The 112,940-nt window shown below is 43.1% G+C and overlaps 1 protein-coding gene across 9 annotated transcripts; it reads right to left on the bottom strand.

Moving 5' to 3' along the window:
* Positions 1–3,824: 3,824 nt before the first annotated feature.
* Positions 3,825–90,162, bottom strand: AGPAT3 (1-acylglycerol-3-phosphate O-acyltransferase 3). 9 transcript variants are annotated; one of them, XM_068685431.1, is made up of 11 exons: positions 89,903–90,161; positions 52,176–52,296; positions 51,575–51,654; positions 21,436–21,662; positions 16,595–16,764; positions 16,254–16,415; positions 13,220–13,373; positions 12,687–12,789; positions 9,667–9,742; positions 7,343–7,541; positions 3,825–6,863 (listed from the first exon to the last, which is right to left on the bottom strand). In XM_068685431.1, exons 4-11 carry the CDS (start codon positions 21,611–21,613, stop codon positions 6,775–6,777), a joined length of 1,131 nt encoding a protein of 376 aa, XP_068541532.1. In that variant the 5' UTR covers positions 21,614–21,662; positions 51,575–51,654; positions 52,176–52,296; positions 89,903–90,161; the 3' UTR covers positions 3,825–6,774. The 9 variants fall into 9 exon arrangements, with proteins under 9 accessions (XP_068541532.1, XP_068541524.1, XP_068541539.1 ...); XM_068685423.1 differs by lacking the exon at positions 89,903–90,161 and adding an exon at positions 61,072–61,461; XM_068685438.1 differs by lacking the exon at positions 89,903–90,161 and adding an exon at positions 57,460–57,483.
* Between the last annotated feature and the right edge of the window lie 22,778 nt (positions 90,163–112,940).

Here is a 112,940-nt window from a genome sequence, read left to right as displayed (position 1 = left end):
TTGGGAAGAAACATCCTTTCCTTCTGCATCCTGGTTACGTGAAAGAACCACGAAAAACTTTGTGCACCAATTCTGTGAGTGCTGCAGTAATGCACAGTCCCTCCCCAGTTCTTAATGACAGTGATGGGAGTCCTGTTTAGCTTCTTAGTTATGCCCAGGGTCCCAAACCCCCAAAGCGATGATCCACCCAGATTATTGCTGCAGATATGCACCCCTTGCATGGATCAGTTTGCAGGACAGAGACAAAAAAAAAAAAAAAAAAAAAAAAAAAAAGCATAAATGGAAATAAAATCAAACAAAACAAAAACCAAAATAGCCCTTAGTCCACGTTTAGTTACAAAAATCTGTGCGCCAAATATGAAAAGAATGCAGATCTTCCCTTTCCATATCAGCTACTTATTCAGTAACACTGCAGAAAAACAGTTGTTGGGCAGTCATCCTTTTTTAAGCACAATTAAAAAAAAATCTATGCCAGCATATTATGTACAAAATCACATACCAACAGTTCAGACAAGCAACTGAATGCATGAACGAGATTCTAATATACAGTACTTTCACACAGCCAAAACTATTTTATTTTACAAGATGAGTCTTTTGCATTATTTTTTTTTTTTTCTGAAAGCTCAGTAAAAACAGCATGAACTACTTAAACAAAATTTAAGAGACAACTTACAAAGTGAAATTTGCATAGCACTGTAAATCTGTGTATTTGTTTGGGCACAGTTCTTTTTAGAAACTACAGTAAGTGACAGGGTTAGGCTTCGTTTTGTTTTTATTTTTTAACCAGATTCAGACGCATCTCTTCTGAACATCAAAAGAATCAAGTGTAGGAAATAACTGTAAAAATGTACAAAAATATATACACATGCACAGTAAATGTGTACCCTGTATACAGTTTATTACTCGCTAGATTTGGCTAATAATGATGACACTGCCCTCCAAAGCATGACTTTGTAACAATCAATAAGGTTAAGGAGGGTTAGTTTTCTCATTAACGAGGTTTCATTAAAGCTACAGTACTTGCTGGTGACCTTTATGGGTGAGTAACATGCCAGTTTACAGGAGTGTCCTGGCTTTCAGGCAAGTAGCATTCAATTGTCACAGCGTACATCTCTGACAAAGCTGAAGCAAAACAATGCAGGTGATGCAGCTTGTCTCTGCGCACAAGTGCAAATAAGAAAGGTCTATCTGATGCCTTGGGAAGAATTTGCATTCCTGATTAGCCTGTGCCACCTACTCTTCTGCTCTTCTCAAATTAGATTGTGATCTAACTAGTAAATTGTTATGTTTTCCTTGAAAATATACCTTGGAGAAAAAACAAAAACAACACAACTCATATGAGACTGAAAATTAGTGGTGGTAACCCCTACACTAAAGAATACTTCGAATACTTCCAAGTTCAGTTTAAAAATTACTATTATATTCCAGTTTCTGATAAAGTGTCTATTTTTAAAATACATTTCTTCTTTAAAAAGATAAAAGATAAAATGCTTCTCTTGCAAATGGAGTTTGTAAAGCTTTTTGGAAACAGACAATCAACTACACTCAAGTACTCTGAAAAGCGAAAATTAACCTTCCCCCGAGTTTCGAAAACTGCAGAGCAGCTTTTGTGCTAGTCTGTATGGGTGTAATGTTTTAAGAAATCCGGGCAATCGTCTATAAATCTAGAGAGGTCAAGGATAAGAGAAACATGACACGTTTGGCTTATGGATGCCAATCCACTGTCTTCCCAACTCCAAATGTTGAAGTATTTCCATGACATTTTCTGGTGGCTAGCAAATGGGACGCACGCCCCGTTACGCTGGCTTCCAGAAAGTCTTCCCTCAAAAATATTTATTTATTTATTTAAATCTGCAGGGATCTTGGTGCAGAGATCACTGAGACAATCAGATAAACTATTCTTTGAGATAAATAGGGGGGTGTGACAAAGTAAAAGCTGCCCTCTGTAACAAGGAGATAGGCCCTTCAAGACCAATTCTGACCCCAGCTGCATGAAAATAGCTAGGGTTACCTTGTAAGTTGTCACCACGTGGTTTCACATTCATCTCACAGATCAGAATTTGCCTGCCCACGTACATGCTCATCTCTGGTGTACAAAGCTCCTGGCAATCCTTCCGTCTCCTGGGGGAAAGAATTTGGCCGTATCTGTCCGCATTCCTCCTCCACTCAGCTGTGCAAGGTGCAGCTCTCAGCACGGCTGTACCTGCTTCAAATCCCAGCTTCACCCAGTGCTGGCAGCAACAGAGCAGCCCGTTATGGATCCAGAAGTCCAGAAATATGGAAACAAGAAGGTGTGACGACATGCTTCAAAGTACAAATTCAGCATTACCATGAAGAGGATGGGCTTCTCTTCCCAGGCATAAGCCAGGATCGTGCAATTGGGACTACGGCGAGTGAGAAACTTCACACCAAGTGACACAAGCACGTGGGCATCCAGGAGATGCTGTGAGATACTCCAGTGTGTCCAATTTCCAAAAGGGAACCTAGGAATGGATTTTTCACTTGTATTTGCATTGGCCTCCAGCATCTGTATGAAGCACAGTTGGGCTAAGTCTGTCCAACACTGGCCTTAGACTTACTGAGTACGTACTTCTCCAAGACGCCAAGATAAGTGAACATTGTCTTCAATCCGAAATGTTGCACAGTGTGAATTCAGCATTAGTAAAAGCCTCCACCCCCACGTTTCTCAAATCAAAATGTACATGAAGCAAATACAGGTTTTGGGGTAGTCCCAGACAGAAACGGTACCTTTAGTAGTTACCAGATGTACATTGACCCCTCCTTGTTAGTTGCTCCAGCTTTAGTGAAATCCCATTTATTGGTTTCATTGATGCCAGAGAGAGACCTGTTACCAGGTAATGAGGGCCTATGTGAGGCAGGCCTGGGAAGGACGTATCCTCCCTAACAAAGTTTTGCTCTGAAGCAGCAAAGTTGCATTATCAGTAGACTTAAACACAGTTACGTCACTTCAGACCTACTGAGCATGTCAACCAGAGCCCAAAACGCAGGAAGATAAAAACCCAGCTACGTGAGATGACTTCTCCAGTATGAGTTGAACTGGAAATCTCCCAGTTCCAGCCAGGAGGTCGTCACCAAACTATCTGCAGGAAATACATTGCAAGCAAGTACACAGACATAAGTGGATGTGACAAGTGGTACCATGTGGAAGTGAGCAGACACATTCACTTTTTCTCTGTGAACACTAGGCAATTAGGACAAAAGGTAGTAGTCATATTCATTGGTCAGCAATTAAGTATAGAGCCCTTCAAGATAAGTTAAAGCAGAACAAAGGAATGTTGCCCATGCTCTTTGTGCAAGAGACAAATATTTTGCTCAGTAACACTAAGTCAATTGCAAGAGCACATTCAGCCCACAATGAGCAACAGAGAACTGTAATCCCTATTGAGCCAAGACCTCTGGACATCAGCTATCCAGACAGATCACAACCCATCCTCCTTCAGCATCAGCTTTTTGTGCCTTCCTAACTGCGAGACATCACAACACCAGTAGTCTCAGAGCTCTCCCACCGTCTGCTTAAGATGTAGGTCAACGTGATGCTGTCTTGGAATTGCAAATCCCACTTTGAGAGCAATATCGTTGTTCTTCACAACACTGATGGGTGCTGCCATGGCCCATGTTAGCCACCTTCAGAGTCAATGCTGAGATCCATGAGAGTCAGCTTGCAGGTCCATACTGGAGGACATGGCATTTAATCTAAACGATCAAGCAATAAATGAGTGTTTCGAAAGCTGGAGAGAGAAAGTGATCCTACAGCTTGAAGTTTATTAAACTTAGCATGGTTGAAAAGCAAAAGACAAAAAAAACATGATATATTTTTGTTTATTATTGCTCTTAAAGGGCTTGGTAGTCAAATATACAAGCTATAATCTATTAAACCAGAAGAAAATAGTGTCAGATATAAAATCTACGCTCACTTTTCCAATCCAAGCCACCTGCTAATCTTCATTAGTGACATTAACTTCAGCTATTTCCAGTTATTTTAATTTATACATACTCTGTGTATGTGTGCACTCGTGCGTATATAAAAACTCCTATTTGAGGAGATAAAATTCAAAATGAAGAGATCTGTGTTGTTTTTCACTGTTTTGTACATTACTGTATATTTCGGTTTTCCAAATGGTTACTGATATGTCCGTTTAGAAGAGCAAATTAAGTAAATGATGATGCATGTATTATATTTTGAAAAGAAAGCATGACCAATAAGTTATAGGAAAATATGAAACATTGATTATTCTCCCCTTGATGTACATGCACTAATCCCATGATTCTTAATAAGGAGTTACATGCACTAAGAGGAGAAAAGAATCCCATAAAGAGAAAGGCTCTTAATTCCCTTCTCCTGTAAGCACTCCCCCTCTTCTCAGCAATAAGAAGGGATTTATTTTGTTGAATTCTTGTCATGCCCTATTAATATACCACCCAAAGTGTAAGTATAAAACAGCCAGTGGTCAGCCTGCTTTGCAAGCCTCGCTTTGCTAAGCTGGCACAGTTTATATATACTCAATACCATCTTCAGGAAGCAAGTATACAGCATTTGTAACATCTTTCTAACAAACACAAATTATATCCATTACTGAATTACTTATGGGGGAAAAAAAAAAGGGAGGGGGAAAGAAAATAAAGAAAAGCTCACTGGTTTTAGCCCTCTGGTTAAAAAAAAACAGGGAAAAAATCAGAGTTATATTTATCAGCATTTAGAATTCTAACCATATTTAAAGACAGAGTACAAAAACACTCAGTAAGGAAAACAGAGTCATGGCTACGATCTGTTCTCCTCAATTCCCAAATCTTATTCCAATTTCCACCACCATGAACGACAGTTTTGTATCCCCTGTCTTAGGGAAGGCTTTTTGTAGGGTAGAAAGATGACACACTAATGCTGGAGATACAGGTACAATGATTCAGTGAGGATGAGTCTCAGGAGACAGACAACACGGGTCATCCTTCAAATCATTCTGTTGGAAAGACCACTAATAAAAATCAAGTGCATGACAGAACAGTGACTAATGATCCACAGTAAAATATTTTTCCAAGTTACAAAATTGCTCTTCTAGACAGAAAAACCTGTGGGAGAAGAGGTTACATTCTAACAGAGTAAATATGAAAAGAAGGTAGATGATTACTCTTATTGTGATTGCTAGAGCAAAGACGAAAAATAACAATTGGTGCTCTGATAAGATCTGCTGTTTGCAAAAGTGAGATAAATATTCTAAGTGGCAGCTAAAATAGCAGACCTCAAGGGTTGGCTTCTGCCCTCAGCTGTAGGATCTGCAACCCATTTCACCAACTTCTGAGTATAGCCAAATGCAGATTTTGGCCTTCAGACAAACATATAAGTAGCTCCCACCTACTTGAGAATAATTCCGCAGCAGCGCATACAGCAGCGATCTGCAAAAATCTTAGAATGTGCGTTTATGAAAAAATAAGAGGTACAGCCATGATTCTGATCTCTATTTTAGTGAAAAAATCCAAAGGACAACAAGCAAAACTAAAGATATTTAAATCCCTGAAGAGACCCCACACTCATTCTAATGCTTAACAGCACAACTCACCTTGCAATATTCTTCACATTAATATCTATAACACGACCAAGTAGAAAGTGCAGCACACCCTACCATTACAGCACACAGGGTAAGATCCTGGCCCCCACTGGAATCAATGTCAAAACTCCCACCAGAAGTTCAAGAGATACCGGTGTTTGGAATCTGATTGCTACAGACCTCTCCTTTCAGAATGTTTGTAATATACAACATTTTGAAAACTATTGTGCTAGTTTCTGCTGTTATCCCCCAGTTTACTGAGGGATCTTGGTTGAACTGGACTTTGGTGATGACAGACGTGAACAGAAATAAAAGGAAAAAAAACATCAGGACAATTGAATAAATTTCCTTCTTTGCACGACTCCAAATCCCACGGTCAAAATTAATTCAGGAAACAAAACAAACGCAAACAGATTCAAAATTACATACATACACAATGTGAAACGGGGCTAACAACACTCAAGACTGAGGTAATACTTAGAAATTAAACAGCCTTGAGCAATTGGCAGGAGATACGATGATAATTTTATACTCTTTTAATACTAGTGGATCTGTTCTACGTCACGTGCTGATCAGTAACGCCCTGCTTCCAAACTCCATTGTGTTCTCTTGTATTATAGAAGTTTTAAGATGTTGCCTGAAAATAAAACGTATCAGTGTAACATACAAATAGGATTTAATCTGTAGCCATGAAAACACAACCTTTCCAAAGAGACTAATCCAGTGAACATCTATAATTAATTAAAGAATGGTTGTTTTTTCCTGGATCATTAATAAAAAAGTTGAAAATCAACAAACGCAATGTTGGCTTTAGCAAGAGGAAACATTCAATGGCTCCTGTTGTAAAAGTGAGTGTAGTGCTCTTGACAGAAACCAGTGTATTCAGTCATCTGACGATGCACATGGCCATGCCCAATGACCTCTCTTCTCCCCCCACCCCTGGACCCCCAACAAAGCAAGAAAAATTAATTTCCTCCTCCCCCCCACCCCAGATTTTCTCCCATAGTTTGACTACAGTAATCCTTAAACAGGCAGAAAGTTGATGCGTTCTTTTCAGTTGATGCCTCCAAATTCTTCATTCTTGGCTCAAGTTTTATTCATTAATATTAGTCATCAGTTATTAAGAAAAAGATAGTTTCTAAGTGTTTGTTTTTTTAACTGAAGTTAATCAGGTACCATAGTCTGGTTATATGTGCTGAACTGCAGCTGTCAGTTATTCCTTTTTCTTGAATTCTTGGTTGCCGTAGCTGGAGCCTTTTTCTATTTCAGTTACTCCTATCAGTCTACGAACTCCAAAGGAAGCTTTAAAACACAACAGAGAAAAGGGAGACATATTAAAACCAGTTCAAGGATATAGGAAGTTACATGTAAACACACAAGACGAGTTATAAGTTATTGAAAGCCTGAAGTCAGTAGCAATTACAAAATGCTGCTTTTCAGCTGTGCACTGCATGAAGCTGCATATGAACTTTAATTTTATTTTTAATTTTTTAAGTATCACAGACAAGGTGCACAGTCAGTATTTTCTCCTTCAGGCACCAAAGCAATGGGCTACAAGACCCACTTGCTATTGATTGCTACAGATACTGCCTAAAATATGAAGGCAAGTCTGCCTAGATTAATGCTTTTCAAGTGATAAAAATGCTATATAAGATAAAAAGACTACATAATGAGCCCCAAGTACTCTTCTGCATGTCCCATTGATATTCATTAATACACAGAACTTAAAGCTAACAGATCCTGTTACACGTTACTGTACTTAACATCTCTGCTTTTATTACCTGCTCCAACAAATCCCAGGAATGCAAGGATAAGAAGAGGTGATCCACTTGCAAAAACTCCAAAGCCAAACGTGAAGAGAGGCGAGAGGAGAACTGTGGCCCAGAAAAGAAAGTTTAGGAGAGTCCATGGTCTCCTAGGAGGTTTAAACTGCTGGCCAGGAAATACGCCTTCCTGATTATACATCTCTTGCAAAGCATCCTGAGAGAAAGAAGACAGATGAAAAAACATTCATGATGTTTGCATTAAGCAATCCAAGACTAGTCAACTCCAGAACAACATCAAGGATGTCATCTGTGGTAAATGTCTGTCAAGACTACATGGCATCCATTTCCATCTGCTGTTTTTGCATTTTTGTTGTTTGGGCATTTCTGTTGGCTGCCAAGGCTACTGTACTAGTCCTTTGAAGGCCATGTTGGTCACAATAAAAACTGAAACAATATTATCCTTTCCACTACCAAATATGTTCATCTGCTCTCTTAATTTCTTAGGAATTTAGGGCAGTGTCAGGCCAGGGGTCAATTCAGACAATACTTGTCTTTTTGCTGGATGTTTTTCTTCCTGTTTTTACTTACTAAATCATGTTGACTTTTCTGGAAGTCACAGCAGAAAAGTGCTACATATACAACTAAAAGAAGGCAAAGCACAAGCTGACCAGCTTAGACAGCACTGTACATAACCACAAAACTTCAACAGAGCAGTTGCATTCTCAACTGAGCCTGCAGACAAATGCAATCACAAAACAACTAACAGGAAGGAGTGGCATGCCCATATTCCCCCTCCGGTTTGTATGACTGCTCTGTGAGATTTCCAAGCCATTACCAAGGATGGTTCAGGTTAGGCTATTTCTTTTTTTTTTTTTTTTCCTCTACTTAAGCTGTTTTCTTTTAACTTCCCTTATGATGGGGCTGAGAAGCTCAAGGCATTTCTTGCCAATAACACAGCCTTTTGAGGATGTACCTACTGTACAGGAGCACTGTACACTGCATCGATTTCAAGGATTCCAGTTACAACATATTGCTCCCACCATAAGATCAATATATACAATACCCATATATATAAATAATACCTCCCCTGACAACACCTCTCGCCGAAGTTGAATGGAGTACAGCAAACATCAGCAAGGAACACCGAGACCTCCATTTGCAAGCACAGCAGAGCACTGTGCCCAAGGAACAGAGCCAAGCAGAGTGGATGCTCTGGGCTGCACCTGTATTTACTGCTTAACAAAGAAACTGAGGAAGAAGGGCCCTCAACAACGCATCTTGATGTTTGCTCCTCAAACCACACAATTTCAGAAGGAATTCTCACCTCTATGAGTCTCTTCGAAGACAAGGGAGTTAGATAAAGGCACATACATGATAGCAGGAGACAGGATTCAAGTGTCTTTTTTTCTTTTTTAAGCTCTCTAATCCTGTATTACACTGACTCACAAGCCAGTTTGATAGCCCTGCCGATGGGAGGTGTGGGGCTAGGGGGGCATATGGATGATGGTTGCTACTGCTCTTTGTAAGGTAACTTCTCTCCACTTGAATCACATTAGAGTTTAGGTATTCAAACAAATTAGGTTAAAATGAACAAAATGAAACTTCCAGACCCTTATAACTTGCTGCCTACATTTTCCCTCACAGAAGAGTAAGATACACATTTGAAGCTCAACAATCTACCAATTAGAGCTGGGCAAAGCAAATTAGTTCTCTCTTTCTCCCCACAGGACTGTTCAAGTCTGCAGTCAAGAAAGTAACCATCTAACAGAATAAAAGAAAAATGAGAGAAACCTTTAAACCCTCCAAAGGCCCGCTGGCCTTGTGGTACATCAGTCCCTGGCAGCAGATCTCTGGGACTATCTGTACTGTGTCACAGACCACTGCACTGGTATCACATGAAGGCAGGAGGAAAGCAAAATGAAAGCAAAGGACAATTACGGCAAAGAGCCTTGACTGGCTGCCCCAACATACAGTTCTTGAGTACGTAAAAACGTCACAGGGAATATGGAGCTTTTAGAAGTGTATGACAGAGATCTGGGAGATGAAGAACATAAGGAGATTGTAGATTGCTATTAGTCTTCACAACTCAGCCTCAACTCTGAATCCCATTGTGCTTCCCAGCAATTTGAGGCCTACTCACTAGCCATCCCTCTGTGGCCAAGGGGCTCCCTTACAGCTCGTCTGCAATGTTCCTTCCAGCAGTCTGAAGGATGGCTGCCAAATTATTTACAATATTTCCATCTCTTCTCTCCCCTCAGAGGAATGGTGGGCATTTCTCAGTTCCTTAACACACTTCCCTAGAAGTCCTGAAAGGGAGAAAAGAAAGCAAAGCCATTTACCTTTTCTTGGTAAAGCTTATGAAGCCAGTTTGCAGCTTCCTTTTCATCTTGAGGGATATCTTCCAGAGGAAATCTCCTAGTTTAGTAGAGAGATTAAAAAAAAAAGAAAAAGAATTAAGCCAAAATCTAGGTGCTTGACTTTAGACCTCTATGAGGGAAGACCTCCCATTTAATAAAGGGCACAAACTAGAAGTAATACTGTCACCAATGGCAGAGCTCTGAAGTGCAGAAGAACTGGGACTTTAATAACCCCTGATCCTCTGCCAAAAACACAGATTCCTAAGTCAAACTGTATCAGCATCCATCAATTTTAGAGCACATTAGTTAAGTAAGCATTTCCTATTAAAACGCTATTGCCCTCTCACCGGAACCACCACTGTTTGATTTCCAGTGAGCTCAGAATGAAGCACCCAGAGCTGGAAAAAGTCAAGCAAAAGTGACAAAACCCAGGATAACTGTTTGTTACATTCTGCTAATGAGGGGAAAAAATGAAGGAATGAGAGGTGGGTGGTTAAAAATTCACTTTGTACCAACTCTGAGAAAAACACCTTCTACAGAGACTGTATTTCTTCTCTCTCTCTGCCTCTCTGGCCATACAAGTAGAGACAGAGTTCTGAGTGCACAGGAAAATTATGCCCAGCTCTGGGTACTGACCCAACCTCACTGAGCACACGCGCCTTTTAAGATTCTCTTTAGTTGTGAAGAGCCAACTTATTTTCCTGCATTCTTTCATGTTCTGATATGTGAGCATGTTAATGGCACGTCTGTGGTGTCTCCTTTCTCAGTGGCACACAACTCCACATCCTGGATCAACTCAGAAAGAAGTTGCTTGGTTTGTATAGGGCAGGCACACACACCTCCTACCCTCAAGCTGAAACATTTTGTTAACATTCATACATTGGTATCAGGCCCCTCTTCCAGCAGGGCAGGCAGTAAAAACAGAACTCTGGCTTTTAGGAGAGCTACAGACACAGTGATCCCCAAGACAACTTATCTGGTGTTGTTCAACCAGGGAATATGTTTCCACAGTGCAAGTTAAAGCCTTTGAGTCAGCAGCAGCAGAAGGAAGATATTCTAATGCACTTTTAATAGCTTCTGCATCCTATAAACAAATCGAAAACTAGGTTTTACAGATTTCTTTCTAATAGCTCTAACAGGAGGAGATTCTCAATTAATATAAACAATGCTCAACAAAAGCTCAGTAAAAAAAGCTCATTTGCTGAAAGCTCTCTGCTAAAATCGTTACTGTACTGGTACCACCACTAGAGGGTACTCACAGCAACAACATTTACTAATTTAGCTAATCAGTTTCTCTGGAGCCTGTCAGGAGAAAGACTGGATCATCCCCAGGGAGCTAAGCTTCTTACCTCTACACAGTTAGCTTCATACGCATATATGAAGAACAAGAGCTTACATGCTTCCTTTCTCTACCTAAGCCAAGTCCGCTGGCACATCAAGGACACGTTTAATTTTCAGCAAGATGACAGTAAAAAATAGTTTCCTTTCTGTAATAGTTTCCTCCCCAATACAGTTGTGGAAGCTTCAAGTACAGAAAAGCATCTTGAGAACGTCAATTCAGTCCACAAACATGTTATATATCAACATTACCGAACAACATAGTTATTACCTTCTTCAACAGGGTAATTAGCAATTTCACCTGGCAACACTATCTGACAGAATTTTATGAAACCAAATCTCTTCTAAAGACTAATGAAAACATTTCTCTTCTCTCCTCACCAATAGAGGAGACCAACTTGCATCTCAGTTATAATATCCAAGCCATAGGATATTTAACTGAATAATTTAACTGAATGCAGCTGCTCGGTGTATAACTATCCAGATGTACATCCATGCACATGCACCCTGGATCTAGGTAAATATGCAACACACACGTAGCACCAGGAATCAGAGGTGGCAACTACCTTACATGCTGTTTCACTAACTGGTAAGTCGTCTGCTCACTTTCCTCATCAGGGATGTGTCCTTCCCTTCCCCATTAGGGCTGCAGCACCCTGCCTCCCCTCGGACAGCATTTCTTCCAAAAAAAATGGTGCTGTGGTACCTTGAGTGCAAGTCCCTATAAAGTCTTTCACCTGTGGAAGCTCTGGCATGGCACACTGACTTTCATTAGGACAATGTACAGAGCCAGTGCTATGCACCTGCAGTGCACACACCCAGGGCCAGAGGTGAACGGAGTAGGGGAAGTAGCAAGTGGTCCTGCTACTTCAAGTACCAGAAGTGAGCTGTCAGAACTGTGGAAAGAACAAGCAGGTCGTTTGTCAAGTCCAGACATAAAAGGGAAAGGAGGAAATTCAACAGGAAAACATTGGTAGCTTTTATGATCACACAAAGCTTTTGAAGAAGGCAGCAACAAGGAGAAAGCAAGAAAGAGAAAGCACATGTACGTGTGCATGCATGCACATACGTGCTGCGTGGAGGTAGGGGTTAACAGTCACTCTTTCAGGCAAAAAAATAAAAAGAATGTGAGGAATGTACCACCTCATTCACATATTTGAGTTTCAGCATTATTTACCTTCTAATCTGCTAATCAAGCCATGTGAGAGAAGGAGACTAACTGGCACAATAAGGAGCTTTACTCCACTTTCTACAGGAGGCTACTGATGCTGGGCAGGCTATTTATACTATACATATGCTCACAAGGGACTGGGTAGGGCACAGAACAGTTGCTTTCTGTTCCCATCAGAGAAAAGAAAGGCATATGAGTGCCCTCACCGCACAAAGTTTGGGGAAACCCCAGCTAGATAGACAGTACAGTTCTACTCAGGCTTAAAAAGTCCATCCAATGCTCTCTGACTTGCTGGGCAAAATCAGGGGATCTGAAACGTGAAAGTAAACTGAAGCTGGGGTGTGGGCATGGCAAGGAGGTCTCTGTGGTCTGCAGAGAAACTTGAATGACAAAGCAAAACGGACTACAGCAGAGGATCCTTCCCTGTGAAATCTGAATACACTTCAACACGCCAAAGCATGCATCTTAGGGCTCACCATCATTATATGCTCACCTTACACACATATCTGCTTCATATTTCTTTCCATAAAGAATTCCTAATAGGGACGGGTTCTTGTTTCCTCTGAAATTTAGTGTTACGTCATACACTGCTGCAACTGTTGCAAAAAAAAAGAAAAAAAATGGATGTTTTATCAGCAATTCTAGCAACCACGTTGGCAGCACCCTTGCATTAAACAGCAACAGGGCCTTGCACAAGCCTTGCATTCGTGATGCAGGCAGCAGAGCCCTTTACTATTTTGTGTTACCATGTTTTATTTATTTTTCTCTCTCAGCCACCTGACATTCCCATCTATGTTGCACACGCGTTACCAAAACACAAGATGACTTGATAAACTAAGCAACAATTACACACTTAAGAAGTTTATTTTTTAGGAGTAGTAAAAGTTATGTGGCATGAATTACAGGTGAACGATTACTACTGCCAACTTTATAATTGTAATGGACAAAATGAACAACAGAGTATATGTACTACTATGTGCTACACGTTACAATTAATGTGAAGAATGAATAGCAGCTTGCCAGTACCTGTTCCCCTGAGACACTGGACAGCAGTGGTGAAGCCTTTGGTTCTGGGCAATAGGTGGTATTTCAGCTTAGGCAACCCCTTGGATTCAGCTACCTCCATACTGATACGATGCTTGGTCTCTGTAAAACGTGTTCCTTCACAATACAGGAGAAACTAGTAAAATAAAAGGCAAAAACAAGGATATTTTGTGATCACAAGAAAACAAGTTGAATACTTTTTTTTTTTTTTATAATGTAAACATGTGTCCGTGCACACACACGCTTCAGTTACCTAATTTGATCATCAAGTAGGAGGCACAAGTACCATGTCGCTACTCATTCAGCGTAGATTATATTTAACTACATCGAAAGCAAATTTAAGGTAACAAAACTCTAAGTAGTTATACCTGAAATATTTATTTATAAAGAAAAAAAAATCCATTAAAGATTTAGCTGGCTGGTTATGGACTGATCTACATATCAGAAAAAGTAACCCAATTATCAGTACATGACTACTTTAGAATAAAAAACATTAATCACTAGCTTGCTTGTTTAAAATTTGAACTGTACAACCAGAGCTACTCATCTGAGGACAGACATGTTTGTCTGAAAGATTTTCTGTTTTTATTTTTTTTATTTATTTTTTTTAACTTGTACCAGTTGTGTTCATAAAAAATGGTGCCTTTCTCTAAAGCCTTTACCTTGTTCATCATGTAAGGCATCAATCTGAGTGTAGTATCCTGAGCAACAATTAAAGACTGAAATCCTCCCACCCTGACTTCATGCAGCACAAAACTATTGATCTGCCCTTCTCTAGCATCTGTATTACACCTGCTCTACTTGTGAGAGACACCGAAGCCAAAAGCCAAGAGCAGACAAACAAAGCCCATCTGAGCACCCTGGGGTGAACTTCTGTTTATCCCTGGTCTTTCTGAAAGGTGGATATCCATTTTTCCTTAGGAACCATGCAGCTTTCAAACACACAAACCTCTGCATCACAAGTAAGCAACGGGCACGGCAGGACTATAAGGTTGCTACTGCTCTTTCTCACAGCAGCATCGTACAATGCTGTAACGTTGCAGTTCAAAAGAAACCCTTGTTGAGTGAGTCACCATATACCTGCTGTTTGTCAGTGCTGTGGCTGCTTGACTTGTTCCTTCTGTAGTGTATACACAACGTGCATCATAAAAAGTAAATCAAACAAATGTTAAGACTGCAAAGCCACACACATGGTAGTCGGAACTGCCTGAGCGTGTGACAGCATGGAAGCTGGCCCTGCAATCTTCATTTGGCCCTTAGGCATTGGAATGGGCTGCCCAGGGAAGTGGTGGAGTCACCATCCCTGGAGGTCTTTAAAAGACATTTAGATGTAGAGCTTAGGGATATGGTTTAGTGGAGAACTGGTTAGCGTTAGGTCAGAGGTTGGACTCTTGGGGAGGTCTCTTCCAACCTAGATGATTCTGTGAATCCCATTACCAAAACCTGACCAACCACCACAGACAGTTGGTGAGGACAGCTGAAGGTACAGAGGCCAATGCTGCACACTCAGCCTCTGGTCTTAAATTCAAGTTCTCTTTCTGCTGCACCAAATTCTCCCCTTCTTGTACTCAGTGGTGCAGCAACCCTTCCGAGCCAAGTATAGTGAGCAAGGTACAGACTGCACTGTAAGGCCTGAGTGAAAAAAAAATAACGAAGGAAGGTTGCACAGACGGTGCTAATTGCAACATTTAGAATGCACAAAAAAGTAGGGAATTGATTTATTCAAGTCAATTTTAATCATAATTTAAATTACCAAGCAGGAAGCCTTGATTTAAATAACTACGTTTTGCATTTACTTTTTTTGTTGTTGTTGTTTTCCCTAGAGATTAGTTCTTGGTTATCAATGATAGAATCATTACAACATATAGACTTGCAACTAAAATAAAGTCTTGCCATATTTTAATTGGTGTATGTATATATATATATATGTGTGTGTGTGTGTGTGTGTGTGCGTGTGTGTGCATTTGTTTAAACACGAATGAGGAGGATATATTTAGTTCATACCCATGTATTCAAGCAATTAAGTAGTTTAAAACACATTATCCAGATATTTTATTTGTATTTTTTTGTAATGATAAAAAAACCGAATCATCCATTTACTATGTACAAGTTAAGACCTACTATTTCACTATTCATTTTAACAAGCTTTCTTGAGTAGTGAAATTCACTTGAACTGTGCAAAAAGCATCTTAAAATGTTTTATGAGCCAAATATCTCTACATTAAACACACCGCTATAAAAGCTAAACAGTAAACTTATCAAAACATTTGCATTCAAAGCTAAAAGAAGGTTAATAGGTTGATTATACTACTGTATTTCTGCAGTAAAATCTAATAACATTGTACGTAATGAAACATACATGTTCTACCCTTGGCTTCAAATAATGTCAAAATAAAAAGGAGAAGCATAACTGCACAAGCAGTTGTAATCTTACCATATGTTCTCATAGAGACTTTTCAGGAAACATATAATTTTACAGATCAAAGAACACGCTAACAGAAGAATTTACTACTAAAATTCATGGTCTGTGCATCCACCCCACCCGGATGCACTTGCTCTTCCAGGAAAATTTTTTGCCTACCTCAGAAAAAAATTTTGTTGCCTACATTTTTAGCCTACCTCAGAAGATGTAACTTAATTAAGGTTATATAGATTTAGTAGTCAAATATGAGCTGCTAATTATTATTTTAAAAAGAATAAAAAGCCATACATTTTATCTGAACTTGTTTTTAAGTATTACACAAGCTTGACTTATACATTATAAGCTTCTACATCACCTGTGCAAGCTTCTGAACTGCTTTCCAAATGCCTTTAACTACCAACAGGAAAACAGAGCAACACTTTATGAACATATCCCAAAAGACCTCCTGAAACAGAGCATGTTTTCCATGACAGCACGTGAGGAACAGAAGGGAGCAGATCTTCTCCTGATACACAAGGCTACTGCACCACAAGAGTGACACCTTCACCATTGCATTTCCAGCAGTCGATACTAGCAGAGGAACCCAACACTTACCCACATATATTCAGGATAATCAGCCAAACGTTTTAATCCTTCAATAACCGTATCTCTGTCTTCTTCCCATTTCCTTTTGCAGAAAACAATCTCAAGGAAGTACCACGTCCAGCCAATTAGGGGCACATACAGTAACTCTCTCTTAGCGAGAACTTTGGAACTCTTGGAGAGAAACAAAAACAACAGTCCAAAATTGTCATTTGCTGATGTGTATCGAACAAAAGCATTAAGGTTAAGGTGATGGAAAGCTGATGGAGTTTTCTCTGGAAAACTCTGTGTGCATGGGTTTAAAATAGACCCACAGTCCTTCAGATGAAGGGAAAGCTCATGGCACCACGTACCCCTAGTACTCCAAAGCGTTCTGTCATAGTCCAGCCACACAAGAAGTCAATTTCAAAGTTGTGATTCAAGATGATGATGACGTGCTCTTTCCCAAAGGTATTCACAGTAGCCTCGTCGGAGAACAAGGTGCACTCTGTGCCTGACCACCATTCCAGCAGCATTACCAACTCTGACAAACATGGTGAAGACAGATGAGTTAGAGGTGATGCTTACACAAAATGTTCAGCATTTAGTCTCCAGCCCCACTCAGTACCTGGGCTCTTCTGGCTCCTGACAACACTGTCATCATCTCAACCCAATCCAGTAGGGATTAAATGACAGCTTGTACAGGTATAGACCAAATCACAACGCTATCCTTAAGCAGCATTTAGGGAACTAGATATATGCTTTAGGAATACTTTAACAAGTTTTTATGATGGCAAGTTTGGGCACTGTAGTATGAACGTGGAATTTCATGATAAGCAGAAAGAATACCCAAAACTTTATACCTGAACACAAGACAGTTGAGCTGTTGATTGCTCCACTAAATGAGTGCACTTTCCCCCAGGTGGAATACAAATTATGCATAGATGCTGCCTAATGCTTTTACTCAACATGAAACAAGCTTTATGGAGGTAAACAGAACAATAAAGGGCTCTTAAGTGCATACGGTGTCACAGACCTTCTGCAAGAGATTTTAATATTAGGACTCTTATCATTCTATGTTATGGTCATCAGAGTCAGAAGCACCAGAGAATCAAGCAAATTTATCAAAATACCCATGCAAAGCCAGAAATAGTAAATTGCTTCTTTCTTGCACAGTGAAGAATGAGCCCTTTCCCCTGTCTTCTCCAACTTTTCAATATTCCAGTGTCTCTCTTACTCCACTGTACATTTCCTTCATTATCCACATTTTTTTCATTTTCCACCTCCATCTGTTTCATCTTAAAAGGACCCTCCATTTAAATTCATCACACATTCAGTGTAGTTGCTATGGTTAGCCTATTTGTCTCATTTCAGTGCAACGAGGCAGATGGAAAGTATTGCTGGTATCATGGGACATCTATAAAAAGTATGAGAATAGTTCATTCTCCCAGTAGGAAGATTTGCTTCCATGCAAACTGTAGTCATTGGTATTTTCTCATTTCAGTTAGTTATGGATGTAATCAAAATTTGGTAGCACAACGACAGCAGTTAAAAATTCCAGCTTTTCTGATATTATTACGATAACTATGCAGGGCCTAGATACGCAAAACTGGAAGGAGAGCTCTCAGTTCTCTACATCTACACAGTTCTGCCACCCTGTACACTCCAGCCTCCTGTCAGAAGGCCCTGGTTTTGTAAAATGGAGTGGTGCCTTCCTGCGTAAGGGCTTCTGATCAGTGAGCACACAATTCACAGTATTCTACCTAAGCTGCCAAGTAAGAGCGGGTCAGTCCAAATTTGCACCACATCAATAAGAAGGCAAACACACTATCTAGGTGAGTAGTAGGGAAAATGATCCTAACTTGCCAAAGCTACGTAGCTTCTTTAGAATTAGTTATTCAGATTGTATTCCTTGTGTGACTGCTTATCTGCCAGGCTATTCTCCTGTAACATTTTCAAGACTTGCTCACTTGGCAAATTTATACGATTTGCTGATCGAGAGTATAACCCTGGCTAACTGGAATTACAGCAGAGAAAAGAAAAATTTATACCAACTAGAAGTTATTATTATTATTATTTTTACAGCTTTGTCTCCTTGGGGAATGATGTGATGGCTTACCTTTCTTGCTCTGATTATGCTGGCTGAGTGCAAGGGGAAAGAGGACAGCAAGAATGACCTCAGTTTAGAGCTGTGCTCTTCCAGGTAGGTGTTCAGGAGAATAGAGTAGTGGCACCAAACAGTATAATACTCCAAGCACTTTCCCCTTCTAAACACCTACAGTATCTGCTACAGACAATTCATTTTCTTATCAAAAATAAAGTAAAATGGGTCTGTTTTTTTCCTCAAGATCAGGTAAAAATTCTGCAGAGGCAGGTGTCGATTTTCTGCAAGGTATTCCTTGCACTATGTATTCCAAAATAGTAGAGAAAGCTTTGCTTAGAGATCTCAGAGTTCACACTGAAATAGGCGGGTTGATGAGCCAGTGAATTAAATATAAGGAAACAGATTGTCCTTTGCAAGTGTACTCATAAATGATGTAGTTATTATAACAAGGAGTGAGTTCATTTCCTTTTTTTTTTTTTGGTGTGTGTGTGCAGGGAGGGAGGTGTGGGGGAAGTGTAACAGATATTTCATGTGCACTGATCCTGTCACTAATACAGCAAGCCTCTATTTCTAAGCCAAGAGAAGGTAAGACATGCAACATTTGGGATACTCCATGTAGCTGCCACTAAGAACTTTACTACAGCAAAAACCCTTCTTGCCATCTGGATTCCAATACACCAAAGCAAGTGGTTTTATGACTTCACAAGCCATCCAGAAAGAAAATAAACAAGAGGCACAATGCACCTCTTGGCTTCAAGTACTAAAATTTGAGAGACTGTTTTTGGAAGTGGACTAAACACACTGCTATCCAAAGGCATGAGTCATCTGAAAAGAGTTGACACAAGAAAACTTGGAATACAAACTACCCTTCATGAATTAAATATGCAATGAAGCGTTTACTTTTAGCCCAGAGTCTGACAAAAATCCCTGGCACCAATTTACTCCAGGAAGGCCCTGGCAGGAAGGACAGGGAGGAGAGGATGCCACCTTGGTAACAGACTGAAGTTTGAGCTCACTAGTCTGACTTGTCCTTAAATATCTCAATCACAGCCCCTCCAGATGACTTATTTCAGTGCTTCACTATTTCTTAGAAAGCTTTCAAGTCCAACACATCTCTCTCTTGCTATTTTTCCCCAAATGTCTGCCATAGACACTGGGTAGAGTCTATCTCCTTCCCCTTTTGAAGCCACATTTTATGCATTTAAGAAGAAATACAGTAATAGAGCCTTGTTTTCAGCAGACACACACACACACAACCACCTATATATCTACTCTTGCACACCATTCCTTTGCCAGACTGGCAGAGCAGTTTCTGTGGAAGACAGCTACTGTAAGGAGAGCTCCTGCATGAAAAGTCTCAGCCTCAACCCAAACAGTTTGGAGTGAGTGACCAAAGCGTAGCATCTAGAATAGAACACCAAGCAGTAGGTTCACTGCCAAAAGCCTTCCCTGTAACAGAACACATTTCATTACAATGGCAACATTTGAACTGCTACACTTACACCACTTATTTCATTATAAATCACAATTGAAGTGCACATTCTGCCAGCTCTTCCACTACAGGCCATCAGCCCTCTGCAATCCCATGTAACATTTACATTAATTTTCATAGTTTAATTTCTCACTCGTTTAATTTTTAATAGGCTGTACACGAGGGGTTATCCTAGGTGCAATCCAATTATCTACTCAACTTCTCCAAACCTTTCTGAACAAGTGTAGGGTATTTTCAGTGTATACAAAGTATAGATAACAGTATTTAAGACTTGCTTTTTCCACACACAATGCTAACTTGCAGAAATCAAGGGTGCGAATCTATAAGCCTTACAGGCACAAGCAGCTCACATCCTCTGAAAAAAAACAGACGACTTGTGCAGCAATAGTTTGCAAGATGAGATCAGGTTCTAAGTTATTAAAAAGCACAAAGAAATTCTTACAAGCAAAACAAAATCCCATACACCCCCATCTCATGCCCCAAGCTAATTTTGAAGCTTCTGTCTATATTTTTTTCCATTACAATACCTTTTTCTCCTGACAGTTTGCCTGACACTCTACTTAATTTCACTTCTCCTGTGCTGCTTAGACAGCAGTCTAAATAGGTGGAACAAAAAGCACAGGAAGGACAAAGACAAAAAACTTAAAAAGCAACCAAACTAGATACTTTGGAGCATTTTTATTGGTAATACTTCACATTGATGACTTAAATGTGGGTGCCTGTCAGTGGACTGCTCAATTGTAATTTAAGTACTCCTTCAGGTGACTCATTTATCCAAAGTGGGAGTTGGATGCTGAGCACTAATGTAAGTGGCCATGCATACTGGAAGAAGATGGAGAATGGAAATGTATAAATGCATTGGATGATTCACTCCTGAAATAGGGAGTGACATTTGGACTAAGGAGCCTTCTAAATGTTCATTTCAGAAGTCTACTGTCCTGTTAAGCTGTACGAGGAAAAAGAAAACCATTCACAGGGACGAAGTTTTGCAAAGGTCTTAGAATGGGAAAGCAAAGCAGCCGAACTCACTGCAGAGCTCTCCCAGAGGCAGAAGATGAAAACTGTTTACAAGAAGAGACATAGGTGTCATAGATGAACACTGCAGGGCATAAGAGGACTCTGCAGTTGTCACACAGCCCAGCTACAAAGGCATTTACACTACATATTTAAGACAGACATCTGTCCTTGCAGATCACACAGTCAACTTGTGCCCCTAAGCAAGTGGTCAACAAAGCACCTACACCAAATACCTGAAGAAGTCTCCGAATTCCCCTTTCTCCCATCGCTCAGCAGAGTCTCTGATGCAGGACAATGATGGTATTGATCGGCAGTTTCCCACCAAGCAAGGTAGGGTCAGGGTAGCAAGGAGCTTACCTTTCCGCTCCTTTTATAGGACAGAGTGACAGTATGCCTCAGTCACTTGACTCCTGTATGTTTTCCCAAAACTTAAAAAAGATGTCTGCTCTGAGTTGCTCTGAAAGAGTCTACTTACGACTTAACAGTTCTCTCTGTTGTGCATGCATATACATGCATGTGTCTCTTCCTTAAATTAAGGAAGAGCAATCAAAGACACCCCCCTTCCCACCCCCAGACCTCAGGTCTCCTTCAAGCATACTCACGGCTCCAAAGCGAATAGGCAAGGCGACAGTTTACTCGTCGATAAAACTGCTTGTTTATGGGCCAGAGGACTAGCGTGCATAGTTGAATGAAGTTAATGATCAGTCCACTCACAACAAAGACGAACCCAATGAGGAGGTGAACTATGAACTGGGTCTTCAGAAAGGCAATGAAGCCCATGATAACCACTCAGAAGCGTGTGCAAGGGCCGTCACTCAGAATAATTGTCCTGAAAGAGAAAAGAAAGCATCTAATTGAGCCTGGATTTACAAACCCTGAGGAAGGGGAAAATGGGAGCACTGACACAAACAGTCCATGTAACTTCAGCAACAGAAACCCAGCCCTATAAACCTCGTCTTGGAGCCTGCCTCATTCAGGTCTTCACACAGCAAATTGGAAGTGATTGGCACCATCAGCAAAGGTTAGAATAAATCTTTACTTCCAATTTACAGCCCACTAATAAGATTATTGTTAGCTGAAGACGAATCTCACACCTCTTTTCGGACAAAGATCATAAAACTGGACTTAACGCTGGGAGAAACACAAAGATCCATGCTCACAGTGAACCAGTTGAGCCACCACCAGCCAGCAAGCTGGGCTGCAATCACTGTGCCCTCCTTGAACTGCAACTGGAGCCTCATCCCCCCTGCACCCAATAAACATGGGTTTATTGGTATGCTGAGCCCCTAGAGCCCTGTAGATGAACTGATGCCCTCCTGGCCTGCCTCCAACACCAGCACTCTGTGCACACTTCTTATGAACAAGCACAGAGTGAGGGCTGCTGGGCTTCAGAAGCTTTGTTTTGCACATGCTTTGATTACAACAGCAGTGAAGCCCATCTGCAGAGCAGGTTCTTCACCCCGCAGCATGTTTCATGATGAAAAGAGCAGGGCTGGTTGTTAGAGCAGCCACCTGGCAAGCTACAGGATGGAAAAAGAAGTTCTGTACTACCACATTCAAAAACCGTGCTGGAGCAAGTTTAGTAACTTCTTATTTTGTCAAGCCACAGTTCCACAATCCGATATACCAGTCAGTACAGGGAAAAAAAAAAAAAAAAAAAAAAAAAAAAAAAAAAAATCCTTAGGCTAAGTAGCAATATAAACTCAGTCTGGGAAGAGCTTTGGCACAGAAAATTACCTCCCCTGAATTAGCCAGAACATTAACTCAGGCACAGACCTCACACCTACACCTGATGCAGAAAGCTGGGTGACGTGAACCAGCACAAAGTCAAGGTATCTTAGACAAGTATGATCCAACGCAAATCTCACCAGCACAAATGTAACCCAACGAAATGTTTTAAACAAGCCACCTGACTGAGTTTATTCCGAAACCAAGCTATCTGGCACTGTTGGGTACTAGAAGCCCTTTAATGAGGCCAGCCAGGCTGTCAAACCTTTATGTCTCACCCAAAAAGTGAAGGCATGACCCTTATTTTCTACTTCAGCCAAAGTTTGCTGAAAGTATTCATGTTATGTCTCCCTGAGTGCTGCAAATGACCAGAACCACCAGTAGATGGTAATAAGCACACTTGACAAGTTAAGCATCCAAAAGTGATGCAGAAGTTCCCGAAGCCTGAAAATAAAGTACCTGCCAGCTGTCAGGAGCCAGATGCCACCTGCTTACATGATGGTGCTATTTATAAAACTCAACAGCAATTTTACTTAGCTTGTTTTCTTACTGTCTCTTCTACACCTCAGTTAGTGCCTTTCATGCAGTGTCTAGCTTTTTCACAATTAAAGTCTGTTTGCATCATTAGTAATCTAGCCACTTCAGAAGTACATTACAGAGGAGGAAAATCTGTTTCAATACAGCAGCTATTGTGCCTACCACAGAAAGTAAAGCAAGTTGAATAAGCTGATACTGAAGTTTAGAATGAATAATCTAAATTCTCCCAGTGTTTTCCTATAAGAACGGAAGAAACATTTCTTCTACTAATAAACTATTTTAAGAACAGCTGTTGGGAAGAAGAAACTCAGGTACAACATGAAGCGAGTGGAGCTCTCCTTTCCTCTCCCCTCCTTGAAGAGCTGCAGGGTACACGCAACCAAAACCCCACACACCATGCAGGAGGTACCTGTGGCACCCGGTGTTCAACTCCCTAACACAGTAACGGGTTCATTTGTCTTTCAGCTAGCACATTCTTGTCACAAAATCATAGAATCAGCTAGGCAGGAAAAGGCCTTCAAGGTCATGTCCAATGACCAACGTGACCTACTGAGTCCCATCACTAAACCACATCTTTTAGGGCCACATCTCTTAAATACCCCCAGGGATGGTGACTCCACCATTCCCCTGGACAGCCCACTCCAGTGCTTGGCCACCATCTCTGTGAAGAAATTCCTTCTATATCCAATCTAAAACACCCCAACTCCCAGTCCAACCAAGCCTGAAGAGAACAGTTTACCCCCCTCTCTCCACACAGCTATTTCTTTGCTGGTGCCTGTGCCCATCACGGGTGTCACAGTTCTCACCACCTTTCAAGGCACAGCTTGGCCCCTTTCAGACAAGGGCCAAAGTGCATGCAAACAGCGGGGAGAACAAGAAAATTTCAAGAATTATCCTCAGATAAAATGATTTGGCTGTACTTCCACAGACTCTTTGCTTTGAGGAGTATGGAGCACACTGGTGGTTGTACTTTAAATTGAGGATGTGGCTGCGTTAAACCCAAAAGGACGCATCACATTTTACCCAAGGGGAAGCTGGAGACACCATGTCGTGTTGTTTCTCCAGCTTTCTGCATATGGAAGTAGGATTTATATCATCCCTGTGCTCTGAGCATTGCCTCACTCTGGCAGGACTCCAGAGCTGCGTGGCTCTGCCTGGGGACACGGCCTGGCTGCCTCAGCCCGCACCCCTGGGCACGTGGGGACTGCAGGCCTCAGCGGTGCTGCAGCCCAAAAAGAGCTGGTGTCCCTTTGGCGAGTCACTCATTTAACAGCACTCGATTTTCTAAGATATCTATGAAGTTAATCTTAACCCAGGATTTCTTTATTTTTCTGCATTCCTGGCCATGTAGGACAGCCAGGTGGTTCAGGGCAGACCAAGAGGCAAAGGATGGTCAGGTCAGCAGCTGTTTTACTGAATCCCAAAGACAGGCAGGGAAGAGGATGGGGAAAGCACCATTTGCTGGAACAAGGAGCATTTATACCACTCTCAACTAAAGAGCTGAGTCTGGAGGCTCCTCATTCACATGAATTTGCTGGCATCTATAAGATGCAAAGTGCCTCTCAGAAAAAAATATCATCTTTCTCCTTTACCCAGCTTTCTATGTTCATGAATATCCTAATGATTAACCTGCTCTGAGACCTCCACCTCTCTGTTAAACGTGGTTGAAGTTGGCCACCTAATTCAAAAGCCATGAGAAAGGAGAATGGCAGAGACAGCAAGAGTGCATCAGCCCAATTTCATTAAGAAGTCAGCTTAAAAGACAGATGCAGTATACTCACTAATCACGTTACAGCCGTTTCAAGAAATATGAATTTCTCTGTGAACTCAGAAGTGAAAATTAAGCCATTAATCATTCTATACGTACAGTATTTCCAGTTTTAACTCCAGGCTTTAATTCATTTATTGCTGCCATGTTGTACAACCCTCTGAAATTCATAAGGTATGCATGAATACGAGCGTGAAATTAGAAACTGGCCCACCAGTTCTAATATTCCAGCCCAGGGAGAATTCCCATGCCTGACACCAGAAGCTGCTGCAGCCAGTCCTCACATCTTTGGCCATTTGTCTTCAGTTTTCTGAGCAAGATCTGTTTCTATTCTTCAGCTGCTTCTGCTCTACTGTACCATATTTATCTCCACTTACGAAACTAATTACTGACGTCCTTTGCTCTGAATATGTTGCTCCCACCCTGAATTCTAGTATTTTACCTACCTCCCATTTTTGCTAGTTGAGAAATCACACAAAACCCTGTGATACTGAATTCTGCCATTTGCTCTTGTATTTTTCACGCTGAGTTTTGTAAGCCTCCTTGATGTTTGTATCAACTTGGCAAAAGCTCTCTATGAAGAAAAGCTTATAACTTTGCGAGTGAAAAGCGGTACAAAAGGCACTTTGTTGGCCATACCTCATCGACAGCATCCCCACCATTTTTTTCAGAATTCCACAAATTCTGGTTATTGAAAACACCCAAGGAGAATTAAAAAGCTATTTTTTGTTCAAAGTGAGGATGATTTGTTCCATGAGCTGCTTTGTGTGGATAAGCGGGACAGGTATGAATAGCAGCAGCCAGGGGTTGATGAAAACTTCTTTCAGTACACTTTCTGCTTTCCAGTTTCCTCTAGTGACTCACTTCGCTTTTAAAGCCAGCTATGAAAATTAGTACCATAAAGCATCCTTTCCCTTACCTCCCTTTACAAGACGAGAAAATCCATGGGTAGTAATCAGCTATCTAACAGTCAAGGCAGAGATGTGACGGAAAGCATATAACGCCACTGCCTGGCCCTGTTTGGTGGATAAATTGAAGTAAAGGTCCCAGTCTCATCAACCTCACATCTCTCAGAGGCACTACATTGCCATAGGGGCAGTGAATTATTGTCCTGGACATTTCTGGGACACACCATGCAAGAACATGCCAGTTATTTAATGAGTTGCGTTGAATGCTTACAAGTTACTTTCTCAGTTACCTCTAAGAAAAACTTTCCCCTTGCAGCTTATACAATGCTCTTCTAGCTAAAAGCCAGAAGAGCACTGGCTATCCAGCTTTTGAAGGTGTAATGATACAATCACAGCAAACACTCCTCCTGTAAGAAAATGCTCAGGAAGAAAGTAAGTAATCAATAGTCTTCCTCTTCACCCACTGTACCACATTTCCTTCCAAGATAAGGAATTTGGGAGCCTGACCTACACGATGCAGAAGAATTACAGAACCAAAGGACAGTAATTACCCAGGGTTTTGCACCAGACTTCAACACAGCAATCTGAGGCTCCTGCCCACTCTGCCATGTCACCACTAAAAGCAGTCTCCCCTCAGGCCTGATTTATTTTAAAAGTGAAGTTTTGTAAGAACCACTGGCAACAAGAGCTGTGTAAGTAGCTAGAAAACACAGCTTAGATAACAGCAGTTAGTCAGTAAAACTAGAAAGCAAGTGAAAGGAAATAACGGGTAAAAATAGTTTTGGTATCCATTTGAACAGCCTATACTCAGGATTCTCCAGATATACCATAAAACAATAGACAACTACTCAACCACATCCCAGATGGCATGACATACTGTCTGCCATAGACCTAGCATTTAAAACGTAAGCACGGCAGAAAGATCATCTTAGTTTCTGATACAATATAGATTTAATTTCTCTGCGCATCCCTCAATGAGGTGAAAGGCTAGTTCAGAGTTCATTAAAAAATCCTGTTTGTCGTGAATTTTCCAAACCAAGGTGTATGGAAAAGAACATTAAGTCAAACTCAGGTCACAAAAATGCAAGTTTGTTTCAAAGCTGGGAAAACTATGAATATGATCTTAAATAGGAAAAAAAAGAAAAAAAAAAGTTGCTGAATTACCATTGTGAGAAATTATTCCTTGAAATTTTGTCATTCTTGGCTTTGAAACAGAATGATAGTTTGTAGAAAAGGTTAAGAGTGAAAGATTATCTCCACTATCTGTCTCAAATATGTTCAATTTATCTGTCTGGATCTACAAACCACTAAATCACAGAAACTTCCAGTATTGTCAATAGGTTTGGCTCAGTATCTTTAGAGATTTTTGATGAATTTATTGATGAGATTAGTCTACTTACAGCAAATAGGAAGACTTTTGCTTGACTCATCATCCTAATGAGATGCTAGTACATCAAGGCTAAAAAAAAAAAAAAGCTGTGTACATTGCTCTGACATTCATCATCGTTTAATAGGCGTGCAGACTGAAGAAATTACCTGGAGAAATTACCCGTAGCGGAAGAACATGAAATAAAGCGTAGCAGACAACTCTAGGCATGATGTGATGGTCACTCTGGAGAGCAGCAGTCAGAGCAATAAAGCTTTTTGTAAACATAAGAAACTCTTACAAGATGAGAAAGCAAGCCACGTGAGAGACTCACACCCTCAGCAGAAACACCAGTCCCTGCTCCTGCCTCCTCTACTCTTTGCAGCCCCTATGTTATTATTAGAAGACTATGAGTTTCCTGACTATGCTTCAGGAGAGAGTAGGCTACGAAATAAAACGTGGCAGTGAATAATTGCCCAGTACCAGCGAGCACCACTAGGGAGTGACCACAGAAAAACATTCAAAAGACTTGATGGAACCAGAAGGGGATAAAGCAGCTCCTGATACTACTTACCACTGCACTGGAGGGGCAGCCTTTCTTTCCTTTCCTGCCCTGAATGAAATGTTATCAGTATGATTAAGCCTCCTCGCTAGCTGCAGAAAACAGTTAATGCCTCTGCTAGAGGTGAAATTGTATTTTCCTAACTTGTTGCTACAGCATTACAGCTGCAAACACAAACAGTATTAAAATGGCTATTCTCCAAATTTGATTTCAACCATTTCCTTTTATTGTACTCAGCACATGCAGAGAAAAAAAAAAAAAGGAGCAAGTCTGCACAAATTCAATTTCTGCTTAACATACATCCCCAGTTAGCTCAGCCTCTATTTAAACAAATGGATCAGATAACCGAAATGAATCCTGACTTGCTTAGAAGTGTGTCGACCGCAAGGCAGCTGCCACAAGGAAGAACTGCTTGGGAAATCTCTCTCATCGCAGGCATCGATCTATGAAGAAGCAGGGGTATTTTCGTAAGTATTTGCTCACGACGTGAAAACTGGAGCCATGGTGTTGCAAGTTCACTGGGTGAAACCAGCCCAGATGACTTCAGTGATGCTCAGCCCCAACAGTGAACTCGGGCGACATCATTTTTTCCATAGCACGGCTTCGCTGCGGCTGCGAAACACTACAGGGTTCTTGGTTTTGCTGTCCGGTGACAAGGCCTGGCTGTGCATGGATGTACCTCGTGTTTATTTCAGGAGGACAAAGAGTCTGAAGGTTTAGCAAACTTAGGGCAGCTTCAACTACAACACATCATTCACAACTGCTTGTAGGTGTTGGTGTGCCGGTTCTCCCCATACACACGCAACACCACTTGTCATCTTTCAGCCTGCAGTCTGTAACTTTCACTTTACTACAAGCAATACTGATGTGTTTTCTTTTTGGTGGTGGTGGTTCTGTCAATTATTTTTCCTAAAACTATATTATTACAAAAAAAAAAACAACCTAATTGCATGTAAAATTTAGACTAGATAATTTGAAAACCCTGCAAACTCGTCTCATTTCTCACAGGCACACATGGGCTTATGGGTACGTACCCACTTAGAGATACTTGGAAGAGCCCTTGTAGAACTCAGTCTTAACAAACCTTACCCTAAATTTGAACATTATTAATTACAGAGATCCACCAGACTGCAAACATTTGAGTTCAAATTTGAGTTGTGTGACCTGCTTGCTGTCAAGAAGAAAAATAACAACAGCCACCACTTATAATTTTGTTCTGTGTGGCTTACAACTCGACTCATTTTGAAACCCAGACAGACAGATGTTACTCCTGGTTTCATCTTTAATGGAAAGGGACAAGTCAAGAGTTAAGGGCAAAAAATACAAGGTATTCAACCCTGGATGACAGAACCAGAAAGAAATTGCTCTTTAGTAAGCCTTACTGCTTTGGCACGGCAGGGCACAGCGGGAAGGGATGCTTCCAGCTCTCGTGCAGGGGGAAAAACAAGGCTGCGATTCACACGAGAAAAAAGGAAAAAAAAAAAAAAAAACACAAAAAAACAGGGCAAAAAGAAACAGCACACAGCAAGATATGTGATGATGCAATGCATGAGCTTGAACACTGTCTGTATCCCGTGTATTTTAAGACATAAATAGGAACTACAAACAGCTTTCCAAGTTCCTCATAGCTCTGGACAGGCAGTTAAATACGACTGTCAGAAACGGCTGTCGAAAACTTCTGCCAGTCTTGCTCCTCTTAGGAACTTGTGAGCTTCCCCCTAACCCTTTTTGTTTGTGGGGGGGCTATTGCTCCCCCCCTTTGCCACGGCAGCCAAAGCCCAGAAGCCCAGAAGCTCCTGTCCCCACAATGGGAGACCTGGGGGTGCAAATCCTTGCTCGCTCCCTGGTTTCTTCTCTCCCTTCCCTCACATCCCACCCTCCTTTTTGTTGCACATCCCGACAGCTTGCTGGCTCTGTAAGGCATCCCACTGCGTGCCACGGTGCTGCTGTGCCATCCAGCCACTGTGCCCAGCACCACAGGCACTGTCCTCCCATTGGGTACTCAATCAATACGTCAACCCCAAATTCTGCAAAATGCTGTCAGGTTTCCAGCTTGCACAGGCCTCGGGAGTAAAAGCAGGCTGGGAGAAGCTCTTAGACAACTTAGCACGCTCCTGCAGGTCCAACAGTTCCACTTCAGGCGTCCGACTGTAATTAGCCAAGTAATTTGTCCTCCTAACAGCTCTCTGCAATCTCGTTCTGAGTGCAACAACAAGGTGCTCTGCCCAATTGTAACTGCAAAAGGCAACAGGCAATGCTGGGATATTAAAATTCACATTTTAGGTGTTTAAAGTCAGCTCACACAATGTTTAGTCCCGCACTTGTGATAAACAAAACCGCCAGCAGCATCACAGAACACGCAAGCAGTTCTGAGTGCTTGCCATGGAAAACAAGCCAGCAAACCTCTAACAACCACAGTATCTGCACGCTTCTGACTTGCTCCAACACACAGACACTTTATACACACTTTGCTACAACACACACACATATAACACGCAGAGGATTTATCAGCCATCTCCAGGAGAGCAGCTGTAGGCCTCACAGACTTTTATTTTAACCCAGGAGCTCTGCTGGCATATGGAAGGAGATGGTCTGTACGTAATGACCATCGTAATCAGGGACAGGGTGAGAACTGCCAGTTAGGAGAGCACGGACTCCACAATTTACACACAATGTCACAAGGCTGGGCTGGCCATAAGAAGTGTTCTTATCAAGTCAGCACATCATTTATTCCATCACACTGCTGTTTACATGCCTATGTGAATGCTACAGAGTATCTGCGATCCCATAAATATGTGATAAAATTTGCATTTTGACAGAAGCATGAATCCTTTTTTCAGGCAACGTGGCAAGAATATCAAATCTCTTCCCTTCCCACAGAAGTAACTGATGTCATTTGTATTTCTCCTGTTCGGCCAAGGCACAGATTATCAAACACACAGTAATAGGAAAGTCAGAATTTATCTGATCTGTACTCTCTTCCAAAAGGACAGATGAAAAGTAGCAATTCTTCCCAACTCATAAATGGCGTGGATCCGATCCTTGCTTGACATTTAACTTCACAAACGCTGAAGGCATTATACCTGTGATGGATTTTCATTTTCTCTGACTTTTGTTCTCTGCAGCTCCCTGTTACTGTGTCATAAATACCTTGAATACTGGGGGTATGATTCCACTGACCAGCAAAGGTGATACCAACAGTGCCAGAGGGGCTCCGATTCAGCACCACACACACACGTACAGAAATAAAACTCAGGCTTTTAGTTTGATTTCTAAAAAAAAAAACAAACAAACAAACAAAAAAAAACAACTAAACACATTCCAGTTGATGAAAATGATGAAAGAGGACTGAGATCAAAACTTACTATATATTCTATCACAAACACGCAACTAACCACAGAAATAACTTGTGCTATAAGTTGCCTTGGTGAGCTCTTCTCAATACAGCTGGAAAACAGTACTTTTATTATTTTGAAGAGCTCAGGACTTTTGCCCCACCTGACCGGGGGTCAAGTCAAGATTTAAGCACCAGGAAATCACATTCTGTATTTAGCAGCTCTATTATTTGCAGCCTTTCCTATGGAGCAAATGCTTATGCTTACATTTTCCCCTCAAATGCAAGCACTTTCAATTCCTGCTGTGAAGAAAGACTTCTTGCCTTAATTACTTCTGGTTTCGATAGAGCTAGCAGGTGTAGGGAGACTATTTTCTTCATTTCGCCTAGTTCATTCAAAGTTGAAAACCCAACTGGGAGCTGAAGAAGGAGTCTCTCGCAATCTCTGTACAAAGAACAGGTGGGAGAAAATAAGGTCTCAATTTTAAATGGGGCGAGACTTTCCGGGGTACTTAAGTCTTGTTTTTCCCCTCACAGTAGTGCTCTGTTCTGAAAGTGAGCATGTTCTGGTCATGGTTACTCTTTTTTTTTTTTTTTTTTTTTAAGTGAAAATAATTCTGCTCAGAGATTTTCAGGCTTCCAAAGCCTTTCATTTTTTCTGAAGTTATAAAAGCAGATAAGTTTGCCTTTACAGGTAGAAAATGTATTCATATGAGTACAAAAATTTGAAACTACATTAATTATGACTGGTATAATACAACATGATTTGGTCTTATTGATGCCTAGATGTTGAAAAGAACCCTTTTTAATCATTAAGTGAACATGACAGGGAAAATGCTAAAAAATACTTAGAGTAACAAATCCACTTGTCACTACCTTGACTCCTACCATACTTTCTAACTTACCTTAATCTCAACTTCACTTTCATACCAAGTCTCTCCTTAGGTCCCAAATACTGAAGTTTGAGCGGGTTAAAGATACTTCGTCTGATTTTTTTTTTAATTTTTGTTTGTTTTTAAAGGAGGTTAAAAAAATAATTAAAAAAAAAAAACTATTTCATTGAGAAACTTCAGGTATTCTCCATTTCTGAGCAGGGATTTACAATCTGACAAAGATTTGCTGGAGCACCACCTGCTCCTATTTGTACAGCTCATAAGCTGCTAAAACATTCAGAGCCTATTTGAATATAGAAAGTCACTGCCTGCAATTTGCCAGAGCACTAGCCATTGAGTAGTTTGTAGAAGTGGTAAATAACAGAGTAATCAGCCACATCAAGTGATTTCATTAAAATTTTTTCTAGATAGTCAGAGTAAGTCTCACAACATCAGTAATTCAGCACTCCTCACAGTACAGCAAAGGGTCTAGGGAGCTACAAGTGAAAAATTGTATAAAAACGCATCATTTGGAAAATATTGCCTACTTTCAGGTCAGCGTATTGTTTCCTCCATGACAAGTGCACAGCTCCCAGGTGTCCCTTGGAATTAGTTCTGACCCGGAGGGACATTTCCTAAAGCAAACCATACAACTGTAAAACAGAAAATCTGGTATATGTTACTGCTGAGGTCAGCAGCAAATTCAGTCCAAGAACTGCAAAGAGAGAGCACAAACCTTCAAAACTGCAGCTTCCCTGGATCCTTTTGGAGCCAGGGGCAGGGAGGATGCCCAGACTTCATTCTCAAGACTTCTGCCTCAAGTGCAGCTCAGGTAGGTAAGAGCAGGATGAAGACGGCAGCCTTGATATGCAGAGAGCTCAAGAGCTGAGAGCAGGGAAGGCAAAAGGTGGACTCCAGGCAGAAAGCAGCACGAAGGAGCAGAGGCTGCTCTCAGACCATGCTCCCCTCTGTGATTTGTACATTTGAATTTGCAAAAAGAAGAGGTCTTCTGCTCGTCACTCTCCACCTCCAAGCCAATATATTTAGCACGCTATTTCCCTCCCCTCACTATATGCAGCTACAGTGGTTACTTATATGTCAGAAGAAATCCTCATCACTGCTTTCCCCCTCCCCCAGTTGCTGAATCGGTGGAGTAAAATGACAATCTGGTGTGCTGACAACCCTCTGATTGCTACTGCCATGTCACAGAGGCATCATTAATGTCACCACCACTGCCACGCTTTGATATAGTCAGGCAGGAGATGCTTAATAATTGCCAAGGAAAAAAAAAAAAGAAAAAAAGACAACTAAATTTGGCTACTCATTTCCCAACAGGAAGGAAGCCGCATCCAGCCGCCTGCACACTTCACGTTGCTGCAGCTCCTTCGCTCTGCCCATGCATCGGCTTCCTCCGACTTAGCCTTGCTCCCGGTGGGCTAGCAAAGCAATCACTGGTCAATCCAAAAATTTCTCAGACACATCAAGAGGATAGTAAACCTAAAATATCCCTGACTTAGCTCGTCTCCTCACCACGTAAGCTTCTATTTTCAGCAGTGCAGCCTCTATTATTGATCTCTTGAGAACAACAAAGGTTTTGGTTTTAATTCTCCCCTTGCCATAGCAATATGCACTAAGCAGAAAGTCTATTTAGTGAAGTGCATTTGACGCTGTTCCTGAACGCAAGACACAAAATAGTATCCTAATGGTTTGTGAGTTTTATTTTTAAAATAATCTCCCAAGAACTCAAGTTCCCCATCAATCTTCTGTCACTACAGGCCCCTTCCCTCAGTTGTGTTTTCTGTGAAAAAAGTTTTGAACAAGAGCTATTGTATTTTAAGAACAACATTTTTTCTTGACGCTTATTTCAAGCTATCATTTCTATTTAGTTTCTCTCATAGCTTCTTCCCCTCCTCATTGTTAATGCACTCTTGATATCTCTACTCTGATGGCATTTTTGTCTTCTTACCTACTCCCATATATACGGCTTGTTTGTCTCCTCAATCTTTCTCCGTGTGACAGCTCCTGTGAGCACTTTATGATCTTTGCTATGCATCCCAAAAATTGGCTTTCAGCTTCTACCTTTATACATAAGGCAGATTGCAAAGAAGTGAACAGAATACATGCATGACACTGACACGGTGTAAATTACCTCAGAAGAGCTACTGATGAACACATTTTCCAGACCACGGGACAAGTGAGAGAAGGAGAGATCCCAGCTGTTGACCACATCTCTTTTCCTGGCAGATTCCTACTGCAGGATGAGAGTAGGTCTCAATATAGATAAGGCCAAACTGGATGCGGGCACGAGATACGGTTCTATCCTTTCCAGACATAAAGGCTGCCAACAGCCAAATCCCAGGGGTTGCTTTGAGGTTTTCTTCACTTTCAAGACCCCCAGGAGTCACACGTCCTGCAGCACCAGAGGCCTGTGTCTGGGCAGGCACACATCCCCCAGGCATATCTCACAAGCACCACACTAAAAGAGCCCAAATGCAATGGCTGGGGGGTCAGACTTCCCACCACTGACAGCCCTTCACCTGCCCAGAACTTCTTCTGAAAGGAACAAGCAGCAAAGTCTGCTCCTTGCCTCCCTTCTCTGTTTGCAGATGGCAAAAGACGACACCAATTTGTACTACTGCTAACTGCATTAACATCGTACTGTGGTATTAACAATATGCTGTGGTATCAACAACATCCTGTGGTATAGCACGGAACAAGATGCCCAGGGATGCTGAGGAAATCCCATCCTTGGACGTTTTCAAAACCCAGCTGGACAGAGTCCTGAGCAACCCAACCTACCTGCGAAATAAGCCTTGCTGAAAGCCTCCTCAAACTCAAAAGGCACACTGGAGGTCTCACCTATATACATGTATTCCTTCTGTATGTCCTTCTACTTTTTCATTATTACTATTTTTTTAATGAATGCTTGTAAAATTCTGGGCCTTCGATGACATCCCACTAGGAAAAAGGATGTTGAGAGCTCATATTTGACCATGGGAGACCACTCTGAGACCCCTTCTTCCCTCCCTGAAATGTCATCAAAGGCATTCATCAGGAAGGTAGGCAATGCACTTTGAGCAATAATAATTAAATCCAAGCTGCCCGAGTTTTCACTCCACTTCCCAGGTGGTTTTTGCAGCCTGCAGTGAGCTTTATGTTGCCATGGCTACTCTTACAAGCAGTTCACCCCTCCTTTAAAACTAATCACTTCCCAGTTGCAGCATACACATACCCTATCAGGTAACTCAGCCATAGATGTTTTTTTTTCCCCTCTACCAGCTCTGCAAACCTGAATGTTGATTTAAAGCAACTTCACCCATTTTCCTTCTCAAGATAGATGCAAGTTAAATATTACCTAGAGCATTTCTTTCATTAACTTCTTCTACAGCATTAAGAAGCTGGTCTCTCTCATCGCATCTTCCAAACTTCAGAGTTAAGTCTCTTATTTTCTGTATCACTATCTGACATAATTTGTTTGCAAAGGGCATCAAAATCAACCACTGGGGACCAAGTGCCTGAGATGCTGCACTGCTGCATACCCCTTGAGGAATGGGAACAGCGCCTGCCTCTCCCTGCTCGTGGTCCGTGGTGAAGCAGCCACTGCAACAGGCACAACCAGCAAAGTCCCTCAGGTCAGCTTGTTTTGTGTTCAGGAGTAAAAACAGGCTGTGCAGTGTTGACAGCCACTCTTCCAGTCTTTTCTCCAGACTTTAATTTCTCGTCTTTTCCCTTAGCTCCAACGCCAACACATACATTGGGATCGCTGTTCTGTTCATGCATGACAACTGCTCTGGTTGCAAAGAAGAGCTGGAGGAGCTAGCCATTAATCATTATAAAGCAGCCTGCCGAAGAAAGGAATTTAATAAGTGGTTCCAAAAGACTGGTTACCTACAGATTTGTCTACAAATTCATAGTTTTGTGCTGACTGACACTTTTACAAGCTCACATCTATGTAGATGCATGATATCAAAGAACACCCAAATTTATGTCTCCACATTTCCCTAAGGCAAGGATCTGAACTGCACCTTTCTCCTGTCTTTGGCTACCTCCACGAAGCTCGTGGGAATCCAAATATTTTGGAGACCCTCTATTCCGCCTCCACCTGCCAGCCAAGTGTGGTTGGAAAGCTCTCGGTGAGTTCAGAATATAGGATTGAGGGGATGAACTTGGAGAAATGTTTTAGAACAGCCCAGTAGCGTAAATTTTATTGCCATAGTGAAGCAGGCTGAAAGTCTGCCAAGCTCAACCCCTTCAAATCACCAGATTTAAGTACAGAGCAATGCTGTCAGCTTGGATGAACTCACGGTCTGTGCACATGGGCGTAGTCACAAACTCCTTTGGGTAATGAGTTTTTAGGTATTTAAGATTTCCACGTTTGCAGATCCATGAACAGTTATTTCAGAAATAACTCCTGAAATCCACATTCAGCATACTGCTCAAAGCTTCAACTTCTCCATAACTCACAATCTGAATACTCTGCACTCTTAAAAAGAGCACAGCTTGGTGTTGCACATGTGTTATGAAGACACTGGCAGTCTAATCTGCAGGCACTCATCTCATAGACAGTTACTGAGTCAATGGAGGACACCTATCTACTCAGTACTTTAGTTTATTAGTTTAAGCTGCCTATATATAGCAGCAGAACTTACAGGGTTTTAATACCGGTGTGGTGATATTTAAATTGCAGCAGCCCCTAGGTAAGGGATGCATTGTCCACCAGTAATAGATGTTATATCACGACACACAAAATGCAACAATCTCTACAGATGCACCCAAAAAATGAGCTTCTGTACTATGTTCAGATCTGTTCTTCCTCTGCCTCCCTTAATGATGGTGCAGACCAGGAGGGCAAACAACATTTGGGGGTGCATTTACCACAGCACAGCCAGCCAGCGGAGGCAATTTTCCCTCTCCATTTAGTATTGGTGCAGCCTCACCTTGAATATTGCATGCAGTTGTGGGCTCCACAATATAAAAAGGCTGTTAAGGTCCTTGAAAGCATCCAGAGGAGGGCAACAAAGTAATAAAAGAAAGGCAAGTCCTGTGAGGAGAGGCTGAGGACACTTGGGTTGTCCAGCCTGGGGAAGAAGAGGCCAAGAGGTGACCTCGTTGCTCTCTACAACCTCCTGAGGAGGGGAAATGGAGAGGGAGGTGCCAGCCTCTGCTCCCTGGTCACCGATGATAAGACACAAGGGGAAACAGCACAAAAACAGCAAAGGGAAGGGAAGGGAAAGGGAACCGCAAGGGAAGACATAGCACAAAGCTGCTCCAGGGGGAGGTCCAAGCGGACATTAGGAAATGTATCTTTACTGAAAATGGTCAGGCAGTTGGACTCGATGACCTTTCTAGGTCCCTTCCAGCTGAACTATCCCACCTCACTACTGTACTCGGCAGTGAACTTGCCAACCAAAGCATGCTTCTTCTCTCCCCCATCCTTTTGTTTTGAGAAAAACACCAGCTTCTCAACCCCAGAAACGTCATCGGCTTCACAAGCACTGTAAGCTGTGCCTGCTTAGAGCTTAAGCCCTCTGCTTTGCCACCAGGCACAGAGCAAGGACAGAGGCCTGGGGACGCCGCGTGTTTCACCCACCATCCCGCTGGGAGGGCAGAGCAGGCCCAAGTGCCTCAAGAAGCCCTTGACTTGCACGGCACCAACCCTCTTTGCATTTCGAAGTCCTTTTAAGAGCTGGTGAGGTAGACTGGTGTGTAGACATGTGAATGTGCTTAGTATAGATGAGGCATATATTTTTTAAGTCTCCCCCCGAAGGCCCACCTCTCTGAAAAGGGCACTCTCTCCCTTTCAACCATGCAGAAAAGACGGGGGCTCATCAGGGAGCAGGGCTCTCACATCAGCTGTGCTGCTCCCATAAGAGCTGGGGAGCTGGTAAGGAAGCAGTAACATAGACCTGGCTATGCCTTTTTGCTTATTTATTTTCCCCAGAAGTGAATCTTTCTTTAAAACAGTATTTTAATAGGCAGCCACTATACAGACGTCCCCTGTGCTATTCTCTTCCAAAAAACACAAATCAAATACCAAACTGACAGGAGGAGAACTTGAAGTTCGTATTTGATTAGCGTAGCATTTACACTGCAGTAATTCCCCGAGTCCTCCGCCATTCTGAGGTCCAGCTCCAGCAGGCTTTGGACAACCACAGGAACCGCCTGGCCCCATGGTGTGTAAATCATTCCTCTAACTCTTACAAAGTAGAGATCTCCAGGTTATTCCACCTAAAATATCAGACAGATGGCAACTAAAACGTTCAGTATACAATGCAAATATTCACTGCAAGCACACAATGATGGCAAATACTAATAAAATCAAAGTGAAGCTGAAGATAGATGACATGAGAGATCACAGGCCCAACTATTGCTTCAAATACCTGAAATCAGGAGAGCAAGCCACAATTCTGATCAATAAAGCAAATAAAGCAAATGGCCAATGAAATTAGGCATCTCATTAAAACTCCTTGAATTATAAAACTCCTATGCAATTATAGCACAGGCCTCCCCCTTTCTCAAAAAAGCTGAAGTATTGCAATACACAAGGCAACAGTAACCAAAACTTTGTGATCTGGATTATTCTGCTCTTAACCCTGAAAAATAGATTCATCAAATCAAACCATTCAGCAGCTATGTTCATGGCATGTCCAGGCATTTCAACACAGGACTGAAGTTACAAGGCAGGGCCAGGAACATGGTCAAATCATCAAGTTAAATTACCTGAAGTTCTAATGAGAAATATACCAAGCAATTTAACTAAAAACATATTAGTATTTCAGGTTCCTTTGCTGCCCAAAAGTTATCTTGGAATGGCTCAATAAAATAAAAAAAATACATCAGAGGATTATAAGTTTATCCTATGTATTAAGTGATTACAAGCACATATAGAATGATAAATCCATTATTTATGTACTAAGCAATCTGTTGATTGGTAAGGAAAGAAAATTCTTCTAGGGTCTCACGTTGTGGGAGTGACTTTACCCAAACAAACGCCCTGTGGCAGTAATGCCTGGCAAAAGAAAATCTGCAGTCTCATGTTCTTCTAATTTCTGTGGACTTCAGTTTTGTACTACAACCTGTATATACAATGGATTGCTGCAGTATATTTTGTGGGGTGTTCATAGCAGTACCAGAACAAGCCTGTGTGTGGAAACGTGAAGATGCTTGTGAGGTCTCTGGACTATTTTACATACGGCCTCCTCAAATCACAAGGCAGCCGTAACCGCTACAGTCCCTTGCACATCCATCATGGCTACCTGAGCCTTCACCTATCTGAACGATGCCTTTTTTTTCCATTATTTTTACTATTATTTTTCTGTTCTTCTGGAAGAGCATGCTGGCTGCATTTCCTGGGATGTTGCTGAGGTTGGCAGTGTTCTTGCATCAGATTCACAGCAAGGGAGCCAGCCCCAGGTGCCTGCACGGTGCCAGCTAAATCCCAGAGTACCAAAGACCCTTTGTTTCCTCAGATGAAATCTTTGAGAGTTTGAACTACATTTAGCCCAGAAGGTGACCAAAATGCCTCCTATCCAGCAAGCTAATAAGGCTGCTCCAACCCCGGAAAAGCAAAAGACCACAGATGGAATTACAGAAAAACCGGGTTAATTTCTCAATATGCAAAGTTGATTCCCTGCTGAACTGGTGATCTCTGATCTTAATCACCCCAGCTCTATCTGAGGATACTGTAGAAGAATTGCAGCAGACCAAGTAACTTAAATATATATATATATTTTTTAAAAAGTCTTTCTAGTTACTAAGTCTATTTACTTCCTACAGAGCAGACATGTTAAAAAAATTATTTAAAATATTTACCAAAGGCAGTGTTAGCAAGCAACAAAGCAGCAGCAAAACAAAGAGTTAAAAATAATAAAACCAACAAAGCACTGAGGTATTCTTGTTAGGCTTCATCCACATCTAATCAGAAGGGTTTGAATGAGCTTCTTTTTCACAAATAAATAGATGATGTCATTAATTTTCTCCTGAACCTTGAGGCTGCTGAAGAAGAAGATCTGATCTAATGCCAGTTAATTCCCGCTGCGTGCAGAATTGTAATCTGTCCTGCAAACCAGATCTGACCTGGATTCAAGTCAAGAATTTGAGTGGACAAAACAGGGAATACAAATTTACAGGACAGATGTACATGCTTTACCCATGCACACCATGCACACCATGTATTCATACAAAAGCATAACTTATCATATACACAATCCAACAGTGAGTCAAAACTTGCAGAATTAGACTACTTTTTTCACATGTACACCTACCACATGTACCTTCTTTGGTTAAAAAACTCCAAAACCCACAAACATGTAGCAGTACAGCTGTTAACATGTTTAAGCTCTGCATTTCCTGTTTTTTAACATTAAAAATGTTACGTCGCTTATATAGGTCCTGTTTTCTTGAATATTTTGAAGACTTAAGAGGGTAGTAACGACGCGCATTTTAATTTGTGCAGCTACACTGTACAGCTGAAAGCTTACATATCTGCAGAAATTCACTGTAAAGCTGAAACATAAATAAACTCATCAATATTAGAAGTGCGTGCGTACACACACACAGAGGACTGTAGGCTTGTAAACAGCACAAGCATAATTGCCTGGAGGAAATACTTGGCAAAAACAAAAGGCGAGAAGATCACCCCACAGATTTTAATTTATTTGTTTCTTCATTGCTTTATAAAACAAACAAACAAAAGAACCCACACATTACTCTGGGGACTTGTCCTCTCTAAAATCACATCCCTTGGAAAGCTCTCCAATCATAGCTGTATTAATTACGGCTCCAGCAGGCTTTTTCTTTTACAGCCGAAGCGACATGTAATTTTTCCACTAAAACTTGTCAACAGATTGCACACAGGTTTCAAGAAGTTGCTATTTACTCCAGACACGGCTCTGCGAAGTTCTGAGATTTCTTTTGGCTGCACGTCTCGGGCACATGGAGAAATGATGCCAGCCCAGAAATGTGGGGCAGCCCCGCGCTGCCTTTACCTCTCACAGAGCCCACGCAGACACCTTGCTGAGGGCTCCTCCAACATGCAGGAAAAGCCAGGAACACCTGTCCTCCACCCCAGCATATCCATGCCCCCCCCACCTGCTCTGGCCCCCAGGGCAAAGCAACCTCCTGAGCTCCTGTTGGGGGAAAAAATGATGGCAGTCCTCTGTTCGCACCTGCCTGAGATTTCTGGTGAAGTGCTAAAGACACAGGTGTCACACAAATAACGTGACAGAGACACGCACCCCAACTGTGAGCCTGTCACAGCCTGATTTCCTAGTTCTGTGCCAAGAGAGACAACCACGCAAATAGTAACCAAGAGCAGGAAAATGAGATAATTTAGAAAGGCTCTCATGATGAACACGAAAGACAATTGCAGTCTTCTCCAATGCCTGCTATGCCACGCATAGCCCTCATACTCTCAGCTGAATAAAAACACAGAAACCTCAAACAACAGCAGCAAAACTGAGTCCCATGAGACCTCAGAGAGCACTTGCATGGGTAGGGGATGAACAAGGGATGCTATGAACAGCTACCAGCACCTTCATAAGTGCATCAAGCCTCCGAGAGCATTGCAAAAGGACCAGCACCCTTCATCCCACCAAGGAAAGCATTTTAAAGAAGGCATTGCCATAGACACAGCACAAAATCCAACTTACCAGTACAAGTAATAGGCTAAAGCCAGTGCAATGAGCGTAGCACAGATTCCAGCTAGCAAGCATGCACCCGACTGGCCTACCAACATCTTCCCAGGCCGTTATTGATTGATAAAACCAAAAAAGGAGGAGGAAAAATGGAGGGGCAAAAATGGGCGACGTGAGTCCTTGCTGGGAAAGCAAATCAGTCTTGACATGGAGGAGGGATTATGATGACAAAAGCACATCGAGGTAAATCTGGAAGCGCTGCAGCTACTAAAACCGCCGGCTCAGCAACAGGAGGAAAAAAAAGCCAGGTGTCCTCTTCTTTACGTGGCTTCATGAAACACTGCACTAAAAAAAGCCCCGCTTGCCTCAAGGAATGAAGGCGTGATGGGGGCAGAAGTGGACTAACATTTAAAATAGGTAATACTTCTCAATAAATATTACTGTCAGGTGGTGGTGCTGACAAACCAGGCTTGTGCCCTAATCCAATAATCTTCTTACAGCAAATTACCAGGCTACAATCAACTGGATTCACTCGCGTGGTGAGGTACGTATGCCCAGTGCTGCTGCTTGACACGTTTTGTGGATGTTGTTTTGTGTTTGTTTTTCTTAAGAGCTGAGGAAGGACAACCCTAGGTGGTAAGAAAGAGAAGCCCACCTCTCTTCTGTGAGGAGCCAGCATGAGATTTGTGGGAGCATGGCTGCAAAGAAAGGGTTTGGTCTGCCTCCAGAGTACAGTCTTCCCAAGGCTGGAGGACTATGTGCCTCAGCAGTGTGAAGACAAGATGTCTTTTAACAACGTGAATAAAGAAAGGGGCCTTGCAGGCAGATGGGGAACAGGCTGTGGGGTGCTTTTTGTGGAGGGGAAACTGTGACTGCACTGCCTGCAGGTCTTGGAGGTGAACTCTACCACACTAGAGGCGATGGTATTTTCTCTCTTCTACTCCAGATTCAGGGCTCTGGCAAGGCCTGAACCATGGCGGGCCTGCTCCTGTGGGCTGGTTAACAAGGTGGTGACAGGGGATCCAGGGAAAGAAAGCAGCAAGGAGCCTACTGGAGGCCCGGGGCCTGCTGGGCCATTCCACACCGTGATCCCAACAGGGACTTGAGGCCATGGCTGCACTGAGACAAAAAAGGTGGATGGTGGAAGAGTGTGGCTGTTGCTCACCCAATTCACCACAGCCCTCAGCGTGAGGACAGGCCCTTAAGTTGGCATAGCTGATCCTCGTGTGAGAAGGGCCAGGCCTCCAAAAAGAGCAAGAAGAAACCAACTCCAAGCACAGTCTAGCTGAAATACCACAGAAAAATTGAAGAAGCCATTGCAGACACAACATTTCCATTTGCTGACCAAGCCTGGGAAGGAGCTGTGGGGTGCATACAGCGAGCTGTGGGGTGCTTCTGGCTCCCCCAAAACCCCTGACTGCCCAGCACATGCAGCCACGGAGGTTTTTAGTGAAGTGGGAAGAATTGGTGCAAAAGCGTGCCAGAGAAAATAAACAGGAAGTCTGACAATCAGAGAAACACACAATGCTTGCAACTATTTAGAAACACGGCCAAAAAGGAAACCAGAGGCTGTGAATTTAAAAATCACAGCCCAATAGGAGATTTTATCTGGCATGAAGCTCAGCAGAGCTGGGTGGAAAAAAAGGAGCATAAGACGCTGCCTCTGAGTTTAAAAGTAAGCATAAGATAAGCATGCCATATGCTAGAAAGTGTGGTGAGAAAGGTCCCATGAACCTTTCTCAACTGGGACAGAAACAACCCAGCATTCATGTCTTTAAGGAAAACATCAGTTGCTTTCTCTGCACGAATACAACAAGCCCTCATACCCTGCTGTGTCCTGAGAGCAGTGTCCAGGCATATTTCAAACACTTTTCCAACCTCACCTGTTGCTCAGCCACATTTGTGAAGTGATTACACAGGCAGAAGTCTCACTGATATTCACACCCCTGTCAGCTGAGGAGGCAGCTTGCAACCAAATTTCTTGCTTAGGAATAGTATTTGTGGGCTCCAAAGAAGTTTCTATGGATTATCTTTCCCAGCCTGAGACTGGACACACTATTTCTGTTCTCAGTTATAAATACAAAAGTTATATGTTAGAACAAGAACCCAAGGGACAAACAGGCATAGTTCAGAGATGATAGGCTTTCAGACATGTACAATCTGCAAACTGGTCCTTGCAACGTTTCTGTAGGTGAAGCTGAATCACCAGTTTGCAGGACTGCTGATCAGTACTTTTCCAGAGCACAATATTCATTATAAAAATTGCATATAATGGAACATGGCTGGGCGCAGGACAGCCTTATGATTTTGTAAATAAAAACCAAAACAAGAGTAGCAATTATCAAGAGGCCTCATTTTAAAAAATTAATTAGGAAGTCGCAATAATTGTCTATATCTGGAACAAGTTTTACTTGGTATTTCATTTATAAAAGCAATTCTAAAATTATAGTGCTGGTATTCAAACAGTGATTCTATAATACCAGCCCTTACATAACAAACAGAAAGGAGTTATCTAACAGAAGTGCTATTAGTACGGAATGATTTCTGAGTAATAGGCCTCTTGTATTGTGTGAAATAATCAATGTTATATAATTAAACTATGTTGCCAATCTTAGTCTCCGATGATTAAGAAAAACCTCAGTGGTGTCTACTCATTTTTAAGACTACACAAAACGCTCCCCTCTGCTCGGAGTAGTTAAATTTTCAAGGCAGGTGGGAATTCATCCTTTGTATTCAGATAAAAATAAACTACAATAGAAATTTCATGAGCATACATGCATCTACGCAAGGAGCTGTAAAACCCAGGGACCCATCCAAAAGCCCACTTTCAGCCACAGAGAACGGCTGGTGGCTTGAAATAAATTAATAATTAAAAAAAGGAAGAGGAATATTGGGATAGAGGCAGGTGTCTATAAATTTGAGTCATCTTCTACATGGATAAGGTGAATCTGGAAAATGTTTTCTGGCAGTTTCCTTCCCTGTTAAATCAGGGATGCAAAATAAGGGATAAACAACAACAAAAATCCAATCCACGATCATCTAAGATTTAAGTGTTAAAAGAGGGATGATACACTTCACTTTCTGGATTGAAAATTATGCGAAAATCAACCCTTGAAGAAAAAAACAAAGCCAACCAGGAGATACCTGTCAACATGCAAATATGCTGTGGCTGAACAAGGAGAAGCTTCTGGCTGCTGCTAAATGAAGTCTCAGCAAACACCGCATGCGTGCCTGTGAGCCCCTACTCGAGTTCAAAGCTTTTCTTTGATGCGGTGCATACTAATAGGGAAGAAACTAGAAGTCTGTCTTTCAAGAAACGCTTTCAAGAGCTGGTTTAAATTTTAGGTATGAAACACTACTATCTGCAAAACAGGAGCAATGTGGTTTATCTTATGATTGCAGCCACAGTAACACTCTTCTGCAACAGCTTTGTGGCCACCTGACTGGTGCCACGGGTGAACCATGAGGGAGCAGGATGGCTCTCAGGTTCCTGGAGGCAACCCGACCACCTCCATCTTACCCACTCCTGAGAGGGGACCAGGACACGCAACACGAAGCACACTGGTTTCTCTTATGCTTCACGCTTCTTCAGTGCTTGCTACTGCTACTCATCTGCCAGGATGTAGAAGCTTAAATAAACCACCAAATAACTCAAAAATGCAATAAAGAGAAGTCCCCACATGACGACAGGGCTATCTGCATGCTGTACAAATAACAGCTTTAAAAAAAAAAAAAAAGGAAATTTTTTCCCCTGCTCATGCGCTGCTGTATTAAATGAAGAAATTCCACAGAAGAGCATTTGCAGAATTTCACCCTGCAAATGGGGTGCCCAGAGAGTTGGGGAGTCTCTCTCCCTGCTTTAAGGAAGTGTAAGCTTCCACCAGAAAATTTGCAAGGGTTCAGTCTGGGAGGGAGGTGCGGACCATGCAGGAGAGGGATGGAAGATGAAAGCTGTTCTTCTGAAGTATTTGGCTTTGGAAGATCTCAGTAACAAGAGAGACATGGGAAAAAAAAACAAAAAAAAAAACCAACTAAAAATACTAAAACCAGAAGCAGTAGTGTTCTACTGGGCAACTAATTGTCGCTTAGGCAGCTTCAGATAAAACCCCGTTATTTACAGTCAAGAAAGAATAATAGGTCAAAAACGTGTCTTGGAATAACAAGAGGCACAGAACCCAAACAGCTTCTCAGACGGCTCACGCGAGCTGAATTGGCACACGAAATTGTGTTCGGGAGCTTGATGCTGTGGAGGAGTATGCTCAGTGCCATGCTACTTTGTACAGTCTGCCTTTTACAACCCAAATGGTGAGAATGCATGAAAGAGCAATAGAGAAGGCCAGCAAGCCACATCACCCCCTTCCTCCTTGTATAGGATCCAACTTTTATTCTCTTCCCTATCACCTCAACTGTCATCAGCAGCGTGTTCCAGCCAGAAAACAACAGCTATGCTCCTTTCAGGTGATTTGACTGACAAATATTTCACAATGCTGTTATCAGCCTGAATTCATAATCATCCCTGTGGCCGGGTCTCGTTTTGCATATACATAAGACAGGGTATCTTTCTAAAAAGATAGGGCAGACTGTCGAGCAGACTGATAGCGAAAGCAAATACGTGCTGGGCAAAGTTTTTTGTTCTGTGTTCTCAGACAAGATCACACGAGCCCCTTCTGACCTGAATACCAAGACTGTGTGCTGTGTGGCTGCTGTCAATCTTTTCAGTGTAAATAAAAAAAAAAAAAAAAAAGCAAAAACCCCAAAACATGCCAACAAGAACAAAGAACAAACCATTAGGGCATCACATTCTGAATGTAAGGTTGAGCTTCAGGCACGTGAACGCAGCAGGCTTTTACACGAGGCCCAATCTTTCTAAATTAGAACCAGCCCCCTTCATAAACACATTATCCCTACTCATTCAAAAAATTAATTTTGAAATAGAAAGTCTGTAGGCCGTTAAAATTTGGACCGTTGTTGGCCATTCAGCTGGGAAACTGAACAGAAATTGTTCTGACAACAGCCCATCTATTTAAAAACACGTATGAGAGAAAGATCTGAAAAGAAACATTTATAGCTCTCCTTGTTCCTTAAGATCTTTCATCTCTTGGTAGCTTGGCATCCTATTGATAAACACATCTCTTGTAGGATATAGTTAAATCATTATGAATTCTTCAGATCAGGGGTCCCTTCTGTGGTAACACATGCAGACTTTGAACTCCAACAATGATCAGAAACTGAGGACTGGTTAGCATTTTCATGATTCAGTTTCGTTGTTTTGCTTCCTCCAAACAGTAGCCTTTTAATGCAGTGTTTGAGAGGGACGTGACCTAAATATCTTTTCACTGAAGGCTGCAGGGATACTTGAAATGACTAGCCCACTAAAAACGCATGCTTTTGTTGCACTAGTGGAATTCAGAGCTAGTCTGCATGAGGGCGGCTCCCCAAACAACAGAAAAAGCACGCAAGTTTTGACAGATGCTCTCTGCTCTTTTTGTCATCGTGTCACATAAACTAGCTCAGACTGCATCTAGACAAAAGGACATTAAAAGTAATCTTGATGCTGTGAGTACCTTCTCAGTCCTACAGGTGTCACAGTACTGACACTAATCCAACTGTGGGAGATTTCTCAATGACCTAACCCCGAGCAAGGCGGACAGCTGTGTGCATGGAAGGTTCTACATCTCAATACCTTCCACACTATCACTTCCACTTCTGTCAGAGATGCACAATATCACTGGAGCAGAGGTTGTTTTCTGTTACCTGGCACGTTTATAAAGCACCAGAAGCAGCATCAGCTGAAATTAGTAGTATGAAAGCAGGCACCCGTTTCTCTTGGAGCTCGCATCATTTCAGAGTAGCTGGAGTGCCAAATCAAAAATTGCTCCCTGTCATTTGAAAAATTAGAAACTAATTAGTAAACAGAGGTGTTTATTGTAGAAAAGCCTCACATTCAACAGAACCTATGTGCCATGCTTGATTTCTGAATGCCATCGCTGCTAGCTTGGCACTGCTCTTCAAAACCTCAGTCAGGAAGAGTAATGGTTTGAGAAGCAGCATTTATGCTCTTATGATTCATTTTTATCTGCCAGAATAACCCTTAGCTCATCTGCAATTATATGCCAAAAAAACAGATATTCAAGCATATTAAAAACTGCCTGCAGTTCAATGTGACGTGTTAATATAGAACACACTTATAGACAGTGAGTCTAGCAAACCAGGCTAGCTTCGTTTTAAATAAACAGACTGCTCTAATTACCAAAACTGATTTAAAAGAATCAATATTTCTTCAATCAAGATATACAACAAGAACCTTCATGCTATTTACTCAGCAATGTATAATTGCTTCTTAAGTCTGAAGTCAGTTCTGTTCACTTTTAAGCCCACCAAACAGGAATTATTACTTCCATTGAATCACTCTGTTTAAATTCCTCTTACCTTTATTGTAAGCAGCCAGATTTTGGAAATATCTGTAATAATTCAAACTTTGCTGCATTAGTAAGTATTTTTCTGTAACTGATTTCATTACTTCTGGGCAACTAGGAGCTTATTTAGACAGCTGATTTGACTGACTGCTCACAGGTCCTACTCCAGGCACTGCAAGAGGCTCACTCTTAACTCTTCCTTAGGGTTAGCATGCCCTGAGGTTTGCTTGTGCGACTGCTTTTAGAGTACTTACTGATCCCAGGCCTGAAAAAAAAATTAACAGCGCCAAGTTGTTTCTTAAGCTAAACCATATTTTTTAATTTTTTTTTGTTCAGAATGTTGGAATTTTTATTTTATAAAAAAACGGATCATTTCAGGAGACTGACTTGGGGAGCAGTTAATCTAACTAAATCTAATAAATCGGTACTGGCAGGCATGAGGGATGAGCAGCCTGAACACAGCAGCACATGCAACTGAGCTGTAAGTTTGTGTCACCAAATATCCTAGCTCTACATTAGCCCGCAGTCATTAACAGCAAAGATGTTTCCCTTCTGAGGTACATCACAACAGTAAGCAGCATCCCTACACCTGCAACAGAAGAAAAGGAATCACAAGAGAGGATGCTTCTGTACATTAGCCCTTTTGCTCCCACGTTGATACATATCCAAAATCTCTACACGATTCCTTACTGAGTATGGCAGAAACTTCTAGAAGAGTAGAGGAGTGTCTTCCTTGACAGCCATCCAGAGGGGACGTGCAAAATCCCTGTCCAACAGACCTGGCAGTGTCACCAAGCAGCCTGAGCTGCTGCCCTACCTGCACAGCCCTTCTCCTCCATGGTGGAGCAACACAGTTGTCGAAGCAGCCCAGCAGCCACATTATCTCCTCTCGCTGCCCTCAGCTTCCTCCTTTCTGTTGTCACGCTGTGGCAGTAACAAAGGATGTTCTCCTCCGAGAGGGGTATCTTTTATCTGTCAGCCTTTTTCAACCACAAATGCATATGTTTGTGTAATCTCCAACTCCGCAGCCTCAAGCCAAACCATTCTTGTGCATCAGTCTACTGGTCCAAATAAACCTGAACACCAAAACCAAAGCAAAAACAGAGACGCCCTTAAGGAGATGACCAAGGCACAGAGCCTTGTGATAGAACTGACCTTGCTTACGTGGCATAATATTAATACTGGTTGCAACAGCATTCATATTCCCCCATCTGTACGCCCTGCTGCATCAGAAAATACTGCCAAAAGGTCCTGAACACGTGGCCTTCACAACTTAAACAACAAGTGAAAACAACTGCTCCCATTGCGACATTTACGTTTTCAGAGCAATTATAAATACATAATAGCACATGCCTTTATAGCTTCTTCTACAGTGTTTTTAGTTTGGGTTATTTTTCTCTCTCAAAAACATCCCTACTAGGCAATCAGTAGTTGGCTGAAGAAAGGGAGCCGGTCCCTGCACAATCCAGCTCCACGGTGCATCTATTTTAAATGAAACGGGCTCTAACAGCAAACTTTTTTAAAGCTAAGCCTTAAGCAAGGCAGTCTACAGAGCACATTCATAAAATTTTAAGAGCCTAAATTAGAACTTAAGCTGCAATTAGGCACCTGCTCTTAGAGGCAGTAGTTATCAAATTCTCTTGCCCGCGGTCTGGAGATTCAGCTTATGGGCCTTTGATTTCCACTGAATCTCCCATGCTCAGACTGGTCCTTGACCACCCTGGCAGGACTGAACAGTGCCAGGTCCTGCTCTCAAGCGCAGCCAGCATCTTCTGATAGTGCTGCCCTTTCCCTCAGCCTCCTGGGGATCAAAACTTGGGAGTGGTGTAGTCCCGCTCTCTTCAAAAGTCATGACGACTGAGTGCTTCACAAAACACAGCCGGTACACTTACTTCTTCCAGATGAAAATCATAAGGAGAGCCAACCTCTGTTCCAGGGAAAACTACGACTTCAAATGGAGTATACCTTTGCATGGAGTCAGAAACATGCCCTGAACAGTCTGTGGACGATCCAGTAGGTATTGCTCTGTGAATGTGAGCTTTGAAGAAAATCTCACAAAATGTACTCTACGTTTCTCCTTGCTTGAACTAAAAGAAACTCTTGAAATTGCGATTGTCATTACTGCTTTTGTGAGCTGCTTCTTGTTGTAGCCTGCTGGATCTTTGTCTTTGCCATTTTTTTTTTCCTGTGACCCCCAACTAAATTTATATTAAAAATGACTCTTCCAATAATCATTACAAAATTGTCATGCTGGCAAGCCTGAGAAAAAGAAATCTCCCCACGAAGACGTGTAGTAAGGACAAAAACAGCAGATGGTACCCATAGGGCCTCTGCTTATGCACGAGCCTCAACAAGAGGGGCCAGCCATTACGAGAAATGCTATCATAATTCAGCCTCCCCATAAGTCAGTCCCTCACCTCTTTGAGTGCGTGCCTGCTGGTACCATTTGTGCTTTGGTTCATGAAATGGAGATTTGCTCTGCATAAGAAGTGTCCACTGGGACACTGAAAAGCTCTCAGTAAAATTTCTCTAATCCATATTAATATCTATCGACCCGCTCTGGATTTATCTAAACAATCAAGGTGGTGAAGGAATTATTCATGGGATTATTCAACCCATGCAGCTTCCAGCATGGCCATCCACCTCATTCAGGACATTTCGTTTCCAGACGATTCCTCCTCGCAGGCTCCATCGACCAGAGATAAAAGACCCAGGCACGCACTACACAAGGGGCACAGGCACCAGGCTTTGCAGCCTGCAGGGCTGGATACCAGAAGCTCAAGTCCAAACAGAAGCAGAACTTGAAAATTCAGCAGCCATGCACAATTCATACAATCCTGTCCCCCACCAGCATATCTTTGCTTCTCAGTAACACTTGCATCAATGGCTTTTTCAGGCCTTACACAAAAAGAAGAAAGGCAAAAATTGGGGCTGTATAAACAGAAAAAATAAGCTATGAAACGGCAAATCCACAAAAAATAGGTTTTCACACATCGCTTGGGTATTGCTTTTACACTGATGGCAATGAGCCCAAGTAAAAGCATTCTGCAGAACTGGCTCTGAAAGTAGCTGGTCACCACCACACTGTAACAAGGCTTTGTTCATCTGCATCCCTTCACCTACCAAAGCTGCAGACGATCAATATTAACCAGATTCAGGTGTAATAACTAATGTATGTGTAAAATTTGGTCCAAGAATACCTGGGACTCACAGAAGTGGTTATTTGCCCACCCAATATAACCTATGATGAATGCTTTAGCATTTTTTCATAGCAGGGAAAACTAGAACTTCAAATGGAGTATACCTTTGCGTGGAGACAGAAAACATGCCCTGAACAGTCTGTGGATGATCCAGTAGGTATTGCTCTGCAAATCTGAGCTTTGAAGAAAATCTCACAAAGATTAAAGTTTTGTGGCAAAAGACTCACCCTATAATAGACCTTGAAACATTTTAAAATACTAAAGCAACGCTGCATGTGTGTGCAAAATCACCAGGAGTAAATTACTTTCCTATAAAAAAGCTATTAATAGCCCACAAAGAGGGCAGGGTATCACGGAGATAATCATTAAAATGTCAACATCTGACACTAGACGCTTCGGGGTTTTAAAATCTTACCCTGAAAAACTGCCCTCTTGCTGTGTCAGTGGGGTCTCATCAGCCTTCCACTTTTGCTGTCACCTTTTATGCATGAGAGACTGCAAAAAAGGTCAATAATAAGAATTTTGCTGCTGTAACTTAACATTGTTATATGTTGTTACCAGCTAAAATTTAAGAATGTTTGGATTAAAGGCAGCCCAGTCTAAGATGACCCTACAATCAGCATTCAAAAGATTTCTAAGAACTTTGTAAGAAGCACTTCAAAGCACTATAAGGCCACGGTTCCTATTTTACACTTCGGGGGGGGGGAGACAATTTAGGATTTATAGAGTCCTCTAGAGGTTTATTTGTGGTTAAGTCTTTGCTGCAATTACTACCAACAGATACAGCATTCAAGAAAGCGCGTGAGCGAACACTACAGCAAGCACCGGGCTGAAGCGCAGGTTTCATCCCTAAATTAAAATACCAAGAGTGGGAGACGTTTGATGCCTCTCCTAGCAATTCATACAGATCTATGAAAAGAACAGGATTTGCACTTTTTTTTTTTTCCTTCTAAAAGCATCTTATTGCTACAGACAAAATGCAAATACAGAAACGTGGGGGAAGATTTCTTTCTTACCACCACCACTGTGGACCACTTCTGGCACCTGGCAACTCTCAGAGTAACAGGAGAATTCCCATCTCCTCCCTCCAGGGAAGTACCACTGCTTATGTTTCAAGAGATTTGCTTTCTCATTTGCCTATAAGCAAAAAAGACATTCTTCAATGAACGAAGGTGAAAATACTTTGTTTAAAAGCAAAATACAATGCAAACAACACAGAGCTGCTTACCCTGCTCACAAATTCTTTAACTCAACCGCTCTCTATGAAGATTACCCATCTTTCTCTTTTTTTTTCTTATTTTTTCCCCAAAGAAAAAAATAATTCTTCCTATATACTAGTATTACACTCTGCTCCGCAGGTAACAACTACTATTGCTTTCAGAAGGTCTGACTGGCACATATCCATGAAATTAAAAGCAAATGTTCTCATTTTATATCTAGCAGTGAAATTGCAGCTTCTATTCAGAATGGAGAAGGGGCTTGCATACTTAAGGACTAGCCTACTTTTCCTAGCTTTACTAATAAGCATAACAAAAGGTATTTCTTTTACCTACAAAACCCTGTCTTGATAGAAGTTATTTGAAAATGAAGCAGAAGCAATTATCCACTCTCAAAACACACACTTAATCCCTATATTTTATTAAGAGCAGTTTTTTTTTATGATCCTGAAGCAATTAAGTTAATCATTATTTAATTTTAGATTTACCGAACTGAAGATTTACTTCAGACACGAGCTCACTTTCCAGATAATTTAGTCTCAGTAATTAGAGATGTACTTCACCCAGAGGTGGCTTGTTTAAAGGCTGTTATGTAATTTCACAGGCCTTACAAGCTCGGCAAGGTTGGCGCAGCAATCTACGAATCACAGTCTGTTAAACCTGAGTTTATTGGGGGGTGCTGTATAGGAGGAGCAGAAATAGAGATGGGGCATGTAGGATCACATTGCATATATTTACCCTGGCCACCAAGCCGTTCAAAAACTGCTTAATTCTGACCTAGTTCTGACAAATCTGGGCAACCATCACGCCGACACGAGCAAACACTAGTTAGCCTTTCAGCAAGCTACTAACGGGCTACCTCGGATTTAGGTCTGTGGGCAGCTCATGACTCGCTGCCAGCCAGCCCATCTGGGCTGGCACCGTTCCCAAGGCCGGTTTTCTGTCAAAATGCATTTGCTGGTTTTTTTGGAGCAAAGGGTAGCACCATCTTTTGCCATTTCCATTAGAATCAAGGAAAAGAGATGACCAGGCAAGCATTTGAAAGAGATACACCACTTTTTGCAACTCCTTCTCATGCAAGTTGCCCAAGAAACCAAAGCTCAACACAATTAAATTCATCTATTTTCAAACCCTATTTCTATTTTCATTCCCTCCAAGCGTGGAAACTGTAGATTCATTTCAAGACTTTAATATTAGTGCTTTTATGATGCAGTTTGACTTTGTGCATAGAAATGACTACAGAACTCATGTGGCACCAATGGAGCACAGGATTTCAGCAAAGACTGATGGAGAAAAACATGAAGTTACAGAGAGACTAGGACATAACAGGTTTGCTGAAGGGAAATTACTAAAAATAAGTGCAAGTAATTCTTGGCTATCTGGATCTCCAGAAAACACTGAATCATACTTTTCCATGTGGTGGTACATTAAGTAAGCAAAGTTGGAGACCAGTAGAGGAACAGTGACACCAGGCCCAAGAGAGATGGTGACAGACAGCGTGGAAAGAAAAAGTTGCAGAAATTCTCAAAGTTACTAATGAACACATTAAGCATAAGCCAAAAAATCAGTCTTCTGGTTCATTTTAACCAAACGATGGCTTGCGTACAAAAATAAAAATAAAAAATGACAGAAGCTGATGACAAAGTTGGGAAGCAATTTCAACACAAACGTGAATTGAGCTGTCATACAACAGGCATCACGACCTCAAAGGCTGGAACCATACGAGTGGGATGGAAACACACTAATATACAAAGCACAGCCCCATATGTAAAACAAGCAAGCCCCAGCCAGATGCTGAAAGATGACCAGTCCTGGAGCAGAAGGGCCTGGATGATCCTAGCACAAAATACCTCAATCGCCACCAAGATGCAGTTGTGAAAAACGCAGGTACAACCCTGGGATGTATCCAGTTAGTATCACAAAGTGATTTACAGCAGGTACACTTGCCCTCGTTAGCAATAAGGATAAGCATCAGGGAGGGGAATAAGCCAGAAAGGCTGCTGATACCAGAACAAACAGCCATCAGCTGGCCAGGAGGTGGTTTAGGCTGCAACCTAACCAGAACAGCAAAACTGTGCGAGAAGCTTTCATGACCATGAACCTACATGCTTAAGGAGGCCCATGTGATATTAATGAGGAGTTTATTTATCATATTTATGATACAACACCTGCTGCTCTTTACAGCTCCAACTATTTTTGTGGCTGTCCTGTCTAAGAACTTGGTGAAGGGTCTATAAAACGATCACCAAAAGCAGCTGGTTCTTAGTGCTGGTGGGGGGGGAGGTTGGTACAAGCACGTGGGTTACAGGAATAAAAAGGCTGACTTAGAGGGGAGGCTACAGAGTTCAAGTAACGTTCCCTACACATCAGAAAGGCAAAAAAAAATCCTCTAGTTTGAAATAACAATTTTAGAAATTATATTTACATTACAACTCTCAAACGCATGTAGAGTAATATAAAGTGCTCGTTATAAAAGCTCAGTATAAAAACATTCAAGTCCTGCTTCCCAATATCCCATGCTACAGCAACCTGCAGAACTGATGCAACAAAGCATGCTACAGTTCAACAAACTGCACTGCTCAAGCCAAGCTGCTCCTTGGAAGAAGTACTTTTCCTGCTTTTGAAGTGATTCTTGAACACTGCCTTCATGCATTTCAAAGGGATCTTCGCCTTTTCACTGCATTTGTATGGTTTCTCTCATGCAGACATTTCGCTAAAACTGATAATGCTGAGGTCAAAGTTCCCATAATGAAAGACTGCAACTGGTAGAATAATTTCTGTTTCAGTATTGAGGCAAGGCAGGGTTATGCGAGAAAACAGGATTTGAAAGCAAGTTTGGTCTGACACTTTCTACTGTATCAGTGCCTGCACAAGGATTTGATCCCTAACATAAGTCTTTCAATTCAGTCTTTCAATTCCTTATCTTCCTTATTATTATTATTTTTTTAAAGTTCAACCATGGACGAGAAACTGGAAATATATCAAATCTCTGTTCTGATGTCTGCCTAGACTGAACACACACACCTAAGCAATACATTGAGCAAAGAAAAGTCACATTCAAGCACACACATTTTTCCATTTCAAAAAAAATCTCTTCAATATATATGTGCGCGCTTAAATGCTGATGCAGTTCCTTTTGCATAGCACCCTGCGCTGAATTCAATATAACAACCCCAAAAAACATATCTCCATTAGCTACCCTGATAACTCCACTTTGAAAATATTTTTAGTATTCCAACATTCAGGATGTACAGGACTGAATACATCCAACTTCATCTTCAGCATCATCTCACAAGGGCAGCACTTCATAACCATACAGGTATCCACTGAAGGGCTTCAGCAAATTACTTCTTGTCACCTTCCTTCTACTGTAACTGTCCTATCTTAGAAAGAAAGCACCTAAAACTAACAGTAATTGGAAACGATAGACCCTGAAACTGCTTTCAGAAAGAGGTCTTCAGTCAGAGTAGGAGAACTAGGGCAATATCAATAAAGGTACGAGGGGTTTAAAACACTTCATGTGAAGTGTTGTTGTTCTGCCCATCCAACACATAACTGAACTGTAAATCTTCTTGCCATGGCCACTACAGGTGGCTTAAGTAAACTGAGAAGAGAGGAGCTAGACTCATGAAAGAAATGGAAACTATGAGATGACAGAAAATACCGATCATTGTGTTGGCTATAAATCCTTCCACAAGGCATCCTTTATAAGACTGACTACTGACCTACATGGACCATCAACAGATGCTCTCCCTTTTCAAGACAGAAATTAGACTTCTGCAGCAAACAAAGTATTTAATTTTCCAGTGTCACCTGCAACCAAACTCTTCAGTTTTGAGCTTCTCTGTAAGACGGAGAAGAGATAAGCAAAACAACGCAGATGAATGCATCCACGGCCTCTTACTTCTGCAAACTTCTCTGAAGAGAAGTGAGCTTGCGTACCAGCAGAAGACAAGTTCCATCTAATCCTGTCCGTAGCTTTCTGTGGAGGTAGGGCTCTGATAGATAAGCATCCTCCAGCAGATTCAGCTGTGACAGCTAAAACGTTACTGCCCTCTTTTGTATGTCCCAGCCTTCTGCTGGGGATTACTGCTTCGTAACTGGAACATGCACCTGAACCTTAGCTGCCCCAGTTCACAACTAAATTGCTTAGTTTAACCCCCTGATGAGTGTGCATTCTTGTCATTACTTTTATTTATTTAAAAAACAATATATAGCAGCTGGAAAATTATGTTGGAGTTTACCCTGATTAAAGGCCTAAATAGGTAGATTTCTGCCTTCATTTCATGCCCTGTCCCAAACACAGGGACCAAGAGTCCCAGCACTATATTCAGAGTGAAACGTCCAGTGCGCTGCTGAGGCTGCACAAGCTTTTCTCCCAGTACTCTGAAGTTTTCTTTGGTGTACGGTAGATTTATAGACAGCTTTTAGAGCTGTAGGTCTTTTAATGGCCTTCAGTCTGGGCGAGAAAAAAAAAAAAAGTCTTCATAATTAGTCACTAATGAGAAGAAATTGATTGCTAATTTTTCTGCTCTTTCCAGAGCAGACTTTCCAGGTACTCCAAATTAACCATTTTCTTACAAATTCACTGACAATCTTAATCTGAAGGAGTTACCTCATGGGATTTGAGATTTCCAGTTAGCATTTGACAGAAATAGCTTTACAGGCTCCAAGTTTCTAGCAGTGGCCTATGGAGAGGCAGGCAGGCTGCATGGGGTGCCAGCTGGTCCCACCCGTGCCTGTGCCACAGGGAACCCCCAGCAGCTCGCATCCCCTTTTGTAATCCTCTCCCCAGTGCTGACAGAGAGCTCTGCCACCCTTCTGTGGTGCAGGGAAGTCTATTTTCCCCATCTGTGAAGGACAAAAACCAGGCACAGCAAGGCCAAGTGACTCAGACCAACCACGTAGTGGATCTGAAGACTGTAGCCTCCCAAGACCCTTACGCAGACAAACAACATCTCCTTGAGCTCACCTACAGACTCCTCTCCCCTCTCCACACTAAATACCTTTTAACAAGGGGCTGTCACCAGGGTCGTGAGTCAAGCAGGCTCGGCTAAAAATATTCTCAAATACTGCTCCTCACCTGCCTCGCTGTTGTCCACCTGATGCTCTGCCTCGACTCTGGAGACACTTCAAGCTTTCAAGCTTCTGCAAAGCACCCACTGCTGCGCTAGCATCAGCAACCTGCTGGCAAGAGAGCCACATCCCAGCACTGGGCACGAACCTGCATGGCAGCTATTTGTAGCTGAAGGATCCTCCTACTCCTCTGTAGCTCTTTTGCTCCTCCTGACTAAACTAATTACATGTATTTCTGTTTATTCGTAACTCAAAGACGAATGAAATTAAAAGGATATAGAACAGTAACCTACTTAAGAACTTTAATGAACATGAAGAGCAAGTTTTAGAAATAAAATGTATTCTAAAGCACTTGCAGACCTAAACAGACATTTATTCCCTGACCAAAAGCCTTCGCAGTCTGCATTAAGAAAGTAAAAGCCTTTTAAAGGGAGCTTTAAAATTCTGAGCTTCCGCACGTAAGATCTGAATGGGCAACAGTGAAACTAGCTGCGTTAGCTGTCATGTCTCACTCAATAGCACAGACTAGGGAAGTACAGTTAAATACAGCTGTATTCTGAGAAAAAAGTGCTCTTCTCTGTTACGGGCGAAGTTATTGCAGTGAAGGAGACGATAATTTTACATGCATCAGCTCTTCAGGATCTCAAGAAGTCAGATATATTCCACATATTCCTTTCCAAGAAGAAGTGGCCAAGATTTTTTTTCTTTTTCTTTTCCAAATGCACATCTTTAACAGAGCTACATGCCACAGCCTAGTGTTATCTGCTCCAGAAAAATACGTGCCCTCAGCCTTTGAACTAGTGTCCCCCCCACCACCACCTTGTTTACACATGGGAATTTTTTTATTACTATCTTTATAGTATTTCTAGTTAATCAGAAATACATAAATAAGATTTCCAGAAGGCTGATGGAGCTTGAACTAATTATAATCTGAAATAATAAGGTAATTCCTAACAGGATGCATTATCTTTACGTTGTCCTAGCTTGGACTTTGGACTTGGCCAAACTGAGCAAGTGTAAACTTTTTTTTTTTGAACTTAAAAGCAGAGGAAAATTACTCAAATAGAAGAGAACACAGCTGCAGAGACAGAAAATGAGTATTTTATTAATCATCCATGAGTGCAGCTGATGAGCCCGCCAGCGGGTGATGCAGGGCCCTCTGAGGGGCCAGGGCTGCCCCACTGGCGATGGGTGGAGAAGGCCTCACCTCAGCCCTCCCGCCAGCCCCATGGCTGGCACAGGCAGCAGCAGGGCCCCAGCTCACCCCGGCTGAGCATGGCTGGAGCAGGTGCCAGCTATTTTTAACGCCTAAACCGTGATTTACATCTGAGCTGCTGTTAAATTGGAAAGGGAGAAGTGGCCACAGCGGCGGCAATGGGGAGGCAGCGGCACAGCGGTGAAGGGATGGTGATGGCCAGGACATGGTCATGGTTTGAAACACCCAGGGGGCTGCAGGAACGACTTGGTCCCCCATAGCCGTGCCAGGCTGGCTTTAAAGAAACTTATTTTCATGGAGGAAAGATGGTGACGCAAAATCACATCACGTATGGGGAGGCAGTTGCCAGAAGCTTTTACAAGCAGGCCAGGCTAACATCTGTCAGGAAGGAGGGCTGACACCTCCTGGGCTCCCTCTGACTCCCTGTGCTCTAAACTAGCAGCTGCTGCACACCTGCAAGATGCCAAAAAGCCTCGACCCTTCCTCCCCGAGCATCATCCCCTTTGGCAGCAGCAGGAGGAGCAGCATGCACCTGCTCTGGCTGATCTCAGTGCTTCTGGACACTGAAACGTAGGCACCGCTTGTAAATAAAGGAACGTGAGGCCGAATTAATAAATTCTGAAGTCCTGCCTGGCAGGACACTGAAGCAATAGTCTAATTTTCAACTAATTTAAATACATTAATTGATTCACCAGTTTGTTCTCAGAACGCAGATCTCTAAAGGCTATTCGAAATGTACTCAGTGGCAAACTATGTGCAAGGAACCGTGTCTGCAACAGATCATCTGCAAACTGAGAATGACTTCAAAATCCATTTCACGTATATCGTTCTCCTGCTCTGAAAAAATCTCAGCTTCTAAGATTAGAGATCTTTTGGAAGATTATTCATCTCCTCATCTCACACTTAAAAGGAGGCCAGAATTTAGACTGTATCTGAAGCCATTCAGTACAAGCAGTTTTCCTATCAAGGGACCATCTTTTCATTGAGATCTATCATGTATCTCAGTGTTTGACTGAGATATTTAGTATCTTTTTTTCCATAAACACAAGAGCTGAGCAGTCTTTTAATCTCTGAGATTGTAAATGCCCATATTCTACAGCTACAGTAATTAAACTAACTTCTCGTGCCATTACCCACACCAAGTCTCTTCTTTAGCGTCTGGTCTGTTCCCACATTGCAATCTTAAATCAAACCAAGATAAACTATTCTCTAAGATCAGCTGACTTGTCTCTCCCTCAAAAATCACTGCAGCCAGAATGATTCTGAGCAGATATGAAGCATCTTGCTAAATAGCCAAAAGGTCTCTTTTAAAGAAAAAAAAAAAAAAAAAAAGAAGTAGACGTCAATGCATGTGGATATTTTTAGCACCTGAGTTGTTCTATATTTATTCCTTTGTCTCTCACTGGAGAGAAAAAAAATAAAAAACACCATCCCTGATGAAGCATTACCAGGAAACATATTCTACTGGAAAGCCTGCTTTATGAATCTTAGCTTGATGAGCACTGCAACATGCATGTCACACCACCCATTCAACCATACTTGCCTCAGGGTTATGAGTACACACAGAATAACATTTTCTCAGTTACAAAGAGGTGCTTAAAAAAAAACAAACAAAAAAAAAACAAAGCAAACTCCTGAGCCTAACCCTTCTGTCATTTTATTTTGATGCAACACCTTAGTCTTGCACTTAAGAACTACTAACTTGAAGTATTTTGAATGGTGTAAGCCAGTACAAGACTCCTCCCTCCTACCTCTGCCCCCCCCCCCCAAAAAAAAAATAAAAAAAATTCAACAAACCTTCTGGGATAGCTATTAAAAGCAAAATGAAAGCACTACCTCCAGCTCCAGGACACAAGATACTTCATCTAAATCTCAAGTCAGCAGCAACAGTAGCATCTTGGGCAATATTCAAGCAATAAGAGATTACTTCTCTCTTCCTTATTCTGTTTCCTTAGAGTTGTCACTTTCTTGCCCACAAGACTCAGGTCCCATTACCTCCAAAGTGTTTATTCTACCTCAATATCATCATGCCTCTGATCTTATGCAAATTAGCTAAGAATTTGTTTTCAAGGGCAGGATACAGATTATCAAAGGCGTGGGTTATTTGTGTGGGAAAGAGATACTTCTGATAGACAGGAAAAGCAGACTGTGTCAAGGAAGCTATTCCTAGTTGTAGTAAGCTTTCATTAAAAACAGAAAGAAAATAAATTAAGACAGGGTCTTATATCATCAAAAAATCCGCTAATATATTTTAAGCCTAATAGTATTTCAATTTCCTGCTCTAGAAAGGTACCTGTTACCCAGCCACAGTTATTTTAGAAGTTTGAGTTGTGCTAGATTTCTTAATATAGCATAACAGGAAAACTTGGGGTATTAGGGGAAAGACGCTGATAAAATACTTACCCCTGTATATAAACTTCAAGCTTCTCTCCTCTGACCTTGAAGGACACAATCTTCTTTCCAGATAACCCCTATCTACAAGAGGCGTATCTCATCACTCAGCCATACTCTCCAAGTTTTTTTCCAACTGGCATTACCTATGCATCGACAGCTCTCTAATCTCAGAATAAACAAAAGACAAGAAAGGGACTCCACAGCATGAAACTGAACCAGAAACGTCTCACAGCACACACTGATACCAAGTGAATAAGTTCAGTCAGAGTCAGGTTATTACCAAATTGATGCAGTGCAGATTACTTCAGTTTGCAACTTGCCACAAGGTTTGGAAAATCCCTACTTCTACACTATAGGCTTTTACAAGTTAAAAGTATATGTGTCTCATTACATCAACCGCAGACTGACCCTTGAATATTTGCCTTTGAAGACCTTGCACTGCATCACTATTGCACTATGGAAGCCAACAAGACTTCAGTTTATATTTACACAATTTTAAAACAAGCTGCTCTGAAGGTTTTCAACTCAGCAAACTCACCTAACTGTACTACCCAGTTTTAACTGCTTTCTTTTTTTTTTTTTTCCCCTCCTCCACTGGTTAAAATGTTTCCCATTCAGCTGTAGTCTATTTTTTAGTCTTCAAGCAAACAAAAAAGAAATAGCTCTAATTCAAGAATCCTCTCAACTACATAAAATTCATCAAAAAAAAAAAAAAAGGAAACTTTCTCACTGTTGCCAATTCCTCGTTTACTACCAAAGAACACTTTATCATTGTAAAGTACCCCAAAGCAAGGCAACAGAAACATCCAAAGTTGTAGAAAGAAAGAAAAAAAAAAAACACAACACACAACCAACCCAAACCCATGTCCCATAATCAACACAAAGTTTGCTCAGGAGTACAGCTGTGGAAGAAGGGATAACAAATTTATTCTTATTTCCTGGATTAGAATCCACTGAGCTCACCTTTGTCTACCTTTTGTGAACTGAGTAATCTCCTTTTCAAAACGGATTAAATTCCAGAATAAGCATGGCAAGAAAAGTTTGTCCAGAAACATGCATTTTGAATAAGTCTTTTTTCCTCTTCTCTCTCACCTTTGGCTCTCTTCCCTTCTGCTGTATCATTTAATGTCCAAATTAAGCTGTTCTGTGGCTTCTGTTAGTACTCTGGTGTCAAACTGACCACATACACCCTGTGAAACCACCTGTATAACCACTGAAAGGCAGTAACATGCAGCTAGGTATAACCCATTTGTAATTACAGACACAGAGTCTCTCACATACCCTTCTCAGAACTAGAGCCCTCCAACGTGCCTCTCTGAGCAGAGCCCTGCAGACATCCTAAAGATACGAGCTGATTCTTTAACGAGAGCCAGGCACACAGACTCACAAGGGCACATCCAAACAAGCAACTTGGGTGGGGGTCACTCCCAGGACAGCAGTGCTGCAGTCCAGAGAATCGTCTCCAACACATGGGCTACAAAAATAGCTTCTTTCAGAGGACTTAAGGCTGCAACAAGACCTCCAGCACCTGCCCCTAGTATGACAAGCTGGAAAAAGCAGCAAGGAAAGCCCAGCAAGACCATCACTGAGACCTAGCCATAGCCAGCAAAGGCACTGAGGAAGCCACCGCCTCAGGTGACCTAAAACTGTACATTAAGCCACAGCACTGCTCTGCTTTTGGAGGGAATACCTCATAACTTCTGCTTATGGCCACTGATTTCGGTCACAGGATGATTTTGGTGTGCACATACCAGACTCCCTTAGGACGAAACCAAACCTGCAGATCCACTGAGCTTCGCCCCAGAGCCCACTGGCGACACCAGCATCCAATGCGACAGGCAGGCCGCACCTCCCCAAAGTCCTCCAGTGTATCCCAAGCAGTCAGCAGGAGACTCCGGCAGCCTTATGCAATGCCTGGAATACCCTCTGCTAAACAGAGAAAAGTGCCAAGGGCACACCATAGCCCTAAGTAGTGTGCTTTTGTGTTCAACTTGAACCGCCATCTCCCAATTCTTCATAAACCACTTCATCTTCCACTCTCTTGCCTCAGTACCATTTCTCTTTCCTCAACATCTGCCCTCCCTCTTCTGTAGCCTTCTTCACTGCTGAACGCTGCCACTTTTTAGTTTTATTTTGTATGTGCTCTTTCCAATTGTCCTTTTCTACAGCAAAATCAACCCCTTCAGCCTCACAGAAGGCCCAGCATGGTGACACCTCGAGTCACACTGACGCAGAACTGCTCATCATGCTATGCTGAAAGGGGGCCAAGGCATCTCCAGTGCCAAGAGGTGGCCAACTAACCAAGGAGCAAGAATGATGACTTGTGAGTAGAAGGGGACTGGTAATCAGTGGCACAGATCTTTGGGCGCATCGTCAACCCTAACTCCAAACAAAGGGATGTGCATTAACATCTCTGATTCCAACGCAGGTAAATGCACTGCTTTTCTATACTCATTGCTAGGGAAGAAGGGTGTGTGAACAAGAGTTCAAACAGAATTGCAGTGCACTGATCTTGCATCTGCTAAGAGTCAAAACAAACATCAGCAGCCTGACCGGGAAGGCTGAGGTGCCTTTAAAAGCAATTCCACAAGGGCAAAAGATTGCTGTTGCTCGTGGCATAGCAGGCAGTTACACTAGGAAGTATCACTCCACTCCTTGCCCTGCACAAAAGCCTTGCTCGGTCCTGGTCACCAAGCACACAGCACGTTCTGCTAACATAGCTCTTCCAGGGCTTCCCACAAAGACCCTCACATTTGGCCACCTACTTTCCCAGCAGAGCGGGGTATGCGCTGATAATGAGGTGGAGGCACTACACACATCAGTGTTTTCAATTTCATCTATGGTTGACCATGACCATAATGTGGGATGTTTCCATTTCTTTGGAATAGGAATAGCTCTTGCTGCAGTCAAGCACAGCAACACACTTCCCTTCACTCTGCTCCCTCTTTCATATTTCGAGAGGTGTGAAAACTTGAAAGCCATTCACTACATTTGGTCGTCGAGGGTGAGCAGCAGTGCTCCAGGCCAATTCCTGATGCTTCCCTAGTGATGATCCTCCTCGTATAGATGTCTCGCAGGGTCCCTGAAGGCTCAGCATGGAAGGAGTTGCAAGAAGGGCCTGAGAAAAGACTCACCCACTTTCTCAGTCCCATGAGGGTTCAGTAGCCACCTGTGATTCAGAAGAAATTGGAAATACTCACTTTTTGCAGGGGTAGGACCAGGAAACACGTTCCACCTCAACAAGGCAAGATACGAGGCCATGGCCCAGAAACCCCATTCCATGGCCTGAGGCCTGCAGGACTGCCAAATGGCTGCCCCTACTGCTTACCTAATGGTGGCTCCGGGCCAGGCAGCAGGTTGGACTCAACACGCACATTGTCTGGGGATCCACCGAGAGCAAAGGCCCGGGTTATCTTGTTGACACTACCCACATGCTAAGCAAAAAGGTTTGGAAGACAGCCTTGGACTACACCCAGACTGGACCCGCTCACCCCACATCAGCTCACCACTGGTAGTAGGAACTGAAGGTCGTGCGATTTTACAGGTGACAGCCCCTCCTTTGCGCAAGGTCTGGGCTGCTCATGTTTCATTTGGTGACAGCAGAGACAGCGGTGCCATCTGATGGCAGAAGGCCTTGACCTTTCATACTCAAAGGCTCTGTGCCCACTGCTGGTCATTTCATGTCTCGAGGGCAAGAGCATCCTGCTAGACCAGACCTGCCCACCAGGGACAGAGATAGAACAGCTACAAAACTTCTGAGAAAGCTGTGACTTCTGTCTTGTTCCTCAAACTACAGAATGTCCTGGAGGGTGAGAGTTTGGTCATTTGGTCGTGCTCCTTGGGCAGCTGGTGGTAAAAAAAAAAAAAAAAACCAACAATCTCAGAGTAAAGAAGAGATTAAGGCAGCAGGTTGAATGGGTCACTCAAGTGAGCAGGAACAGAAATTACCTTTGATCCTACAAGAGGCTTACACAGGCACTAGTGGCAAGGAAATGATGTGCTAGCACCTTTCCTGTGAAAGGGGACAGGTGACAATTTGACACTTCCTGGAGGAACAGTCCAAGGAGCAGAGGTCAGTGCGGCAGTTTTTCTTCAAAGACCTTATGCAGCGCATGCACAGGGAGGGCCGTGGGTCTGGGGAGCAGGCTAACCTGAATGCAAAGAAAAGTAAGGAGACTAACCCCATAAAACTGAAGCCTGATCTACTGGCCTGCTCCTGCTGCACTGCACGCTTCACCAATGCAGATACAGTCAGCCACAACTCCTCTGGCAAAGACATCGTCTCCCCGTGCGGAAGAATCCACAGCTCGAAAACCCAGGCCAAAGCCCAGCACCACACTGTTGGGAAGAGATTTCTTTTTCTGTTAAAAAGGCATTGTGAGTACTATGTGTTATAGTGGAGCACAGTTCTGTTGTTTTGGGCTTGGTTGTCTTAATAAACTTTCGTTTGAGGTGTCTGCTGAGAAGGCGCCTTTTTCAATCCTCCTTTCCTCAGAAGGTGGACGTTTGTTTTTATAGTTACAGTCACTACAACTACTAGAAAAGTCAGAGACCGAGGCATATATTTGAACAACTGATAAGGGCAGAAAAGCAAACTACACGGTCCTTTGGACTTCCAGTTTGAGCAACATCCTGAATTTGAACATTTTCACAGGGGTATATTTTCCACTTCATCCTCCAAACATGACATTCAAGAAGCCAGAGGTTATCGAACACTGAGCTAGCATTAATCAGCCTCTCAGGATCACCCTCTCTGATCTCATGGGCTCAGGGTCAACTGCTGTAGAAGCCTATTTTCCCCCTATTTATTTGTTCCTTGCTAGACTTTGTGCTGATTTGCAAGTTATACAGAGAGTTTAATGCAAGGGTACAACTTTACTTTTGCATGTGCCCTGCCAAGCAATGCAGCCACTGGTACCTGAGGCAATTCTCTGCTGCCAGACCCATGCTGCTAAGAGACAGGCCAGAAGACCAAGCAAAGCTGCCTGCTCCATATTCACCAAAAAAAAAAAAAAAAGAATTACACCGATCTTCAGTGTTATTTCTAGAGACAGGTAGAATTTTTCAGTAATTACTTGTTCTGTTTTTGTGCTTTCCCAGTTCCTGCGCTAGATGCTCACCCTGACAATCCCAACCAAAACCATTTATCAGCCACTACAACCTGAGATAACAGGTTTCTCTCTCACACTCAACTTACCCCCACTTAGAGGTAAATCTTCTGGTGGACCTTGGTGTTGGCTCCCCAAAGAGGGAAGAAAAAAAAGGGAGAGAAGGGAAACAAAATGTAAATTCGGGGAATGGGCTAGGCAGATCTGGCAAGCTGCCTGAAAGAGGGGACAGAAATATCCTCGTTGGAGATGGAACAGGACCCTCATAAATGCTGAGGGAAAATCCTGACCAGAGCTACAGACTAAAGCCTTTGTACCATGCACTCCTGTTTATGTTTGGACAACGCTCTGAGGCCTGGGGAAGGAACTGATTTGAACACAGCTCCAATCACTGGGCTGATGAATCAGCTCACCAGTGCACGCTCTCCTTCGGGAAAGAAGAGAGAGTTGGCAGAGGACAGCGCTGCAGAAGATACCAATATTACGAAACAGCTGCTGAATCTGATGCAGGAGCAGACCATCGAATTAAAAGCATTTTGGTGCAGTTCTCTTAGCTGTAATTGTCATCCCCAACCAAGCACATCCTACAGCCCGTAAGGAATAAATGCATTCCCTTAGAAATCCAGCCACGGGCACTTCCCTTCCAACTCCAAAGTGCTGGAACAGCAAAACCCAAGGCTTTTGATACTGTATATGCACAGAGCACCAAGACAGAAAACACAGCAAAGATAAAGGAAAACCCATCAGAATTCTTTCAAGGATAGTATCAGTGGTACATCCAAAAGCAACGAGCTTGTGACATATTTACAGCTGTCTTTCATGAAACCTGCACTAGTTTGGGGATATTTTTTTTGCAGCAGCTTATAGTCCACTGGCCTAAAGGCTGCACTGTTAGCTTCACTGTGTTACTTTCATACAGTTACAGGCAAAAAAAAAAAAACACACAAAAAAAACACAAAACAAAACAACAACAATAAAACTTAGTGTTTTCTATTAAGTTGTTTTTATAAAAACCTTAAAAAAGCCCTTGGACCAAAACAGCAGAGCAGAGCTCCCCATAGGAACCCTACATGGTCTAATTCCTGCCTCTTCAATCGTTGCAGAGGTTATTGCACCTCTCCTGCTATGCAAGGTTTTGACCTCCTCCTTTCCTCCCCTCCCCTCAGACAATCTCAAGCACCTGAAGAGCAGCATTCAAGACTGCAGCATCAAGCCTTGCCATGAGGTGCTCTCCCTGCAGCCCTCCAGGCTGCCATTCACTTTATAAACAAAAGCAACACTGCTCGTGAAACACTGAAGTCAAGGGTATGGCAAGCAAGTCACCCCCCACAGCAACCATAGGAGAAACATCCTACAAAACAAGTTCTTTTCTCGTTGACAAAGATGCTGGGATGAGTTTAAGGATCCTGCATCACCAGTCTCTGCCAGGGAGCTGATTTCCAAGACACGTGAAGTGCCATCTCTCTGTTGAGACACAGAGAGGCCCATTTGGGAGATGGATGGCTCCAAACTGATGGCTTCATCGGTGACCCTAAGACCCTCTGGGAGCCACTGCTGCCTTTCAGCATGCTGCCACGTGGCTCTTCGTGCCAAGAGCAGGCACAATATTAGCAAGACACAGACATAAGGCCATAGGAGCAGCAGGAGACAGCAATTTCCCAGCCAAGCGGAGGGGAAGTCTCACACCCACGTGCCCCCGTGCTGAGCTGCCCTAGCCCAGCAGCAGCTCTGCCAAGATGACCTCCAGCACACGGCAGCTCTACTCCTACCAGCAGCTGCCCTTGCCCTGCGTGGCTATCTCTTGCTATCAGGCCATGCTCATTTCCATATCCAAATACCTCTCCCGGAGAGGCTGCTGCAGATAAGGGCATCCAAAAGCAGCAGTTGGCATTTCTTCCTCCGCCCAGATCAGCTGAGAAGCCACAGCACTGAACAGGCAGAGCAAGCAAGCTCTGTGATCATGCAGATGTGTGCTGCACTGCAGCTTCAATAACTTCAGGACTGGATGGTGCCACCAAGCAATGGCTCCGCTTTGCTGCCCGACAGCAACCCCAAAATGGGAAACGCAAAGGTAGAAAAATCACAGGAACCAGGATTTGGGCTCACAGCTGCCATAACCTGCTGTCCTTGGAAAAGCTTCCTTGGAAGTGAATCCCAGAGCACTGATAGACCAAACAGCAGGTAAGTGATGAGCCTATAGGTCACTGATCTTGCAAGAACAAGCTGCCTCGCAAGTGCGTTGATTCACGGCTACAGCCATCAGGTGGATGTGTTCTGGATTATTTCACTCTAACGAAAAATTTTATGCAAATACTTGCCTGCACAAAAGTATTTACACAGCACTAGCTCTTATCTAAAACACATTATCAGTACTTCACATGAAAATTTGCCACCACTACTAAAAGAAACCTGCAGAAGCTGAATTCTTTATTCATCACGCAAGATAAAGCTTCCAGGTATTCTTGCCTGTAAAACATCTGATAAATATGCCCTGTTCTCTAATTGGTTTTTATTGGTTACAAAGATCCGATCAGCATCCTCCTGCCCCTCCAGCTAAGTCACAGATCAGTTAAATTAAGCCCATAATGAAAGGTACAGGCCAGCTCTAGCTTTGATGAACTGTATTCCCAAGCCCCTTTAATAGGACAGAGAAGTATCGTGGGGCAAAAAGACATTGCACACCTTTGTTCAGCCAAACACGAGTTTGCCACTTGTCTCCTCACCTGTGACATTTTCAATGGCAATAACATCCCACCTCTAGGACTGATGTATTCTTCAAGCATCAAAGCAAACAACTAGATAAGGAAAAATTATAAATCGTGAACGTACATATGCTCCGGGAGCTTTTCACAAAATACAGTCTGTTCCAAACAATTTGAGGCTTCAAGGAACAAGAGTGGGTTTTTATTCCTATGCCAGACTGGCAGATCCTTTCCTTTCTTTGAAAAAGGAGAGAAAACATAAAACAACACAACTGACCTCATTTCTGTCAGCTGAGACACGAGGCTTTAACCTCAATGCGAACGGTATATAACCTGACCTTTTAATTTTCCCTAATGCTTCACATGTGTCCCATCCTAAAGTTCTGGTTATTTGTTCTTTTTCTCCACACGGCAGAAAAGAGGCTTTCAGTTTGTGAGAAAGATGATGCTTTAGGTGCTCCCGGTGGGCCTCTTCTTTATTGTTCAGCTCTATCACTGTAGCTGTAACGATATCATTGTATCCGTAACAGTATTTATCTAATATTGTTACAGATATTGTATTTATTAGACCAGCACTGCTTTCTCCTACTGGCAACCAGAGACTCGCTCCCTAGGTTTCTGTATTGACAGGTATAATGAGATACAAGCAGATATCTTTTGTTGCATCTCTGGACACCTGCTCTGAGAGACTTTTCTGTTTCTGCATATGGTTATTTGAATATGGGAATGACCTCTCAAAGAGAAGCAGCATTTTTCCCCCACAACAGGCAGACTGTTAAAGTGAAGGCAGGAAGAAAGCACTCGCCTCGCTCTCCTCAAGCATCTTCCAGCATTCCTTTGTGAATTGAAAAATCAACAGCTTCCATGACTTATTTCACGCCCTGCAAGTTATAAAAGACTTCAAGCAAGTGGGTCCTTACTGTTGGAGTCTGAATAAACCTAATGCACTCAGCCTGTCCATCAAGGATTCTAATAACACCAGGCTTCGTGAATCAACGCTGGTGATTTTTTTCCCCACTGTTTTTCTCCCAGGTGACTGAAAGGATTACTTTCCCCACAAATGCTTTGTTTCGACAGCCACCTGGACGAGCAAAAAGGCAGGTTTTTTATTTCTAAACACCAAGGGGATGAAAACAAAGGGAGGGCACTACGTCCATATTAAATTCCCTAGGCTGGAAAAACCTTGTGATTTGGGATCATTATTTCCTCCAAAACTAGTCTGAAGAGCAGAACCATCTTTATAGCCTCTCAGTACTTGCTCAGTGGCTTTCGAACTGGTCGGTCCCTCCACCCAAAAAGTATAAAAATTAGGTCCAGGGGAAATGGTGAAGAGGATAATACCCACATCATCAGAAGCTGGGACGGTCCTTGAGCAAAGGGAAGCAAAGCAGGTAAGGGAATTCTGTAAGAGGCAGAAAAAGAAGTGGGAGCAACAAAAGATGTAGAAGATGCAGGAGGATGGTCAGGAAGCACGGGGAGGAATGAGGAAAAGAAACGGGGCCTGAGTGTAAAAAAGGGACTGACATAAACAGGAGAGGGGACTATCATGCAGCTGTATTGCCATGCTTAGTTCTGCCTTCAGGAGTTCAAGGATAACGTTCACAGGCTGAAAGGTGCAAACAGAGCTTCACAAACAACAGCAGCCATCAGAAAACAAGCCTTCAGCAGAAGACCCAACAATAACAGCTGCTTCAAGGAGGGGGGGGAGGGAAAAAAGGAAAAATGAAGCAAACTTTATCACAGTTTGAGTCCCCACAGAGAAACAAGTTCTATGGCAGATAAAACACAGCTGCCGTGCCTAAAGCTTGGTAGATGAGAGCCAGCAGTTTCTGGATGAAAGTAAAAAATTTGGGTTACAGGCCACGTGCACCAGAGATCACCAGCTGCTGGAACAACCCACAAGGGCTGGGACAGTCTTCACGACTCACAATTTTGAAATCAAGTCTGGATGCTTCTCATGGAGGCGAGTCATAGCTGAAGGACAGATTTATGAAACATGGGGTTAACCTTGGGTCGGTTCTTAGAGCCTCTGCCTTTGGCTTGTGACCCAAGACTCAAGGTGAGCAAAGGAGGTGGGATAGGAAAAGGAGAAAGCACAGGAGATACAGGGGGAAACAAAGAAAGCATATGGATAATGAACTAGAATGAGGAAGAGCAGAATAAAAGGAGAGATCAAGAGGACGTACATAATCATCTTATTTCTTTTAGTTGAACAGGCATGGGAGAAAGGAAGAACTGGACAAGAGAAACCAGCTCTGTGCAGGAGACTGGGCTGCAGACAGAGCAAGGAGGAGTCAAGGTGACGTTTGCTTCAGATCACTCTTCCAAGGGCAAATTTTTTTTTCAACCGTGCAGCCCCCAGCAGCAGGGAATCCAGGTCCTGCTGGGTGGCACCCATGTGGCACACCGACTGCCCTGACACGACCCGGGTGGCGCACGCTGCCAGCTGACAGCGAGCCAGGAAAATGCCCAGCCTAAAATACCCCCAGTCACACTCACTCACAGCCTGTTCCTGCAGATGACAAACCCTTCTAACCAGCGATCCCCTGGCCAAAGGAAACGTGCAAGCAGGTGCCCTTTGAGAGCCCCTATATTCCTCCACACGCTGCCTTGATCAATACAGCCCTTGTTTATTTACTCTGCTCTTCTGAGCTCCGTGACGAGGCACAGCAGTGAAACCCTACCTGGGCATCGGCTCCGGGGGGGATCGGATGCGTGCAGGTGGCGTGATCTATGCACAAGGAAAGGGGACACCAGCACACGAGGGATCGGTGTACAAAAGCAGAGGAAGCACGGGACTACCCACCTGAAGTCTCTCTTGGCTTCTCCCAGCGAGAGCCATGGGGTCAAGTGACAATAACCACATCAAACAGGCTTGCCGCATCATGACATAAAGACCCGAACTTCAGAGGCAGGGACAGCTAAGCAGGGAAACCATATAAAGCAAATCAAAATGTACTGACCGATTCATTAGCCATGGAAGCTTTAAGGCAAGTTGTTTTGTCTTGCTTACAGCTCAATCAGTGAAAGCAATCAGCCTCTGAACACGGGAAGAAAGGTGATTTACTGCAGCAGACGGAGCTCCTCTCACCTTTGCCAGGCACTGCGCGGTCGGTAACGCGCTGGGGGAGGCCTAAGAGATCACTTCTCTCATCAGATCTCAGTGTACTCCTACCTTTGCTCTAAAAATCACATCCAGAAAAAAAAATAATGAAGTGGGTAAACACTACAAGAAAGCTTACACTGTAACTGAGCACTGTCATTAGGGGAAAAAGAGGTAGAATGCACACAGTGCATCACACATGCACACAATAAGTCACGGGCAAAAGCCCAAAGTTTGAGGGAAAATCAGATTTCTGGAAGTCTTAGGAAAGTAAAAAATGTGTTTTGTTTTTGTTTTGTAAACCTCCTTTTGCTTTTCACCTACATTCCTGTTTTATCCGTACAGTTTCTTCCACTCTGAAGCAACAACAACAAAACCACCACACATCTGAAGGCAAGTTTATTCCCCCTCAACCTTTCCTCCTTCAGGCCCCCATAATCTCCCTACAGCTGCTGCAATACTACCCCGGATCAGCTCAGGGACCAGCACCAAGCCTCCCCAAGCAGTGCTCACTCCAGAGATACCAGGAGAGACAAAAATGGCCTTAACGTACAGATATAGTCAAACGACTCCAGAATGACTCAATGAAAGTAAACACTAACGTAGTTTACTCATGCCCCATGCAGAAAGGCTTTTATCTGTTAAACAGCATATTCATAAAAAATATAAACTGTTTTTTTTTTTCTCATGTGTGCGCTTTCCTCTGCTTCCAATCATCCTGCTCTTTGGAGCTCCATTATTCAGGTTAAAAAGAGTAGTCTTTTTTTTTTTTTATCTACCTACTGTTTTTCAGATTAATTTCACAGCATGCCTTTTTTTTTTTAATTTTAAAATCAAAGAAAAAAAGACAACAACATTTGACTGTGCAGAACTAACATTGTCCAAATAAGCTATTAAAAAAAAAAATCTTCCTCCATACAAAAGCACAAAGGAAAAAGGGAAATGAGAAAAAATGAACAGTGTAACCTTGAGGAACCAGACACTTTTTTTTTTTTGAACTTGACTGATGGGGGGACCACAGTAAGGCAACCTCCCCTCATGCTCGATGCGAAACAGTCACGGTATAAAAATGTCAGCAAACTGTTTTCACACACACCTAGCTGTCATTCTCAGCACAGGGCCAGGTTTCCTTTCAGCCTCATTTCCCAGATACCAAGAGTGGCTAAAATGGAACAACAGAGCCACTTGTATCCTACTAATGAAAATCAGTATCCTACTGATGTGAGATGCCTCTCTACATCCACAGCACCTATTTATTTCTATATATTATGGAAGGGGAAATCTGTCTCCTTATTATCATCACCAGAAACAAATTCATACATGAAGACAACATTTCCTAAGTGTTGAAAAGATTAAAAGATATGTTTGCTGTTCCAGGAGTACGGAATCCATAAAATGACAAACCAATGTACACAAAGGGTAAAACAACTGCTGGCACATGGGAAATAAAATTCCACGTTGATAAAGCATCCTCGTAAGTGTGGTGCATTCAGCAGTAAATGGATTAAGCTCTCTGACGGTTGTACAAGTGGACTTGTAGAAGATATTTAGAAGCGTTCAGCTGGTGAACTACTGCTTTCCTGCGAGTTCCCAGCTTCTCCTTACCCCCAAGCCTAATAATCACGTGGAAATCTCCAATCACCATCCCCTTTGAAGAAACAGAAATAAGGTTGCACCACTCCACACGTAACAGGCAGTACATTCAGCTGCTAAACCGACACACTTAGGCCTTCAGAGGCATCCACGAGGAGCGCTGCGTGCTGCCCAACAAGCTGCAGGCCCCACGGATGGCTCCTGCAAGACAACAGTGACCCGAGGAAGCACTCGCCTTAAAGACCAGCTCACAGCCTCGTCCAGGAGGTTCAACCTACGCTTGAACCCGAGGGAACATCAATGACCCAGCCTAGCAGCCAGAGGGACTGCTGGCTCCAAGTTTGCACGTTGTTCTTCATCCGTGGAAGGCCCAGATGATGCTGTGCTCCCCGGGGTCTCACCAGCTGGTGAGATGCTTGCACACCCTGCTACTGCCAGACGTGTCCAACTGCACGTGCCGCTGCCATGCCAAGCGATTAGGAAGGCATTGCTAAACAGGCTGCACCCAGCCCGTGTTGGTCCCAACCACGTCCAGAGAGGAACGGCAATTATTTACCAACACTATTTACATAACACCACTCTCTGCAGAATTCGATACAGGACATCCTTCAGAGATCCAGCCGCAATCTCACATTGCTTAAAATATAAATACCATTTGGAAAAGCCACATAACCAGGGTAAAGTGCAGAGGTAAAGCAAACACACAAATGCCCTCTTTTATCTCCTGGGTCAACCCCGGCGCTGCTGATAGAAAGAAGGATCGATCTGAGAAATACTGTCGTAACCTTCAACAAGTTTTACCGCTGGGCAAAAGTCAACGTGAGCAGGTTTCTCTCTGAGCACACTTCATCCAGTAACGTGGACACAAGGAACAGCAGAGCTCTCAGCACTGCTTTTCTCCAGGACACTCGCTTGGTTTTGGAAGCTGCCATCCTGCCCGGCCACTACCTACCCAAGTGCTCCAGGCTCCAGCGCCGCCTCCTGCCCGAGCTCTGCTCGCCCCACGGAGACCTGCTCAGCCCCACGGCCAGCCACTCGCCACGCCACGAAGCAGCAGTTGATTACAATCCCCAAATGCACTTTGAACTACTTTGAAATCACAAATTACAGTATTCTTTATCCGCTTCATTATAATGTTATAACACAGTTGTAATCAAGACTGTTTGCTTTACAATGTACGCGCTCCTGAACAGAATATATTTTGACCCATATGCAAAGTCCTGGCTGATTTTAGATAAAGGAACAGTAAAAATAAATACACAGTTAACACTTTCTTCTGAAATCAAATATTAACTATGACTGTAACCAGCATTTGATGCGCTTGCTCTAAAGGAAAGGATGTTTGCTTTTCAGCAGTACAACCACCTGGATTAAACAGCCTTTGAAGAAGTGCTGGTTACTAAAGAGATGTGCGTATGTTGCTGAACTGGGGGAAGGTTTCCAATTATTCATTTCTATGCTTAAAGTTCTGCCTAGTGCTTGGTTCTTAAATCTATACACCATCCATACTCCACCAACTACACTCCACCTTTTCCCTGGACATGAAAAAAATTAGAAAAGAAATAAATAGTTAAATAACAACACTTCTTTCCTTCCACTGTATACCTTCCCTCCTGGAAAGGTATTTAAAACATGAAATGCTTCCTGAAAACCCTAAACAACTGAATCTACATAGATTTCTTTACATGCATCTGCATATAGGGAGGTTGTTTGGTTCCGTGTTTTTATTTGTTGTTGTTGCTGCTTGTGTGGTTCTGTCTTGCTTTTAAATTCAAAATGCTTAATGACCCAATAACATGCATCAATTAAATTTCTGGTGGGCATTCTGATACCAAGACCAACAACACTCAGAGACTCCACGAGTCTTACCTGAGTTGGCATCACTGATGTGACCACTTTTCAGAGGCTTTGTCTTCACATCCGCACTAATCGTTCCTTCCACAGCCCAAAACGGGGCTTTCATATTTTCATATCATACTTTCATATTTTCATATCATACTTTCTATTCTAAGGTGTTTTTTTTAACTGTGTTTCTTTTATTCATAAGCAGTATTTCAGATTTTGATGATGATTATAACTACTACAATTTTTAATCGTAATTTTTTAGGGAATGCCTTTGCTCTTCACATGACAAATATTCTTCCAAAGCCAGAAACCACCGGAGATGTTTTCCTCTGTTTCTTTAAAGCATCAGATGCATTACAAAGCTATCACTTAGTATTCCTGTTTATTTATTAGTTTGGAAGTACAGTGCTGAGGGACGGTGGGAAACTAGAAGCAAAATCTCACTGCAGCAATCCCTTCGCTACCTTGCTCATTTCGTCTGACAGCATGCCTCTGGTATGATGAAGATTATTTCATTAAAACAGCCGTGACACCGTCAGCCAGGAATAGGGAAGAAAGCAAACAATCAGACGCTGTGTTACTCAGCTGCCTGGAAACTATTTAATGCATAGTAAAAACTTTGATCCTGCCAAGAGTGAGAATATTAGGGTTTACAGCACTTCCAGTCCCATAAACCAAAGCCTACATCTTTGAAGCCGCACTTCATATGCCTACACGCTTCCATGTGTGCAGCGTTGAATCCATGCAACGCTCCTTTATTACAGATTACTCAGATTTTCATTTCATTGCGACTTAAACAAGTTACATAGCAATTAAATTACATCTTTGTGAGAGTCAAGGAACTTTAAACAGAGCTCACGCGCTGACCCGCGGGTGTGTTTGCTTATTGGCACTTCGAGTTTTGGCTTTACATGCAGACAAATACTGAGGTAGGGAGGTGAAGGCAACCGAGGTCTGAGGAAATGCCTAGTCATTAGGAGCATTTCTGGGCTACCAGTGAGAAAAAAAAAGCTGTTCCTTTGAAGTTCTTACCAATGCTTATGGAGGAGCTCTCTGCTTTTAAACACAGGCACCAAATGCCATTCTCACATATGTCCAATGTATATCCACGACATCCACAAGGGGCCAACTGATGTGACACCAGACCCCTGGGAAACCAATGCTCTTTGAGAGTAGTGGTTCCAGGCCAGAAGAAACATCCTGAAGTCCCTAAAATGAAAGTCCATCCTTCCTGTGTAAGATGAGGTACTCCACCTTGTCTTACAACAGCTTTGCTTTGTTTACTGACAGGACTTCGAATTTCAGACTCATATTAGGAATGTTACAGGTCATGACAAAGCACAAGCACAGCTGATGTGCCAAAAAACACTAAAGGCAAAAGGAAATGGCTTTGCTCCCCTTTGGGCTTTATTATTTTCAGCGAAACATTTCCGATACACAGTCAGTGTACATTTAACACAGAGCAGAAATCAGTGCGTGGTAGTCCATCATGAAATCATGTCAGGAAAGCCACGCATCACCCAGAGGAAAGGCCACCAGTAAAAATGAGTTAGAGCACCTTAATTCTTCCATCGTAATACCCAGCAACCGAAACATACCCGTACACAAGAAGTCAGCCTTTGCTGAAGTTTGATTTTTGACCCGATTACATGCTCCTTCCCAAAATACCTTCTCATCAAATAACTAAAAAAGCTGCTGCTGAGAACTGGCCAATATAACCAGGGTCTTCAGCAAGCTTACACAACTCCCTCGGCATGCAGAAACTAGCACTTCCATCACAGGATCTGCAAAGCTGTCTGTGCACAGCTAACATCTGAACGAGTCTTAAGATAGGATCTCTACATAAATTAGGATTGCATCCAGACCCGAAGCAGCAAACTAGGACTCCCTGGAAAAAGCAGACACTGCCACCCTCAAAATGGGAAGCGGCTCTCAGACGCTTGCACGAGTGCTCTGGAGGACAGCTCTGCCCTCCCGTCCTCTACCAGAAGAGGAAGCAATGCGACGGGGACGTGCTGGAGGAAAGAAAGGAGCCTGGCGACGAGCAGATTCAAGATCTGAACTCACTTCCACCCGGCAAAAGGGAGAGAGCTGTGGGTGAGGGGGTGGAGAAAGGGAGGTGGGAGAAGACGTAAGGAGAGGCTGGGAGGTATCTGCTCCAAGAATTCAGTGCAAAGGAGTGCAAGGATGCGACAGGCAGAGCCGATGACTCTGCACAGCCTCTCCCTTCAGCGTGTCCCCCCACACCCTCCTCTGTTTCAGCAAAGACCCTTCCCCAAACCCCTCTGGATTCATTTATAGCCGAAATACTGGCACTCTCTACTCAGGCTGTAGCCTCAGGGAGAAGCACCGCAGCCCCAGGCCGAGGTCACCCAGCCCCAGGCGGAGCAGAAAGCGTCCTCACCCCTCAACAGCCCAGTCCCACCTGCCCTGGAGACCTCACACCTCAGGCCTGGTCCGTGGTCCTCTTGCCAGCACCGCTCTCCATCAGTGGACATGCACACATAAACCCAAATCCAGGAAAACACAGGAGTAGCGAGAAGTCCTTTTCATTCCCTCCGTGCTCCTCCTTCCTCCCCCTCCTCCTCGCACGGCCAGTATGGAAAAGAAATGGTTAGAGGTACAATAAAGAAAAGCTGATCCAATTACGCTGGAAATACAGAAATCAAATGCAGAGAATAAGATTAAGCAGCGCTAGCACAATCACTCCATCTATCATGCAACACAGCATAAGGCTTATCTGCTCCTTACTGCAATTTGGCAACTGAATTAAATGCTTAAAAAGAGCCCTGACAAAACCCACAGTTAAGTGGGACCAAATGAGGAAGAGGAAGGAGAGGTGAACAAGAGAAAATTACACCGAGATTTCAGGATGGGGTGGATATGCATAAATTCACCTGCCTGGGAAGACCCACCCCCTTTCTTCACTAAAGTTTCCTGCAGCAATTCAGCTGGGGGGCAGGAAAAAAAAAAAATCCCTTCACCATCACCGGCGTGCGGGTGATGCTGTTAGGACTTGTTAGACACCGCTGCCGTAGGACACTTGCAGCTGCAGGGAGGATCTGTGTGAGTGCAGCAGGCTTTTAATTTGTACAACAATTATTCTCCAGTTGAGAAGCACACAGCTAACGAGGACTCGCTGGTCTGTCAGAGCAAGCAGGGCGAAGCACGGGCATTAGCTTTCTGCTGCTGCTATCCTCTCACAGGTGTAATTCCACTGGATTACATCATATCTGCGAACCCTAGATATTGCGGTATTTGCAAAAAAATAAATAAATAAATAAATCAGGGTTTTCCAAGATATGGGATCCGTGTACTAGACGCTAGCATCCGCAACGCTTCCATCTCATCGGATCACATTTTAAGGGCACTCTGGAATTAAGGCAGAAACGCAGCAGGGCTCCCCTCTCATACGAGCATATGGCATTTTAAAAAGCAGCGTGTTACGAACTCACACAAAAGCTATTGAGTCATTCAATAGAGGCTTAATTTATCTCTTCTGTCTCTCCTACCTATGCACACGCTCTACAGTCAGCGGCAGGAAGACTGAGGCTCCTCGCAGGCATAAGGAGGCAAGCTGGGTCTCATTTCCATGAGAGATACCCACACTTTCAATGAGTTTCTCAGATGCAGCTGACGGCGGTGCAGCACTGCCAAGGTTAGGCATTGGCCACCGCCGAGGAGAGAACACAAAGAACAAGAAGTTCCTTGTGTGGAGCATCCTAGATCGCCTGTGTTTTACCAACATGCAAAGACCATATGTCCTGCCAAACAATTTTAGGCATACCACGCATAAAAGGAGGCATTTCAGGAAGCTGGATGGTATTTGTCTGCTGTTGGTACGGAGTGACAGACCATCGCAGCCCATCATTTTCTGCTCCTTCGTCTCCTAATACTCATTCGCCAGTACAGGGAGCCGGAAACTTGACTCAAGATTTTAATTCATCACTTGTCATTCTTGCAACACTACCCCGGCACCCACCAGCTTTTCGCAGTGGCTGTAATGCCAAAAAGGCAAGCAGTGCTCTCGTGTAGAGCAAACCAGAGCTTGCATTGAAATTCCGAGGGCACACGCTGGCTACTTCTCCGTGAGGTTCACCCAGCCTTTCAGCTGCTGCTTAGTGCCCTCCACACATCGCTGGTAGCTGCAGCTTCTGGCCGGAGCAACTCTGAGGTACTTTGGCTGGTCGTCAGGAATTAATTCAGTGCCACAGAAATTCACCGAGAGCTCAGCGGCTGAAAAACAGCAAAAACAAAGGAAGCAGGCAGCACGGCCCTTGCGGTACCCGGATTCAGGCTGATCTGTAAGGTCGGCACAGCCTCCCTCGCTCCACCTTCTGCACGGAGCACACGCGGGCCACAACTGGATTGTTCCCACATGCTTTGAAAATCAGACGTGAGGCAGCCGCTGTCTGAAAGGACCCCTTGCCAGAAGAGCAAAAAATCCCAAAACCCTTCCAGGGTCGCTCGGCCTGATGCACAGACTGGTCTGCGCTGCCCTGTGCTGGGATTTACAGCACGCCAGGCTGCTAGGGAGCAAGCTCAGAGCACGAGCTTCTGTCTGAACAAAAGCACAGCACGCACAGCTGGAGGGGATTTCGGCAGGTCACCTCACCCTGCTGTCCTCAACCTTTCACAGCCAAGCTTCTCCATCACCTTTGGCTTCATCACGAACACCAACTTCTCATCCTCAACCCGCTCGTTTCTGCACAGCAGCTTAAAGGACATGGGAGGGCTGCCAGAACTTCTGTCCTCGGGCTCCTCCCTGCCCCTCGCCCACATCTAATGACGGTGCACTTCCCACAAAGGACACAGCACCCTCGTCCCCAGAGCGGGAGCACCAAGCCCCGACTCTTCCCGGAGGCATCTGCCAGGATCCTTTCTTTCTGAGTTCTTTCCAGCATCAGAGATTTCACAACTTCCATTTGGCAACAGAAAGCTTTTTCCAAAGCTTTCCAGCCCTCCCTTCTGCATCGTCAACCTGTAACTTCTTGTCCTCCCTACAGCGGGCACGGAGAGCAGATCACTCCCTTCTCCCCTGCAGCAGGCTTTCAAGTGTCCTCTTCATAGAGGAAACTTCATTCTGCAAGCCTTCCCTTTGGTAACCTTCTCCAGACTTCCCAGTGACTTTTTTCTATTTCTTCTCACATTCTGTTAATGAGCAGAATTAAAGAAGAGGCATCGAGGCACAAACGAACACAGGCAGTGATATCACCAAAAAGTGAGGCTGCTGCGGTTGATCTTGTTCAGGCAGCGGGATTAAGAGTGCCAGCAAATGGGCTCCTCCCCTTCCAGACCGAATTGCAATCCCACTGGAAAAGACGCTGCCAACTTTTCCTCAGCGCTGACGTCCCCATGCGCTGGGGAGGAGCACGGAGCCAACCACACGTGTGGTACCCAGCCAGCCCCATCTGCCCTGCGACAAAATGCTCCCACCCAGGAGCTCTCTCCTTCTCCTCCTCGGCCCCACGTCGTGCCGCCGGGTCAGGCAGAAACCTGAACACAGGGGAACATGGCTCTGTGCCCTCTTTGTGCAGCCAGAGCTCAGGAAAGGGAACACCGACCAACTCAAGCAGGACAGGCCTGCTGAAGGAGGGGGAAAGACAAAAAAACCAAAAGGAAATCTTCAGTTGGTTATTTCAGGTCAGCCAGCGAAAGCATCTACGTAACACCGCTCGGCTCGCATGTAGAACAGAATGTGTGAGGGTCATAAAGGGAGCTTACAAACTGCACAGCAGGATTTAGGCCCTTCTCAAAGCCTTTTGGCCTGAACCCATCCCTTTAGGAGCCAGCAATTCCTTCGCCTCACCCACGTGCCTCCTTGTCAGAGTTACAATATAGTAGGCGTTTCTTTCCAAACAACTTAAAGCCACGTTTTCTTGAAGGAGGATGAGAGCACCATCTTTTCAAAAAAAAAAAAAAAAAAGGAAAAAAATGCTAAACCAAGCACGAGCACAAATCAGAGACAGTAAAACGCCTGCTTTCAACTTGCTTACATATTCAGTTAAAAAAGCCATCTACGCAAAGATTTTAATTCAAAATAAAATCAGCGAAGGAAACGTGTGAAGCCAATCCTAAACCCACGTTCTCTGTGGACGTTCCTTCACTCCGATGCTATAAACCCAACCACGTCCTCAGCGGATGTTCCTTGGTTTGCAGCAGTAGTGGGTGTGAAGAGCAACCAGCATTAGTTTCCAATGCAATGCCAAGAGCTGTAAAGCTTTTGACTGTTTCCCTCAAACAAGAACTCCTCCTCTTCCTTTCTCAGGCACAGCAAGCCAAGCTATCCACAGATAACTCTTCCTGGAGGTTCATGCCTTCCTTGGGGATCCATCGAGGCAGCCTTTAAATCGGTGTCTGAAGAAGTAGCGCAGACGAACGTGAAGCGCTGCCTGCCCACTCGCGGTGCCTTCAAAGAAAAGCAAAAGGTTCAACCTCCAAACATCGACCTACCAGATGGGTGCTTACTGAGAGCCAGGGAGCCTGAAGAAACCGAGATCCCTGCATTTGTGGAAAATGTTTAAGGTTTGGCATATTTAAAAAATGTTACAAGAGAAAAAGGAAGAGATTACACGGCTTTGAGAAAAATACAGGCATGTTGTTTTAAAGAGTTAAAGCTCAAAACAGGTTTCATACAGCAGGTCCTATTATTTCGGTGATGATGAACACTGTCTACCTGGCTTTTACTGTGAAATACAACAAAGATGATGCTGTGAGCACCCCTGTACAGCAAACCAAGGAAACCTGCCTTTTTTTTTTTCCCCCAGTACAGCTATTAATACTTTTGAATCCTGGAAAGCTACAAAGCCTATTTTCCAAGCTGCTACAAGAAATTCCATTTAATATCAGCATCACCTCGTTGGCCAGCATAATATTGCTACTGATAATCCAAAAAAACCTATAATACACAGACTAAAGTGAAACTCTTCAGCCAGTAAAGCTTAATTCCTTAGAATCACAGAATCATTAGGGTTGGAAGAGACCTCCAAGATCACCTGGTCCAACCATCCCCCTACCACCAATGTCACCCACAAACCATGTCCCTAAGCACCACGTCCAACCTTTCCTTGAACACCCCCAGGGACGGTGACTCCACCACCTCCCTGGGCAACCCGTCCCAGTGCCTGACTGCTCTTTCTGAGCAGAAATGTCTCCTCATTGCCAACCTGAACCACCCCTGGCACAACTTGAGGCCATTCCCTCTAGTCCTATCACCAGCTACCTGCGAGAAGAGGCTGACCCCCAGCTCCCCACGCCTTCCTTTCAGGTAGGTAGTTGCCAGCAAAAGTTTATAGATTAAAGAAAAAGAAAACTATCATCAAGAGGGCTTCTCTACATGCACAGGAAAGCTTGCTTGTTAACTGTACCCTTCTAATAGCATAAGCATACACACGTTTAGCTGACATCTTCATTCTAAGACCACGCTCCAAAACCTCTCTCATGAATAAAGTTACAGTGCTCAGCTCACAGCCATCGCCTCAGCTGCAAGAAGCAAGTTGAAGAAATGCCATTTTGATCAAAATGTTAATTTAAAATGCAAGGCTGAATGTGCTTGCTTGGGCTGAGCATGATCCAGGTAGAAAACAGGCATATCTACACCAGGTCACAGCCAAGATCCACCCAGACTGAATACATCCCTTGCAGAGGACAGAAAATAATAGTCAGGAAAGAGCAGAGGAACATGGCAAGCATACAATTTGATTCGTGGCTGGTACCACGTGGAGCCAGGAGCTGGACCCAATGATCCTCATGGGTCCTTTCCAACCCAGGATGTTCTGTGATCCTATCCTGTGACCCTGCAGCCACACAACTTCCAGCATCCAGGAGATCTGTAGGGCAGAAGGAGTGCTCCTGCCTTTGGAGCTCAGCTCAAGACAGGCTGCTGTAGGGCTTTAAGGAAACAAATGCAAACTCAGTACTTCCTGGGTGTGCAGAAGCAGGGAGCTCATCGATTGTTTTCTGGTCGAGTATTTGGGTAGGAAGGCTTGGAAGGGATCCAGCAGCATTTGGTGGTGATACGTCTTGAACCATCATCACAGACAGACTTTGGGGGAAAATGCAAGTGGAAAGTTAAGCTAGCCAGCTCAGTTTCCACTGTCAAAAACAACTGAACCTGAGGAGACAAAAATCAAACTACATTACTTAAGGTACTTATTGCAGCTTAAGCGATCTCAATTCTTAAGAAAGCTCATAAAAACCTTCTTGTCTCAGTGCTAGCTGTAAACGAAACACATCTATTTTCAAAGAGCTGCCCTCTCCACAGAGGGACGCCACACAAATTCAACGAGAAAAACATTTACAAGTTTCAAAAGGGTCAGTCATGAACAAAGACTACTGAAAACATGGGACTCTGTTCCTTCAAGGACAGCTTGCCAGTGGGTGGCCAGAAAAGCTAAAGAAATAATAGTAATAATAAAAACAGAATACCTGAAAACACCTTGGCTCCATGATTCCAGTGATAAGGAAAATGATAAAATCAGCAAGGATCTGGAATCTGGTCCAAATTCTAACTGCTGCTTAAAATTTTAGCTGAAAGCATTTTACAGGCAAGGTGAATTTTAAAAACCTCTGAAAATTTTAAAAACCTCCTGGGCATTGGACTGGTGAGAGAAGAGTAGCTGCGCTCAGACCCCCTGGTAGGGAGCCCAGGACTGCAGGAAGGTGCATGCAAGGCATGGGATCGATCAATCACAGCTGCAACTGGGAGACAAAAAGACTTGCATTAGGCATTAAAGATGCACGGGTCAACCATACAGCCACATGTCTCTGGTCAGCAGGGAGAAGGAACAACATCACCACTGCAACTCACCTTTATCTCATAAACTGCTTCTAGCTGTGTTATTTAACGGTGTGCCAGCCGTCACCACAATTTGGGTCCATAAGCAGTCCAGCCTACACCACCACCAGGAGCCTGAAACCCGAGCCAGGAGGAGAAGACTGCAAACTGCTAACCCTAAACCATCATACGAGTTACGTTACAAGGGAAGGCGGAACATTTTGGCATCAGCACATACCACGTGCATTTCGACTATCCTGTTCCCCTGAAAAGCCCAAATCTGCATTTGCAGCACCGACAACTTTGAACCTCTAGGGGGAAAAAAAAAAAAAAAATAAAGGAAAAAAAATTAAAAAGGCGTTCTTTGTACAGAGTCAAGCTTAGGCAAATCTTGCAACAGTAATTACAGATACTGCCTCCCCAAGCCATCTGCTGTGGCATTTCCAACTCCTGGAAGGGTTACATGGTGCAGCAGTGGTGGAGGAGAAGAGAGAGAGACATCTCAGCAACCAAAGCCAGGCTGCAAAGAGAGGCTGAGATGCTGGCACGACCCGAAACCTGCAAGAAGTCCTCACCAGCACTGCCACAGCAGGGGGAAAAGCAGCAAGAGGCACTGAGCCTCCCCTCGCTAACAGGGCTGTGACTTCCAGCAGCAGGCCGGGCCTCGGGCGTTGTGAAAAATCCCCCTGCCACCGTACAGATGGAGACAATGCCGATTAATTGCGGTGCCGTCCATTAAAAAAAATTACCACAATGCCCACTTCACAGGGCTGTCACAAGGATTATTTAACATTTCTGAAGAGCTCTGAGGAAGAAATAGTGCCTATTGTTTGGAGTCCCATAGAATCTGGAAAGATTTCACATGAATTTTGCACGACCACGCATCTGTGGCAGATGCAGCACCAACAGATTTTTATTTTTTTTTTTCCACCCCAGCAAAGCCCCACAGAAGCTCATTTACTCTGGGCAATGTTTTAGTGAGAAATGCATTTTGTTTTGCTCGCTAATGTATCCTAAATAGGTATCAACTCTGACTAGTTAATTAATAGATTCAGGTGCTGGTTCTAGTCTTTCTTAATTAAAAGGGAAACATTACATTTTTGACAAAGAACTCAGTTTAGGCTGTCAGGACTCCTACCAAACACACTATAATTACCTAAGTAACGCTAACACACACGAACAATAGCAGAAAGAAAAAAAACAAAATACTCAAAATTGTGCCGAAATCCCATTTCCTTTACAGCAAGCGAGAGAGCCTGTCAGCACAGAGAAGAGGTGCTACACATGGAGAGGGGCCAGGGGTGTTACTACCAAAACCTGACCACTGCAGAGCTCTAAACACCAAGGCAGAACACATTTTGAAGGTTTTCAGCAGTCCTTCCACAGATACAACTACAGAGAAGGAGTTGGATTGAAAGCGTCTGAACACACACTCAGATCCACCTCTTCCCTTCGTAATTGTTATTTTTTTTTTTAATTATTTTTTACCATTGTACTCCAAACATCTGTGTGTCCATTCTCATAAAGCACTGGGAGCTCAACACCTCCTTCAAGGACAAGCATTTTTTTTTCAAGCAGCCCCAAACAACAGCAGTAGCCACATTTAGACAACAAGATTGCACCAAGGCTGCCCATGAGAACTACCGCTTCCAATGCAAAAAGCTTCAAAGGATCTGTGGGACACAGACCACGTCTTTTGTTTGGAAAGCAAACAAGGTGTTATTGATGCTACTGCAAGGCAAATAATAGTACTAGGACTAGTCAGTACACTGGCTTGCATTCCCCATCCAAGACGCAGCAGAAGGTTTATTCCCATTTCATCTTAGCTCCTTATCAAGGAATTGGCACCTACAGTGCAATTCTGCCTTTTTTTGTGCACCTAAGTCTCACCAAGCCCGAGTCCCAAGTTCCCTGATTCCCAGGGCAATCAGTAACCCAAAATTATGCTCTCTTCCTATAAAATACACGTTAGAAGTTGCATGCCTGAGAACAGCAAAGAGAGGAAGTAAGAGACAAAAAGCAACACGAGCACCAGTAGCACGCAGCAAGGAGATGTAACAGGTCCAAGCTTTCCCCCAAGGTTTATTTCAGGTAGAGGTCAACAACTTCAGGGAAAGGTCAGGGTGCCAGAACTGCGTCAACTTCTTCATAAAACAGAGGAATGAAACAGAAGAGTGAGAACAATGCTCTTTTGTCCAGCAGCCTGTATCCTCACATGGCTTGAGCTTTATATGGCACCGATATGGCCTTCCTTCCCTCTTCTCCAGAAGGTACCATAACTATCCCAGCCTGGCTGGTCGCTGCCCTCTGTTATTGAAAAAGTTCAGCTTGACAGACCTGGAGTGGAAAAAGAGTCACCCCGGCTCTCGGTTCCTTTTTACAACACAGAAACCTCACCTGGGCACAGAGGAACCCAAACCTCCTGCCTCCCATCTCCTAACCCACGCAGTCATGCTGTCCACCTCCTGCAGGCCGAGATAGCGACACGTAAAGACACAGCAGAAGAAGGTGCTGTGGTGAAGGACTGGGTCCCAAAGCAGTGCTCACAGATTGGTCTTTACAAACGAGACATGCGTTTCTTTCATTTTTGCTATGACTTGCACGTAGCAGCTGTGAGCGCCCAGCTTCTCACCACTGTCACGTCTCGCACGCTCCTGAACACATCCAGATCAAAGGCACAAGAACATTTTACTAGTAAATCGTAGGTATACGCTGATTTCAGGAGCATCAGAACTATGTAAACCAAGGGCTTGCTTCCTTTTGAGCCAATTTGGACTTCTGCAATTAACACACCAAAACAGGAAGCAGAGATTGGGGCACCAGCAAATGATCCAAAGCACCTCGGAGATCATTTGGATCTCACCTGTTGGCACCTGTGCCCTAGCTCCGATCGGTCCCCAGCTCGGGTGCTGACACATCCAGAATCCCCACAGAGCACCTATCGGATGGCAAACTGATTTTACTGCAACACTTTTAAGAATGTCTTCATCACATACACTGTAGAGGCCTGGGAATTTGTTTCTTCTGCTCATAGTTAAGCAAGAAAATTGAATAACACCTTCTAATGCCTCCACGTTCCCTCCCTTTTAGTTTTACCTCAAAAGGTGGTATTGATTGCTTATTAAGGACTAACCACAAGCAAAAGTATCCTGACACTAGCCTGAAATGCAAGTGTAGACAGAGAACCCCTACACCAGGGGCTTGGCACTAGATGGTAGGGGAACAGTCCAGGATGCAAGGAGATTTTTGGTTCCGTTCACTTTTTGCCATTTCTAGTAATACTCAAGGTACCAATTACCTCTTCTTTGTTCAAGCACTGACTATAAGCAGACTATCACGCAGCCACCAATAATCAGCATTAACACCCAAAAAGCCCTGAAAGAACAAGGCATTATTAGCCATCGCAGATGCCAATTACATTTGTCAGCACCTTGGCCATTGCTAACAAGATTTATGTTCTCATAAGCCAAAGGAGCGAGAGTGAATGCAACCTCTGTTGGGGTTTTTGTATTTCTATAAAGCACAGAAGCAGCCCACAGTAATTTATAGCTATCATAGATTTAGTATAGGTGAACTCATTCCAGTTAACAGCAATACTTTATTCACACCAATTCCCCATAAAAAGTAAGCCTCAAATCCAATCATTCCGTAATAGTTTCTCAAGTATGCAAAACATCATTTAGGATTTGAAAACAATGCATCTTTCTACAAACAGAAGCAGAAAGAAAGAAAAATAAATAAAACACTTAAGCTAGCACGGGACTGTGCAATAGTTTCATTTCGTAAGAAGATTAATACGGGGCAGAAAGCGTTCCTGCTGGAAAAAGGATGCACACTTGGCGCTAGCAGATCTCCACATAACTGCAAACAGAAATTTGTCCCGCTTGTTTATACATCTCTTTGGAGGTTAAAGAAATTAAACTGGGAAGAGTAAATAGCATCCTCACTTCTGCTCAGCACCACCTCCACTACAGCCAGGTCTGCTTTCAGCACTTGCCAGGTACAACATGGCAAGGCTGTGCCTGAGCTATGTGCAAGGTACTGTTAAACCACAGAGCAAAGTTCTGGTGAGTGGTGTTGCTGCTTCAGTCGTGCGCAGGCAGGCTGGTCAGGCGTTCTCCCGGTGTTTGTTGAATTCAAGCTATATTTGGAGACCCACTGCTCTCTGCCCTGCTTCCTCCAATTAAGGGTGGGGAGGTGAAGGTGGGAGTGCAAGACTGAAAGGGATAACAAAAAGTTCCTTAGAGTACTTAAGGTTGTCTTAAGAAAAGGTTGAATAAATGTACTGAATTTAATGCACCTAACTTTAGTACTGAAGGTTCGGTAACTACAGACAAGAAGGGGAAGGAGACTAGAGCACAAAGAAGGGAACCAAAAGCCAAGGCTCTTGTGCAAGTGACAGGAAAGACCAGGACATTCACGTTTAAAAGCCAAGGGCCTGGAATTGTTCACCCTGCAAGGAGCTTTGTAGCAGCCCAGCACTCAGCAGCAAAGCGAGTTCACTGCAGCCTACAGCTCCGTTATACTCCATCACCTCGTATCCAACTGCAGTCTTCAAACAAATGACTGTACAGGCGTTACTGCCGATAGAACCAAACTTAAGAAAACCTAAAACACACACACCTATCTGTGATTACATTGAACTTCACCCAGTGACCTGTAGTTCAAACAAAGAGCCTCAAGTGCAGAGGGGGGGAGGTAGCAGTGAGTCCAGCACCAGAAACACCGCCAGGACGAGCGGAGAGCTTGCCACTTCACCTCCAACCACGCTCAGCACCTACCAGCAATTCTGAAAGTGCCTATCATACAGCTCACGGTATCAGCAATACCATGGCTAACTCCTGATCTTGGACCCTTGCCTCTTCCCCTCAGCGCAGAAGCGGAGGGGAAAGGCCGTTAAGTTCCCACTGGACTTGGAATCAGTGAGTTTGATGACATGAGGCACGGGTTGAGCTAACGAGGTTATGATTGCCTGGAAGAAAGAGCCCCAAGACCACCACAAAAGCTGCCCCGCGCGTGTTGCTCTCCACCTGAATGAGGAGGGCACACCAGCGGCGAACACACAGGCGAGGTGTCAAGCAGGTAGCGCTCTGCCCCAACACTTAAGTTGCCTTAAAACACAGGGCATTCAAAGCTACAAGGGGATAACCAACGCATTTATCGATCCCAATGCCCGCACCTTAGATTTACCGCTGATTAAACCCATCAGCATCACCAGGGCAGCACCCAGGCACAGCAACACCCCGCCAGCTCCCCCTCCCCGCCATACAGGGTCTGCTCTTCCCCATCTCACCCTCACCAGCCGGTCTCCCCCTTTCCTTCCCAATTCCCAACCCAACAACATCTCCACGGCCGCTCCCTCACTCCGCACACCCAGAGGGGGGGGGGGGGGGGGGGGGGGCACACCGCAAAGCGGCCACCCCCGCACAAAACCTGCCCCCCTCCACCTCAGGGTGCCCCCACACACCCAAGGGTGCCCCTTCTACACCCGAGGGTGCCCCGTTTCACCCGAGGGTGCCTCCTTTTTTCCCCCCACCCCCCCGCACTGAGCCGGGCCCGGCTCCCGCTGTCTCCACCGCAGCAGCAGCAGCGGCGGCGGCGCCGGGGCCTGGAGGGGGGGAGCCGGCAGCACGGGCAGCGGGGTGGGGGCGCTGGGACGGCTCAGCCCGGCTCCGCACCCCGTTCCCCAGCCCAGCACAGCACCAACACCAACCTGCCTCCCTCCTCCTCCTCCTCCTTCTCCTCGGGAAGCTCCAGCCCCCGGGCTTGGGCGCTGAGTGCCGGGGACGAGCGGGGCCGGGCGGCTGCGGGAGCCTGGGCTCATGGAGCGCCGCAGCCCCTGATGCTGCTGCTGCTGCTGCTGCCTCTGCCTCCTCCTCCTCCTCCTCCACCGCCGCCACCACCGCTCCCCGCAGCCGCTACTTCCTGTGCGGCGCCCGTTCAGTTCCTCCCGGGCCGCTGGGGGCAGCAGGAGGAGGAGGAGGAGGAAGAGGAGGTGGAGGAAGGTCGGGGCAAGGCAGCGGGGGCGGCCGCCAGGGGGAGCGCCCCCCGCGCCGGGAGCCATGAGGGGAGGAGAGAGGAGCGCGGGGCCCGGGAAGGAACGGCCCCGGCTGCGAATTGAGGGGGAAAAAGGAGAAATTGGGGGTGGTCTCCGCACACCGAAATCACACAGGAATTAAGGAGGGGGAACGCTGTAGAGCGGTAATGTCCGTGTGTCCCGGTCCCACCGCTTAGTACGCCACAAGGTGTACTGAGGTGTACACCACAAGGTGTACTAAGAGGAAGACAAGTGGGGACCGCTTTTCAGAAGAAGAACAAATAAAATCGCACAAAGGAGCATTTTTTTTGTTCAGACCCTCGCCCACTCTCAGGATGCAGCTGTACAGGGCCATGACAGCTCCATGGGCCAAAATATAGAGGTCCATGAGGCCCCCCACAAGCAACCCCAAGCTCTTCCTCCTCCCTTCCTCCTCCTCCTCCTCCCAATGCAGTGGAAGTCACAAACCTGCCCTAAAACCTCTGCAGCTGGGACCCAGCTTGAAATACCCATGCCTGAGGGCATCCTGCCAAAGCCTTCCCAATGCCTCTATTAAACTGGTTTTAGTTTTCAAGGTAACGACGGCTTGCAACTCTCAGAGCCTTTTAAATGAAATTGGGAACGTTCGTTACCTCCAAAATCAGTTCATTTGGTTCCAGAACGGGGATTTGGAGGAGGCTGGCGTGAGGCAGTAACGCTGAAATACAGTGGTCATAGCATGCTCTGGATCATCGGAATAAAACATGCTGCCCTCAGCAGCCATGGGAGATCTTGGGGAAGAAAAAAATATAAAAGAAAGAAGCATTTTTATTGTTTACTTAGGTCCTGAATGTTCCCCTCTTTCACTTGCGGTCTGTGACATTCAGAACATAATAGCAGGATCTACTTTAGAAAAGTACACGCAAGTGATATCTAAATATTCGTGTCCTGTGTTTACTCGAGGTGCCATTAAACCCTTTAATTGCTGTGCTTTTACTATCGCAGGACTCGCTACCGTTTTCCAGTTGAGTGTGGCTTCTAGTCCGAGGCAGAGATTCTGCCCTAGGTCAGGTGCGTACGTAGCTTGCTCTCCTCTCTCTCTTCTTTTGATATCTCCTCCCCCAGCTCAGCCTCTTGCTGGCAGCTCTGACCAGCTTTATCTAGTGCTGCTCAGCCCATGCCGGCTTGTCCAATCACAAAATCTTTGGCTGGTCTCCTGTCCTGCTGTATTTTTACAGTAGGCTGCTGTCAATTAAAGCAGCCTCCGTGACTCCCGAAGAGCATCGCAGATGATTGCAGTCTCCTGTGTAGCTCGGGACAGAGGTAATCTGCCATTCCTCTGAGGGTTCCAGCACCGAGCCTCCCGTTTGCCTTCATTTTCCGTGGTAGTACTACACAGGTGACTGCAGCTTGGCATTGTGCTACGTCTGGTTTTGCACGAGGATGGAGGAAATGGGGGTGTTGCACAGCTTCCATTTTTCCCTTGCGTGAACTTTTAGTGTACCTCACGAGTTTGTTTCCAGATAACAAAGGCTCCTTCAAGGAAATGATCTAAGAGAAGTCGCTTGTGACAGTTTAATTGTAAAAACCTAATTTCTTCAGTCAGAAGACTTTTCAGATGGTATCACTAACAGGAAGACAGTTAAGCTTGCCTGACCTTGTTTCTGCTCCACCCGAATTTTAACTACAGAGAAGTGAAAACACCCTACTTTTATCATACTTTGGCAATCCCACTTTGCAGTCCTTATGTGCTTGTAAAGTCCTTTGAAGTCTATATGAGTATCGTGTATATAACAATCAAATTATCAGAACTGAGATCTGAATGGAAGGGATATTTTAGCCTGAGAGATACAGAAAAGGAAGAGAAAGAAAAGAAAATATATTTAAAGTTTGAAAATAGAAATGGTGAATAAAGAAACAGCATTAAAAAAAAAATAATAAAAAAATAAAGTTGCATCTATAAAGTTTGCCAAGAAATTTATTTCCACCTCCCTACTCAACTGCACTCTGACATCTTACTGGCAAAGCAGCATCTTCTCTTTCCGAGTTACTGACAGCTCTGTAAATTGCTGACCATTACCATGGAGTGAAACCGAGAGCAAATGTCCCGATGTTCATCCATTATCATCCCCAGGCTTAAAATGAGCTATTCCGCAGAAGCAATGCTCACTGTGTGCATGAAGCAAGATTTCAAATAAAGCAGTACTAGTCTTTTCTATTGAGCAAAAGCCACTTAAAACATCAAAGTGGCTGAAACCTATCTAAGAGTATCGGGAAAGCAGCTGTTTCATGTCACCCAAACTGGTCTACAGGGTCTGCTGGAAGGGAAGTGTCTTACATAGATCTTCAATTGTCTTTTTTTTTTTTTTTTTTTTTTTTTCTGATAATAGGAATATAATTATGAGATACAGATTTATTCTCCATCTGAAGAGACTTTCTCTTCAACATTACTGGGGGTTAGTTCTGTTTGTTTTTGAAACGTATCCCTTTTGTACCCATCACACCCAGTACAGCCCCCAAAAATCTCACTCTGGTTTCTCAGACGGTTAGAAATCACTGGAGGATGTTTCCATGTTCATTTTCAATACTGAGCTGTATCTGAGTCATGTTCAACACCTCGTTCCAAAGACAGCTCCTCATTACTTCCCGTCAACTGCCATGAAGTGCTGATTAACTTCGGGAGTGAGCAGAAGCCAGGCAACCATTTGTAGTTCTCCACATGCTCACTGCCTGAGCCGTGATGCATCAGCTGCCGAAAGGTCAAGGAGGCTTGAATTGGTTGCTGGATGGGGTCTGGAAAATCCTGGGGCACTCCAGCAAATGCCAATACATGGCATTGGTCACACAAGTAGAAGCACGACCTAGCAGCAGCACCGCTATTTGCTCGTGCTACTATATCCTATCTTCCTATCTTAAATTTAAGCCCAATTTCCTAATTAATTGGAGGTCTTAATCAAAATAAATAAATAAATAAATAAAATAAAGCCATGCAGATACAACACACTGATGTGCTTGCAATACAAATGATATAAAGACAGAATTCATCTAAGAGGTTAATATTTTAAATCCAACCTAACTGAATATCCTCTTAGCTTACCAAATGTTCAACATTGCCTTTATAATCATTTCGAGTTTTTTTTTTCTACGTTGCTGTGTTCTCAGTATTGTGACACTGATGATTTTGACAAATGCATACTTTCTAGCAATTGCCTGAAAAATAATTACTGTTAGAGCTGAAATTTCTCAACTCACAAAGCACTTTTTTTCCATTGGGAAAGTGTAGTCAGCTTTCATGTGGTCACTTTTGAGTTATGCAAGACTTTAAAAATCCCTACCACTGGAATTGCAATGCTTCCAGAGTGTTAGAAGAAATATAACTAAAAACAAAGAAGTCACAAGCTTAAAACAGATATATCGACCGTCTCAGAAGGGACTGCCGACTTTGAGTGTCAAACTGCACATACTTCAAGGGACCTGCTTTTCAAAAGCTGTTGAGTTTGTATAGCTAGCTCCTTTCTCAATGTCTCGGTTATGTTGCTATTTTTTTTTCTCTTTTCTCTCAGTGCTAATGTTTTAGGAATGCCAACTCATTTTAGCCAGTGGTGAAATACACAGATTTTCATGTCTGTGTGCATAATTGAAAAAAATTCAGGCAGGTAAGCAAAATTTAAGCAAAAAACTTAGGCACCAGCATTAGTCAGAAGGCATGGAAGGTGGCTTAGATTCCCTGCATGCATTTTAGATAAGTGCTTAACCACTATTGTGGTGAGAGATGGTCTTTAAATCATATTAAATCCAAGTGTAATTTAATTTGGATTTTCTCTCCGTGTTGTACATTTGATGAATAAAAACTTAATGAAGCTACTTGCTGCCAACAACTGATACATAGGTGCATATGCTTTACACATATGTAGCTTTCAAAAGGCTTGTGAAGTTTAAATACAAAAAAATAAAAATTACATTATAACATTTTATCAGGCAGAATTAAGGAAAATCAGGTTTGTATCTTCCCCACTGGAAAATTAATTCTAGTTCTTTACAGAAGTCTTCCAATACAAAAATCATATGACACTGAGAAATAGGTCATGCTGCTAGGCAAATAACAAAACCTTGCACAATACAAATACACAATACACATTTTTCCTGTAACTACAGCTCCCTATACTTTTTCCTCAAATTGCATTCTTTATCGTTGGATGCCCTGAGGTGAGTTTTAGTCCTGTTCTTCTTACAAGGCATTCTGAGCTGAAGCAAACACTGTTGCCTTATATCGAAATTATATATTTTTCCATGTAATCTAAGGGCCGTATCTGGTACATCTCAAGGAAAAAATACCCATTAACATTAATGGGAGTTTTTCTGTACATGGAAACCAGGATCACAGTCATATATGTAATCAGATCTGAGGAAATGGTGGGTAAAAGCCACCTTGGTTTGACTCCTCTCAGCAGTATTTGCCAAGCAAGGCTCACACTCCTAGCAAGGCCTGGCTCCCCGTGACAAAAGGGGGAGCCCAGATGAGTGTAAACACCCGCGTTGGGTGGAACAAATCCAACACATGGTGTGCTGTGGGGCTGCAGAAGTCTGGCTCTGGAAAGGACCCTGGAGACCGCATAGTCTGATGCTCCTTAATCTGGTCCATGACACTCTAGAGAAAGCCTTGGCCTATCCCTTTGTTAGGTTTCCCTTTGTGAACCCTGCGTATTTTCTTGCTTACATACAGGGAAAGAGACGCATATGTTTGACAGTGAGTTTTGGTAGCCTCTTCCATCGGCTGTGTGCCAGCAAGTTATGGATCATGCCTGGTTCCCAGACCAGTGTGAGAAAAACTGGTCCAGGCCATCCATAGGAAACATCTATACAAAGTAGGATGACCTAAGAAAAAAGAAAACCCTACTTAACACAGAGGATCAAGAAGAAAGAGCTGAATTTACTGGTGTTTCTTAAATCTGAATTTTCTGATACTTGCCATAGACATAGAAAATGGATTTTTGTTTTCTGAGTCTTTAAAGGAATTTTGGGAGCTTATTGAATTGATTCTCCTTTGCCCATCAAGAATGGTGGATGGGGGCCAAAATGCGAATGCAAATCAGATTCCTCAGCTTCTGTCCTGCATAAGGAGAGCTTTTCTGTCGACTGCAGCACCTTGCATCCTAGCTCAAACGGCACTAGTATACATTTCCGTTTTGTTGTGTTTTTAATGGCAATCAGCACTGTGGGAAGTGCCCCAGTACTCAGAACTGAATGTTGACAAACCACCATACCTATTTCGTGTGCTGCTCCAGCAAAAACCTACCCACTCGTAGCTCAGCCATTGCTGCTGTTATTGGCCTGGGCTGCTGGCAGGCTGCCCCGTTATGTATAAACATGTAAAACATGACAAGATAAAAGACTGCAGTGTGCCAGATCCCTGATATAGATGACAACTGATTTCCTACGGCTGTGTGGAAGTTGTTCTCTTTGGGTTTGGGAAGGATGGTTTGTGTAGCGCAGCAAAGTGCTGCTATGTGGAAGGAAATTTGCTTTCCCACTACGGTTTTGATGTACTTCAAAATGATTTTCTTTAGCAATCTGTGGCGTTGCCAGCCTGAAACTCAGTAAACACTATTTTAAAATGACAAAGATTTAGAGATATTGCTATATGCATCACAAAATAAATCACTTTTAGTTTCCTAAGGTGTGAATGAAGCCCAGGAGGATTGTCCAACATTACCTGTTGACATCATATACAACCCCCGATCCATGGACCTGGCTCCTTTCTAGGTTCCTCAGGTGTGGCTTTGGTGACACTAGCAGAGTCAGATTGGTGCTACAACAATACATGCAAGACAAAACCCAGACCCTGTTTGTGCCATCAATAAATGCAGTAGGCTAAAGGTATTAGATTAGATTAATCCCCAGATCCAGGTGGGGACTAGTATGCAAGGTTGTGGCAACGTTTCATTCAGACAGGCTTATCTGCATGGTTTTGTAGTCTTTCTGTATACGTTAATCTTTCCACATGAGTAATTTTCCCAAGACATCACCAAAATGAAAATTGACTATCATAGTGTCTGTTTGGTCTGTACATCTGTTACTGATGCTCTGGTTTACAAAATGCTGGTGAATTGTTTGCAGTTTATTGCACATACTATTTTTACAGCAGATTTCAATGTAACTGTGACATTTCTGGAGCTTTGTAGAGAAGAGAAAGGAGCTGGTGAACACTGTCACCCCACAAGTGAGCATGGAAGTCACTGATAATTCAGACAGCTTTAGAAATCCCATGGCTGACATTGAATTGCTTCAAATTCAGGAAACACGGGTGCTGAGAAATGCCAGTTCTGCAGTCATGTTACAGCCTGGGTTTGCCAGAAATGGAAGTGAGAGTAAGGTACGGCAGATTCAGAAGTGCTTTAGCATATCTGCAGTTGGGAAGAAATGTTTGGATCCATTTGTGTCAGAAGAAAAAAGCAGCAATTACTGATAGGAAGCCTCTGAGGCAGATCAAAGTAGATCATCATAAGAAGAGGACTGTCTCTGCTGTCATGAAAAAAAAAAAAAAATCTTTGAAAAAAAAAAAAAACAGGGATTCCTGAAGTGCTGGGTAAGTGTAATGCACTTCGAGCCCCCAAGTAAGAAAAATGGCTGCAAAGAAAATGGACAACAGGTGCTTCATGAGTCTCAGTTGTGAGATTGGGGCTGCAAAAGTCTATTAGCATTGGCACAGTCTAAGAAAGAGATGTGTTTTTTGTTTGTTTGTTTGTTTGTTTTTGTTTGTTTTTGTTTTGTATAGCCCTATCTATAAATGAGGAATCATCAAATCATCACATGATGCTGCATTACAAAGTTCTTTGTCCCAAACACAAATTCTGCTTTGGTCTAACTGAAGACCACAATGGGGAAACAGAGCTTCCTAAATCATCACAGGATGACACACACAGACTTAGTATTCTGCTGGGTGGTGGGACCGTATCAGTCATCACTAAAGGCGCAGAAGCTTCATGACATGCCTTGAATTCCGCAGTGCTGTGCTGTGTTGGAGTATCAGAAAGCTGCTGCTTCTTTCTGTTTGTAGCTGTTGTTTATTTGTTTGTTCTCACTGGTTTTGTTTTCCAGAAACTGTCCTGGGGCAAGATTCACTGACAATGATAATGCGTATTCCCTGAGGACTGCCTTTTGGGATGAGACAGAGCTCATTGGTGTTTCTGCAGGCAACACAGAGCTTGGAGCCCCCCAGTTTACAGGCTTTTTGCTGACTCGGATAATCACAGGGGCTCCCAGCAGAAACTGTGGGATTCACACTCCCCTGTGCCACATGTAGGTGTGAAGAGAGCTAGGAGACAGGAATTAACACCAGTTTCTCATGGCCATCCAGCAACTATTGATTACTGATTAATTATTGATAAACTACTACCAAGAGATTATTATCATATCTAAACCAAGCCTAAAAACATAGATGTTTCCCTAAAAAGCATCTTTATAATTTTCTGCCTTCAGTGGTACCAAGAGCTGAAGTTTCCACATTAGCCTCTTTGATTGTATGACCCTTAAAGAGTAAAAGAAGCAGCATGCTCTGGTTTTGCTGTTGTATTATCATCTTCAAAGAATTTAATAAAAGGACACTTTGCCCTTTTTAAAATCTACACTATCCACAAAGCACGAAACAGAAAAAATAATAAATATATATATATATAAAAAAAGGAATACGTGGCAAGATATTAAAATCAGCAGCTGTTCATTGCTGGAAAGAAACATTGTTGAAAGATTTTCTCTCCAAGTCTTGTTAAATTCATAAAATGTGAAGAAGCCCGATCACTTGAGCAATTAGAACATCTGAGAGATACTTTTAAGTTTGACAATAGGAGCAGGTAGTCTTTCCTTTGTTTAAAAATTTAAATGCCGATGGGTAGCCAGTGAAGCTTCTATTGGAAATAAATCTCAAATGTGAAATACTGACTCCCCACATTTTTAAATGAGTTCCATTCTTCATTAGTAGTGCTTGGCACAAATTAGCATCCAATTAATTTTCTTTTTTTTTTTTACTGACATTATATTACTCAGTACATTAAGAATGCAAAAATTAAGCATTGGAATAACTGTATGTTAAATTAGGTAATTATTTTAGTAAGAACATATACAGGTTCTGTTTGGGAAAAAGAAGTATGAGGTAGTGTAAAACTATATATAATTTTTAAATGACCTATTTTAATGGTTTTAATGCAATAATAATCAGATTTTCTAAATGAAAAGAGCTGAAAAATGAAGGACAAGGAAGCCTAAGACCGATTCTACAAATGAGCAAACATCATCTATGCCTCAAATCATGACTGAAATTACTATGGATTCAAAATAGAACTATTGGGTGCAATAATTTCCGATCCATGAAAAACCTTTGCATATAAAAAAGGGGTTTTTTTTGTGCTCATACAGAATTTGACATTGGAATATTTGTTGCAACAGAACTGTTAGAGCACTAGGTGTTGAAGTACTGCAGGTGGGATACAGCACGCATGAATAGATGCAGGTACATTTTGCGTGGCTGCAGCTCCCCAGTTGCTTTTGTGGACAAAGCAGCCCTGTAGAGGGGGGATGAGCAAACTGCAGCCCAGCATCTTGACTAAATACAGCCCAGGGAGCCCGCTGGGACCCAGCAGCATGGGCACAGAGATGTGGGTAGTACAACAGCCCATGTTACTGCCGTGCAGGTGAACAGGAGGAGATCCCTTCTATCTGCCAAGGAGATCACTTCTATCTCAGAAGCCCACAGAGGCAGGCAGGCTGATGCCACCTGGGCATTAGGTGGGGCCGAGGAGAAACCAAATTGTTCTCCCAGGAACACCTCCCACAGGGGAAACCACTGGTGGCACTGGTCTGGAGAGCTGTTTTGCTGTCGCTGCTGGCAGCTGAAGCAGGTCATGAAGATGAATGGACTGCAGGGAGCCACGGTCTCAAACACGCTCTGGCTGTGTTTGCATCTCACATCCAGGGAAAAGAGGCGTGACGAAGCAGGAGAGAAACTAGTCCAAATGAGCCATCCATCACAACCTGTTGTGCCTTCAGCCTGGCTGAGAAATTCCAGATAATGGCTGAGGACTGAGCTAAGTGCTGTCTCTCCTGCCATGTGGAAAGGACAGGTGAGAGGTCCATTGCTGTGACACCTCAGCTTTTCCCAGATTAAAATAAACTGGTCATAAAGCACAAGTGAGAAACAATTTCTTCTCATTTGGATCCTGAAACAAAATTCATTGTCCTAAATTGGTATATTAACCTGCTTTCATTCCCCATGTGTGCAGACCAGCTTTCCAGCCTTAGTAGTAACTGCTGGGAGTACTGAGAAGGTAGAGAGTAAAAGTTAATAGCCTGATTTTCTTTCTTCAAATCAACAAGACATTGCTTCCTTACAACATAGTCCACCAAGCAGCATACAGAACAAATTCTGATGATTAGTGTGTTTGATAAAACAGTCTGAACAGGGATGTTTGGGAAGCAGTAGAAGTTGTAATTTCCAGCTGGGAGGCAGCTCATTAAAAGGCATGAAAGCAGCTCAAATTCTGCCAAGAGGGAGAAAAAAGAAAGGAAAAAGATCCCAAGGTAGTGTGGTACTGGTATGGAATATTTGCCTTGCTTGAAATTTAAGATATATTTAACAAAGAGGATGCTATAAGTTAACTCTTTGGAGACTTTAAAAAGAAGTCTGCTCTTTGCTTTTTGTATTTTTTTTTCCATGGGTTTAATTGCCAAGGACTCGTGGCTTCTCCTGTAATAGCAGTCATTACAACAGTGGATGAAGCACACCAACATCTCAACATTTATCTACCTACCTCTAAACTTGGGGATGGTCCTAGTTTTTAGTGGGCGTTAATAATTTGACTGTAAAGTGGGACTTGTACCTGAAAGATGCCTCCTGTGCCATCTCACTGACTTTAAGCAAACTCTCCCAGAGTAAACTCTCTTCCCTGCTGTGTTCCTAGCTGCTGGCATCAGTCTTGTCTCACTGAGTAGTGCTCCACAGCCTTGGCCCCATCACTAGCCTTTCATGACTGCCCAGGGACTTGTTGCATGGAGATGGTTTTTACCCAGTCTTGCTCCTTGTGAGCCTGATTCAACACCTATTAAAGCAATAGGACCTTTTGCATCAACTGTAATCAGGAGGCGAAGCTGGCTTGGGCCTTTTGGGTTTGCTAACAATTTTCAGAGCTTCACTAGCAACATCTTACTATCGACTGCTGAACCTGTGTAGGGAGCTTCTGGCTGTCAGCATGGGATGACACAGAAGAGAGGAGTTTTGATTAAGTTATGCTTTGCAATGTCACCGAGATAAGAGGAAGTGTCTGCAATCTTGAATTAAAGATTTCCTAGGCTCACTGCCTGCAGATCATACACATTTATGGTTCTAATATATAGTTATAGACAACAATTCCTTTAGCAGCATTAAATTTTATAGCGGTTGTTTTACCTGCCGTGCAAAGTAGTCTGAAATTATTAAGTTAGGAGTTTAAGGGCAGCTTCTGTCAGAGAACAAAAATAAATAAATAAAAATAACACACACACACACAACCTCCCAGCAACACAGAAAATGTACTGCAGAAAACCAGAGACAATTAAGATAAGTCTTAGGAAAGATGCATTCAGCATAATTGCTTTGTCTGAAAGAGGAAGAGAATGTCGTGTTCACATTGTTTTCTCTTCCCCTAAATCAAGAAATGGAATTAAGCGAATCTGATGCAATCACAGCTCTGATTTGGCCGTAATTTTATGGCTGGGCCAAACAGTGAAGCTATAGTCTCCAGTCATGGCACGGCACAGTGAGCGTTGGCAGCAGTTCCAAGGAGCCCTTCATTACAACTCTAGCAAGAAACAGAAGGGAAGTTTGATAGGATTTCCCTAAAGATTTTGTCTTAAAATCAAAACTACTGTTCTGAAATCTACCTACCAAAAACTAGGACCTTTACAGTCCTTACAATGATTTTTTTTTTCTTTTTAAAAGCTCTAGATCGTGACTATAATATGACTATATTTTTCATGCACCCGGTGAGGAGCCAAAATCAGTTCCTTCTTTTTCCTCCCGTTCTCCAAAGAAAATATCTTCATTTTCCATTTTGTCAACTTGCCCCTTTCTTTTTTTTCTCTGATTTGGACAAAAAACATTTGACATGGGAGCATTGTATTCTATAGCTCACCAGAAAATATGTACAAAGATTAGTAGTAAATAGTATATGGCAGTTTTGTTTGTCATTCGCCTGAATTCATTCATTAATTAACATTAAGATAAAGTCTATAACAAATGGAAGGGGAAAATGCTTTCTGAATGCCACGTTCCTCCCAGACTCAAGGCAGAAAGGAATTAATCACAGAGGGAGGAGGGCAGGGAGGAGTTCTTGGCAGCTGGGGAGACAATGTGGGATTTTGTGCAGCAAGGGGTGAGCAGAGCTCCACAAGCTGTGGGGAGAGAATCTGTGGAATCCTGCACAGCCAGAAGTTGTTATTAGGAAACAAATAATAACTGATGAGATGCCTGATTGCAGAGGAGAGCTGTATGGGATAACACTGTGGATGTTTGCTCAACAGAAACCATGAAATAGCCAAGTGTGCTCCCAACATGCAAAGCCAGCTGCCCAAGAAATACAGGTGATATGTGTTGGGAAGTTCACTCGAAAACAAAGGAGACCAACATCCTGCTCACGACAAGCCCAGAGACCACAGGAGTAGTGCTCTGCCTTTCTTGGGGCTGAGTCTCCTGGTATAACTCATATCATATGGCCTACCAAACTGATTAACAGGCCATTAATTTGTAAGGGTGCACTCCAGCATCAGCATCACAGCCTCATGTGACACACAATGAATTGTAGTCCTTTTGGGGAATCTCTAGACTACTGAGAGAAAAGAATTTCTGAATTAGGTGAAGGAGCACACAAGGACAATGGCTCTGGAGGGAGGTGCACCTAGGAAGTGTGATGTGGACTGGGGGATTTGATTTTGACACTCCAACTCCTATGTAGACAGAAAGCTGGGCAGTCACTGTGTCTGAGCCATTCAGGAGGGCAACAAATGGAAAAGAAGAAGAAATTAATAAGCATTGGTCTAGCCCAAAATCATGCCTGAAGACAAACTTATTCAAGACAACAAAGTCATGAGAAGAAGAATATCCTTAATTCCCTACACATCGGCTCTTGATGACTGGGTAATAAATTAGATTTGGGATTTCTCAGGTAGCTCAGACTGTTTAGCTTAATAAGGAGAGAATGATAATTAGATCATATGGTGTAAATACCTACATGAGAACAGAAATTTGATAAGTGAGGGCTCTTCCATCTACCAAACAAAAACTCCAGTTGACTCATTTAAGCTATAAACCCAAACTAAAAATATCATGCAAAATCCAGAATGTGAGGCCAGGTAACCACTACCAAGCTGTACTAACATTAGATTTCCCATTTCTGGCTATTCATTAGAAAGCTGTATCAATGGTTTATGATTTTTTTTTTTTTTTGAGGGAGTTTTCCCCAGAAGAAAAGACTCTAATACAATTTTTGGGAAGGTGGCTTGTATTGTAGAAATGCTCGCCCTATATAATCACAACTCCATGTGGTTTATAATCTGCAAATCCCTCTTCTGTGTGAACTCATCCATTCAAGGTGCTTAGTAGGGTCTGTCACAGGCTAAAGGGGTAAATTTCTGTGGGAACTGCTTGTAAAAATATTGGCAGCCCTTCACTGTGGCATCCCTATTAAATAAAGCTCCCTTTGAAATCACCAATACGTGTGAGAAAGAGACAGAGCTATGTAGATCATCACTGGTTAAATTTCAATGTTCTGCAGATAATTTTTGTAAGTACATATAAACAGGAAAAAAATGAAATAATTCAAAAGAAAAAGAAGGTCTGCAGTCAAAATTAACTGTCACATCCATCGAATCTATGGACATAAATCTGAGGACAGCTTACACTAATCAAGAATTGTTTCCAAATTCCCATCTGTCACAAAAAGATAAAGGTCATTCTTGCATTGTCTCTTGTCTCCTCCCCAAAATGCTCATAGTTTGCAGTCAGGCTTCTTTATACAAGCATGTGCCATAAAGCAATAAAGAGCTCCATTATTTTTCCTCTGGAAATGCATGTTTTTCTCTGATATGACTAATGGGGGCTGGGCTAAACAGACCATAATGTGAGTATCAAGAGAACTGATGAAATTGGGTAAAGGGTAAAGGGAAGGCCTAAAAGCTAGATAGCTGGTGTTTCATAAAAAGGAGAAAAGTTTTGGCAAAGATTGGCCAGTTGCTTAATCCAGCCCCAGTTAAATGCTTACCTCTCCAGCCTCCTGCAGTGAGTAATGTGGATGATGCAGTTGCACCGTAAGATGGACTGCCCAGTCATGCAAAATGTGAACGTGCCTGGGATGTGTCTTAGTTTGCAAAAAATCAAGGCAGAGAGCCAAAAAAGAGGAGGTGCTGCCTGCCCTTATTCTGTCTTCCCATACAATGCATGCATGAGCACGTCACTGCAGAGGCAAGAGCCCGAGGGTTTGGGCAAGTGTGCATGGCCATCACTGGCATATGAAGTAGCAAATATACTTATCCACATACGAGAACAGACTACCCTGTAGGGCTATAAAGACATGGAGTGCAGTCTTTTGGGTATTTCTACACCTTATTTTTTCCCCTTTTCAGAACAGTACCAGAGTTTGGCCTCTTCTTATAACTAGCATGTATAGCTCTCTTCTTAATATGTATTCGGTGAAAAGCAAACCACTCCTTGTTTTTGGGAAAGGGATTTTATATCTGAATTTTAGGGATACTAATTGGCAATCTCAGATTGAAGTCACTTTCCATGAGGTTTGCTGCCAGACTTGAGGCATTATTGATTGTGCAGCAAGGTTCAAAATCAAATTAAATGCATTGATTTGCTCCTAAGAAAATCTTGTACAACAGAACAAGCTGCTTCTGCAAGCGAGTTTCTTAAAATTAAAAATCAAAACAAAACAAAACAAACTCCCATTGCTTAATAAAAACTCTTCCTATCTGATGGAGTCTTTGTCCCTTTACAGGGACATCAATTATTTTTAGCTTTGATTGTGAAGAATAACACTAGTGGAACAGCTCTTGTGTGAGTCACAGTAGATAAGCAGCAACACTAAAAACATAGCTAGGATTTTGCCAGGTTGCTGGGATCATAATAAAGGCAGTTTTGTATCACCTAGGAAGATAAAATTATGTACTTTAAAAAAAAAAAAAAAAGTGATACCAGTCCAATTTTGAGAGGGAAAATCTCTCCCCATTGTATCAAACTGATGCTCATTTTCTACCCTAGTACAGTTTGATATATTTGGGGATATTTCCTTACCAATCTCTTTTCACCTCTCCTAGGAATATAATAAACCAGCCTGCTTAGAGCGTTACAGATCAGCATCCAAGAGGAGATCAGGGAATAAGACATTTCTACCAGCTCCATTTGCAAAACTCTTATTAATCAAAATCAAGCACTGTGGTTACTTTTAAGCAGCCATGGCTGCTGAACCCTGGAGCTTTAACTTGTCATTTAAACAGTGGGGTTACTGCTTGTGTAAGCAGTCATGTCTGAGCTCTCCGTGATTTGGGACAACAAAAATGTGAAGTCAAATGCCCTTATTCTGTCTCAATTAGAGAGACTGCAATTCCCAGGGTGAGATGCTGATGAGAAATACCATGGTGGCACTTGCCTTTCATTCAGCACAATTAATAAATGATTTGCAGCAATACACACAGGTGGGAGAGCTGAAGTGTTCCTCCCTGCCCCTTGCCCAAAATCTTAGCCCAGGCACCAACCCTGTCTCTGGGTCTTGAGCCCTCAGTGTAATGGTGTTGGGGTCAGATGAGGTGAGATGCTGTAGCCATGACATAAAAGTAGGGTGGGAAACACCCACCCTACTTTTGGCTTGTGCATACCATCAGCACAAGCACTTGGCCCTTATCCCCCTCTGTCACAGCTCCTTTGGGCTGTATCCTCAGCTGGGGTAATGCAGCACACCCAGGCAGGAATCAATTAAACTTCCTTCTGTATACCAGCAGGGACTCTCTTTTTCTCTTTAGAAAGCTTGCTCCCTGGGGCATAAATTGAGCTTTAATCTACAATAGAGCAGCACTATAGGGGCTCTGCTCTTGACTGGAGTATCTGGGAATTACTGCAATGCAAACAGTAATTTCATAATATTAATGTAAGCGTGTTGTTAGATTGCAGAGTCACACATTACTGTTAGTACTCTTGGAGTCAGGTTGCTCATGCACAGTATTGCAGCAGGTTTAATTGGGAGGGCTAGGTGGCTATGGAGGGGTCACGATGGCCATTTCCTGCAAGGATAATATGGTTTGCGCTGTCTGCAGCCCAACAGAACTACTGCACCGAAATTGGACATTATTCAAGGCTCTTCAGAAATTTCGCTTTTTAAATATGGACACAAGGGAAGGAAAACTGTGACTGAAAAATTTCACTGTCATCACTTGTAGGAGTGTTTTTTTTCTTTCATTTCACTGTAGACGCACAGTATTTTCCTCCTTTGTAAAGCAGTTTTAAGATACACAGATGGAAAAGGGCACAAAGTGCGCATTCACATTAAGTATTACTAGCTACTGTAGAGAGCTCATGATCTGGATGAATCTCTCAGGTGAGACCCTGACCTCACAGCAGTCAGTAATAATGCTCCACTGACTTTGGAGAGTGAGATTGTGCTTTCAGGGCCTTATGGACAGCATCAGCTTGGCAGTCTGCATCTGTTGCTGCACTGTGGGATAGAAGTCTTGGTGCCAGGTCCTGTGCTCTGTCTGTTCGCGTGGAGATTGGGTTTGGGGTTTCTTTGGTGATTTCTCAGCTAGATAATAAAGATGTAAAACAGTGATGTGTGGAAGAATGGAGCAAAAGCAAGCTGACGGTGTGATATTGTCAGTGTATCCTCTTTTCCAGAGATGCTATTTCTACAGAATCCACACTGAGCAAAAACCTAAGCAAACCTTAGCTTGACCTGCTTCTAAAAGCTGTGGACTCTTCCCACAAGCTCATCAGGTGTCTTGTCTCAGACATCCAGGAAATGAGCTTCCCAACTGTTGTCATATTGATATGTGAAGAAGCAGATTTTGTAAAATACCAAGAGAGTGAAAACCATACATGACTTTGTAAATTAAAAAACTGATTCGATACTGTGCCTGAAAAATAATAATAAAGAAGCTAGCATAGGTCATCCTCATACCAAGAAATACTGGAGGGCTAATCAGAGGACTACAGAAGACACCTAGGCTGTCATACTATAAAACTGATGGATGTCAGGATAGTGTACATTCAGCTTTTGACCTTTTGTTTGCATATTATGATGACTTTCTGTGTTGCCTATCACAGTGATGCAGGTATTCGCAAATCTGAGTAACAAACTAGAAATTCACAATGAACTGCAAGGGCTGCAGCAGTAATTAGTAAGATTCAATTTCCACACTTCGCCTGTTTCACATTAAAGTCATTTTCCATTAGAGCCGTTTCTGTGGCAGTAGGTTAATTACTTTTTTTTTTTTCTTTTTCTAACAAGTTACTTCAAACAGCTAGGTAAATTATATGCACATTCCAATTCTACTTATTTACAGCAATGAATGGACAACTCCATAAATGTCTAGCTTAATTTGGCAGTGAATTATGGAGGCCACCCCAAGTTATCCTTTATTAGCCTCGACTCGAAAGCTGTGACAGTGATTGCTGAAAGGTTGTAAAGATTGAACAAGGTGTCATAAAAACACAACAGTGGCAATAAGAAATGTAAGTATTTATCGATAGCTAGACACCAGCTAGTGTGTGCAAGCACTGTGTTGCGTTCTATACATCTGTAATATTTCTCTACATATGGCTCAATTTGGCTGCAGAAAACTTGAGACTACACAAAACTTGACTCTAACTCAGCAGGTCACTCCCCCTCAGAACTGCAGAGTTAATTTATAATGCTAAAGGTAAATAACTCATTGAAAAAAAATAGTTATTAACAATAGATATATGTTTTGGTGGAGGTCAGGTAACAACCCACAGCAAGACTCACAGTCTATGCAAAGAAACTGCCTGTTTAACATGTTAAAAATATGTGAATGCCTCATTTCTTATGCTCTTTCCTTAAGTATCTGTTGTTACCCAGAGCTGGAGACAGGATATTAAGCTAGACAGACCTTTGGTCTGACTCAGGTATGTGTGCTTGGACATAAACACCAAGGATACACAAATCATTCCCCTCTGCTCGGTGAAGGCAGAAGTACCTTCAGCACAGAGGAGGCAACTCTGCTCTTCTTGGTCCCGGCAAGAAGAGCAGCAGAGAAGAGGGGTGTTCCTGAGGAAAGAGCCGAGGAGTGCCCTGTCCACAGGCACCAGGGCATGGGCAGTGTGTAGTCACATCTCCTGTGATGAGCCAAAATGAGTGAAAGCTATCCTCTCACACTGAGGAAAAAAAAAATCACAGCATATACGCTTTGTCCACTCGTCAGTCGAAAAGGGTTATGTGAGCTGAATAGCTAGGAAGGCTATGGAGAAAAGAGCAAGAAAAAAAAAAAAAAGCCAGCTTCTATTCACCTCTTTTTGTGCGTTAGGTGTAAGTGGTAGATTTATAGCCACACTGTCATGTAAAAGCCCCTGAAAGTTAGTCTCTCTCTTTTTTTTTTTTTTTCCCTAATATACCATATGTCCTAAGAAAGATGAAAATGCAGTAATGTGTATCCAGCTCCAGGCCTGCTCTCCTGCTGCAAGCACTACTCTGCAAGAGCTAGAACGGTGCCTCCGCACACACAGACAAAAATCTGCAACATTAGAGACCAAACACCTCAATTTTGCTGGGCCTCTGAGTCATAATCCTTAATGAGGTACAAGCTGTGTAGCTACAGCTCCCTGAGCTGACATTAAGGAAAATAAACACTGCTCTGCCAGAAGCAGAGCTGAGAAAGCCCAATTTTCTATGGGCTTGCATGCTACAGCCCGACTCTCTCTCTCCTCTTCACAGAAGATCTCCTGCTTCCTTCCATACGTCACCTGTGGTTCATGCTTTCAGTCTCATTTCTCCAGCCCCCCTCACATCTGCTGATCTCTGCCACCCATGGATGTGTACATCCTACATCCAACCTCCTCCCCTGTGCCCAAGGACCACCTAAGCCAAAGGCAGTTTTGGGGCATGCAACTGGGTGATGGCAAGGCCCAGGCTAGGCCCAACAGCTGCATGGTGTTATCCAGCCAATCTCTCTGCCTGCCTACTTTAAAGTTGAATGTAGGGGCCCAGTTCTCAGAGCTCAGTGAGGTAAAAGCTGGGCTAATACCAACGTGGGTCATTTGCCCCAGATAAAGATGAGGGATGCTGAAGCTGGAAGCATCCCTGTCCTGCTTCAAGTCCCCTGGCTCTGAGGGCTTATAAGCTTGTCTGGGAGACTTTTATGACTTCAGGGGCATTGCTGCTGCTCAGAGCATGAGCAAACTCTGCTCACTCCAGTCTGCACAAAGCCTGTGTGGACACACTCACTTGAGAGCTAGATTCACAGAGCAGCTGCTGCCACTGCTCAAAACAACAGCGATTGTCCTCAACCAGGCGAAAAAATTCAACCAATGAACTAACTAAAGAAACAAGACACAAAAAGCCCAGGGATTTGAGAAAACATCTTCTGGGAAGTGGTGAGGAAACCAAATGAACACAACATGTCTATCACCCAGCAAAAGTTACTCTTTTGTGGAGGTTTATAACAGGAAAAAATTGACCTGAATGAAGCATGAATGGAAATGCATGCGCAAAGCGCCGGAAAAAAAACAGCATCACCAGGGTTAATGAAGCAGCCTCTGCCAGTACCCAAGGACCCACTGACAGCGATGATATGCTAATGAAGATGTTGTTTATGCCAAGACCAGAAGGCCTGTGCTTGGATAAACCCACAGCTCTGACGATTCGTCAACAGAAGATCCCACTGGAGGAAAGCGACAACATTACAGTGCCCTGCCTGTGCCATTCCTCTCGGTGGCACCTCCGAGATACCCCGAATGTGGAAACGCAAACAAAGCACAGCAGATTTTAGTAAACTTTATGGAGGATGAAGTAAGCAAAAATGTGGCTTCTCCAGCCTACGTGATCCATTCTATGAGGCCAAAGGGCTGTACGGTAACTGCTGGTCTCTAATTATCCCCAAAACAATTTGTCATCACCAATGTGGAGGAACTGCTGGCCTTTGTCTCTTTTTCTCTACATAACACACGACCACCCCTTGGCCAGAACACTTGAGCTCAAGCATCTCACCGAGCATGGCTGGAACACAGTGTGAGTGTCAGTGGGTGAAATCAGTTGTGTTTCGTGTAAAAACCTTTACATTTCACTGAAATCTCATTTGGAGCACTGCTGCATTGATTCCCTGCATCTGAAAGCACAAAGGCAAACAAATTAAGGGAGTTCCTAATTCTGACACCAAATGGAAACACAATCTATTGACCAGGCAACCCCCTCACTTGTACTGCTATGTTCTCCTCAGTAATTACACTTAAGAGCTAATTTTTAGTGTTAGCACTTATGTTTGTCTATATCTGGAGGTATTTGAACAGGTAGAAAATGTTTAAAAGTGGAAAATGTTTAAACATTAAAAAATGTTTAAAAATCAGCATCTTTCCAAGTTCATCTCCTTTATCTGCCAGGTCTTTTCTTCCACTTCCTTCTGCTGCTTTACTGGAAGGAGAGGGCCGTATCCCCCATTCCTAATTCTCCTCCCTAACTACCACTTATAGACCATTATCTGGGAAATGTCAGAGCAACGAGGTAAATGATCCTTTTCTTCTAAGCATTTCCAATTTCTGCCTTCATCTAGTGACAACAGCAAAAAATGGATCTGCAAGAAACCAGATTTCCATCAAGATGACTGAAGCACCAGGCTGTGACCTGTCAAATCCCTCTGAAACCTTCTTTTAATTGCTCTTCAAAATAAGTGCTTCCTACAGAGTCCCTTCTCATGTTCAGTGCTCCTTTTTGCCCTGAGTTTGCCTAATGCTTAATGAAATCTCCAATATCCCATGACAGTTATATACACAAAGCTAACCCCATTTCTTGGATTATGGGTCATTTTTCTCCATTTAACAGGTACAGAGTAATACTAAATTCAATGTCTCTTCCTTATTTTTCAGGAATTTGAGATGCTTCGTAGGGGTCATTAGAGAACAGCTACCACCTCATTGAGCATCTTACAATCTGATAATGCACTTTTACTGCAAAGTGGGTAAGGTAAAGCAGAGACATGGCACAGGTGGAGGGGATGAAGGCTTTAGCAGGGGTCAGGCTGGTTCAGAAGTGGGAGATCTCCCCTCCTAGGACCCACTGCACTCTGCCCAGCTGCTCACAAGAGTGATCCAGAGCTCCCTGAGGTCTTCGCTGCTCTTCCCCTTTCCACTCATGCCTTAGGGTCACCCAAAACTAAGCACTTTTTTCCTCTTTTTGGGAGAATTGAGCTGTCTCTCCATTCCTCCCCTTCCACTTGAGGGGTTTTGTAACACGCACAGTCTGTGGTCCTTTTTTGAGAAACACTCATCTGTATACCTAAGCTAAGTTTTTTCCTTGCTGCCCAGTGGAGTATGATAGCGAGGATCTGAGCTGACATCCAGGCAGAAAATTCTCTATGTGAATTCTTATTTGTAGGCCCACTTTGGGGGAGGGTTAAGCTTTATATCTATGCTGCAACTTCTTGTAAATATAAATTGTAGGAGCAGGAAATGAAAAACTGCTTATTTTACCCCACCTTTTTGTGACCGCACGTAACTGGAGCCATCAATGCTCCCCTATGCTGGTAGAAGGGACAAATAATGCATGATATTTTGTTTGCAACCAACATAAGCTTACAGAAATGGAAGCACCCTGGTTAACAAAAAGGCTGTCTAGATGCAAACGTATGGCTCACACTACTCACCAAGAAGAATTGTTTTATGGCATTGCTTGCCAGTTGCTTTAGAGAGACAGATTCTGGCTTTAAAAATTGCTGTCTCTGCTCACCATAGTGGAGTATTTCTATCACAACAATGATAGGGCTTCCAGAAAGAATGGCAACTTTCACATTTCATCTTAAATATTTATGTATCTACGATAGCACATCATTTCAGTGGAAAGTGTTGATACATATTATTAAACAAGGGTACAGCCAGGGCTCAGCTTGGCCAAGACATTAAAGCAAACACCTCCACAAGCTGAAGGCCGTTCCGCCTACTCTTATCTGAACCTGTATAAATTATGGAATAGTTCATCCATATGATAGTGTTGCTGAGTTCTCATAATCCATATTAACCCTGCAGATCATGAGCCATCTGTGGTAACTACAGTACTTCCAGCTAAACAAAGATCTTTTTCCCTCCCCTGTTATCCATGCTATACGGAAGGAAAAAAACAACAATTTGTACTTCAGTAGTTTTCAGAAGATGAGAACTCCTCTGAGCCACAAGAGACAGAACTGACGCTCACATTTCTGGAATAATAAGATGGATATACTTCTTACAACTGTTTTACACCATGTGTTAGCAAACCCACACAAAAGGAAGTTGCTTATCCAAAACATCAGAGACTTGACATAGGTTTGCTAATATAATGAGAGGCCTGTCTTCTATGTGTGAGGGCTGTTTTTGTTTGTTTGCTTGCTTGTTTTAGATGCCAAGTAACATTTGGATGCTACGTGGAGAGGTCTGGAAAGAGCATATCTGCAGCTGAGTTGATGGCACCACTATTACAGAAATCACAGTTCATCTACAGAAAATCTACACAGCAGAAGCCTGTGACTTAGAGCAGCCAGAACATGTACATGCTCTGCCTCATTTCTCTTCATGTGCTACAAAGAGCGACAATCTATCACACGTAATTTTGCAACCCAAATGAGATTTTTGGACACTCAGTGGACACTTGCACTGGCTTTTATCAATATTTTTTAATTAAAGGCTTCTTTACTCTTCGTGAAGAAAAAAAATACCCCAAACACCTGGGCAGGATTGCCATGAGGACTTTCATTGCCCGCTAAGCTACAATGCATGTTTCCCCTTCCTCCAATACTCCAGTTACTTGAGCACATAGCTATGTGCACATTTTATCTTACTTAAAATAAACCCAACCCTTTCAGTCATCTTTTTTATTGTATCACCTTGACACATTTCAGTACCAGTGGCCTGTGCACCAGAGGTCTCAAACCACTGATTTATACAATTCATCTGTTGTACAGTTCAAGCATTAAGATTATTAGAATGCTGTTTGGAAAGAATCTCTGCAACCTTCTTGCACTTTTCTGAAGATAACAAATACTTGGCTGCCCCAGCTATCATCAGCATCGCAGGAAACTTTCACTTAAACCATCTGGATTTCATCTGTGATCAATTGAACTGGCATCTGGGTCTTGTTTTAACACAGAAAAATCATTACTCTTTGTATAATTACATTCTCTGTAGAGAAGATAAGTGTGTTTCCAGGTAAGAAAAATTAAGAGAGAGACATTATATTATCTCAGAGTGTTTTCTCCATTAAAGAGAATTTTATCTACTTTTAAAAGCATCAGAAATTCACTAAACCTCTAAAATAAGCATAGAAGGGGCTAGTATTTTCCTATAGATCAAAAACATAAACAAATAAACAAAAAGCAAAAGCAGAAAACACAGGCATTCCTGCCTATTACAAAAACAAAACCAAAGTCATTTCTGCAAGCCTCAAAATCCTGCTGAGTGCCAAGCACCAGAGACACCAGGCAGGAACCTTCAAACCCAGCAGGATCAGCTACTCTGCTG

The sequence above is a fragment of the Anas acuta genome, chromosome 1 (assembly GCF_963932015.1).
Source record: "Anas acuta chromosome 1, bAnaAcu1.1, whole genome shotgun sequence".
Lineage (NCBI taxonomy): Eukaryota > Metazoa > Chordata > Aves > Anseriformes > Anatidae > Anas > Anas acuta.
Note: the sequence above shows the minus strand (reverse complement) of the source record. Positions and strands in the feature narration are given on the sequence as shown.

Coding starts and splice junctions, on each gene's coding strand:
- AGPAT3 (XM_068685465.1), bottom strand. CDS start 21,613: ATGGGCTTCATTGCCTTTCTGAAGACCCAGTTCATAGTTCACCTCCTC. Junction 12,790..13,219: donor CCAGTGTCTCAGGGGAACAG/GTACTGGCAAGC, acceptor TTTTTGCAACAG/TTGCAGCAGTGTATGACGTA. Junction 6,864..7,342: donor CCTGGGATTTGTTGGAGCAG/GTAATAAAAGCA, acceptor TGTGTTTTAAAG/CTTCCTTTGGAGTTCGTAGA.